The 144,179-nt window shown below is 41.0% G+C and overlaps 1 protein-coding gene and 1 pseudogene across 1 annotated transcript; one reads left to right on the forward strand and one right to left on the reverse strand.

The window, feature by feature from the left end:
• LOC137498954 (uncharacterized) overlaps positions 1-339 on the reverse strand; it is a 5,055-nt pseudogene extending 4,716 nt beyond the window's left edge.
• An 8,877-nt stretch (positions 340-9,216) lies between these two features.
• Positions 9,217-115,415, forward strand: LOC136867211 (uncharacterized). Its single transcript, XM_067144343.2, has 5 exons — positions 9,217-9,275; positions 80,676-80,814; positions 101,492-101,741; positions 113,377-113,496; positions 114,971-115,415. The coding sequence occupies exons 1-5, from the start codon at positions 9,230-9,232 to the stop codon at positions 115,082-115,084; spliced, it is 669 nt and encodes a 222-aa protein (XP_067000444.2). The 5' UTR covers positions 9,217-9,229; the 3' UTR covers positions 115,085-115,415.
• Positions 115,416-144,179: the final 28,764 nt, after the last annotated feature.

A 144,179-nucleotide genomic window follows, 5' to 3' on the forward strand; every position in this document is an offset into this window, starting at 1 on the left:
TGCATGAAGATAGCGATTTGTGGGGGTAGGCTTACGATGGACGCTATGTCCTAAGGAGCCGTCCGGTTTCTTTCTTACTAGAACATCCAAGAAAGAAAGGCTTCCGTCCAATTCCATCTCCATAGTGAATTTAATTGAAGGATGTTTCTGATTTAGGTGGTTTAGAAATAGATGAAGTTTCTCAGGACCTTCCGTCCAGACCACAAATGCATCATCAACATACCTCCACCATATCATAGGTTTGACGGGCGCCGAAACAATAGCCTTCTCCTCAAAATGCTCCATAAAGAAATTGGCCACTACGGGCGAAAGTGGACTTCCCACAGCCACTGCGTCCATCAGTTCGTAAAACAGACGAACGTCCACTTTCGCCCGTAGTGGCCAATTTCTTTATGGAGCATTTTGAGGAGGAGGCTATTGCTTCGACGCCCGTCAAACCTATGATATGGTGGAGGTATGTTGATGACGCATTTGTGGTCTGGACGGAAGGTCCTGAGAAACTTCATCTATTTCTAAACCACCTAAATCAGAAACATCCTTCAATTAAATTCACTATGGAGATGGAATTGGACGGAAGCCTTTCTTTCTTGGATGTTCTAGTAAGAAAGAAACCGGACGGCTCCTTAGGACATAGCGTCCATCGTAAGCCTACCCCCACAAATCGCTATCTTCATGCAGATTCTCACCACCATCCAGCACAAAAACAAGGCATTCTCACGATACTCGCCAAGAGGGTGGGACGAATTTGTGAGCCATCAAATATCCAGGTGGAAATGGACACGCTCAAAGTCGCGTTCGAGGGTAACGGTTGTAGTTGTTTGCAGATTCGTATAGCCCTGCATCCCAGAGAAACGACCAAGCAAAGCTCACAGAAGGAAGAAGTGAAGGGAACTGCCTACTTGCCATACATTCACAACACCACAGATCGAATTGCCAAGGTCCTCCGCAAACACAATATAAAAACCGTGTTTGGCACCGCCACTACAACTGCTCACAATTTCAGTAAAACCAAGGACAAATAACCCCACTTTTACATCCTGGGGTATACGAAATTCCCTGTACTTGCGGTAAGGTGTACATCGGCCAAACATGCCGGTCCATTGGTACCCGTATCAAGGAACATGAACGTAATATTCGTCTCAACCAACCAACCAACCAACCAACCAACCAACCAGACAAATCGGCAGTAGGTAAGCACGCTCTATCGTCGGGTCATGATGTCATGTTCCAAGATGCTCGAGCTCTTACCCACACTAGACACTACAGGTCTAGGATTATACGGGAAGCTGTGGAAATACGTAGAAATCCTAACAATTTCAACAGGGACACTGGCTATCAATTAAGTAATACCTGGTTGCCAGCCATTAAGAACTTACGTAGGTAGTTCCCTTCCCTGCCCCTTCACTATTGTTATTTCGTCTCGGTGTTTTCCAAATTCGTACGTTCCTCATCGCCAGATGTTTCATTCCAGGCTTGTGTCAATGTCATATGTTACGTACACATGTTATGTGAACCTCTTAGACTGATTTTGATGGTTCGGTCAGCTTCCGCTTCGAACGCTAGGGCTGTGCCACGTCCGGAGAGCCATCTGGTGACGAATGAACGTACCATTTCCACTTCTATTATAACGTCTAAATTTAAAAGTCATTGTTTAAGAAGCCTTTCTCGTGGACAGTCGAGATTTTCTTCTGATGACGCAGAGCACAGTTCTCTGCGAAACGTAAAGAATTTCACCTTATTTTCTTGACACGGCATAAGCCCAGAAGCCTACACAGTATCATGTCTATAAATACGGGCCGTGAAAGCATCAATGGCAACGTAACCACATCTGTTCATGAACTGATAATAGGGATAAGCTAAAGTGACATACGACTAGGCCAGTATCGAAGTAATAAGTTCTCTTGCTTGCAACTGTCATGGCGGCCGTAGTTCACTGAACTTCAGTCAAGGGCGCTGTAACGATTATGTCTAGCAGTCTATTTGTTACATGTCGTTGATTTTTACTTGGACTTTCCATCTCTCGATCTGCTTTTACTCTACATCCAGGATAGTAAACAATGGCATGCCACTATAGCACAGGCCTCAATGCTGTCGCTCTTTATCCCTCGAGTTCGGTTGACTTTCCCTCGGATCGTATGGAGTGGTAAAGACACCGCTTTGTATCAATGTGTACGCGCCATAGGATCTGTGGTGTCATTATGGCAAAATGCGTTTATTCATCTGCGGTGAACTACAATATTTTGTGGGCTGTTGCGATGGACTTGTAATTTTAAATGTCCACACAGAATAAATCTACAGGTACGAGGTCCGGCGCAGGAGGAACAAAGATGTAGGCCACCGTGGCCAATCCTCCTCCGTGGATAGGTTAGATGGAGTAAAGTCTACACCATGAGGTGATAATGTGGAGATGCGCCCAGTGATTGTTACTAGCTGCTATGGGACATGATCTGAAAGAACGTCATCTACTAGACCAGTCTGTAGGTATTCCGAAAGTAAGTTCCCCTGTGAGGTCGCCTTCCAGGAAGAATTGTTCAGGAAGATGAATACTTGAAAAAGCACATCATATATTAAGTTTCCACCTAATACGGGCATGATACTCACGGAACCACTGAGGATAGTGATCTGCCGAGTACACCATGTTGTTTTGGATTACGCCTCCAGTACTTTCATCTGACCAAGAACGTGAAGGATGAAATCTGACTGTTGTTGGAGAGAGCGTATCGATAGGTAATTCTGGTTTGAAAATAATTTTCTGCAAACGCTTAAACAAAGTAAAGTTTGTGTGGGAGTCACTGCGCCCTTGCAGTATTCGGTTTGTCTGATGCTCACGAGGGGTTTTCGAGAAATAAAGCCAGAACATCTTCCTAACGCCCATAGACAATCAACCTAAACCTTGGTGCACGGACTAGTGTTAGAGTTCTGCAGGCCACATTAGTTCGCCGGAATACATATCGCGAATACAAATAATTACGTCACTAAAACCGTTATTCATACAGTGTTGGTGCAGAAGAAAGGTTTTCTCTGGCCTCACCAACTATTTGTACCGTCGCCGTGTATTCTTCGCACTCGTACCCGTTATGTCACTGTTGTAAGATGCCTTCACAAGAGAGAACCACTAAATTTTACATCCGAGGGCAATATTCTAGAAGCGTATTCTTCTAGACTAGGACAATATTTCTCGAAACACCTAGGCATTTTCTGGTTCACGAACCACAAATAGTTGGTGACCTTCGCACAGATTATAAGAGATGATATTGTGTAGGGTTAATGCACATTCTTCAGTAACTATTTCGTTTTTTAAGCCTGAATAAGAGTCAGTGGCAGGTAGTGGCGCAGTTCCACTTAGAAAGTAGTCACGGCCCATTCACTGTGCCAACGAAATATGGTCTAAATGCAAATTAGTACAGTTGAGTTATTTTCTGGATTTGGAGCTCATAATAATATTATATAGAAGAATACGTTTCTTAAATGGTTTAATCATAGTAATGTTGGTGTAGACTTATCTAAATATTTTTCAGTTGCTAAGCGCGAAAAATTGAGATTATTTTCAGATACATATTTGGTTATGTTTGCGTACGTTCATTTCTGTGAGCAACTGTTTAAAAAGTGAACAATACCAAGTCAGAATCTACAGAGCCCATTTGACTGACGAACTCCTGTCGGCGTTGGGGCCAACCAATACAAAATAATGTTAACTGAAATAAAACAATATTTTAGGGAAATCAATTCAAATGTAAAAGAAATGCAGTTAAAAGTAGAATCTTATAAGTTATTATCTGAAGTGAAACCTCTACTGGTACGTTCCAAACTACGTGGTTCGTTGGTTTTGCGGTTTATCGAGTGGTTCGAGGTTTGTCCATACATGCCCTAGTAGGACAAACGGAGTCTAGATTTCTCCAACGACTGCACAACCGTCCGGTGGGCGGAAAACACATGAAGGTGATAGCCACACAATGTACCGCTGAAGAGACAGAATTACCCCTATGACAGCCTGATAGCTGGTCCAATTCCAGCATACGAGTGGAAGTATTCAGCACTGACCGGAGCAAGTAAATGGGTTGATTATCTTCCTGTGCATAAATCACGTAATATGGTCTATAAAGGTGCACCGCAACCCAACCACACGATACGCCCAGCAGGTTGCAGCGCTCAGAGACCGCTAATGGAGTTGTGGTTCGGACAGCCACCGGCTTGAGTGCGCTCGTAACGCTAGACTTCTGATCTGATTGAACTGCACTAATGATGACGTGAGAAGGGAGAAATAGGTGAAGTAAAGCAGGCATAATAATAATAATAATAATAATAATAATAATAATAATAATAATAATAATAATAATAATAGTTCATTATTACTATTACTTCTTCCTTTTCTTTACGATGCGGCCTGCTGGGAACCACGTGCCAATTCCAATTCATCCTTCCTTGTTTTCTCTTCCGTTCTTTCCAGTATTCCTTCATCATAGCACAAGCTTTATTCTCCTCTCCTCAGACGACTTTGGACCCGATTTACTTTTCATTCTTCCTTGGAAACCTTCCGTTCTTAAAACCTTATTTTTTAAACCTCTCTTTCCGTACGTACCTCTTCTCTTACTTTATTTCATTTTATTTTATTTTATTTTATTTTATTTTATTTTATTTTATTGTATTTTATTCTATTTTCTAAATCTTCCTTGACCTCTTGAATCCGGCTTGTTGTTGACTTTTTTCTCACTATTTATTTGTTAATTAATTTAGCATGTGACAAGAGAAGGTCATCATCACACTCTAAGGGTGGCGATGCTTCTTACCTAGAGGGCACGGATTTGATTTCCGCTCAGGTCAAGGATCTCTGTCTTAATTATGAGGGTTGTTTCGAGTCCATCCAGCCTACATGAGAACAGTTAAGAAGTTTCTTGATGGCGAGAGAGTGGCTCCGGTCCAGAAAACCAAGAATAACTGTCGAAAGGTTTCGACGTGCTGACCAGGCATCTCATTGTAATATGCAGACGTTCAATCTGATAGGCCTTTAAAAGCTGTACCACTACGAGTTTGGGCTTAGTTTGATTTATGGCAAAAAATAATAATGAAACACTTCACAGTAAAATGAACTATTTACATTATATAATAATAATAATAATAATCCTTGGCCTCAGGTATTTTGATTTAACACCATTTCCACTACTTCTATGTTAATTTGGATATTCCGAATTACTCTAGCAGATGACAGAGACATCGAAAGTCTACTGGACAATGTATTGCTGAGATTTAATTTTGTAGAATCACCAATGATCCTTTACTAGTCCATAGTGTCTATGGTGTCGAATAGAATTCCGTGCCGGGTTTCAAGTCACGATATTCAGATCTAATAACCAATACCACAGCATTAATTCACAGAGAGCTGGAAGAAAGGTGGTGGTGGTGGTGGTGGTGGTGGTGTTGGTGGTGGTGGTGGTGGTGGTGGTGGTAATTGTTGAAAGGGGAAATACAACGATCTGATCATCAGTTTGAGCTCTGATAATAGGAGAAAAAAGAAGAGATCCGACAAGAATGTATTTTTCGACAGAAGAAAGCTGTGCCAATGTAAGACTCATTAGGCCTATCTGAGTCTGGCACTATTTTCTCTTACCGAGTTAGATAGCTGCAGTCGCTTAAGTGCGGCCAGTGTCCAGTATTCGGGAGATAGTGGATTCCTTGACTGAAGTTTCAGTGCTGAGATATTCGGTTCAGAGGGCCTCGCGTTCGATTCCCAGCCGTGTTGGGTATTTTAACGGCGTCCGGTTCATTCCTGTGACTCGGCGACTGGGTGTTCGTGTTTATCCCAATACACGCCTCTTGATGTACATACAACACACTACACTACTAACCACCACAAAAACACACAATAGTTAATACATACCTCCACATAGGTTTAGCATCAGAAAGGGCATCCCGAAGGCCCCAAGTACTCATGTTCGACGTAGTTTGCTCTCGCGACCCGGCGAGAGTGTGGGAAAAATGACAGAAGAAGAACAAAAAGATGATTTTGCGTCATATTTCAAAGTTTGTATGTAAAACTTTGATATTTTTAGGTCATAGGCGCATTATATTTCCAGCAGCGGCGGTGGGCTCTCAGGAGCACATGAGCACGTGAACACTCAATTCTAATGTATATTCACGCATTCATGTATAATTCATAATTGTTCCCTTTGTTTCGACCTGATTTCATCAATCGACCTCAAGCATTCGACTTATATCGAAGCTCCGTTACACTGATACTTGTTCGTTTTGACAGACAATGGGGGAAGCTCACTGGAGGTTGTGCTACGAGCCTGAAGACTATACGCATGCGCATGCACATGACGTTATGGTTTATGCACAGATATCCCTCACGAGTGAGGAGCACGGTAAGGTCTTTCCGTCTGCAACCATCCTCAAACCAGAGATAATATTACACTTGACCACAAGGGTCCGCCACCTCCCATATTATTGCTGGCCACATATCCCAGAAGTTACTATTGCATTACATCGCCGGAAGATTTCGCCAGTAGGTAATTCTGAACAGGTGTTCGTAATCGCGGCGAGTTGGCCGTGCGGTTAGGAGCGCGTAACTGTGAACTCGCACCTGGGAGATAGTGGGTTCGAATCCCACTGTCGGCAGCCCTGAAGATGGTTTTCCATGGTTTCCCATTTTCACACCAGGCAAATGCTGGGGCTGTACCTTAATTAAGGCCACGGCCACTTCCTTCCCATTCCTAGGCCTTTTCTGTTCCATCATCGCCATAAGACCTATCTGCGTCGGTGCGACGTAAAGCAAAATAGCGTAATCGCGAGAAGACTTTTGCTTTACATTGTGGGTGGGAAATCGTTTTCCAAAGAAATTAATTTGAGTACCGGTAAATGTGGTTCCGGTACGCATTATTTTCATGTTTGTTGTCATACCTAGGTGAACTTCGTGCTATGTAAAACCAAGAAGAGTGTTCGCATCTTTTAATATTCGCTACAATAGAGCATGGTAGCAAAGTTGCTGTGAATTTTACTTTCACCGAGATGAGTAGCTTCGGCTAACAATGGACACGGCTTTACTGTGGTTCTTCAGATCTGCATTGGGGAGACGGTGGTGTTGGTCTCCTGTCCACTGTCCTGGGAATGTTTTTTTCATTGTTTTCCGCTCTCCTAACTTAAGCGAATAATGAAATACATCAGCAGCTCCTTTTATAGGCCACAGTCGCTCCTCTTTCACCCGGGGGGGGGGGTGCCGCACCTTATGTGCTGAAGTGCTGCAGCACATTGCGTATTTGAAAAATAAATCACTTTAAACATATTATCTACAATCAAGTACAGTGCATTGAAAAAGACGTCAGCTAAAGAATAGAAAGTCATTCAACTCCCCTCACAACCAGGTAACTAGTCGTGCGCTACACGCCGGGTGCTGTGCAGATAACAGCTCAGCGAGAATTTGTAAGCTTTTTGACAGAAAGCAGGAACTCTGCCGTTTGCGCATGCGTGCCCAACTTTGCCGATGTGCTGTTGAAAGAACAGCCAAGACATCACTTCACAGCGAATCTTCGTTCGACCACAGAGAGGCAGCACAGGTCACACTTGCATTTCGACCGACATGAGAATGAGAAATGAGACGGGAAAACAAAATATTGTAGAGGAAGTCATCAGCTGTTTCCGTCAGGTCTTTCAATACTCCCAACTTGCCTATTCCACAGCCCCATTTGCAAATCTATGAACTATAAAAATTGTACTTTTTATGTTATCAACATAAGGACATGATATTGTGATTTTCTTTAATTACAAAATGTCTAGTTTATAAATTTCACTATAACAACATACATGTGATTCTGCATTACAACGCAGCCGGTTTTATTTCAATGATTTTGGTAACACTGAGAAGTCCTGTTTTTGCACGCTCACACCAAGTGTTTCTGAGTTCGCGAATGTTTTCTCATTGCCGGTGTTACTGTGTGTTTAATGTGTATATGTCTTGGGGTTGTTTGTGTGTTTGTTCAGTATGGAAAACTCAGTGGAGACCCTCCTGAAAACCGTACATGTTTCTAAACATTTTTACTTTTTGGAGGGCGGATGGGTTACAGCACACAACTGATTTCCTGCACCAGCCGTCTCTGTCTCACCTCAAATCACCGCAGTACATCTTCTAGAGGACGTCGCCCTCTAGGAGACCCACTATCAGGGTACGGAATTAAAACATTTTTGTAGTAGTCGTAATTTTAATAATAATAGTGTTCTTCTGTTTACGTCCTACTAACTACTTTTAATGTTTTCGGAGACACCGAGGTGTCGGAATTTAGTCCCGCAGTGCCAATCTATCAAACAAGGCTGAAGTATTTGAGCATCTTCAAATACCACCGGACTGAGCCAGTATCGAGCCTGCCAAGTTAGGGTCAGGAGGCCAGCACTTGAACCGTCTGAGCCACTCAGTCCAGCAGTCGTAATTTTAGTTTTGTTGTACACTCACTGATTAGTCTCGGGAAAATGTATCCTCTGTTATAGGGGTTCTACCATATTTTGAGTGGAGAAGGAACCGTACAAGGAACTTTTAGTCAAATTATTTAAATGTTAGTTTGTATTGATTTGCATTCTACTTTGGCACATTTGAGACGTCAACAAAAACATTGCTGTGGACTCCCTGACACGAGGCGCCGCTGATTTCCAGAGTACTAATCCAAACTGTAATCACTACTGCCACTTGCTGATGGTGATGAGGGGACGTTACTGCGCCCCTCCACGAACACAGTAGAAAACTCTACAACCTGTTTTCCAGTCAGTGACCGGGTCAGGGATGTAATGAAGGAAGCCCCCATCTTGCGACGGGGATAGGAATTGTGCTGGCTGTCGAGGCCTGTCGCACTCCTCTGGTGTAATGATTAGTGACTGACAGATGAAATGAAATGATATTGGAGAGTGTTGCTGGAATGAAAGATGTCAGGGAAAACCGGAGTACCCGGAGGAAAAGCTGTCCTGCCTCCGCTTTGTCCAGCACAAATCTCACATGGAGTGACCGGGATTTGAACCACGGTATCCAGCGGTGAGAGGCCAGCGCGCTGCCGCCTGAGCTACGGAGGCCACTCCACGAACACAGTAGAACACCACTCAAATGGCACACGCACCATGCTTTCGGCCGGTCCTCAGGAACTCCCGCGCTATGAAGGTCACAGCATCCAACACTTGTGTCTACCACGCCACATGTGTCAACAGGACTTGTTGAGTATAAATGGCGCCAGGTGGAGCAGGTAGGTGATCAAACATGTTAGTGATCTGCCTGGTTGTGATCGCTCTCCTTGGGCAGATCGGTAAGTGTATACTTCTTACTGTAATTAGTAAGGCCCGGATGTTTATGCAGTATTGGGTAGAATGCAAACTTAGTGAAGCGAGTAATAAGTAGAGTCTACCCACACGACGGTGATGCTATGAGGTTTGCATGAACATTAGGGGTTCGGTCCATTAGAACCCTAAAGCAGACCCTACACGGTCAATAAAACTGTCAGTACCGAAAAATACTGACAGTAATACTGATCGCGTGTGGACTGGAATGATGGAATGAAGGCTAGTACTGAAGCAGATCCGGATTTCCTGATCTGCGAGCGTCAGTACTGTAGAGTGGTGGGGATACTGACAGTTACACTGACCGTGTGAGCGCGCTTGTCATTATTTCTGTCAGTATCAACGGAGCAGCGGTGGACGACAAATGCGTTTCTCAGCAAGGCCAAGTAGAGGTGCTTGTGGAACCGTCAAGTAGGCCTATTGCAAAAGTTTATCGAGCTATATGAAACGCTGCCAGAATAAACGTAACACAATACTTTACATGTTTCCACAACTGCTGTACTGATGGAAACTGGTGACATTATAGCGGAAAACTTTAAATCTTCAAAATTTATACCAGTTGTAAGATACCTCACTGTCACCGCTAATCTCTCTGCCATCGATAAACAGCACCGCATGTTTGTATTTTACCTTATTACAAAACGCTCTACCATTCGTAGTAATTTCGCAAAAGTACCCTCACGCATTCGGAGATAGTTCTGATAATCTTCTGCTTCGGTATATTGTGTTTCCCTCAACACTTCATATGAGAATACTCTTCTCTTTTCCTAAGCCAATCTTTAACCCATCGTTTACGTTTAAACTGCGTTTCGTGCAGTACTAATATGATAGCTACAAAATGCCCGTCTTTTACGATCCATTTTGATAGAATACCGCAATTGCATGTTATAAATCTCATTCCGTAGTGACGGTTATTGACTTTATTTGTAAAGTGAGAATACCGCAATGGTAAGCTAGTGCACTGGTACTGACCAAAATATTGACAGTAATAATGATCGTGTAAGGTCGCTACTGTATTGATGCGTACTGTCAGTATTATTGACTCAGTATTACTGATCAGTATTACTGACCGTGTAGGGTCTGCTTTAGAATTTACGTTACTCCCACTACATTACGCTAGAGCGGGCTAGTCGACATTTCCTATCGTGTTACTAAATACACTGACTGACAGAGCAAATGCAACACCAAGAAGGAGTGGTTCGAAAGGGATGAAAGTTGGGGAAAAAACAGAGATGGCACGGACGAATAATTGATGTTTATTTCAAACCGATATGCAGGTTACACAATGCGCACGGCATCGACTCAGTAGGATGTAGGACCACCGCGAGCGGCGATGCACGCAGAAACACGTCGAGGTACAGAGTCAATAAGAGTGCGGATGGTGTCCTGAGGGATGGTTCTCCATTCTCTGTGAACCATTTGCCACAGTTGGTCGTCCGTACGAGGCTGGGGCAGAGTTTGCAAACGGTGTCCAATGAGACCCCACACGTGTTCGATTGGTGAGAGATCCGGAGAGTACGCTGGCCACGGAAGCATCTGTACACCTCGTAGAGCCTGTTGGGAGATGCGAGCAGTGTGTGGGCGGGCATTATCCTGCTGAAACAGAGCATTGGGCAGCCCCTGAAGGTACGGGAGTGCCACCGGCCGCAGCACATGCTGCACGTAGCGGTGGGCATTTAACGTGCCTTGAATACGCACTAGAGGTGACGTGGAATCATACGCAATAGCGCCCCAAACCATGATGCCGCGTTGTCTAGCGATAGGGCGCTCCACAGTTACTGCCGAATTTGACCTTTCTCCACGCCGACGCCACACTCGTCTGAGGTGACTATCACTGACAGAACAGAAGCGTGACTCATCGGAGAACACGACGTTCCGCCATTCCCTCATCCAAGTCGCTCTAGCCCGGCACCATGCCAGGCGTGCACGTCTATGCTGTGGAGTCAATGGTAGTCTTCTGAGCGGACGCCGGGAGTGCAGGCCTCCTTCAACCAATCGACGGGAAATTGTTCTGGTCGATATTGGAACAGCCAGGGTGTCTTGCACATGCTGAAGAATGGCGGTTGACGTGGCGTGCGGGGCTGCCACCGCTTGGCGGCGGATGCGGCGGATGCGCCGATCCTCGCGTGCTGACGTCACTCGGGCTGTGCCTGGACCCCTCGCACGTGCCACATGTCCCTGCGCCAACCATCTTCGCCACAGGCGCTGCACACTGGACACATCCCTATGGGTATCGGCTGCGATTTGACGAAGCGACCAACCTGCCCTTCTCAGCCCGATCACCATACCCCTCGTAAAGTCGTCTGTCTGCTGGAAATGCCTCCGTTGACGGCGGCCTGGCATTCTTAGCTATACACGTGTCCTGTGGCACACGACAACACGTTCTACAATGACTGTCGGCTGAGAAATCACGGTACGAAGTGGGCCATTCGCCAACGCCGTGTCCCATTTATCGTTCGCTACGTGCGCAGCACAGCGGCACATTTCACATCATGAGCATACCTCAGTGACGTCAGTCTACCCTGCAATTGGCATAAAGTTCTGACCACTCCTTCTTGATGTTGCATTTGCTCTGTCAGTCAGTGTAATTTTGTAAACAGGAAGTGTCGACTAGCCCGCTCTAACGTACCGGTAATGTGGTGGGAGTAACATAAATTCTAGGGGCCCCTAATGTTTATGCAAACCTCATAGCATTACCGTTGTGCGGGTAGACTCTGCGTATTACTCGCTTCAGTAAGTTTGCATTCTAACCAATACTGGATTAACATCTGGGCCCTAGTAATTAGTGTGGGCAACTATTCCATACAGAGAACTAGGCACTGGTGGCTGTAGGGGGAAATACAACGAGATATAAACTATAAACATAGAAGAAGGACCCTGTGAAGAATGAAAGTACTCGAGGGGAAAATAGGGTAGGCGTTATGGCGACACGGCTTTACGAGAATACGTCGTGTAACTAGAGGGAGAGCGAGAGTATAGAGTCTAATTCGTTTCCCATCTCGCTTCTCGTATATTGACAACTTTTACGAAGATACATGTTCGTCCACGGTGGAGGCGATGGACAACTCATCAGAGATCTCGATTGTCTGCGTCCACGAGCAGTAACACCTGCACTGGTACGGCGACAGACGGCGCCTTCGCGCTTACGTTTCTTCCTTTCCCTGTGGAGTCTGTTCCGTTTAGCACCTGCAGAACAGAATAGAACAGAATACTCCCTTCCTCCAGTTCCGCATCGCCAGAAACTGGCAATTAGGCATATACCTATTACAGCCAAAACTAACTAACAACCCAACAAACAAACAAACAAACAAACCTAATTAGAAAGAAATACACTACGGAGTACATATCAATGAACAGAAATACTACCGAAAATCCACAGCCTGTTACCAGTCATTCGACCGGGTCAGGAATGGAATGATTGAAGCCTCCATCTAGCGACGAGGATAGGAAGTGTGCCGGCTGCCCGAAGCCTGTCGCACTCCTCTGGGGCAATGATTAATGAATGGCAGATGAAATGAAATTATATTGGAGAGTGTTGCTGGAATGAAATATGACAGGGAAAACCGGACTTCCCGGAGGAAAACCTGTCCCGCCTCTGCTTTGTCCAGCACCAATCTCACATGGAGTGACCGGGATTTGAACAACGGAACCCAGAGGTGAGAGGCCGGCGCGCTGCTGCCTGAGCCACGCAGGCTCAATGCACAGAATTTTTTAAAAAATTAAAAAATACAATACGTAAAAAGCATTAACAAAACTGAACTAATATAAAAAAAGAACAAGATACTAAAATTAAAATTATTGTCGACCTTACTTATTACTGACTTTGACTCTACAGTACACCGTTCCATATCTGACCGGGCGAGTTGGTCGTGATATTAAGACCGCACAGCTGTGAGCTTGCATTCGGAAGATAGTGGGTTCGAACCCCACTGTCGGCAGGCCTGAAGAAGGTTTTCCGTGGTTTCACATTTTCACACCAGGCAAATGCTGGGGCTAGTCAGGGCTTCTTCAACTTTATTCTCTTCTATCAATTTTACAATATCTATTTTCCAAATCTCAAAATTATCTCCATTGAAGTACTCTCTGAAATCATTCCCTAATTATCCTTGCCAACGATACCTAGGTATCGTTTAAGCTATCGTTCACAATCTCCCGCACTCTTATATCTTGGCTCATTTTTTAAATTGATACTGGCATATGGTTTGCCTCCGCCTAATCCCTAATGTGTATCTCTTTGATAACTTGCAGACTATGCCCACGGCATACAACTAGGCCAATTGTACTGCCCCCATTTTCTACTACTATAAGTTAGCTTTCCGCTCTCATCTCCGAACCACCACCCATTCAATATATATAATTATAGTAGTTTTTTCCCATTTCTGTTACCTTCTTTATCCTGCTATTTCTATTAACTACTAAAACCTCGTCCTCATGTTGGCTGTAAACTGGCTTCTTGTCCCCCATCCCCGCGTTAAGATCTCCCGTGATTATAACGCTTGCCTGATCGTACGTATTTCTCATTCAATTTCTGCCACTAAATTTTCAAAAAATTCACTTTGCGCAAATGGAGAGCTGAAACGTGGATTATATAAAAGCTGTAGCCTACATATTCCATTCCTCCTATTGACCATATCTAGTATTTTTATCCAGATTAATTTAGCTCAGATTCTAAGAGCTGTACCCTATCTTTTAAGTTGTCTTTAATTACCACCGAAATTCCGCCCGATATCCTTCCCCTGCTGGATCTCCTTGGTCCATACTGACTCCATACAATTCACCCTTCTATCTTTAGGTATTTCTTGTAATCAGACCAGTTTCTGCAAGTCCAAGGATATCCATTCCTTCCAGGCGTTATTTAAAGCCTTCATTACCTAGTTTGTTCCATATTCCTTCAATATTAACACATGCTACCTATAACTCTAGTTATTTTTACTTGCCTATTCCACTAAGCTTCCTGACTTACTTCTAGTCATCCTAGATCTTTCCACTTCCATTATACTCCCCTCAGGAGAGCAAATAATAACGTCCTTCTCAGATAGCTCTTCTGGGATTTTTACTCTACTACATGAATTCATCCTGTTCTCCTGAAAAAAGTCTTTTACACTCACTGACTTACGTCTGGAAGTATCCTCAGCTGCTCCACGTGGACTCTCTGTTGACAACTGCCTCGCTTCGTCCTTCCTCACACTGTTACTTGACTCCGCTGGAAGATCTGACGTAGAGCTGTCCAGGGTTATCAACACCAGCACTGCACGTAGACTCAGAAATCTCTCGTGTCATCACTCCTACATCATGCACTTCCGCTGATGAGCCAAACTGCTTACTTTGAACATATCGCCCAGATCACTGACCGTATTCCTTCCCATCCTGTGCAAATCATCTATATTCCTTTCAGTACAGTCAGTGCCTAAATTCTCTCTCATTAGCTTTAAGACTGAGTTCATCAATTCCATTGTGAACTCTCCTCCAGTTTCCTCCAGGCCGTAAATAATGTTTCTTCTCTGCTCCTGCTCCGTTCTTCTGCTATCGCGCTATTGAAGTACCTGAACTCGATCTTCTAGCGCCTGAAGAGGCGGCCGGAGTCAGTTCTAGATTCACATTTTATTTCAAAATATCGCCACTAGTCTCGTTGCTGTCGACAGCTAACTCCACTGATAGTTACATCGCGGGTGCATAGATGTCAGTAAGACAGGCCAAGGCCGAGCGAGCGATTCCCCTCTCACCCTCCAGCGTCACATAGTCTGTCACCAGGAAGTTGTGATACAGTACTTACACGGAGCTGATGGTGTTGACATTTGTGCGGAATGCGAAACATTCCAGGAAATTATTGAGCATGGGTTAGTGCTGAGCAAAACAGTCAAAATAAGGTACTGTTTCCGACAAATATAAATGAAATGGCGTATGGCTTTTAGTGCCGGGAGTGTCCGAAGACAAGTTCGGGTCGCCAGATGCAGGTCTTTTGATTTGACACCCGTAGGCGACCTGTGCGTCGTGATGAGGTTGAAATGATGATGGAGACGACACATACACCGAGCCCCCATGCCAGAGAAATTAACCAATTATGGTTAAAATTCCCAACCCTGCCGGGAATCGAAACCGGGACCCCTGTGACCAAAGGCTAGCACGCCGGACACTGTTTCCGATGATGAAATGAAGTAGAGCATCACGCCTTTCCCTGTATCGGCCAGTCAGTGATACATAATTCGTATAATTCTATCCAATGAAAATACAAACTGATATAACAGAAGTTAATTCATTTACGAATTTTTTAGTCACACAGTGATACTTTGGACATATGATAAATATTGTAACGCGACCAAGAACTGAATTTTCCAACAACCCTGAGTAAAAAAAGAGTCTTACAAATTTATAACAGTTTTTTCCTCTTGGAAACAAACAGTTCTGAAATATATAAACAATGTATAAAACACCCCATTGCATACTGTGTTAAAATTTGAATTCGATCAAATAACTTGTTTTCGGAGACACAGAGGTGCCGGAATGTTGTCCCGCAAGAGTTCTTTAACGTGTCGACCTTCCAATACCACCGCCCTGGGCCAGGATCGAACCTGCCAAGGGGCAGAAAGCCTGCGTTCCCGAGCCGTTGTGAGAGTCTCTTTGTCTTTACAAAGACGGATTTGAAGTCGTATGTTTTCGTATAGGTTTTAAATAATAAATGTTACAGCATCTAAATATCCATTAGTTCTATATTTCATGACTTGAGTGGAGTGTAATTAGAGTAACTACTAAGCTCAAAAATATAGGCCTACCACTTCATTCTCGCTCTCGGTGACGTCAGGCGCTTTAGCCAATAGCAACGCTGCTCACCGGAATGACCTATCTGACCTGTGAGTTATTCCAGTTACGTTGGATAACCCAATTTCCGAGAAATACAAGGACTGTAAACGACGGTTTTGTATACCTACCCGTTATGAAACTCGGAAACGGTGCTGGTAAAGAACGCAACAGCTGAGGGGCACTGGAACTTCCCTCTGTAGGTGGGGGGTAGTAGAATAACACCTACAGTATTCCCTGCCTGTCGTAAGAGGCGACTAAAGCGGGCCCCATAGGCTCTGAACTTGGGAGTCTGGGTTGGCGACCACATAGCCCTTAGCTGAGTCCTAGCTTTATTTCCACTTACTTGTGCCGGGCTCCTCACTTTCATATATCCTTCTTCTTCAAGTGACATATCTTTTTTTTGCTAGTTGCTTTACGTCGCACAGACTCAGATAGGTCTTATGGCGACGATGGGATAGGAAAGGCCTGAGTTGGAAGGAAGTGGCCGCGGCCTTAATTAAGGTACAGCCCCAGCATTTGCCTGGTGTGAAAATGAGAAACCACGTAAAACCATATTCAGGGCTGACGACAGTGGGATTCGAACCCACTATCTCCGGGATGCAAGCTCACAGCCGCGCGCCTCTAACCGCACGGCCAGCTCGCCCAGTGTTAAAATTTTTAATAAAGTTTAATGTCTTATTACAAATCAAGCATTTTGCCATTCCATTGCACTCGGTAAAAAGATACGGCATATTAAAACACGACAAAATATAATGTGCTATTGAAAGGTCATACCACAACTAGCGAGTAACGAAGTATTGTCAGCGTGTCCACTGTCGTTTGTTATGAAGCAAGGGTGAGGAAGCGACTGATAGCAGCTGAAGATCTCGCTCACCACATCCCTGCGTGGGTAAGAGCTAATCTGTCATCATCCCTCTTCAAGGACAAGGCACTGCGGCATCTGACGGAAATTGGCTGAACTACCAGCACTAGAATTCGGCCGACACTCGTAAGTCAATAAACAGAGCTTTATTAAAATCACGATTAAATATATAAAGAATCCCTAATTTTGAAGTATGTTAAAGTAGCCCCTTAGAGAAAAATATAAACTTCGCTACGGTATAGTTTGCTTCCAATTTGAACACCATCTTGACTTAAACAAGTTTAGGAAAACCGCGGTTCAGAGCTCAATTTCATATGGAGATTCGTTATTTTAATTACCATTTTATAACTATATTTGCATTTCTTTTTGAAATGTTTTTGCACTAATGAAAAGTGTATCACAGACTACCGTGCGCTATAAAAATAAAATAATTTTACCTTGTTCCGTTTCCTTATAAAAACTCTTACAAACTTTTGACCCATGTTACAACAACTACTGAGCTGGTGGCCGGCCGTTCCAGCTCCAGCCGCCTCTTAATCCTCTGATTTAATATCACTTTATCTTCTTTGTCCTCTCATCTTCTCCTTTATTGCTGTTTGTTCTTCGGTTAAACTGTCCTCCATATATTTAATTTGTTGAGACTGCAACTCGACATTTCTTTGCTTTGGTCAGCCTGAGAAGTTTCGCGCACAGCTTCCTTGATTTTCTCCGTGTCCTCCCATGACAATGGGGCTGGGTTCATCTCAACGCCTCCAATAACTAATAGAGTAGCCACTATAGCTGCCGCCACCAACAAATCCGCCAGGCCTATTATTTCATTAGCTCCTCCGTTGTGATCAATTTGACCCGTCTATGCCATCGCCCTATCGCACACCCAAACTGCTTTCCCTGCACTTCCGGATCGTTGTCACACACGTCTGCTCACTAGATGAGCTCAGCAAAAAAGTTTGGCACTGGTAAGTGGCACCTTCCTGGAGCCACCCCGAGCTGCTCTTTTTTCTATTTGCATCTTCATAAAATTCGCCATATAGCTCGACATTGTCTAATTTTGCACTTTTTTTTTTTGCAATTTATTCTCACAATGATTATTAAAAGTATTTTATATGTAAGGGTTGCCAAACTGAAACTGAGATTGAAATGGTTCATTGTTTGAATTACGTGAACATACAGAAAGTAATGAGTGATGTATGGGTGATACACACTGACATGCCCAAAGTCGGGGGACGGCAGTATTTAAGTGTAATAGTCGCTGGCGCCGCCTGGCGGTCAAGCCTTGGAAGTTCCCAGACCACTTTCGAGAGTGAGTGTTAACACCGCCTGTGCTGGTCGTGCCAAAGTGCCATGAATTATCGTCTTTCGAACGGGGCATGATAGTGGGGGCCAGACCGATGGAACATTCCATTGTCGACGTTATGCGGAGATTTAACATTCTTCGATCAACGGTGACACGTGTGTATAACGGGAATATCTCTTAGAAGGCATTTGCACCCACCGCGAACAGCGCAGTGGCTGACAACGGATTCTTAATGATCGCGATTAGTGGCGTCCGGATAGAATTGTCCGTGGTAACAGACAAGTCAGGTTAGCTCAAATCACACCCACATTCAATGCAGGGTCACAGAGCTGTAAGATTGCACTCGGGAAATGGTAGATTCGAATCCCACCGTCAGCTGCCCTGAAGATGGTTTAATCTGATTTCCCATTTTCACACCAGGCAAATGCTGAGGCTGTACCTTAATTAAGACCACGACCGCTACCTTCTCATTCTTCCGTCGCTGAAAACGTTCGATGTGCTAGAGCGACTTTAAACCAGTAGCAAAAAAGCATTCAATGCAGAAGGTGCCAGACCCATATCCAGCACGTCAGTGCAGCGTTCTTTAAGAGGAGGTATGGCTGACATTTTCAGACTTCTACAGTTTTCAAGCTATTGTCGCATACATAGACCCTTACTAGTAAGCTGCTAACTAAATTGCATTCATTTAGGTCATTTGGTTTTGAAGTTATTCTTCTTTCTACATAATATTTTATGCTCAATAAAAAAACGCTCCTCGTGATTCACTTTTGTGAGAATAGAAACCAAATTTAGTAGCCTAAAAGCGTACCTTATGGATTTAAAGTTTGCTGAACATTTTATAATTCTGTAAAGATTATTGCAGTCAATAGATTTTTAATTCTTAAGATTTGAATTTAATAATTTTAAAGGGTATGGCCCTAAATAAAATTTGAAACTGAGAAAACAACACTTGAAAAAGAGACAACCATGTTCTCACCTCAGAACTGCCCTGTTATGGGTATTAGCATTATCGATGTCGGATTAAATAGTAATTTATTATTTTCTGGTACGGGATGGACTGGGCTATTTTATTATGCAAGAAGGAAAAAATATATTTTTGGGCCAAAACCCTTCAAATTCCAGTAACACCTCCCGTTAACTTCAGTGGGATATGTGAGAGTGACAGATACCGAGCATAATGTATCGCTGGGCGCGAGGCGTTGCTAATCGGACCCTAGAGGACTGACGAGATGTAGCTTGGGCCGATGAGTCAGTGTTCCAGTTGTTTCGAGCTAATGATACGGTTCAGATATGGCACAAGTCCCATGAAGCCATCGATCCCAGTTGTCAACAAGGCACTATACAGGCTGTCAGTAGTTTCATAATGGTGTGGAGAGGCTGAATCTGCTGATGCATCTGAACAGTGACTGCTACGTTGAACTCCTTGGTGACCACTTTCAGACCTTCACGGACTCCACGTAACCCCAACAACAATGATATATTGTAGCAGAACAACGCACTGTGTCATCAGGTTCAAGTTATCCAGAATGGATTCAAGGGGCGTTCTTGAGAGTGCTGTAGCCACGACGTCCGCCTGATATGAACCCTGTTGAGCATTTATGGGACCTGCTGGTGAGGGCCATTCACATCCAAGAACATTGCATCTACAAATAGCTGGAGGCTGTGGACAACTATCCAAACGGCATGAGTCAGAATCACTCCATAGGTGTTTCTTTTTCACTTGTGAAATCGATGCCACGACGAGTTGCTCCACTTGACCAAACTACAGGAGGGCTTTGTACATGCCTACATATACCAGGTGTATGCATAAGTCTTTTCCTGTTTCACAAAGAGATTTTACCAGCAAACAGTATTCAGCGTATGAATTTGACACATGCAGTACGTCAGTTTGTTCATCTGACATTAACACAAGTTGAGCCCACCAAACACTAGCGTCTGGGTTGTATCATTCAGTGATCATGTCGACGTTTGTGCCTGGAAAAGAACATTTGCGGCACGCATTGCTTTTCTTATTTAATCAAAAGTAAAAGGCTGTGGAAAGTCATCGTTTGCTGGTAGAAACATACGTCGAACACGCTCCATCGATTAGAACATGTGAAACATGATTTCGATAGTTTAAACGTGGTGATTTCAGTGTGAAAGACAGTGTGCGCTCTTTTAGACCACAAAAGTGCGAAGAATCTATGAACTCTTGAAGCCCGGCTAAACCGTTAATGCACAACGCTATCGACAACAAATGATTAATTTAAATCACGCATTGATCGAAAGACGGCCGGAATGGGCCAGAAGACATGGCAATGTGCTGTCTTACACAGCAAAACCTGTGAAGGACATTTTGAAATCGCTTGGATGGGACATTCTTCCGCACTCGCCCTACTGCCCCGATCTGGCGCCATCTATCACCTCTTCGCGTCAATGGGGCACGCGCCCGCAGAGCAGCACTTTAGCAATTTCGAGGAAGTTGGGAAATGGATCGACAAATGGTTTGCCGCAAAAAACAAGCAGTTCTGGCATGGTATTAATAACTTACCTGAAAGATAGGCGAAGTGTGCAGAAGCCGATGGCCAATATTTTGAATAAACAAATAATGAATTTCCCTTCAAAATTACGTGTTTCCTTACCACAAAAACAGGAAAAACTTACGCATACACCTGGTAGTCCCCCTTTTAGTTCAAGCAAATATTCCAGTGGTCCATGTGATGACGGATGTCCCGAGCGAGCAAAGTCCGTAGTCAGCGGAGGAACCATTCTTCAACGGCATCTCGGACATCTCTTGATCGGATTTTTTCTTAATTTTCTCACCTGGCTGTCCACTCTGTCTGATTTCGTTTTGGTACGTTTTACTCTTCGATGTTTGAATTCCTAACACCATCTGAACATTACACGGCGTGAAAGTGATACACACTAATTTCTATGCACATCCTTCATACGACGGTAAATGTCGGCTCCGCCAACACCGCCTGCCTGGATATTGCGTGCTTCCGCACGTACAAACAGCACACTAACACTTCCGGACGATACCAGATTTCTTCCCGACATACGTAGTCATCCACCGACGCATGCGCATAGTCCTCTTTCTTCGACAAACGACGCTCGAATTAAAGTCTCAGCATAACGAATAAAAGAAGAAGAAGTGCTATCTCATCTCCGTCAATAGCATGTATTGAATACGGATAGGGTTGGCATCCTCCGCTACGCAGCGCTCCAGTCGACTTTGGCTACATGATCTCCACGTGTGTTTATGTACGATATCTGAGGTTTTTTAATCGGTTGGAGTGTTTTGGTGGTCTCCTGTGCGAACTTTTATTGATATACAAGTGCCTACACTATTACTTCATAGTATTAATACCTGAAATGCTATTGTAGGAAGTATTAAATGAAAGGGATTTGAATTTCTTGCCGTGCAATGAGGTTATCTTCGTATGATAATTTTCTTCTTATTTAATGCAAGTAAACAGCAGTTTAGCCCTTACATTTTCCTGAGTGCTTATGATGAGTAGTGAAGATCCCTTGCTGTTATGTACCAGGATGCAGATCAGGCTATAGGGACTGTAAAGAAGTAAGATGGTTTCTCAAACCTCCTAAAGATAAGGAACATTTTATCAAGTAGAAAAGGGCCATACCAAGGAAGGATAGGGAACTTATTGAGAAGTCCAACATCCTTGATACTCACTTTTCAGAAGATTTAATTGTTAAATTTGACAAATTTGTGTTAGAAGGAAAGGAAGTACTTCTCCCAAGAACCAACTTGAACAGGCAGGGTATAAAATGGGAGGGTTCACATGTGATGGCAGCCAATCAAACAAACAGGCCTGGAGGCACTTACAAATATCAGGAAAGAAAGTATATGTTAAGTGTTGTTTCTCTGACCCTGTTGATGGATGTAGAAAAGTATGGCCTCTTTCTGGCGCAGTACGTATTTTAAAATGTATACGCAACCACTTCAATGACAAGCGTGCTGTCGTGTTTGATATAGACTCAGTGGACTACCGCTTTAATGAACTTGTGTATATTACTGACATTTCATCAGAACTCGCTGGTGTAAAGGCATGTAGTAAACTGACTTGTGCACATATACATCCAACCTCCTTCCAGCGAATGAACGCCCGACTAGCATTTCAGTTAATTAGCACTAGCATGGCAAAAGCCTTACTTTTTTTAGATAAACTGGCATTCCAGGTTTTGAAGACAGTGAAGCAAGTGAAAGATTTACTCACGTGTTAAATGATATGTCTGATGCTTTAAATTCCACAACACCATAATTTTCTTTGAGGAAAAATTTGAAACACGATCAAATTTTACTAGACGTCTGTAATTCTAAATAATTCAGATAGTACTTTTGCTTCCAACAGAAGATTAGAATCATTGAGAGTTACTATTCAGATCACACTGGAAATTGCTGTTTATTTGTGGAGTCAAGGTTTAAACCATGTATTGACAGGCAAATTTAATCAGGATCCACTAGAGAGACATTTTGGCATCATGCGATCAATGACCTGTGTGTTGGCCATCCTCCGACAGTTGATTTCTCGTACTTACACATGTTGCATTCTATTTATGTTCCAGTAAAAACGGTTTTATCAGACAGAACCCTCCATAACATCATATGTCAACCAGATAAGAATTCTGGCAAAGAAGGCTGAGAAGGAAAATAGGGACATAAAAGCGTCAGTTTTGGGAAGTTTAGAGGAAAAAATTGTTTTTGATAGCAAGCAATTTGAGTTCAATACCCGCTTTCATGCAAATTGTGTGTGAATGAATGTGTTTGTGGCCCTAAAAATGACCAATTAGTTAGCAGGCTGGACACATACACTGGAATATTACAGGAGTCTTTCAGTACGGGGAGAAAATCCACCCATCAGTGCCCTTGCTAGTGTTAAAATATGTTTGGTTTACAATTTAGCTGGTTATATTGTACATCAGGCCACCAGAATGCTGAAGTGTGCTTCCTGTATTGATATTATCAAGACATCAGCAGTAACAACTAATTATTTTGCCCGCCTTTAAAAACTTACGGGTCTATGACTCTCAATTGGGACAAAACAATTCGTGCCACTCTTCAGAGGCATTATTAGTCTTGATTCAGGCAGAAGAGCCAATAAGTGATCACCTCCCTCTATTTTCTGGGGTGACTTGTTTTATGATTGCTTGAAGAACATTACAATTCAACATTCAGGCTTGGGGTGTAATGAACAGCATGCCACAGAGACTGTACCAAAACTGAAATTTCACTACATGAAATGTTGTTTCTACATCATGATGAAGGAACTCCGGAAGCAACTGAGATCAGAGAAAATGTCAAAATCTAAAATGAAATTTTCTAAGGTACCGAACTAAAGTTAAGAATTAAAAGAAGGAATATGACTCACCAGCTTTCCTTACACTTATTCTCTCATAAGATTATACTCTTTTTTTTTTGCATGATAATGAGTTTATGCTGCATTTAAGATAAAGTTGGCCTACATAACCTTGTGATGTGGTATTTTATTCATGTCCTGTTGATTTGCTTTCAGTTTCCAATGTCTTACATGCTTTAACATCATCCTTATTGTAACAGTATTATTTTGCTTCATGAATAGGAATGCGTGTGTTATTGTTCTTATTTATCAAGTGAATTCCATCAGCACTTATACTTAGGAGCCAGTTCCCTCAAGAACAAACTTGCCCCACAGATCTGATAATTTGATTTCAGGCACAAGAGGGCGATACTTGTTGAACTTGATTCACTATTCATTTGAAACTGTTGATATCATCATCATCTTCATCATCATCATCATCATCACCACAGTTCTCTGATTTGTTGAGACCTGTATGCAGTCTTACTGCTGTCCCTGAATTATAGAACTATACTAAGATATTATTTTTTCTCTAATGAACTTAGATTAATTAATATATGTGACTGCGTATGTGTATATGTGTGTTATCGGCGTGTGGCCTTCGAAGAAGCCTGGTGCAGGCCTTTCGATTTGACGCCGTATAGGCGACCTGCACGTCTATGAGGATGGGGCCCTATCTAAGATGAAATCTAATATTGAAAACGCCACAAACACCCAGTTCTAGAGCCATATGAATTAACTAATGAAAAATAAAATCCCCGACCCAACCAGGAACCTCTTGAACCCAACGCCAGCATGCTAACAATTTGGCCATCGAGCCGGACTATATGTGTGTTGATACGTTGTAATATTATATTTTAGGTTGCTAATATTTGCTGGTCCGCCTCTGTGGTGTAGTGGTTAGCATGATTAGCTGCCACCCCCGGTAGCCCGGGTTCGATTCCCGGCTCTGCCACGAAGTTTGAAAAGTGGTGCGAGGGCTGGAACGGAGTCCACTCAGCCTCGGGAGGTCAAGTGAGTATAGGTGGGTTCGATTCCCACCTCAGTCTTCCTCGAAGTGGTTTTCCGCGGTTTCCCACTTCTCCTCCAGGCAAATGCCAGGATGGTACCTAACTTAAGGACACGGCCGCTTCCTTCCCTCTTCCTTGCCTGTCCCTTCCAATCTTCTCATCCCTCCACAAGGCCCCTGTTCAGCATAGCAGATGAGGCCATCTGGGCGAGGTACTGGTCTTCTTCCCCAGTGGCACACCCCCGACCCAAAGTCTCGCGCTCCAGGACACTGCGCTTGAGGCGGTAGAGGTGAGATCCCTCGCTGAGTCCGAAGGGAAAAACCGACCCTGGAGGGTAAACAGATTAAGAAAGAAAGAAATATTTGCTTACCGGTTCCAAAATTTTGCGTTTAAGCATACTTTTAGATGACGATTTTATCTTGAACTAGCTGATGTACCCGTGCTTCGCTACGGGATTCTCAGAAAGACTGACTTTGTGGTTTTCCTAACTGAAATCAACATAGGTCATTACAAAAACGTAAGTATGAATGTAGCGATTAAAAGCAATGCTATTATATAAAATACTCGATCAAATGGAAAGCCGCACGTTTTATCACTTTTAACGAACAGTGCTGCGGTTAGATTGCGGTGCCAATCTAATAGTCCAAAGTTCCAGAGCTGGGATGACCAGGCCGCAGATTGCCATGAACACTCATCTGTCATTATTCCGCTAAATATGCACACTGTTCATTCCAATCAGCACCTCAGAGTAGGGATTGAATAGCCCGAATGCTATGATGATTCAGTGTGTTACATATCAGTAGTATCAGAAAATTTATAAACCAGGGGAATGGCATGCTAAAGAAGAAAGTTATCTAACTCACCAACTACTTCCCATCAATATTCAGGCAGGCTGTTATACTCTGTCCGACTGGGCGAGTTGACCGTGTGGTTAGCGGTGCGCAGCTGTGAGCTTGCATCCGAGAGATAGTGGATTCGAACCACATTGTCGGCCGCGCTGAAGATGGTATTCCGTGGTTTCCCACTTTCACACCAGTTAAATGTTGGGCCTGTACCTTAATTAAGGCCTAAGTCACTCCTAGCCCTTTCCTATCCCATCGTCGCCATAAAACCTATCTATGTCGGTGCGACGGAAATCAAATACTCTGTACGCAGCAGTAATCCTATCTACCGGAGATGAGGGGCAACAGAAGACACAAAGCACATCACGACAAAGAATGGTCAATGTAATGTTATTGTTGATCAGTGTTATGAGCTTTCTATATTGTAGGCCTACACATTTAGTTTTCTTTCGACTCTGTGATTTGTAAAATATTTTATACCGTAAACTGTAGTTTCTTATTCTCCGACTTTACATACCGATTTTTATTAAATACTGTTTACCCATTTTCTCGTTACTCGGCGCTGATATGGACTTAGTAACAAAAATTCAAATTCATGAATATCTTGGTGATCATAGCCAGTACGGTAACAATGTATGAGACATGAATAACAGGAAATTTCATACTATATAACCTTAGTTATCTAGCATTCATCGACTACACTTCTAATAAGAAATATTTGAGAATTACATTTTAGGCCTTCCCCTAAACTACCATTTCACTCAGCGTGAATAAAATAATTTACAGCCTAGACTATAGCGACTTATTTCCTGACTTTGCATACCGATTTTCATCAAGATAGGACTACTAATAACAACAATATTTGAGAATTAAATTTTAGGCCTTCCCCTAAACTACCATTTTTCTCAGCGTGAATACAATTATTGACAGCCTAGATTGTAGCAATTTATTCCCCAACTTTGCGTACCCATTTTCTTTAAAATACGACCACTAATAACGTAAATAGTTGAGAATTCAATTTTAGGCCTTCGCCTAAACTACCATTTCACTCAGTGTGAGTAAAATGATTTATAGCCTAGATTGTAGCGGCTCATCCCCCGACTTCACATACCGATTTTCATTAGACCACTAATAACATAAATAGCTGAGAATTCAATTTTAGGCCTTCCCCTAAACTACCATTTCACTCAGTGTGAGTAAAATGATTTATAGCCTAGATTGTAGCGGCTCATCCCCCGACTTCACATACCGATTTTCATTAGACCACTAATAACATAAATAGTTGAGAATTCAATTTTAGGCCTTCCCCTAAACTACCATTTCACTCAGCGTGAGTAAAATGATTTATGGCCTAGATTGTAGAGGCTCATCCCCCGACTTCACATACCGATTTTCATTAAATCCTCTTCAACCGTTTTCTCGTGATGCGTATACATACATACATACAGACAGACAGACAGACAGACAGACAGACAGAAATTACGGAAAAGTAAAAAGTGCATTTTCTTGTTACTATGGACATGACCGATACAAAAATACCATTATTTTCAAATTCTGAGCAATGTACAGACAAAACTCTTATTTTATATATATATATAGATGTATGCTGCCATGTGTGTCTGACAAAGATGTCATTGTCAAAACTGGAATATTACTGGAGAAGGCGACTTATTAAATTATAACTGGGCACAATAAAGTAAGTGGAGATGTCGAACTTATTAGCGCCAAAGCGGAACCCTTACGGTGTTTTAACATGTAAAACAGGTCGCGGGGGTTTAAAAGTCTCGTAAGCGCTAGTCAGTGATATCACTTCTTCTATTCGTTATGGTCTCAGTTTCATTTGGGCAATCCTTATAGTGCACTATATGGGATTTCACTTAAATCGATTAGCGCATTGTTCGCTACGCATTCTCAAAGTAGACTGGCCGCCTGGAACCGAACGCTCGAAAAATGTATCGATTTCTCGTTGTGACTCTGAATATTTTCAAGAACCATTCTCATTGGCGGACGCATGAACTTTTGACCTCTGTATGCACATACGCAACTCGACTTACTGTCCGTGGTTTATCTTAATAAAGTTTTAAATTTTTCTCTACTTTCATCTCGCTCAACTTTTCAAACTGACATCTCAATTTATAGGACATATACACGCAAAAAAAAAAAAAAAGAACGGGAAGTGCCAAAGTAACTCAAACTATTTGGTAATCTCGTCTGGACACCCCTTTTAGACTGGAGCCTATGACACACGGATGGACCAAATGCATGTGACTTCTAAACTTCCAGTGATTTTGTATGTTTTAATGTAAGTATGTGCGTTATAAAATGGTATTCTTCATTCGCTGCTTACATCGAGATCGCTTTAATACGTTCACAAAATGAATAAATGATAACATTAGTTTTCAGCCGATATTCTCGAATCAAGTAATCCTGGCATATTAAATGGCGTATGGCTTTTAGTGCCGGGAGTGTCCGAAGACAAGTTCGGCTCACCAGATGCAGGTATTTTTATTTGACACCCATAGGCAACCTGCGCATCGAGATGAGGATGAAATGCTGATGAAGACGACACATACACCCAGCCCCCATGCCAGCGGAATTAACCAATTATTGTTAAAATACCCGACCCTGCCGGGAATCGAACCCGGGACCCCTGTGATGAAAGGCCAGCACGCTAACCATTTAGCCATGGAGCCGGACAGTAATCCTAGTGAGGTTTCCATACACTGGAACCATAGATGGGGTCTTACTAGAGACATATGCTCTCTCCTTTACATCCTTATTACAACCTCTAAATACCTTCATAACCATGTACAGAGATCTGTATCATTTATTTATTTAAAATCCCCTTTAGGTGACTGCCCTAATGAAGATATTTCCTTATATTAACACCTAGATACTTACTGTGATCCCCATAAGGAACATTTACCGAGCTCGATAGCTGCAGTCGCTTAAGTGCGGCCAGTATCCAGTATTCGGGAGATAGTAGGTTCGAACCCCACTGTCGGCAGCCCTGAAAATGGTTTTCCGTGGTTTCCCATTTTCACACCAGGCAAATGCTGGGGCTGTACCATAATTAAGGCCACGGCCGCTTCCTTCCCACTCCTAGCCCTTCCTTGTCCCATCGTCGCCATAAGACCTATCTGTGTCGGTGCGACGTAAAGCCACTAGCAAAGAAAAAAAGAACATTCAGCCCGCACTCCCTCCCTCCCCCCCCCCAACCCGCAGTAATGAAAACTGAGAGGACTTTTCCTCGTAGTGAAACTCACCACCTGACTTTTAACCCCGTTTAACATCATTGCCTGCTGTCCATCTCACAACACTGTCGAGATCTTTTTGCAGTTGCTTACAATATTGTAACTTATTTATTACTTTATACAGAATAACATCATCCGCAAGAAAGCTGATTGCACTTCTTTACTCATATCATATATATATAAGAAAACATGACAATCCAATAATACTGCCTTGAAGAATTTTCCTCTTAATAATTACAGGATCACATAAAATTCACCTACTCTAATTCTCTGAGTTCTGTTTTCTAGAAATACAGATACCCAGTCAGTCAGTCACTCTTTTGTCTAGTCCAATAGCCCTCATTTTTGCCCGTAGTCTCCCATGATCTACCCTCGACCAGTTACTTGCATTATATTGCACAGTTATAGAGCACGGTCAGCATTCGAGTAGCCTTAATTTTCTAAGTATACGTATCGTAAAATCGCAAGAGTTAGAATTAGATCGTAACCAAATATGTAAACAAAGAAGACATATACACTGGAAAATCTGATGATGTAAACATGTTTAATCATGACTGACTAAGATTTGTATTTACGGATTATTTGATGAAAAGGGCAAGGCAACCCACAGATGACTCGTATGAGTAGCAAATGTTTTCATTAGTCTGAGGTCTCATTTTGAGGTACCGGACCGTTTTCTAATAAATGCTCGAGTATTGACGTAGAGTTTTGCCTTTAACTTTCGGAATTTTGACGTGATCAGGGATGTTACGGTTGTCATAAAGCATCAAATATTAATCCAATTTATTGTACAACTTTTCAGTGTCCTTTGTAACGAGGACCTATTCCCTATAAAGATGAAGCCGGATGGGACCTCACACGAGGGGCGTGAAAATGAATGCTCCCTATGCGCCGCAAACCGAATATCGTCGGGTCAGAAGATAACAATAGTTGACCACCGGAGGTCAGATAGGGAATATCAATTAGAGGAACCTGTTAGAAGTAAGTAGAAGCAGTGACAAAGTCAGCAATGAGTCCCATCTTCACCAGCTGACACTCCCCAGTTTACAAACTCTGGAGGAGGAACCCGGTGGGTACCTACACAACGTAAGTTGGATCACTCGGGAGCTTTAAATGTTAGTGGCAGTACATTCTTGGCATGACGTCTTGAACTCACGGCCTTAAAACATCCTGGACCCCGTGCAGTCAGCAAACATTGCCTTAAATCGGGACTCTAGAGAAGGAGCAGCTGGCAAAATTTACTCACTTCACTTATTTCGGACGTAACTGCTGCTGTTTACATCAAGAAGAGAACGTCATGCACAACCTTCTGCTGTGTCTAGGGGAGTGTGAATGCAACGTTGACATGCCATTGCACTGAATATGACCGGGCGAGTTGGTCGTGCGATTAGTGACGCACGGCTGTAAGCTTGCATCGGGGAGATAGTGGGTTCGAATCCCACTGTCGACAGCGCTGAAGATGGTTTTCCGTGGTTTCCCATTTTCACACCAGGCAAATGCTGGAGCTGTACCTTAATTAAAGCCACGCCGCTTCCTTCCATCTCCTAGGCCTTTCCTTTCCCATCGTCGCCATAAGACCTATCTGTGTCGGTGCGACGTAAAGCAACTAGCAAAAATGCACTGAATATGTTTCTGATAAAGTATGCATTTAGGAATTAACATCAAAAGTGAATTAAGTGTACGCTTTCATATACTGTATACGCCTTACTAACGTATTAGTAATACTGTACAAAACACCGAGCAAGTTGGTCGCGCGGTTAGGGGCGCGCAGCTGTGAACTTGCATTCAAGAGATAGTGAGTTCGAACCCCACTGTCGGCAGCCCTGAAGATGATTTTCCGTGGTTTCCCATCTTCACACTAAGCAAATGCTAGGGCTGCAACTTAACTAAGTCCATGGCCACTTCCTTCTCACTCCTAGCCCTCATCTATCCCATCGTCGTCATAAGACCTATCTGTGTCGGAGCGACGTAAAAAGCAAATTGTAAAAAAAATTGTAATACATCAATGAAGTATTGTATTTTGTGACAGCGAAGCACTCAACCATTTGAGTGCTGGAGATAGCTAATATGGAAGATTATCTATATTAGGAAGAATGTTGTTCATACATAGACGTAAAGGTGACACAAGATTGTATTTACCGGTAACAGTTTTGGGAAAACAAGTTCGCGGACTTAAGTGGAGGCAAAGATTGCCAAAATCTTTGCTGCGATATCATTTAACATATAAATAATTTCGTGCGGCTATTTCTAGCCTAGTGCAGCCCTTGTAAGGCAGACCCTCCGATGAGGGTGGGCGGCATCTGCCATGTGTAGATAACTGCGTGTCAGTGTGGTGGAGGATAGTGTTATGTGTGGTGTGTGAGTTGCAGGGATGTTGGGGACAGCACAAACACCCAGCCCTCGGACCAATGGAATTAACCAATGAAGGTTAAAATGCCCGATCCGGCCGGGAATATAACCCGGGACCCACTGAACCGAAGGCTAGTACGCTGACCATTCAGCCAACGAGTCGGACATCAATATATATAAAATAACATGTCCTGACTGACTGACTGACTGACTGACTGACTGACTGACTGACTGACTGACTGACTGACTGACTGACTGACTGACTGACTGATTCATCATCGCCGAGCCAAAACTACCGAACATAAAGAAATGAAATGTGGGGGATACATTTATATTAGGGTGTAGGTGCTCACTAAGAGACGATTTTTGGATATTCCGCCGCTAAGGGAGTGAAAAGGGGGGTGAATTTTTAAAATGAGGATATCCATATCTCAAAAATTAAATATTTAGACACGTAAAAATTGGCATTTTGAATCTTCTTTAAAAAGAAAGGAACACGTATTTTTTTGTTTTCCGGAAATCCCATTAAGGGGGAGTGAAAAAAGGGGAAAAGGTGTTGAACACATTTTATGAGGAGACATATCTTAAAAACTGAAATTGTTACAGACATGAAAATTGATATTTGGAATCTCCTTTGAAAATAAAGAAACACGTGTTTTTGTGTTTTTGGATAATCCGATGAATAGGAGGTGAACAGGAGTGACAAACGGGGTGAATTTTAAAAAAGACTATATCTCAAAATTATCTCAGATATGTAACATATTACAGATTTGAAAACTGGTATTTGGAATTTCCTGTAAAAGTAATGAAACTTTTTTTTTCGGAAAATCCCCTTAAGTGGAACTGAAAACGGGGGTGAATTTTTTAAATTAGCATTTCTACAGTATATCTCAAAAACTGAACATGTTGCAGACGTGAAAACTGGTGTTTGGAATCTCCTTTAAAATAAGGAGACGCGTATTCTTTGGTTTTCTGAAGAAACCCTTAAAGGGTTGAATTATTTGTATGAGCATATATACATACCAAAATATCTAAATATGTTACAAACGTGAGAACTGCTATTTAGAATCGTCTTTAAAAATAAAGAAACACGCATTTGGAGGGGAGAATCAACTTGGTAAGGAAGGGGGAGTGAAAACGGAGATGAATTCCTTTTACGAAGATACATATATCTCAAAAACTGAAGACGTTACAGTCGTGATAATTGGTATTTGCAAGCTCTTTTAAAGAAACGGGTACTGTTTGTTTTTGGAAAATTCACTTGAGTGGGGAGTGTGATAAGAAATGAAAAAAATGAATTCTTTTTCTGGAGAAACTTATAACTCAAAACTGAAGGTTACAGACATGGAAATTTGTATTTGGAATCTCCTTTAAAAATAAAGCAACACGCACTTATTTGAGGGGGGGGGGGCAACTTAACGGGCGGGGAGTTGAGTGAAAAAGGTGTTTAATTATTTTCATGAGGATACTTATACCTCAAAAACTGAAGATGTTACAAACATGCAAATTTGTATTTAGAATTTTTTCAAAGTGAAGAAACACGCAATCTTTTGTCTTTGGAAAATCCACTTTGGTAAGTGGGTGAATTAACTGAAAAATTAGTCGAATACTTTGTATGAGGATACTTATATCTCAAAAACTAAAGATGTTACAGACGTGAAAATTTGTATATGGAATCTCATTTAAAAATTTAAAAACACGCATTTTGGGGGGAAAATCAACTTGGGGCGGGGGCGGTGAAAACGGAGTTTAATTCATTTTTATGAGAATACATATGGCTCGAAACTAAAGATGTTATAGTCGTGATAATTGGCATTTGGAAGTTCCTTTATAAATAAAGAAAAAAGTATTCTGGTTTTCGGAAAATTCACTTAAGGGGGGACGGTAAAAGGAAGTGAAAAATTTTAATTCTGTTTTTGGAGAAACATATCTCAAAAATTTAAGGTCACACACATGAAAATTTGTATTTGGAATCTCCTTTAAAAATAAAAGGCGCGCATTTTTGGAGGGTGGGGGAGAATCCATTTAACGGGCTGGGGTAAAAAAGGAGTTGAATTCCTTTTATGACGATACTTCTATCCAAAAAACTGAAGATATTAGAGGCATGAATATTTGTATCTGGAATCTTCTTTCAAAGTAAAGAAGCACGTGTTCTTTAGTCTTCGGAAAATCCACTTAAGAGGGGTGAACGAATACAAAAAATGTAGAATTCTTTGTATGAGGATACTTATATCTCAAAAATTAAATATGTTAAAGACGTGAAAATTAGTATTTGAAATCTCCTTTAAAAGGAAAGGAACACGCACTTTTGGAGAGGGGGGAATCAACTTAACGGATAGGAAGGGTAAGGATGAAAAAGGTGTTGAATTACTTTTATGAGGATACTTATATCTCAAAAATGAAGATGATACAGACGTGAAAATTAGTATTCGGAATCTCTTTTAAAAATAAAGAAACACGCATTTGTTTTCTTCGGAAAATAAGGAGTTAAAATATGTTTATGAAGATACTTTATCTTAAATACTGAAGCCTTTACAGACGTGAAAGTTAGTATTTTGAATTTACTTTCAAAAACAAATACGTATTTTTTGTTTTCGTAAAGTCCAATTAAGACGGGTGAGGGGTGGAAAGAAGTGAAGAAAAAGAAGAAGAATTTGAATTATTTTTATGCGTATACATTTATCTAAAACACTGAAGGTGTTACAGACGTACAGACATGAAAACTGGTATTTGGAATCTTCTTAAAAGTAATGAAACACGTATTATTTCGTTTTCGGTAAATCCAGTTAAGAGGCTGGAAAGAATTGGAAAAGCGGGTGAATTTTTAAAATAAGTACCGTTATATCTACATTATATGCCAAAAACTTAACATGTTAGGGACAAGAAAGTTGGTATTTGGAAAGTCTTTTCAAAATACAGGAACATGTACATTTTTGTTTTCGGAGAAGGCATTTAACGGGGGCTGAAGGGAAATGAATAATAGTTGAATTATTTTTACGAGGATACTTATATCTTAAAAACTGAATATGTTACAAATGTGGAAATAGGTATTTGGAATCTCCTATAAAAATAAAGAAACATGTATTTATTTTTTCGACTTGAGGAAAGACTGTTTCTCATATGTATAGTTCTATGTCGCATGGTCGTCTTAGCAGCAAAAAGTAATACCACAAACATGGTTTACAAAGAATTTCTGGGGTAAATAAAACTCAATTTTGGGTAAGTTTTTATACTTTAGGATTTTCAGATAATGTCTTAGTACAATCCCGAGGAAATCACGAAATCCACGCGAGCGAAGCCACGGGCAATTGCTTGTTTAACATATGAAAGTATACTATAGTTCCCTACCGATTTTATCCGACATTTCAACTAACTGTAACTGCAAAATGTAGGGAACTTTAAAAGTGTTGACTGACAGGGGATCTGTAAATTGTCTCATTTCTTGGCCTAATTCACTGATACTTATACTACAGAAAGTTAGGCATATGTGCACTCTCAACTTTATTCGCGACCGTCAACTTGGGAATTGGGAGGTTTCAATGTTGTTGTTGTTGTTGTTGTTGTTGTTGTTGTTGTTGTTCCTTCTTTACAATTTGCTTCACGTCGCATCGACACAGGTAGGTCTTATGGCGACGATGGGATAGTAAGGGCCTAGGAGGGGGAAGGAAGCGACCTTGGTCTTAATTAAGGTACAGCCCCAGCATTTGCCTGGTGTGAAAATAGGAAACCATAGAAAGCCATCTTCAGAGCTGCCGACAGTGGGATTCGAATCCACTATCTCCCAGATGCAAGCTCACAGCTGCGCGTCCCTAACCGCATGGCCAACTCACCCGGTAATTTTCAGTGTTTAAACAGGGCTTAAGCCATAGTCGTATTTGTCGCATTTTGCCGCTCGACTTTTAAACCTGCGACATACATATGCGACAACCACATTGGATTTGAGAAGAACAAATTTTTTAGGCATTTATTCTTCCCTTGGCTCTCGCTGATAATGCAGTTCCTTGAAGAAAACGTACGGTTCATTCACACATAACGTGCTGTTCTTAATGAAATTTGTTAAACATCAGTCTGCTTTCGAAAGGTTACTGCATAGGTTTATGTAATTTAAACATGCTGGACTGAGTCCGACTCTGTCGTCACCGACCGTTTGAAAAGCGATTCATTAAGGTCACGGCTCGGCACAGCGCTGTATGTCGCCCCTGGTCGTTAGTTACAGCCCATTTCGTGCTACAGAGGAAGTCGCAGTTACTGTGCATGTATTCTTGTCATTCTTCACTAGCGCCCGGATGTTTAGGCGGTAATAGGTTGGCATGCGAACTTACTGAAGCAAGTAACAAGTATACTCTAGGTTATGCTACGAGTTTTGCACATAAGGGGTACGGCCGATCAGAACCCCCTGGTCTCGCTACATCACGGAAGAGGGGGCTAGACGAAACTTCCCAGTAATCATTCTTACATGTTACTGTGTAAAAATTCGTTGTCTCTTCATCACTTGAATTAAGAAAAACTCCCATAGTTGGTGCAAGAACATGAATGTATTATTTACCTTACTCCTCCGCTTAGAAATCTGTGTTGTCAATTGTTGCCCCGGCATTTTCAACAGCTTTTCAAATTTGGTATGCTCATACAAAAAGTACGTGAATATTTTATCCTAACCTTCTTCAAAGCGAAAATAGGGCTATATAGCACGAAATTTTCCTCCTTCATTCCTTACTTTCTATAACGTATGAAACCAATATTTCCATTTCTTTCGATTATTTTCTTTCCTGCAATACATGCTGGAGAAAACAAGGAATAGCCGGAGGGGGTTTCCAAGTTTCTCGGGAAACAAGAAAAGGGATCAGCAGTTACAACATTTATTATATTAATAATGTAAAGATAACAACAAAACTAGAGGGATTTTAACAATGATTAGTAATTGAATCTTACACTGACTGACAGAGCAAATGCAACACCAAGGAGGAGTGGTTCGAAAGGGATGAAAGTTGGGGGAAAAACAGAGACGGCACGGACGAATAATTGATGTTTATTTCAAACCGATATGCAGGTTACACAATGCGCACGGCATCGACTCAGTAGGATGTAGGACCACCGCGAGCGGCGATGCACGCAGAAACACGTCGAGGTACAGAGTCAATAAGAGTGCGGATGGTGTTCTGAGGGATGGTTCTCCATTCTCTGTCAACCATTTGCCACAGTTGGTCGTCCGTACGAGGCTGGGGCAGAGTTTGCAAACGGCGTCCAATGAGATCCCACACGTGTTCGATTGGTGAGAGATCCGGAGAGTACGCTGGCCACGGAAGCATCTGTACACCTCGTAGAGCCTGTTGGGAGATGCGAGCAGTGTGTGGGCGGGCATTATCCTGCTGAAACAGAGCATTGGGCAGCCCCTGAAGGTACGGGAGTGCCACCGGCCGCAGCACATGCTGCACGTAGCGGTGGGCATTTAACGTGCCTTGAATACGCACTAGAGGTGACGTGGAATCATACGCAATAGCGCCCCAAACCATGATGCCGCGTTGTCTAGCGGTAGGGCGCTCCACAGTTACGACCGGATTTGACCTTTCTCCACCCCGACGCCACACGCGTCTGCGGTGACTATCACTGACAGAACAGAAGCGTGACTCATCGGAGAACACGACGTTCCGCCATTCCCTCATCCAAGTCGCTCTAGCCCGGCACCATGCCAGGCGTGCACGTCTATGCTGTGGAGTCAATGGTAGTCTTCTGAGCGGACGCCGGGAGTGCAGGCCTCTTTCAACCAATCGACGGGAAATTGTTCTGGTCGATATTGGAACAGCCAGGGTGTCTTGCACATGCTGAAGAATGGCGGTTGACGTGGCGTGCGGGGCTGCCACCGCTTGGCGGCGGATGCGCCGATCCTCGCGTGCTGACGTCACTCGGGCTGCGCCTGGACCCCTCGCACGTGCCACATGTCCCTGCACCAACCATCTTCGCCACAGGCGCTGCACCGTGGACACATCCCTATGGGTATCGGCTGCGATTTGACGAAGCGACCAACCTGCCCTTCTCAGCCCGATCACCATACCCCTCGTAAAGTCGTCTGTCTGCTGGAAATGCCTCCGTTGACGGCGGCCTGGCATTCTTAGCTATACACGTGTCCTGTGGCACACGACAACACGTTCTACAATGACTGTCGGCTGAGAAATCACGGTACGAAGTGGGCCATTTGCCAGCGCCGTGTCCCATTTATCGTTCGCTACGTGCGCAGCACAGCGGCGCATTTCACATCATGAGCATACCTCAGTGACGTCAGTCTACACTGCAATTGGCATAAAGTTTTGACCACTCCTTCTTGGTGTTGCATTTGCTCTGTCAGTCAGTGTATATTAAGTGCATGGCCTTGCGCAAAAAGTAGCCACCGGATGTGCGTATAAAAATGCTAATATAAGTAAGACTGTTGTCTTACGACACCTGAGAAATTCAGAATATCTGAGTGATCACATTAATCTGAAGGCTGGTCAAAACCAGACCAAACCAATTGAAGCTCAGTAACACAAATAATTATATAAATATTAAAGTTATCAAAGAATAACAAAGTTGAATGTGCAAAATTTCGGTAACAAAAGTAAGGTTACAATTTGGATCACAAATTCTTAACTTGGATCTTACAGCACTCAATTCTCCGCCGAGGAGTAAAAAGTTCAAAGAAAATTGTAAAGGATCTTTGTCCAGCAGCTTCATTATCCAGTATTAAGCTGCAATTAATAACCTGCATAGGCGAGCCAGCCGACATATAGAATAAATGTGTCCATGCCAAGTATTAGACACGACTGGTTAAAATAGTCAATTAAATCTCAGTAGATTAGCGCATATCTCGCTACAAAGAAAACCAAAGCTGGCGTTCATTACAAGTCTGAAGTGAAAAATACAAAGGCTGACCAAGCCAACATCGAGTGCAGCTACGCTGATTGACAAGTCATACTGTAGCGCTCAACACATGAGCGAAGGGCGAGGTGATTGACCTCGAGTAGAATGTTGTGAAGTACATGTTGACGAGAAGCCGCTATTCCAAATGTGTGCGGACAAGTATGTTGCCAAAATGAAAGTGCAGCATAGGAGCTGTCGTAGAGTAGTAGCGGCGACTCCGGCAAGACATGGAGAGTGAAGGCGGAGCGTTCCTGTAGACTTGATCCTAGCGATGTAGAAGGTTCCAGATAGGGCGCAATATAGTGCTATAAAACTAACGGAAATAATTACAAACCTGTACATGAAAATCTTAACAAAAAATACAAAATAGCGATGAAAAGGGAGCCCAGAATGAATATTTTAAAAATTTCCAATTAATTAATTAATATAACGAAGACTAAAGACAGAAATGACCAATGAAAAAATAGAAAAGCGCGGAAGACTACATTCTCGGTACCAATCAAAAAGAAAGTTGCCGGTGACGCAAACAGTCATGTCAAGGTGATGCAGCCAATCAACAACCAAGAAAGAACGAAGTAAGGCAGCGAAGAAAAGAAAGAAAATATGCAAGCAGTGTTCGCATGACCTGTGAAATGATTGCACGTCGAAGGGAACTTCTAATAAATTATCTAAAAGTAACCAGACCGAAACAATTAAGGTAAGAACAACATATAACATAAATTCAGACAAATAGGAGAGGTACCGAAAATAGCGAAAATTACCAACGAATCGTACGTTCATGAACGCATGAACCACATGCAACGATCGTATATTCGTTGTGATCCATGCACAAGTAAGCTACAACACGGTCGGCGACCAGTACACTAACGTATTTGTTCGCGTATTCTTCGCTCTTTTTCGATAAACAATCTCGTCTTGAAATGAAGATTTATAAATTATGCGAGAAAAAATACCGGTACAGTATGTGGTATAGAAATGCACTTTATTACCATGTTTATACAGACATGCATACTTTCAAATCGTAAACTCATCATAGGCTCTCGCAATGCTCGGTAACCTGAAACAAATAAGGATACCGCACATCAATCTTAGAATTTACAGTGATTTTGCGCACAGTATGAAAATTGCAATTTAAACGGATTATGAAAACCTCTTGCCGTTTCTCGTCGTTGTCATCGCTGGTCTCCGGATCGTATTCCTCCGTTTGGCCACATTAATGGCAGTAGTGACACGGTCGGCAAAACAGGTGTCGATCGAAAATGTTTCACTTTTGGGGAGAACTTTTCGAGGCTATTAGTAACTCTTGTCGTTCTCGCCAATACCAAACATGTTCTTCTGAAACAGCAGTTCGGTTCCTGTTTTCTTCCGCCTAAAAAACTACGCGTGGTTTAAAACTCGTCGTACACAATGAGTAGCCAAGTCATGGGAAGACACTGAATGTGATTTTAATAACGAGTTGCTACCCCGCGAGCCCTCAAAACGGCAACTATACGGCGAGGCATCGACTCTAAGATTTTGGAATCCTTCTGGAGGGATCTGGACCTACGCATCTTGCACTGCTGCCCACAATTAATCTTGTATAGTTGGTGTGGGGTTCATGGAGCGTACATCACCATCGATAGCATCCCATAAATGCTCGATTGGATTAAGATCGGGGAATCGGGAGGACCAATCCATGGTTGTAACTTCACTGGAGTGCTCCCCCAACCACCACAGAGCGGTGACATGCTGTGTTTTCTAGTTGAACCATGGCAACTTTATCAAGGTACTCCAGGGCCAGAAAGGGATGCAGTTGGTCTGAAAGAATGTCCACCTGTCAGCGCTCCCTGCAGCCGGACAATGGGGCCTAATTGCGACCATGAGAATGCCGCCCAGACCAGAACTGACCCACCTCCCATCTGGACACAACCTTGTTGACACGCAGGATCCAGAGCTTCATGGGGCATACGCCAGACTCTCACGCGCCCATCAGCTCGATACAACTGGAACCGGGATTCATCGGACCATACCACACGCCGCCACTCTTCCATGCTCAACTGCCGATGTTCGCGGGCCCATGCACGTCGTTGAGCTCTGTGTCGAGGTGTCAGCAAAGGGACACGAGTTAGTCCTCGACTGGTGAAGCCTATGCGGTCCAGTTGCCTCCTTACAGTCCTGGTAGGAGTGGGTTCCTGACTCGCAACATTCTGCTGAGCGGTGATCTGACTCACAGTAGCTCGTGGAGCACCCAGTGTGGTTGTGCGGAGGCGACGTGATGTCCGTTCGTTAAATACCTGTTGTCCTCCCGTGCGACTTTTTAGACGGGTGGCAACATTCCTTCTGCGATATTGAAGATCCCCCTCGACACTGTTGACCTCGGAAACCCGAATTCGTCTGTAATCTCCGCAATGCAATGACCCATGTGCCGAGCGCCGATGATCATCCCACATTCAAAGTCGGCTAACTCGTGACGTGTTGCCATCTTCACGACACTGGTGTCTGTGACAGACTGCTCAGCTACGCCGCAGCTAGCCGCAACGCCCAGGGGTCATACACGGCACATTTTCTAATGGGACACCCCTTCCTTTGACTTTTGGCCACTCAGTGTAAGCTGTCTGTTGTATCACACATTTTCGTGTCCACCTACGTAGTGTGACTATTAGCGTTATTAGCTGCTGGCCTCAGAGGCGGGGGTTCGACTCCTGGTACGGCTAACGTTCTAAAAGGACACGCACAGCTCACCTCCATTGGGAAGCTTGCCTGAAAAGAGCTGAAGGATATGAATTTACTCATTTTCGTCAGAAAGCAACGCAGACACGCACACGGAAGTATTGACAGTTGCATAACAACGGTCCGGTTCGATAACTGACACCAAAGATGTTTGTTCAACATTTTCTTCCTTACTGACAATGTTGTTTTGTGTATTTTTGACTTTTATTTGTATTAAATCAACTTTCAGGGGCAGTTCAATGCTGAGTTACAGCTGTCATTACCAGTAAGGGTGAATATTGCATTTGTGCTTTTAAGTCTTCATCTAATCCAAACTACAAATGCGAAACTTACTCGAGATTTTCTTTTTGACATAAATATGACTTATGGTTGGGGTTCATCTAAAAGTTTTCGTTACGAAAGTTAGCGTTACATGTGTGACGGAAGTATAGCGCTAGAAACCGTGCAGGCTGTGATGTAAGGTATGAATGGATGGCCAGAGAATTTTACCTAGCAACCTATATGTTATGTCTGGTGGTCATCTGGAATTAGCAGCCTTTGATGGTTGGCCATACTTATAATCATTTAATTTTCGCAAAGGGAAAAGTCGTTTCTTTTATCTAAAATAGATCCTTCAAATGTGGTGCAAAAATTAGCGCTAGAGCGAAAATTGTGCCAGTACACAGTCGACGGACAGTCGATGCACAGAAAGCCATGTGTGAATAAGCCTTTAATCCTCCCCGAATGCAAAAGCAGCAAATTCCTCGGAGTTCAGTGTCACCATCAAGGCCAACCCCTGCACTGTCTTCTATTGTTACGATGTTCGTGTCTGGAGTCTACAAGTTCAAGGTAACTGTAACTTCACTAGTCAGCGCATTTCAAGACGAGTGGAGATGCAACATTAGCGTGTTGCTATCAAACAAATCAATTATCACTCAAATAATATGATTCTACTGTTAGTTAAATGGATAAATCTTTGCTGGTGGTGTTAATAAACGAAGTGACGGATGCGTTTTAAGTGAATATTTAGTTTTCACGACCGAATTGTACTTCAAATAAACTTTCAGCTCATTAATCAAGCCCAGTATATATTTTTTTAACAAGGCAAAGAGAGATAAAACGTTGTTGTTTGGGTCGTCAGTCCATAGACTGGATTGATGCAGCTTTCCATGCCACCCTATCCTGTGCTAACTTTTTCATTTTTACGTAACTACTGCATCTACTCTAATCTGTTAATCATATTCATACGTTGGTCTATCCCTACCGTTCGCCTGCACTTCCCTCAGAAACTACCGGAACAAGACTTCGGTGTCTTAAGACGTGCCTTCTTCTGGTCAAATTTCGCCAAATCGTTCTCTCTCACCGATTCGACTCAATATCTCATCTACCCATCTCATCTTCAGCATTCTTCTGTAACACCACGTTTCAAAAGCCATTCTCTTTCTTTCTGAGCTGTTTCACTTCCATCCAATGCCACGCTCCAGACGAAAGTCTTCAGAAACGATTTTCTAATTCCTGTATCAATGTTCGAAGTGAGCAAATGTATTTTCTTAAGAAAGGCCTTGCTTGGTTGTGCTAGTCTGCATTTTATGTCCTCCTTACTTCTGCCATCATTGGTTATTCCAGCACCCAAGTAACAATATTCATCTACTTCCTTTAAGACTTAATTTCTAATCTAATATTTCCTGCATTACCAGATTGCACCCGACCTTTGGTAGGATTTATTTATTTTTCATCGTGTGCTCCTTCTCGAAGACTGTGTCCGTACCATTCAGCAATTTGTCCAGATCTTCTGCAGTGTCAGGTAGAATAACAATACCATCGGCAAATCTTAGAGTTTTTATTTCCTACCCTTGGATTGTGATTCCTTTTCCAAATTCCTCTTTGATTTCTTTTATCGCCTGCTCTATACAAACATTGAAAAAGAGAGGGGACAAACTGCAGTCTTCCCACACTCCTTTCTGGATTGCTGCTTCTTTTTCATAGCCTTCGATTCTTATCACTGCCGACTGATTTTTGTACAGATTGCAGATAATTCTTCTTTCTCGGTTTCTGATCCTGATCACATTCAGAATCTCAAATAGCTTGGTCCAATCAACGTTATCGAATGCCTTTTCTAGATCTACGAACTTCTACTACTAAAATGTTTTGAAATGAAATGGCGTTTGGCTTTTAGTGTCGGGAGTGTCGGAGGACATGTTCGGCTCGCCAGGTGCAGGTCTTTTGACTTGACTCCCGTAGGCGACCTGCACATCGTGGTGAGGATGAAATGATGATGAAGACACATACGCCCAGTCCCCGTGCCAGCGAAATTAACCAATGATGGTTAAAATTCCCGACCCTGCCGGGAATCGAATCCGGAACCCTTGTGACCAAAGGCCAGCACGCTAACCATTTGGCCATGGAGCCGGACACTAAAATGTTTTAATTCCTCCCCTGAACGGCGAGGCGTGCCTCTTAGACGGTGACCCCGTCTCTCAGGCCGGAAGATTTGTTACGGTGAAGGAGATGCACGGAGAAGGTGAGGGAGTTGCCGGTCGTGGCGTATAGCCTACTAGGAACTGTCCGGCAGGAGAATGGAAAACCACGGAAAACCATTCTCAGGAAAGCCGACGGTTAGGACCAGCAGTGAGGTCCAGCGCTGTACCGTCTCCCGAATACAGAGGCGTAGATCGACGGTAGAGCCGTAGCCACTCCTCCTCTGCTCGGTTGGCCGGTCATAGTGCAGAGCTGTTGGACCACGGAGCAGCCGTGGCCACTTACGGGCCGAAACCCACTCTGCATTTACCGACCTAGATCTACGAATGCCTTAAACGTGGGCTTGTCCTCAGTTTGGTCCTCCAAGTTCAGACATGAAGTCAGGATTGCTTCACGTGTTCCTACATTTCTCCGACTCGATTTCGCGTCCGGAAACAAATTTTTAAATACGTACCTAATCCCGTGAACAGCAAATAGCAGTGTGTTCCATCTGTTGAGGAAATAGCTAAGTACTGCAAACGATGCGCCAGCACGGCTCGGGTCACATTTAGCTCCACGGGAGACATGGCGATCAATGAGCTGTAGGCCTATTCATTTCTTTGTGACTCCTGTAAACTTTTATGATTTGGAGCTTCAGTTCTACTCTCAATGTATTGTCCAAAGCCAAATCCAATTGTGCAACGGCCCCAGAGAGCCATGGCCTACCGAGCGACCGCTCATCAGCCCGAAGGTCTGCAGATTACGAGGTGACGTGTGGTCAGCACGACGAACCCTCTCAGCCGTTATTCTTGGCTTTCTAGACAGGGGCCACTATCTCACCCTCAGATAACTCCTCAATTGTAATCACGTATACTGAGTGAACTTCGAACCAGCCCTCAGATCCAGGTAAAAATTCTTGACCTGGTCGGGAATTGAACGCGGGGCCTCCGGGTAAGATGCAGGCACGCCATTCCTATACCGCGGGGCCGGCGTATTGTCCAAAAGCAAGATTCTCAGTCTTACCTCGGTATGGCGTAATCCAGGCAAGGAATAGTGCCGCCAACCTACAGTACTAAAATCGCCGTGCCGCGCGGCTAGCAGATAGTGTAGCTCTGGACTTTTAGTGTTGTAGCACTTCGTGTGAGGTGCCATTTATTTATTTATTTATTTATTTATTTATTTATTTATTTATTTATTTATTTATTTATTTATTTATTTATTTATTCACAAAGCAACAAGATACAGTTAGAATACAATGAACGATTTTCACTTGTTCTGTGAACAGACTAATTAACAAATATGTAAACTTGCATAATAAAATATAAAGAACATAAGCGGATGAGTAAAAGATCAGGCACACAGCCTACTAATAACAACTTTCCAAATCGAAAACCATGAGTACGTTCATGTTCAAAGCCAAGTCGTCGTAGGTCAAAATGGCGGTACAACCACTTCACATCAACTTATTCTTAAGACATTATTTACACGCCTCTGTAAGATACTTTCACTTGATGTTGTATCAAGCTCTTGTATCTTCTTCGTGCTATTAAAAAGAGAGTTGGGAGGCGGATTAGAAAAAGGATCGTTGAAGTATTGTGTGCTGTGCCAAGCTGAATGGCTAAGACGGTTGAGGCGCTGACCTTCTGACCCCAACTTGGCAGGTTCGATCCTGGCTCAGTCCGGTGGTATCTGAATGTGCTCAAATACGTCAGCCTCGTGTCGGTAGATTTACTGGCACGTTAAAGAACTCCTGCGGGACTGAATTCCGGCACCCCGGTGTCTCCAAAAACCGTAAAATAGTAGTTAGTGGGACGTCAAAAATAATAACATTACTATATTGTGTGCTGAGTGTGGGGAATATGTAGAAGATTTGACTCTGTTGGAGTGAGAAGGAATGTGGAGAGAGAAGAGAGAGATAAGATATTCCGAGAGGAAACGCCCATTTAAGATTCCGTAGAGGAAACTCAGGTTAGTTTTATTAGAAATCGGATAAAAGGAATGAAAAATAGTGAACATCTGAAAATATTGTCGCGAAAAGTGCGAAAATAATCTTTCGCAAAATCCACGACATATGAACTATCAAAAACGCATACTAGAGGATACAGCGGCTTGTTAGAAGTCTAAAATCACCAATGTCCAGCGTCAAAAAGCTTATCGGAAGCGTCTCAAAGTTAAGGCACCGAGCATCGTAAGGAGAGTTCTGCGCGTCTGGAAACATTTCAGGCCATACGAACTGGATACTTTATTTTGACAATATGTATCACGCGATACGTATTGTTCATCAAAACTTGCTGTCGTGACCACAAAACAGCCCAGTTCACACTTCTTTTTTTTTTTTCGTCATCTAATGAAAATGAAATTAAATGTCGTATGGCTTTTAGTGCCGGGATATCCCAGGACGGGTTCGGCTCGCCAGGTGCAGGTCTTTCTATTTGACTCCCGTAGGCGACCTGCGCGTCATGATGAGGATGGAATGAGGATGAAGACAACACATACACCCAGCCCCCGTGCCAGTGGAATTAACCAATTAAGGTTAAAATCCCCGACCCGGTCGGGAATCGAACCCGGGACCCTCTGAACCGAAGGCCAGTACGTTGAACGTTCAGCCAACGAGTCGGACGTCATCTAATTATTAATCTCGTCGTTATCGACTAACATTTCAATTATCGCATCCTGGTTATGATGCAGATCATCTAAGGTTAGCGGAACGTACAGTGTGCGTCAGAAATGAAGTACGATGTATGATACCATAAAACAAAGAAAACAGAAGTTAATAACGACATAACCGGGCGAGTTGGCCGTGCGATTAGGGGCGCGCAGCTGTGAGCTTGCATCCGGAAGATAGTGGGTTCGAACCCCACTACCGGGCGAGTTGGCCGTGCGGTTAGGAGCGCGCGACTGCGAGCTTGCATCCGGGTGATAGTGGGTTCGAGCCCCACTGTCGGCAGCCCTGAAGATGGTTTTCCGTGGTTTCCCATTTTCACAGCAGGCAAATGCTGGGGCTGTATCTTAATTAAGGCCACGGCCGCTTCCTTCCCATTTCTAGGCCTTTCTTATCCCATCATCGCCATAAGACCTATCTGTGTCGGTGCGACGTATAACAAATAGCAAAAAAAAAAGTGACCCCACTGTCGGCAGTCCTTCTGAAGATGGTTTTCCGTGGTTTCCCATTTTCACACTAGGCAAATGCTGGGGCTCTACCTTAATTAAGGCCACGCCCGCTTCCTTCCCATTCCTGGGCTTTCCTATCCCATCGTCGCCATAAGACCTAGCTGTGTCGGTGCGATGTAAAACAAATAGCAAAAGAAATAACGAAATACTTCTAGTCGCCTTCCAAGTACTCACCATTAACCACAATACACTTTTTGCAACGCGTATACAGCTGTTGGAAACTGGTAGCGAAGGCGTCTTTTGAAATAGGTGGAAGCACTGATGTCACACATCTTTGGATGTCCGGTATGTCGGCACAATGTGTGCCTTTCAGAATTCCCTTGAGACGGGGAAACAAAAATACAGTATGTCTGCAGGCGCCGGATCCGGGCAGTACGGTGGATGTCCGAGAAGAGTTACGCGCCGCTTGGCCAAGAAGCTGTGCACACGGATCGCAGTATATGAGCGGACGTTGTTATGGAGAAGACTCCACTTTCCAGTCCTGTAGAATTCTGGCCGATCACGCCGGATGCGTAGCAGGGAACGTTTTAAGATGTTTTCGAAGAAAGCAGCGTTGACAGTTTGACCTTCCGGCACGAATTCCTGGTGGATCATGACATTCCCGTCGTAAAAAGCGATCAACAGTTTCTCGATCCTAGACCTTTGGAGGCTCCTCGTTTTGAGACGTGGTGAACTCGGGGTGTCGCTTGGTCTCTGGATCAAACTGGTAGCACCAGCTCATATCGCCTGTGATGATGGTTTCCAGAAAGATAGATGTTGGTCACCCGTGTGCGCAGTACAAATGCAGAACAGATCTATCTCTTACGCCTATTGTTGAGAATGATGGTATTCATACTGTTCCTGCTAATTCCTCTGATATACTTCTCAGAGACAATCACCGAATTTCTGCCTGCAGCTGTTGCACTTGCTGGATGTTTTCTACACTTTTGCTTGTTGGCGGTCGACCCGGACGTGGCGCATCATCAAGAGCTCCCTGTCCATCTCGAAATCGTTTGAACCAGTCGTGAACACATTTTCTGCCTACGGCTACTGTTCCGTACACTTGCACGCACATAGCATGCATCTCCGTCGTTGTTTGTCTCTAATTTGTAACAAAACTTGATGCTTATGCGTTGCTCCCTTGCACTACGACTATACGCAATGCGTTCGACTGGCCGCAGCAGATTAACCTGCTTCAGCTCCGTGTGTTCAACGCTACGAGGCAATTCTCCAGACGTATCTCTAATCACATGCGCATGCACGCAGTGGTACCACATGTTGCTATTGCGATATCCGTCCAATCACCGTACGTTTTGGACACATCTTATATCCACACTGTCATACAAATATATTTAACTAGCTGTAGTACCCGTCGTTGACGGGCTATGATCTAGGATAGCATAATAATATATGGTATTAGTGATCATGAAGCTGTTTTCTTCGTAGTTAAAAATAAATGTGATAGAAAGGAAGTTCTTAAAAGTAGAACTATTAGGCAGTACCATATAGCTGATAAAGCAGGCATGAGGGAGTTTTTAAAAAGTAACTATGATCGGTGGAAACCAGTAAATAAAAATGTAAACAGACTCTGGGATGGGTTTAAAGCAATTGTTAAGGAATGTGAAAATAGGTTTGTACCTTTAAAGGTCGTAAGGAATGGTAAAGATCCACTATATTATAAGAGGGAAGTAAAGAGACTAAGAAGGAGGTGCAGATTGGAAAGAAATAGAGTTAGAAATGGCTGTGGAAGTAAGGAAAAATTGAAGGAACTTACTAGGAAATTGAATCTAGCAAAGAAAGCAGCTAAGGATACCATGATGGCAAGCATGATTGGCAGACATACAAATTTTAGTGACAAATGGAAGGGTATGTATAGGTATTTTAAGGCAGAAACAGGTTCCTAGAAGGATACTCCAGGAATCATTAATGAACAAGGGGAGTGTGTATGCGAGGATCTTCAAAAGGAAGAAGTATTCAGTCATCATTATGCAAATATTGTTGATTACAAAAATAATGTCCAGATAGAGGAGGTAACTAATACTAAAGAAGTATTCAAATTTATATATGATAACAATGATATTTACAATATGATACAAAAGTTGGAAAATAGAAAAGTAGCTGGAATTGATAAGATTTCTGGGGATATACTAAAGACAATGCGTTGGGATATAGCAGGGGGGTGCACTAAGCCGTGCGCAGAAGGTGTTGCATTTTCCTCGCTTAGCGCATGACGTCACGGTGGAACAGCTGGCCACGCGGGACCAGGGTAGATCGAGGCAAATTCTTCAGTTATCACATGTATCGGATGTATTTGTTTACCTTTAAAGTGCGTGGGTGTTTAAAAGAGTGTCAGAGGACCTAGTTTCTTTTTTCGTTTGTGCTGTTCAAATACATGGAATCTTTCGGCGTTAAATACATTCTCCCCCAACTTGGCAGGTTCGATCCTGGCTCAGTCCGGTGGTATTTGAAGGTGCTCAAATACGTCAGCCTCGTGTCGGTAGATTTACTGGCACGTAAAAGAACTCCTGCGGGACTAAATTCCGGCACCTCGGCGTCTCCGAAAACCGTAAAAGAGTAGTTAGTGGGACGTAAAACAAATAAGATTAATTATTATTAAATACATTCTCACAGCAAGTTTGAATCAAGATTGCCTGGAAAATTTATTTTCGCGCCTAAGAGGTCTTGGGCATTTTTACGATAATCCATCTCCACCTGATGTGAAAAATAGCATCAGAATGTTGTTGTTAGGAGCCAATTCCAGCTATATCCCTCATTCCAATGAGTCACCTATAGCTCCTGCCGAAGGAGGAGAATTTGTTACATCGGCTATGTTTGGCAACATCCTCCCGGATATGACAAGCTCTGGCGATGACTGAGGGTGACAAGGATATTAATGACATTGAATTGCCAGCTGTTGATAGTGATGATCTATCCGTACTTGAAAATACTGACTGTAGTGTTGAGGGATTCAAATACGTTGCAGGGTTCATCGCATATCGCTGCCGAAAATTTGACAGGTCCCTGGGCACGCCTACAGGAAAGTTGTTGATACCACCTGATGACCCAAGTCTGGGGTGGGTACACGTGCTGTTTCCGGGAGGTTTGCTCGTACCTTCCGATAATTTTATGGAAATTATCACTAAATTCGAACTGATATTTGCTGAAGTTCACGGACGAACATATTTGAACAGGGAACCAGAAGTTGTGAACAATATGTTCGTGAAGTTGAAAAGTCGTTTTCCTGACGTCCACCCACAAGTCTTGAAATCATGTGCTAAGATCCGAACCTTACTCCGTTTGCGTTGATTGGCTGCAAAACAGAAATAAAAAAAAGAGGCTTCCCGTAATAATTAATTAATTAATTAATGTTATATGCTTTACGTCCCACTAACTACTTTTATGGTTTTCGGAGACACCGAGGTGCCGGAATTTTGTCCCGCAGGAGTTCTTTTACGTGCCAGTAAATCTGCCGACACGAGGCTGACGTATTTGAACACATTCAAATACCACCGGACTGAGCCAGGATCGAACCTGCCAAGTTGGGGTCAGAAGGCCAGCGCCTCAACCGTCTGAGCCACTCAGTCGGCAAAAGAGGCTGCCCGTAAGCGAAAAACGAGAATGTGGCATTTATCAACAAAGTAAATGTCAAGAAATTTTCGTTACCGTTGTATTTGTTGTTTTAAACTTCGTGTGCAAAGCCACGGGACCTTTGCCTTATGCGCAGAACTCGGAAAAGAACTTATTTCATACCCTGTCTCGCTTTCATTGACTACGATTCGAACTGTAGCCCTTTTGATGAAAATCGAGTAGATAGTGAATATACTAGACTGTGATACTCTTCTAGACTTATGTTAACGGAAAGAAAGACAAACCGTTTATTTGGTGCTAGTGTTCCAAGACTTGAAGTTATTACATATCGCAATGTATCCTGTAAGTTTTCACCGTGAAGTGTTGAACAAATTAACAGTGTTTGTGATATAAAACAAAACCCATCTGTCAGTCAGAGTGAGGTGAAGATTCCATGCATTTCGTCAACATCATCTTCACTGAGGTAAGAGTGAATAACAGTAAATAAAAATAGTCTTATTTGTTCCGAATTTGTTAATTTAAACCTAACATATCGAGCACTTCTAAGCAACTCTTATTTTGTAGCGCTACGATGTTATACGTACTTTATCTTGTACAGAAAGTATGTTTCTATAGAATGCATTGTATGACATTCGAAAATTCTAAACTATCACTTCGGTATATTATTAAAATGTGAAACATTACCCGCGCACTAATACAGTCTGCCGTCAGCGGCTACCAGCGATGTTCCATGGTGACGTCACAGCGACAGCCAATGGCAGCCCGTAACGCGGAATGACTAACCTTACTGTTCTCTATTAACCTTGGGATATAGTACCATATCTGAAGTACTTATCTGATTATTGTTCGTATGAAGGAGCTATACCGAATGAATGGAGATTTGATATAGTAGCCCCTGTGTATGAAGCAAAGGGTGATAAATATAAAGCTGAACATTACAGGCCAGTGAGTTTGACATGCGTTGCATGTAAGCATTGGGAAAGCATTCTTTCTGATTACATTAGACATGTCTGCGAAATTAATAACTGGTTCGATAGAAGGTAGTTAGGGTTTAGGAAAGGTTATTCCACTGAAGGTCAACTTGTAGGATTCCAGCAAGATATAGCGGATATCTTGGATTCAGGAAGTCAAATGGACTCTATAGCGACTGACCTATCTAAAGCATTTGATAGGGTGCATCATGGGCGACTACTGGCAAAAATGAGTGCAATTGGACTAGACAAAAGAGTGACTGAATGGGTTGCTATATTTCTATAAAACAGATCTCAGAGAATTAGAATAGGCGAAGCTTTATCTGACCCTGTAATAATTAAGACGGGAATTCCTCCAGGCAGTATTTTTGGACCTTTATGTTTTCTTATATATATAAATGATATGATTAAAAAAGTGGAATCAGAGATACGGCTTTTTGTAGATGACGTTATTCTGTATAGAGTAGATTGTGAGCAGCTGCAAAATGACCTCGATAATGTTGTGAGATGGACAGCAGGCAATGGTATGATGATAAACGTGGTTAAAAGTCAGGTTGTGAGTTTCACAAGTAGGAAAAGTTCTCTCAGTTGTAATTACTGCTTAGATGGGGTGAAAGTTCCTTATGGGGATCACTGTACGTACCTAAGTGTTTATATAAGGAAAGTGTACAGATCTTTGCACATGGTTATGGGGGTGTTTAGGGGTTGTAATAAGGATGTAATTTTTTAAATGCTATTTATTCAGGGCGTCGATCTAAGAAGATTTTTGCCCCTCATAAGGATGTAAAGGAGAGGGAATACAAGTCTCTGGTAAGACCCCAACTAGAGTATGGTTCCAGTGTATGGGACCCTCACCAGGATTACTTGATTCGAAAACTGGAAAAAAAATCTAAAGAAAAACAGCTCGATTTGTTCTGGATGATTTCCGACAAAAGAGGAGCGTTACAAAAATGTTACATAGTTTGGACTGGGAAGACTTGGGAGAGAGAAGATGAGCTGCTCGACTTAGTGTTATGTTCCGAGCTGTCAGCGGAGAGATGGCGTTGAATGACATCAGCGGACGTATACATTTGAGTGATGTCTTTAAAAGTAGGAAAAATCACAATATGAAGATAAAGTTGGAATTCAAGAGGACAAATTGGAGCAAATATTCGTTTAAAGGAAGGGGAGTTGGGGATTGGAATAACTTACCAAGGGGGATCTTCAATAAATTTCCAATTTCTTTTAATCATTTAAGAAATGCGCGTGGTGCATGCACTGTGCACGGTGCAAAAGACGACTTCGCTTGGTTGACCAGAGTGCAGACCCCCCACTCCTCTCTCCCTACACCTGTCTCCCCGTTCGGCCTGTCTCCGCGTTCCTCACCTTCACTGCTGTTTCTCCCCCACTGCGAAATGTTTACGTGTGGTGAGCGGAGACGCACAGTTTTATGGGACAAGGTTACCAGTGTTATAAAAAAAATTTAAAAAGTGAATTAGAAATACACATACATGTTTGAGAGGAATGTAAACATAATTTTAAAAAATGCAGAACCCGTAACCAAAATGAAAATGCTACAGTAGTGTAACAAAACTCATTTGTGGATATAGAATGCTCTTCTTCAAGCTGTTTCAACTTCCTTAATTCTTTCTCTCTGACGTCTCCTATGATTTCACAATAATTTTCCGAATGTAGTCTGTTGTAGTGTCTTTCAATAGATGATTTTCTTACGCACGTAATTATCGTCCCACACTACTGTAATGTCCGTGGATTTTACGATTGTCATGTTTTCTTCCTTTACTATCTCTTTAATTTTTCCTATGGTGTGTTTGAACATAAGGGATACACCTCCCTCCGGTCTGCCTAAAGCTTTTGGTTTAGCATAAGAGTGTGCTGTGTAGTATCCTGTGATGCCAAAAGGCTCCGTCAAAAAAGTTTCTGTAGCTATTATTACATCTTGTCCTATCCAAATATAATCTGGTGCTGTATTTACAATACTCTTTAACCCTTCCACATTCCAAAGTAGTATATCCAATGTCTTGCCTGTCGTCTTCTGGAATTCTCTCGGAGTCTCGTCTTTATTGCTTACGAAATCGATAAGTGCGGTAGGTTACTCCATTTGGCCAGAATTCTGGGTCAAAGACTATTTCCCGTTCTTCCATAGGTATGCCTATTTTAAACGCTTTGTTTGATCCTCGTGTGGGTAATTGTTCGCATTCGATTACTTTAGAGATGCCGTTGTTTGAGAGATGTTCTTTCAGATCTTCTTCTGTGATGTCATCCTTCAGTCTTCCCACGTACACCCATGCTGTCCTGGGTGCTGCTCTTAGTTTTCCTTTTTCTTTGCCTCCTGTGCCTTGTTGGGGGAGTCTTCTTGGTGATTCATATTGTCTTGTATCTCTTCTAGGAGAGGATAACCTGTGTTGGGCTGTTGCTGTAGGTTTTCCGAACTCAATCATACTCCTAGCATTTTCCGTGTTGTTGTTGGTATTCTTATGTTTTGTCCATTCTTCCTCCTTGTTGGTAATAGATGTTCTTTGCTTTAATCCCTCTGGGTCCTGTACTGGTTTATTCGAGACTTTTCCTAGTCCTGAAGCTAATATTTCTGCTTGTTGAAGTTGTGTTTCCAAGATAAGTGTCATTTTTTTCATCAACTCTTCACTCACTACTTCTAGTTTCTTTTTGATGTCGTCACATGTTTGTTTGTTTTCGAGTGTGGCTTGCCTGGCTTCATTGTTCTCTTGTATAGCAGAATTGAGCCCGTAGTTTTTTTAGACGATGCCTACACGACCCGCACATCCACATAAGGGATCCATTATTTGATGATAGGGCCTTGAATTCCGTTACATTGACTGACGTGCATTTTCTGTGAAACCAGAGATTACATACTCCGTCGCAGCCAATAACACTATCTTCATTTGAGAATGCTGTATCGCATTTTGCACATTTGTTTTCTCTTTGATTGTCTCCCATTGTCTGCTTGATCTTTACAAACTCAAGAGGGCTGTGTCTTTGAAGCCTAACCCAATATAAGGAGCGCACCCAGTTCTCGTCACAAAGTAAGATGGCTTCCCTTTCAAAACTGAACTGTGTGATGTTAATATTCAACTAATATTTACTATACCACACTTTTATTCTTGTGAATAACACTTCCTCGAATTAAAATTCACTCTAGGAATTGAACTGGACACTAATAACTTCACCAAAACACTACAGCACTGAGTTTATAAGGTTTCAACACGCACCAATTGACAACCACCGCCGTCTTATACGTCTTATAGAAAGCGCGAAGCGACACCTAAAAGACAATGATATCAATCTCACCATGACTACCATTCAAGATGCTATAATTGCAGCAACGGTACCAGCCAAAATAAGGAAATCGAAACCATGGTTTGACACTGAGTGCTACCAACACCGAAGAAAAACGTTAGATGCCCTACACAAAGCAAGACTCAAAAATGTAAAAGATGACCTAGAGGAATATGCTAGGAAGAGAAAGGAATACAAGATGCTCTTGAAAAGCAAGAAATCACAATTTATAGAAAAAGAAGCACTAAGAGAAGCAGATGAAGCACGCAAGGACCCCTACATAGCACTTAGAAGAAAGGTCACCAGAACATCAGATGAAATCCAAATGGAAAGTTGGGAATGCCACTTCTCTCGAATTTTAAATAAAAGACAGACAAACAAATCACATGATAGTAGGACACCGAATGAGGAGGAAAAGACCTCCCAAATTACAACAGAAGAGGTTGAAACAATAATCAAAAACACAAAAAACAAAAAGGCAGCAGGACCAGACGGTATTTATAATGAGATGTTAAAGGAATCAACAGGAGTGTTAATTGAAATATGGACAGAGTTATTCAATAAATGCCTCAGCTCAGGAGAAATTCCAGATAGCTGGAGAAAGTCGACAATCAAAGTCCTATACAAGGGATCAGGGGATACAAATAATCCGAATTCTTACCGTGGTATAGCACTTGAAAATAACATATTTAAAATCTATACAAAGTTACTCAACAAACGTCTCACGGAGACAATAGATCCATTGATTCCAGACCAACAATTTGGCTTTAGAGAAGGAAGGTCCACCTTACAGGCCGTATGTAATCTTCTTAATGACATTGACCAAGCGCTGAGACATCCAAAAGGCAAATTCAGAACCGTCTTTATCGACTACACAAAAGCCTTTGATTTGTTGAATAGGACAAAACTCGTAGCAAAAATGGAATCCATGACAAACGGAGGAAATGTAGTTACAACAGCCATAAGAAATATACTGACCTACAACAGAATACAAATAAAGGACGGAATAACAACTTCAAGAGAGATCCTGCAGACAAATGGGGTTCTACAGGGGGATCCCATCAGCCCCACCCTATTCAACATCGCCACCGCAGATATCGTGAAGATCTTAAAAAAATCGAATTCATTATCTTTATATATGTATGCAGACGACATGGTCATAGGTTCCTCAAACAGACTTGAATTACAAGAAGCACTAAATGACTTACATAACTGGGCAGAAGAAAATGACTTCAGTATAAATAGTAACAAAACAAAATACATGGTGTTCCGGAAAGGTGGAAGATTAGCAACAGAGGATAAAATGACTTTAGGAGGGAAGGAACTGCAGACAGTAAACTACTATAAATATCTAGGAATCACCCTACAAACAACACGCAATTCATTCAGGATACACGTAAAGGAAAGAATAACAGCTGCTATAAGAGGAATATATGACATAAAGAACATAACCAGTCTATCCCTCCAGACGGCTATGATCTTATTTAATGCTAAAATATCGCCAGTGCTGACCTACGGATTAGAATTGATATGGGAAAACCTATCTTTTTCAGACCTAAACTCAATGGAGAAAGTAAAAGCCCGATATCTGAAAAGAGCACTTGGAGTGGCAAGAACAACACCTTCCAGGCTTGTTTACGAATTGGCAAGAGAAACATTCTACATCGAGGACTTACGTTACAAACTATCCCTGCCATCTACTGAGCAAGCGACAAAACTGATGCAGACAAGAGAGAAGAAGCGCGAAGAAATCCCTCTGGACTTCTATAGCACAGATGCAATGATCGACAGGAGATGGGTAAAAGAAAATCAAGAACTTAGAAATGTAATTACAAGATTGGCAGTGCATGGTTTTCACCATAAAATTTGTAAAAACAAAAAGTTTCATGAACCAAACAATGAATGTGTATGTGCATTGTGTAATAACCACTGTGACAGATACCATATAACCATGTGTCCTAAACGAGAAAGATCGATCGTGGACTATAGCAAAGAGTAACTATATAGATGCGAATTGTCCTTTTAATTCATCTATGTACATTAGTATGCAATAATAATAATAATAATAATAAATAATTATCGTCCCACAGATTAAGCATTTGGCGTTATCGTCACGACAAACAAATAAACAAACAAAAAATATACGAAAGTTCCCAGTTCGATTGAAATGGACTTTCGGAAGTCTTTGCTTTCTTCGAAACAGGTTGCTCCATTATTATGTTGTTGTCGTGCGCTTGTCTATTTCACTAATAAACACGTCGTCTACCACCAAACGCTTCGTCGCTCTCAGCACACTACACCATCCGAGTCAAGCCGAGTTGAGGCGAAGCGTACCGATGCACAGTGCACAGAGCCTATGCACCTCGCTCTGCACGCGTGAGAGTTTGGGCGTTTGAGAGGCCCTGATTTAAGAAATAGCTAGGAAAACAACAGATAGGGAATCTGCCACCTGGGCGACTACCCTAAATGCAGATCAGTAGTGATTGATTCATTTAAAGTTATCTAACTCCAAAGCTACTTTCTGCCAATATTCAGGCAGGCTGTTTTACTCAGGATGCAGCAGTAATCCCATCTATAGCAGATGAGTGGGAGCAGAAGAGACAAAGCACATCCCAACAATAGTCAATGTAATGTTATTGTTTATCATTGTTGTTACGGAGTTGTCCGTGGTAGGTAGAGGTGAAATAAGGTGCTGGGGGGAACAGGTCTCAAGATGCGAAATTAAAATTAAGATAAAATTTAACAAGGTTATATTTTCTTTTCAAGAACAATAAATAACCATTATAACAGGGACTCAGTAGCCTAGCAATAATTCGAGAATGTACAATTACAGTGTTACAGGATTTGGGCTCCGAGAGCCAGACACATAATTCTTGAGCTATAAGCCCAACCTCACGATATACAAGATTCAACCAAGGGGCAGAAGACCCCAATCATGCCCAGGAGCTCTTGCTCCCAATTACACAGTAAAGCCTCCTCGAGGCACGCAGAAACAAATTTTAAGAAAGAGCAACCCGCTCTTAAAGTTCAAGCCTATCAAAGGCCACACCAAACTCCACGTTCAAGCTGTCCTCCAAGGACATACCCACAGCGGTAAGAAAATACCCAACCTACTGAGGCCTATTCAGTGAAGAAACAGAAATATTACATGGCCTCCACAATACCAACTTGAGAGGAGGCAAAACTGCACTCCAAATACACCTTATTAAAACCTACTTGGCACTAGGCCGCTAATGCAAGGGCTAATCCCATATTAAAGAGGTGACTTATATAAGAAAACGATTTACATTACATTAGAAGGGAAGAAACGGTTGTGAAAATAAGTTCACCTCAAAGCAATATGAGTGGGAGCTCGAGAGGGTTAAGCACTCTCTATCCCAATTTGTAGTTTAAAAAAAATAGAATTGATACCAAGTGTCTATACATTTTAGAGGAAAGTTACATGGTAAAAGGCTTCGGACCTGCCCCGAGAGTTAAACTGCTGAGCTAGCAAGAAAAGAAGTTATTAAAAGGCCATTACCTGGTGGTGAACTGCTTCCCGAAGAAAGAGGCGCTTCCCGCCCCCTGCTACATAATTTACACAATGATAGGTGTTACAAAAGTGGCCCGGAGACCCGAAAATCAGCAGTTTATATACCCTCGTGGAAAGTTCGAGGCGTTTCGTGAATGATAACACCCGCCCACAAGCATTTTATTGGATAATGGCAAAAACTACTACACTAGACGAAGAAGAAACCCCTTATTGGTGGAAAATTAATTACAGAAATTCCTTATTGGTCAAATTCAAAACTGGCGGAAAGAAAGGGTTAATATTGCCGACTGAAAGAAATTTAACAAAGAACAAACTTATGAACCCAAAATTTCTCCAAAAACACAGTTCGTTCACTTCGCACTAGGGTGCATAATTGTAGTCCTTCAGTAGTGCCATCTAGAAGAGAATGTCCACACTTCCTACTACAGGCAAAACAAAAATACATCGAAAACGACACAGTTCAGAAAACTTCAAAATTTACAAGTAGAGACATCTTCTGAGAAACTTGAGAATTAACACTGTAGTTAAAGTTCAGGCTTCCTCCAGTAGAGGAGTTTCAACTGGCGCAATGTTTGAATTAGCGGAGCGGAGGTGTACCGCCCGGTACAATTGTTATGAGCTTTCGATACTGTAGGCCTTCACATTCAGTTTCCTTACAACTCTGTGATACAAGGGCATCTAATGTAAAGGGAATCATTCCTTCTTAAGACAATCATGACAAAAACCATCGCCAGTTCACACGATTAAACAATATTTCCATGTTAGCAATGCTGTGGATATGGATGATATGGACTCAAAATAAAAGTCTAAATTCATGAATTCTATTATCACAGTCTGTATGGTAAAACTGTACAAGACATTAATGATCGGAAATTGTATTCCCTACAACGTTTACTACGTAGTACTTTTCGATAGGACCAATAACATAAATTTAGGCCTCTTCCCCTAAACTGCCATTTCATCCAGCGTGAATAAAATTATTTATAGCCTAAACTGTAGTACCTTACATACCGATTTCCACTAAATTCTGTTCACCCATTTGCTCGTAGTTCGGCGTTAATATGGACTTAGCAACAAAATTCAAAATTCATGAATATCTCTTTTATTATAGCCCGTTCGGTAAAAATGTATGACATAAATGATCAGGAATTTTAATGCTATATAATTTAGTTATGTAGCATTTATCGATAGAGCCATTAATAACATACATATTTGAGAATTACATTTTAGGACTTCCCCTAAACTACCATTTCACTCGGCGTGAATTAATTATTTATAACCTAGAATGTAGTGACTCATTCCCCGACTTCACAAACAGATTTTTATTAAATTCTCTTCAGCCATTTTCTCGTGATGCGCGTACATACAGACATGCAGACAGAAATGACGGAAAGTTAAAAAAGTATATTTCCTTGTTACTGTGGACACGACCGATACAGAAATACCATTCTTTTTAAAATTCTGAGCAATGTACAGACAAAATGCGTATTTTGTAGACTGTCATTATATAGAAGACTAGCTGATGTACCCGTGCTTCGCTACGGGATTCTCAGAAAGACTGACTTTGTGGTTTTCCTAACTGAAATCAACATAGGTCATTACAAAAACGTAAGTATGAATGTAGCGATTAAAAGCAATGCTATCATATAAAATACTCGATCAAATGGAAAGCCGCACGTTTTATCACTTTTAACGAACAGTGCTGCGGTTAGATTGCGGTGCCAATCTAATAGTCCAAAGTTCCAGAGCTGGGATGACCAGGCCGCAGATTGCCATGAACACTCATCTGTCATTATTCCGCTAAATATGCACCCTGTTCATTCCAATCAGTACCTCAGAGTAGGGATTGAATAGCCCGAATGCTATGATGATTCAGTGTGTTACATACCAGTAGTATCAGAAAATTTATAAACCAGGGGAATGGCATGCTAAAGAAGAAAGTTATCTAACTTACCAACTACTTCCCATCAATATTCAGGCAGGCTGTTATACTCTGTCCGACTGGGCGAGTTGACCGTGTGGTTAGCGGTGCGCAGCTGTGAGCTTGCATCCGAGAGATAGTGGATTCGAACCCCATTGTTGGCCGCGCTGAAGATGGTATTCCGTGGTTTCCCACTTTCACACCAGTCAAATGTTGGGCCTGTACCTTAATTAAGGCCTAAGTCACTCCTAGCCCTTTCCTATCCCATCGTCGCCATAAAACCTATCTATGTCGGTGCGACGGAAATAAAATACTCTGTACGCAGCAGTAATCCTATCTACCGGAGATGAGGGGCAACAGAAGACACAAAGCACATCACGACAAACAATGGTCAATGTAATGATATTGTTGATCAGTGTTATGAGCTTTCTATATTGTAGGCCTACACATTTAGTTTTCTTTCGACTCTGTGATTTGTAAAATATTTTATACCGTAAGCTGTAGTTTCTTATTCTCCGACTTTACATACCGATTTTCATTAAATACTGTTTACCTATTTTCTCGTTACTCGGCGCTGATATGGACTTAGTAACAAAAAATTCAAATTCATGAATATCTTGGTGATCATAGCCAGTACGGTAACAATTTATGAGACATGAATAACAGGAAATTTCATACTATATAACCTTAGTTATCTAGCATTCATCGACTACACTTCTAATAAGAAATATTTGAGAATTACATTTTAGGCCTTCCCCTAAACTACCATTTCACTCAGCGTGAATAAAATAATTTACAGCCTAGACTATAGCGACTTATTTCCTGACTTTGCATACTGATTTTCATCAAGATAGGACTACTAATAACAACAATATTTGTGAATTCAATTTTAGGCCTTCCCCTAAACTACCATTTCACTCAGTGTGAGTAAAATGATTTATAGCCTAGATTGTAGCGGCTCATCCCCTGACTTAACATACCGATTTTCATTAGACCACTAATAACATAAATAGTTGAGAATTCAATTTTAGGCCTTCCCCTAAACTACCATTTCACTCAGCGTGAGTAAAATGATTTATGGCCTAGATTGTAGAGGCTCATCCCCCGACTTCACATACCGATTTTCATTAAATCCTCTTCAACCGTTTTCTCGTGATGCGTGTACAGACAGACAGACAGACAGATAGATAGACAGACAGACAGACAGAAATTACGGAAAAGTAAAAAGTGCATTTTCTTGTTACTATGGACATAACCGATACAGAAATACCATTATTTTCAAATTCTGAGCACTGTACAGACAAAACTCTTATTTTATATATACAGATTTACGAAGGTTTGTTAACTAGGTGTCGATATCAGGAAAGATCTTCGTTGGGATAATCACATTAAGGAGGTTGTAAACAAAGCATTTGAGAGCATAGAGAGGCTTATAATAATTCCAAAAGTCCAAAGTCATCAATGCCGAACGTCGAAAGGCTTATTGGGAGCGTCTCAGAATTAAGGCTGTCGAGCATCGTAATGGGAGTGGATACAGATCATCATGGTGATGTTGAAAAGGCTCCGCTGCGTTGCTCCTACGACTCTGCGTGGTACAAATATGGATTTTTATTTAACTCGTAATATTGATGTCAATCTTTACCCATTTACCCCTTACTTCTCTTATCACAAACCCACTGTATATCAACTTCGTCTTGAAGATGTGTAAATTTTAGAATTGAGAAATAAAATGTCAACAGTAACATTTTAAACCCAAAGCCTACTGGCTGGATATTTTATTTCGACAACACCCATCAGGTGATAGATATCGTACAACTGATCTTCCTGCCTTGAACCCCACAGAGCCCTCGTTCGAATCTTTTCCTTCGATATAGCTGATATTAACGATGACATTTTCTGTTTTGCCCCTGTGTACTAATCAAATAATAAATAGCGTAGTGTACACCTCGACTGCTACTGAGTTTAAATACATGAATTCGAGATAGTCCATAGCTACTTTTCCACGATATCCTAACAAGGAGACAGACAAAAATTGATCTGAACCTACTTTTACTTTTGCATACCTTCTTCTTATTATTATTATTTTCCTACCGCCTTTCCCACACCTGTGGGGTCGCGGGTGCGAACTTTGTCGCCCTATTTTACGGCCGGATGCCCTTCCTGACGCAATCCTATATGGAGGGATTTAATCACTATTGCGTGTTTCTGTGGTGATTGGTAGTGTAGTGTGTTGTGTGAATATGAACAAGAAAGTGTTGGGACGAACACAAACACCCACCCCCCGAGCCAGAAGAATTAATCTGAAGCAATTAAAATCCCAGACCCTGTCTGGAATCGAACCCGGGACCCCCTGAAACGAAGGCCAGTACGCTGACCATTGAGCCAACGAGTCGGACACTTTTGTATAGCTACAGTATCCAATGCGAGATAAAGGCGAAGCATGAGGTAGAAACTTGAAGTGTACAGACGAAATTGTAATTTTACTAGCTGTCGTATCCGTCGTTGACAGGACAATCACTTAGCGTGCGCATGACCACATTTTTGTCGAACGCTCATACTGTTCCTGAAATTCTGAGGCACGTAGGCGTACGTACTCAATTCCTAGCTCTCTGCCACCTTTTGCAGTTTCTTTTTCTTCCCACTATCGCTGCTTTTGATCTGATCGTTTCAGTATGCAAAACAAGTATCAGGTTAATACCGAAAGAGTACAGACAGATGTGCAAAGCCTTAGAAACGTTGCCCGGATGATCTGCACAGCAACTCTCCTGGTTAGCTATCGGCTCAAGGCTTAAACTTTCAAACGATCGCCACTGATATTTTCCTCATTTTTCACCGCATCGGGAAAGGTGTAGAACAAAAGAGGTTGTAAATACATTTTGTCATGAGCAACTGTAAAAGAGATACAATTATGCTTTAGACCCTCTCTGACCGCGCGAGTAGGCCGCGCAGCTGTGAGCTTGCATGCGGGAAATAATGGGTTCGAACCCCACTGTCGGCAGTCCTGAAGATGATTTTCCGTGGTTTCCCATTTGCACACCAGGCAAATGCTGGGGCTGTAGCTTAATTAAGGCCACGGCCGATTCCTTCCCACTCCTAGGTCTTTCCTATCCCATCGTCCCCTTAAGACCTATCCGCGTCGGTGCGACGTAAATCAAGTTGTAGACCCCCCTTGCTGTAACAGACAAAAATTAAACTGAACCCACGTATGCCATTATATGTCCTATTCCCTACAAAAACCAAATATCACGTTAATATACAAAAAGTACAGGCAGGAAGTCTATTTTATATACGGATAAGGTAAGCGTACCAGGTAGCGACGGTGATGATTATTGGAAGCTGGATAAACACCCAATGGTGATCGTTAGGAGCGTGTCTTGTGCTTCCTGTGGCTTTCTCCTTGTTAAAGGGGGATTCATTTATGATGGAGGATGAATGCGGCTGTGTTACTGAGGACTTATTAACACATTCATTCCTTAACCGAACTCTAGCTGCTTAGATACAAATCATAGACACTGGGAGACCTACTCCTAGTATATCAGCTACGGTAACAGAAAGAAGAGGCAAAATTTGTCATTTTAATTATTCCTGGTACACAAATGATACATGGCTGTGTGGTTGTAAGAAGTCGTGTTCCTTGTATTGCTGGCCCTGCCTTTTATTTTCAATAGACATGAATTTCAGTGATACTGAAGAAGACATTGATATTCAGGAGAGATTTATTAGGTTCATTGATGTAACTACCGATCGCTCTGATATTTCTATGGTTGTCCATAATTTCAGTTTAATCAGAGAATTCCAATTTAGTGACAAATTATTCGCTCAAAAGTACGATGGGTGTTCTGTTACGGCTAGAGCATATAACGGTCTACAACAGAGTACTCTTGTCAAATATCAGTCAGCCTTATTTGTGCATTGCTATGCGCACAAGGTAAACCTAGAACTAAAACAATCTACTGTATTAAAAGGATTAAGGAATGAAAAGAATTCTTTGAAGCTCTATCTGGGTTCGCAACCTTTTTTTTCTCGAGATTTTAAAAGAGAAACTCAGCATTTCAGTCGTTTGCTACTAATCATTTGCCATATTGCCCCGACCCGCTAGATGCATACAGATCGTTTGGTTGAATTAATATCAGAAGTAAACAAAAAAAACAAAACAAAAAAAAGATCTGAAGACATCCTTCAAGACAGTCATAAGCAACACCGAAGAACTGGACGGTGAAACAAGAACGCGTTCGAGAGTTTTCTTCGCTACTCAACAAGATTTTGAATATATTGTTATTTTAAAAATAGTCTCATATGTATTATCTGAAGCAAACATTTTGTTCAACTTTTTTAAAACCAAAATTAATGACATAAGTTATTGTGCTGCCAAGATCGATGAATTCAAGAGATTTCTGGATGACAAATGTGATAAATATTATTGGTATTGGAAGCAGTGTGCAGGCGAACATTCATCAATTTCGTCAAATAAAAATGAAGTTAGACTTAAAAGGCATCGAATTGGTGATGTGTAAATTAACAAACTGCAGACTACATTCTGAAGTACTTGATACAATGGTTCGACGTATAACGCACCGTTTTTACTATATTGGATTTTGACATGTTTGAAACACACATGGACTCTTTTTCTGCTCGGCCATCCGAGTCCCTGGTTAAATCCAGTGGTAGCTACTTCAACGTCCTGGTACTCAAAATAGAGTTGATCTACCCATCAAGAGAATTTAAGAACTCCTGCATACTAGAATTGTATAAATATTTAACATATTCAGGATTAAATGTGGCATTACCTGAAGTAACTAAACTCTGGTCTTTAAGTTCGACTATTCCTGTTGACTATGCCTTTGCTGGCAGGACCAAGTGTTTGCAGTGCACTCTGTCTTCTGGTATAGGCTAGAGCAATTTTGTTACTTTCATTAATCTGTCTCTGTCTTATCCTTGGCTTTGACAATATGAAAGTAACTGCGGTATGAGCGATACTAGTAATGGCACTCCTTATGCAGCCAGCCCAGACTATGAATGGTGTGAAAATGTTGCTCATAGGATTGGTTGATGCATGCATTTCAGGGGGCTTGGCAGACTGATATGTAATCGCAACTTTTGGCTCGGCGAGGAAAGCAACGGGAAACTACCTCACTCCTCATTTCCCTAGTACACCTCTTCAGTGATGCCTAGGCCATCTATGACAGCTGATGGCAGAACTGTTGAGGATCCAACAAACCTTAGGGCTGAGGACTGAACATACATTCCTGTTACTAAAGCCGCTATCAAACGATCTATTTCGGCAATTGAACGGATAAAATATTATTTAAGCAGTACGCAAACACAAGAAAAATAATAAAAATTGTCATTAATTTTAATTGAGAAGAATCTCCTTAAAAGCTGTAGGAAGAAACCGGCGTTCCATGATTCTGTTATAGACAATTTTGCTGCCAAAAATCGCCGGATAGAGCTATATTACAAGATGTAATATATGTAGATGTACAGAGAGGAGTATTTGTGTAAGTTTGAGCTTTAATGCTCATATATTATTTTTATCCATGTTTCTACAAACTAGTGTACTAACACTTTGATATAGGTCACACACACTGATCTCTATACATGGATGGGTGGTAGCTTGGGCAGCAGTAAGCCGAATAGAAGATAACTGGTGTAGGAAGATGGCAGCGAGCGCATGGTGCAATAGACCACGAGGAGCGCGCTTGCTTTGTTTATGCATAGTTCAGTGACGCCAGGCCTCTTGATTGTAGTTCCACGGGTGTTCTGTGCTGTGTTATTGCAAAGGAAATAGTAGTGTATTTTACGAATTTAGGTTCGTTGCCTTGTAGTATGCTTGTAAATTACAAGACTCAATTTCAATGTGTATGTGTTTATGTGAAATCTGAATGAAGAAACATCCTACGGGATATTAACACGCACAGGCACCAATAATTAACTGAACTATCCATCATCTTGAATAGGACTGTTGTATTTTATAGACATGAAATTTCCTTATTACTGGTGTAATTTTCACTGTGGTAAATTAAGCTGCAGGTTATGTAATATCTTGACAAGTTTTGAATATTTACAGGTATCATCTCTATATTCCATAATTATGCACATTTACATTTGTGTAATTTGTACTGTGGTAAATTAAACTGCAGGTTAGGTGATACCTTGAACATTTTTGAATATTTACAGGTAACATTTCTGTTTCATAATTATGTGCATTTATTTTTGTGTAATTTTCACTGTGGTAAATTAAGCTGCAGGTTATGTGATATCTTGAGAAGTTTTGAATATTTGCTGGTTTTATAAATGTGTACATTTGCTGAATGGTATTTTAATTTTTAAACTGCCCGTTATTTCATGGAAACAGGAATTCATTATCAAGCGCCCCGATTACGATATGTCGAATCTAGGCCTGTATAGTGAGCTACGTTTAAGATGCACAATTTTTTGGCCTATTGTACATGTATACAATTTACAGCAATGTTTCCAAAAACTGTTTTTCACTCGTATTGTGTTACCGCAAGTTAATATTTGTCGCCCGTTATTATACACTCATGTTTATTGCTATCCCAGAGATTTACTGACCTCGGAATGACGTGTCAGTGATCCTAATGTCCTTATGCCTTGAGTGAACGTGTCTCTATATTTTAATTATTACAATGCGCCATTAATTACGATTTAAATTTGGCTGTATTATCATTGCTTCCCCATAAGGAGAGCTCTAGGATGGGTACGCCAACATGGCGGACCGCGCGCTCAACTTGGCGTACTTTCTCCTGCAGCGGAGAGCTGCCATCAGCGATCCATGTATAGAGATCAGTGGTCACACACCACCACTGCATCCATCAATCCCAAGTTCTAAAAGGATGTCTGTAAGCACGCCATTTCGAACTGCATTAAAACTTTTTTTTTTTTTTTCATGATGTATGAAACAAACATAAATATCTATATTAACATCCCGGTATCACTGGACCTGCAGACTGAATAATGCCTCTGTAGTTCCACACCCATTTTTGAAGCCTAATTGAGAGGTTACGATGTGATCCTCACATTTACGGTAAATTCTTAAGTGCAAGATTTTTCAGGAATCCTTTAAAAACATGACTCACCAAACTAATTTTTCTGTACACGTTACAACATTTTCATTGGTTTTCTTGGGCAGTGTTACGAAACTTGATTTAAGCCGATCATGTGGGAAATACTTCGGTAAATACTGTTGAACAAGTCAACCAATAAAGTACGGAATTTTTCTTCCTCTAGCAATTTCAGTATCTCAATATGCGCCTTATCAGCGCTCGGAGCTTTCCTATTCTTCGAAGTTCTTATGGCATGTTCCATTTCTGCTCGTGTGATATCCATACCGTCATCTGCTCGAATACTGTAGGGAGATCAGAAGAATGCACATGCCCGGTGAGGCACGGGGCGAAGGGGTTTTCACCAGCAGAGCCAGTGATGCAATGGTTACCATAGCAACTCCGCTACTACCCAGGCGACTTTATATTATCTTCTACTGGCAGCTCTTCGCTCTTGTCAGTTGTAATCCAGCGAGCTGTAAAGTGTGAGTCAATGTTTTCGTGTAGCAGATAAGAGCAGATAAGAGCCGATCTGTCTGGGCAGAACAGGAAGTTCGTGCTTGCAGGCCATATTCCTCATTCTTGCATTCTTCTCATCTCTACACAGTACCATGATCAGCAGATAACGGGTCCTTGGAGAGTTTCTGTACGTATTCTTTCCATTCATCAGGGGCGGTGTGTAGTATTGTTGCAGTGTTGCACAACTCCCAATAATTCTACACTTCATTAGTAGTCTTTTCTTCTAATTTTTTAGTTTAATAAACATAGTATATATTTTAAAATATGTTAAAATCATTAAAAGAAATAAGTTTCATAATGATAGATCCGTATTGAACTGTGATTACAATAGAGTAAAATAATATATTATTATTGGTCCACCTTTTCAATACAAAATGAAAATTACATAGGGACTAGTTTCGACCTAGTAATAGGTCATCATCAGCCTGAAGTAAATTAAAGCGTAAATATCGAAGAAAACATAAACAATGTAAACACAAGTACAGTCTTTTTAAAGGTACATACCATGTGGGAAGTTGAGTAGAGATATATTAAAAATAATAACTCTTCCAATTGACGAAGCACTGAGCGGAAGTTATGTAAAGTTCGGTGCGCCGTATATTATAAAAGACCACTGTGCACTAAATGATGTAATAAAGAAGAATAGAAGGTTGAATGCTGGCTTCTTCTTAGCTGTTGTATATTCGAAGAAGATTACGTCGTATTTTATAAGGTATTGATAGACGTCAAAATACATGGATGTTGGAAAGGCTCTTCAGTTTTTTGGAACAAGGCAATTGTTGCGCGTGGAGGCTTAGGAAACCAGAGAAGCGCTATATTATGTTAAAAAATAGAGATCCTTAAATTTTTAAAAAAATTCTCATACCTTTATTTTCCTTCCTTCACCTCCTCAAAAATTTTCTTTTGATCCTTACCTACCTCCGTTTCTCTCTTCAGCTAAAAATATATATATATATATATATATTCTTCTCCTACCTTCATTTTTCTTCCCTCACCTCCTCAAAATTTCCTTTGATCCTTTCCTACCTCCGTTTCTCTCTTCAGCTCATCACATCACGCTTAAATTTTCCTTTTGACATATTTTAAAAAAAAACTTACTGTCTTTTATTCAGAATCAAATTTATGGTCCGCATTGAACTGCGAATTTATATCCACCTTTATTTAACTCCATATATGTTATTCCACCTCGTGAAACATCCATCGTCCTTCAAGATTCCAGAAGCAGAAGAGCTTTCTCCTAGTATCATACTTCGCATCGTCTATTAATTCTAGTTTATAAACATCTTGAGAAGACAATGTTACGATTCTTTATTTTCAATTGATCTCTGAATGAACAACATTATCGCTTAAGAACCAAGTTTTTTCGATTTCCATTTCCACAATTTATACGACGCACGGGACTTTTTTAAGGATCTCTATTTTTTAACATAATATAGCGCTTCTCTGGTTTCCTAAGCCTCCACGCGCAACAATTGCCTTGTTCCAAAAAACTGAAGAGCCTTTCCAACATCCATGTATTTTGACGTCTATCAATACCTTATAAAATACGACGTAATCTTCTTCGAATATACAACAGCTAAGAAGAAGCCAGCATTCAACCTTCTATTCTTCTTTATTACATCATTTAGTGCACAGTGGTCTTTTATAATATACGGCGCACCGAACTTTACATAACTTCCGCTCAGTGCTTCGTCAATTGGAAGAGTTATTATTTTTAATATATCTCTACTCAACTTCCCACATGGTATGTACCTTTAAAAAGACTGTACTTGTGTTTACATTGTTTATGTTTTCTTCGATATTTACGCTTTAATTTACTTCAGGCTGATGATGACCTATTACTAGGTCGAAACTAGTCCCTATGTAATTTTCATTTTGTATTGAAAAGGTGGACCAATAATAATATATTATTTTACTCTATGTTAAAATCAACCATATTTGGTCGTTCGATGTATTAATGCTTCGTAATGGAACAATAAACGTTGGCGGCTTCGAATCAAACTGAAGGTGTTTGTTTTCCTACGGAAACTCCCAAGTCCTAAGCCTGCACGTAGCATCAGGTAGTACCCTCACCAGTATCGGTCCTTGGGTGTTGCACGAGACCAGCAAATCCCCTATCGAGAAACAACTCCAAACGCCCCCGTTAGATTACACCACTCTGTGGGTGGTGGTGGTGTTTATTGTTTTCAGAGGAAGTACCAACTAGGCAACCATCCTCCATATAAAACTAATCAGAGAGAAAAATGGAAGGGATCCGACACTTCAAAAATGAAGGTATCGGCTAAAGAAATACAAGGGCCACGAAGGGCGTGAAAATGAAAGAGTCCATAGGCCTCGGATATTCTAAAACCGTCGGGGTCGGAAAAGAACAAAAGTTGACCAAGGGAGGAGATGGCTTCATGCCTGCTTTCTCTACTCTCGCAACGGTAATTTATTTTCCACGCTACCAAGGTACGTCACTCACAATATTACCAACATTTTCATCAATGAAAAACAAGAGAGCAAATTTTCAATTCAAGTGAAGTAAGAATAACTGTACTTATACTGTATAATTAGCCTCTATTTCCTGTGTTTTAATTACCGGATATATTGCAGTTTGTGCAACAACCAGCTTCAGATACCACCAGCCACTACTGCCATTCATGTGTTTCTCCCAGTGTTTCTCCTCTGCATTTGATGTTTCCACTTGTATTAATGAGGAATCCACTCTGTTCGCTATTGTATGTACCTGTTGCTTTCCTTACTTTCTTGTGTATGTTGAATGAGTCATGTTTCAAATTCAATAGTTCTAATTCCACGCATTCCTCTGAGAGTAGTTGTTCCTTTGCATTTCGTATTTTTTGCCGTATGAGTTCTGCAGTGCTCTGTATTCTAGAGAAGTTGGAATTCAAGAGGACAAACTGGGGCAAATATTCATTTATAGGAACGGGAGTTAGGGATTGGAATAACTTACCAAGGGAGAAGTTCAAAATATTTCCAATTTCTTTGAAATCATTTAGGAAAAGGCTAGGAAAACAACAGATAGGGAATCGGCCACCTGGGCGACTGCCCTAAATGCAGATCAGTATTGATTGATTGATTGATTGATTGATTGATTGATTGATTGATTGATTGATTGATTGATTGATTGATTGATTGATTGATTGATTGATTGATTGATTGATTGATTGATTGATTGATTGATTGATTGATTGATTGATTGATTGATTGATTGATTGATTGATTGATTGATTGATTGATTGATTGATTGATTGATTGATTGATTGATTGATTGATTGATTGATTGATTGATTGATTGATTGATTGATTGATTGATTGATTGATTGATTGATTGATTGATTGATTGATTGATTGATTGATTGATTGATTGATTGATTGAGAATCTCCGTGTTTGTAGGTTCTTCTCGCATCCATCAATTGCAGAATTTCATCCGCCATCTAGAGTTTGGTTTTATTTCTGCTAGTGTCCTTTAATTTGGTCTGGCTTATGTCAGTCACCGCAAATTTGATATGATTCCAGGTATCCTCATTATCATTTACATCAACTCGTGTTTTAATGTCAGCAAGTTTTACACTTAGGGTCATCTGAACTTAGACGTTTCGACTAGATCCTGACTTAGGGTGGCATTTTTTTCAGCTTAAGGTTCAGGAGGCTGTGCGGAGTTTATCAGGCACTGGGATTGTTCTTATACTTTTGCTGAAGTTTCGTAAACATTTGTTAACAGTGATGTAATCAGTTTGATTCTTAATGGTTTTATCAACATTATCCATGTATAGAGACGACGTGGAGGCAGCTGGAAGTATTTCATACTATAAATGCCTCGTCCTGGCACATCTGGACCAGGTCGATTACCTCGAGCCACTGGCGTAGCCAAGGGGGGGGCCCACTGGGGCCGGGCCCCCCCCCCCAAAAAATATTTCCTGAAACTAGAGCGATGCTCACCCGTTGTTTTACGTACGGTACGAACAACTTAAAAACGTACGCCGAAATGTTAAGTTAACGTAGCGACAAGAATCTACTAGCAGGGCTCAATAGGGCCATACATAAGTCTCCACATTTGTACTGCTTGAATGAAAGGAAGACACTTAGGATTGTGATGCGCGGGGATATTTCCCTGTAGAGGCCTCAGTATTGAGAATGTAACCGTGTGTTGACAAATGTCAAGACATGGAGAAAGGGGCAATTAGGAAGGGATTACTCAGTAGGGGGCCGGAACGTGACCACCGAGATAACAACATCGTGTCAGCTTTTGCATATCGGTTCCAGGAAACAACAATGTCCTAGGGATCCTCGGGTTGTACCGTGGTTGAGAGATGTGCTGTGTTTAAGTTGCAGCGCTGGGAAGACTGTGACAGGATTGTGAGCTGCACGTTAGTTCCTCATTTTGTGCCATATAAGTAACTTTTTTTGAAGAGGGGCCGTTCTGCCACTGAGAAGCCAACACTATGTGCAACCTCGGTAAGTTATGAAAATGTTTCTTTACTTTTACAATAGCAAGACAATCGCGGAGTCGTGCCTAAGTTCGATAGGTAGGCCTATATATTTTATCAAATGCCCGGGGACTGATTGGAACCTCAAATGGCACCATCAAAAGTGCGGGTAACTATTTTGTAATTGGCGGGCGTGATAACTCAGTTCCAATGGTTCTATCTTCTCATCAGGACGGCCCAGGCTTGAATCGCAGTCGATACATGAAACATTTTTAAAATGGGAAGTCACGTTCTATTGATACGGTTTCTACTTAAAACACAGATCCCGTCTCTTACGTTTCCTTATACTTTTGAGCCAGAACCGCATCATTTATGGTGGCGTATTTTGAGTATTCAACCATTCTTCGGACTTACCTTGTACCTTAAATGGTGAGTGGATGCAGTGGCATACCCACAAAATAATTTCAGTGGGTGGGGTGTAAGTCCAGGCCAGTAGTGTGGATACAACTTTTCCTTGGAAGGGGGTGTGAATTTTTTTTTTTAATTAGAATTTACTTTAGGTCGCACCGTAGGTCTTATGGCGACGATGGGAAAGGAAAGGGCTGAGAGTGGTAAGAAGCGGCCGTGGCCTTAATTAAGGTACAGCTCCAGCATTTGCCTGGTGTGAAAATGGGAAACCACAGAAAACCATCTTTAGGGCTGCCGATAGTGGTGTTTGAACCCACTATCTTCCGGATGCAAACACACAGCTGTGCGCCCCTAACCGCACGGCCAACTCGCCCGGTGGATATAAAAAGAAAGCTTGTCCTACCGAGTGCGGTGACGGATCTTCAGTAGACATTGTTGGTTTTGATTGTTACCATGTACAATCATAGCTTCTGTACTCTTAACATACACCAGCTGCATTATTGAAACTGTTCGTAAAATTGATATCATTCTTCATTTGTGAGGAAGTAGAATCTTTATTTAATTTCTCTTTTTAAAAAAGGAACCACTTTGGTACTACACTCCGTGAAGGTGACTACCGTCCAGGCCGTAGATATTTCGATTACGGGAGACTCAAGGAAAACTCTACTGCACCCCAAAACAAGGTTGTATCCTCCCGATCCCATGCCTTTCTTAACTCTGTCAGTGCCGGGAATCGAATGCAGAATGCTTTAAGTCAAATTCGTAAATAAGGAGACCTAAAAGTAACCAGCCGGCCCCACGGTGTAGGGGTAGCGTGCCTACCTCTTACCGGAGGCCCCGGGTTAGATTCCCGGCCAGGTCAAGGACTTTTACCTGGATCTGAGGGCTGGTTCGAGGTACACTCAGCCCACGTGTTTATAATTGAGGAGCTATCTGACGGTGAGATGGCGGCCCCGGTCTAGATCCCCCTGTGGATTGGGGCGGTAGAATAACACCCACGGTATTCCCTGCCTGTCGTAAGAGGCGACTAAAAGGGGCCCCAGGGGCTCTGAACTTTGGAGCGTGGGTTGGCGACCACGGGGCCCTCAGCTGAGTCCTTACATTGCTTCCACTTACTTGTGCCAGGCTCCTCACTTTCATTTATCCTATCCGACCTCCCTTGGTCAACTCTTGTTTTTTTCCGACCCCGACGCTATTAGGTTTGCGAGGGCTAGGGAGTCTTTCATTTTCACGCCCTTCGTGGCCCTTGTCTTTCTTTGGCCGATACCTTCATTTTCGAAGTGTCGGACCCCTTCCATATTTTCCCTCTGATTAGTGTTATATAGAGGATGGTTGCCTAGTTGTACTTCCCCTTAAAACAATAATCACCACCACCACCATCCCGGTCTAGAAAGCCAAGAATAACGGTGGAGAGGATTCGTCGTGCTGACCACACGACACCACGTAATCTGCAGGCCTCCGGGCTGAACAGCCGTCGCTTGGTAGGCGATGGCGCTTCGGGGCTGTTACGTCATGGAGTTTGGTTTGGAAAAGTGAACAGAGAAGGAAGCGACACCCCTGCAAGGCTCCTTAGCTTCCAGCTAGTTCTTCTGCCCGGCCTCGTGCATTTAGGACAGTAAGAAAACGTACGACTTAATAAATGCTCCTCATAAAACCTTTGTAAAAATACTAACTGCATCTATTTATAACAATAATCACAAACGCCTTCTTTTCATGTGGCTCAGTTGGTTGTGTCTCTGTCCTTCTGAGTCCGAGTTCGCAGGTTCAAATCCCGGCTTGGATCGGTAACCCTTAAAACGGTGTTGAAATGGCAACAGCTCAATGTCGTTTCTGACACGTTAATAAAAATTATACGTACGAATATTAGCGTCACAAAACTCTAACTTTATACTACTATATTCTGTATCCCAGGCTTGCGAGGAAAGTAATTAACAATTTACTTTACGTCGCACCGACACAGATAGGTCTTATGGTGACGGTGGGATAGGAAAGGCTTAGGAGTGGGAAGGAAGCAGCCGTGGCCTTAATTAAGGTACAGCTCCAGCATTTGCCTGGTGTGAAAATTGGAAACCACGGTAAAACATTTTCAGGGCTGCCGACAGTGGGGTTCGAATCCACTATCTCGCGGATGCAAGCTCACAGCTGCGTGGCCCTAACCGCGTTGGAACTAATAAGACAAGGTAAACCCTAGATAGCATATGTTGTAACGCGTGTTTTTCTTTACCAACTAACAAAATATATATACCCATACGCTTTACATTATTTATTTATTTATGTATTTATTTATTTTTTTATTTATGTATTTATTTATTTATTTATTTATTTATTTATTTATTTATTTATTTATTTATTTATTTATTTATTTATTTATTTATTTATTTATTTATTTATTTATTTATTTATTTATTTATTTATTTATTTATTTATTTATTAGTGTCTTCAGTACAGTGGCGAAGTTAGGGTTCCAGGCCCTCTCGAACACTTAAGCACATACTAATCAGAATCTTAAATAAAATACTGAGATACTTAAAATAGTTAAAACTACATAAATTAATAGAATTGAAAATACATTTAAATAAATTACTTACTAAATTAATATTAGAACTAATTAATATTTAAAACTCTTAATAATGGCTAATCCTCAGGAACACACACATTCATACTTCAATCATTCAGTCAGCTGTCCTCAGCAGGTAGTCTCGACAGGTGACCTTAAATCGTGATTTAAAAAGGCTAGTTTCTCTGACCTGAACTGGCAGGGAATTACATAATCTGGCGACAGTCACCACAAATTGTCTATTAATTTTATTTGTGCGGTGCAGTGAAATAGAAAGAATGAATCTAGAACGTGTATTTAAGTTGTGAAATGGTGATAAAAAGATGAATTTAGAAGAAATATACATTGGCTGACTTTCAGCTACCACTCTGATCACCATCGTTAAAGTGTGTAGCTGCCGACGTTTATCAGACATCAGCCATGAGACAGCCTGATAGTATGGGGTGATATGAACATCGTACGCGATATTGTAAATAAATCGCAGGCAGGAATTCAGTGCTCGTTGAAGTTTAAGTGTTTCTTCTCTCGTCATGTCAACTAAAACAACGTCACAATAACCAAGAATAGGGAGAATGAGTGTCTGTATTCGTTTGACCCGTAGCTTAAATGGAAATACATTCCTCTGCCGTTTAAGAGGGTGAAAAACTCCAAAAATCTTTTTACGCATTTGTTTCGTCTGATCAGACCAATCAGCTGCTTCATTCATCTATACGCCGGGATTTTAAACCGTTTTACTGTAGGGAATAATTCAGTAGGATTGGCGGGATAGCGACATTGTTTGAGCAGCTCAGTAATTCTCGTGATCCAATTATAATTGTCTGAGTTTTCTTGCAGTTTAGTATGAGAGAGCTTCGTTGTGCATATACAGTAAACTGAGTCGTCGGAGGTCCCTGTTAATATCTTGTCCTGCAGTGTCGATATATTTGAAGATCGTCAGCACAGAGGTCATGTGTGTTATTTCCTGTCAGAGATGGTATGTCACTGATAAAAATACAGAAAATTTGGGGCCGCAGAATACTGCCCTGTGGGGCAACACTAAGTTTCATTTTCCTTTTAGAGGCCTTGTCGTTTACTGTTACACGCTGTTGAATTTGGGGCCGCAGAATATTGCCCTGTGGGGCAACAATAAGTTTCATTTTCCTTTTAGAGGCCTTGTCGTTTACTATTACACGCTGTTGACGGTTACTCAAATAAGAACTAAAAACCTTAAGCACAGCCAGGTCGAAATTTAGCCGTTCCATTTTTTTTATCATAGTCGGAATTACTATAGTGTCAAAGGCGCTACTGAAGTCAAGAAGGATACGTATAGTGAGCAGTCGTTTGTCCATAGCGTTTCTAATGTCTTCGATAACCTTCAAAAGTGCTGTCGCGGTACTGTGACCTTCTCAAATCCAGATTGTAAAGGGTACAAAAGAGCATTTTTATTTAGGTATTCCAGAACTTCCTCGTATACTAAACGTTCAAAGTCTTTAGAAAGCGCAGGGAGTACGGGCATAGGACGATAGTCAGAGGGTGATTGTGGGTCTAAACTCTTAGGTACCGATATAATATTGGCTGTTTTCCAGACAGTAGGGAAAGTTCCGTTTAGTAAACAGTAGTTCAGTATGTGCGTCAGTATAGGCGAGATAGCACCCATAATGTTATGTAAAAAGTAACAGGAATATCATCTACATCTGTAGTCTTTGATTTAATCGAGTACAAAGCCTTTTAACCTGATTTTCTGTGACACTGTGAAATGTGAATGGTGGATTGGCTGGAGGAGAGGGCAGTGAGTCGGTGCAGTTAATTTGGGTAGGTTGATTATTTATTCTACTAAAGTAATCGTTCAGTTTGTCAAGTGGAATGTCAGGAGTTGTCTGTCTCTGTTGATGTTTTCCTATTCCCAGAGCTCTAAGCTGGTCCCGTGCGCGATTAGAATTTAAGTTGTTAGCTAAACTCCGAAAATATATACATTTTTTAAAATTTCTGATTAACCGCTTTGTGCGATTTCTTAAGATGCGGTAAGATTCGAAGTCTGTGTCATCTAGGGTTTGTTTATGATGTCGAAATAACGAGTCACGGTGGGCCATCATTCTCTTGCCTACATCATCTAGCCATGGACAAGAAGGACGAGAAACCTGTATTCGACGCGTGTGTGTGTATATCTTTGCCGCATTATTTGTATAAAATGTCACTTCTTTATTGCTTATCACATGACCATTATTATAATAACATTACCGTATTTATTCTAAACCAGAATATTGCATCCTTACTCAAACTGTTTATTCTTGCATTCATTTCACTTGTACTCGGAATATATGAAATGCTGCAGTTATGTTGGGATGGGAGTAACAGAGGTAGCCGTGGGACATTAATATTAATATTGATAGATTAATATTAACATTAATATTAGCTTACGGAGTCCGACTCATTGGCTGAATGATCAGTGTTGAGGCCTTCGGTTAAGACGGTCCCGGGTTCGATTCTCGGCTCCGTCGGGGATTTCAATCGCGTATAATTAATTCTTCTGGCTGGGGACTAGGTGTTTGTCCCAACATATTCATATTCAGACAACATACTATAGCACCAACCACCAAAGAAACACACAACACTGATTACATCCCTCTATATAGATCTGGCGTCGGGAAGGACATCCGACCGTAAAACAGGTCCAAATCTACATGGACGACACAGCACCCGCGACCCCACAGACGTGGGAAAAGCTGGGGAAGAAGAAGAAAACTACTATTAGCTTCCGGAATCCACACGAATCCACCACTCTTACATGGATCCAAGCACACCCATTTCCTTTTTCGGTATTCTACACCACATAAACTATGGAAGTTTGGACACCTATCAAAATAAAATTCTGGATGAACGCCCCCCCCCCCAAACTGAAATCCTGGCTACGCTACTGCGAGCATTGCCAACTCCGAATCCAAATTATCAATTACTAGCATGTGCCCGCGACTTTGCCCGCGTTTAATAATTCAACCGTTAGATGTTTCTAAACTCTTTATTTAAATGCAAATTAAAGGATTATATTTAATAACTCACATCTTTTTGACGTAAATTGCATGAAATACGTTATATTATTTTTATTATATTATTACTTTCAATGCTTAAGATACCGGGTTGATGGATGGTACAAATAATATTGAAACCATGTAAAAGACCATGTTATATATAATACAAAATATATTGTTTCCTTAGAGCTTCGGAATAAACTATATTAATGTCCTTCCATTTGGAGGTAAGATGTATACTGTATTGTGTTTGCCTTTCGAATTCTTGAAAAATCCACGTACAGTTGACAATGGCAAAAGCACCGTTTTCGAAGATGGAGTCCTACAACTTTAAGCGATTGTCCTATGTCAAAATTTCAGATCTCTGTGTGTCGTAGATTTGACTGGGCTTCGCATACATACACACACAAACACTTCCGAATATTACGGGCTGATGGCTCCTCGTGTTGCGGGCCGAAAATGGCTTCCTACTCAATGGACTTACAGTCCGAGGAATACTACTTCACCCGCGGCATGCTCAGTCATGATGATGGCTTCAATAATATTCGTCAGTTTCAGAGCCGTGTTCATTGCAGAGGGAAGGATTCATATTCCTGAGAAGGATAATCGGTGCTACAATCGTCCACCCCAAGATGTTCGAGGGTACTCCAGGTGACTCCAAATTGTTCAAAATCTCTGTCGTGTAGTTGACAGCCTCATCTGTATGACATGTCGTTTCGATAGACTTTTCAATTTATAGGAAACCGGATAATTCTTGTGAGTGTTGCTTGTTGATCACGTTGACAGCTTCATGTCTTGGTGCAAGAATTGCTCTCAGACACAGCTATGCGTCTTAGGTGAAAACCTGTGCCCACCTATGACAAACATTTTAGATCTTTGTTTGCTGTGGATTTGGCTGGGCATCGCACACATGAACACAGAGAGATAGACCAGACAGACCGTTGCCCACGCTATAATAGTATCTAGTAGGCTTTGGACAGACAGACATCATGGATTGAAGGAAAATGGCTTCCTATACCACGGACTTACAATGGCATCCTGACTGATATATGTATTATTCCTTGTTTATTATTATCATCGTCTATCTTGTGTCATATTTGTTTCCTCTAAATGTATAAGTGTCCAACCCTTGTCCCCTTTCTCTACGGGGTTTGGGTATGAAGTGAGATTAATCTTCGTGGCGAATTTTTACGACCTGATGACTTTCATGACGTCAACCTAATCAGATGAGTTAATGAGATGAAATGAATGACATTATATATGATAGTAAGAATGAAGAGGATGAAACGCGGCGCCGGCACATAGCCCACTCCACTCGAATAGTTCAAGACTTTACGTACCGATCCGACGGACGTATCACCATCAACAGCGTCATATGCCCTCACACCATATAAGACCAAAAACGGTTTCCTACGCCCTGGACGTAAAATGGCTGCTTGAATATTGTGTTCTCTACCTATGTACGTTGCCTAGCGACAGCGACTCTATGCATTTAATCTTGGTGACAGCACGTTGGATTGTCATATCCCAATGCACGTTTTCCGATGGTTTTTCGTTCATAACTCACCAACGAAAGCGAAATGAAAATTCCGGCTTCGAGGTCATTCGGACCCTCTTCCATCTATGTTCAAAATGTCAGATCTCTGCGTGGTGTAGATTTTGCTGGCCATCGCGCACAGACACACAGACAGACAAACACATACTTTTATAATTATAGATAGAAGATAGAAGAAGATAGATAGAAGATAAGAAAGATGCACGTTTTCCGATGGTTTTTCGTTCATAACTCACCAACGGAAGCGAAAATGAAAATTCTGACTTCGAGGTGCATTCGGACCCCTTTCCATCTACCTATTGTCAAAATTTTAGATATCTGCCTGCTGTAGATTTTGCTGGACATCGAGCACAGACAGACACACAGACAAACACTTCCATTTATAATTATATAGATATCAGCATGTCGACCATGGCCTACCTAGGCATTGAAATTTCCCATAGTTAGATTGACTTCAGCTGGTTTGACGAAAAACAGGGTCGTTTTTACTTGGTGTAGAAGTTTCCGATATCGGTGTCCGATGCATCGCACGTGCGAGCAACACCTGGATGATGGTCAGTAAGATACGCTGCATATTAAGGTGTAAGAAAATAACTCTGTCCGATATGGACACAAATTTTTTCACGCATTTACTGACCTGGATGCACTACAGAACCCACATCTGAAGTGGTGAGTACCATCGTTTTCCACATACTGTAATACACATGATATCCATTGACTACACATTTTCCTGAATGGGGCCAACGCATCTCACTGACTCCATGACTGTCGATTTTGAGTCTTTTCATTTCCGTGACAGCGTTGTATCTTTTTCCACTCCGGTAAAAGCTACGTACCCAAGTTGCTATCCTTCTCATGACTGGCTCGGAAATTCTTAGCAACCTACGTCCACTAAAGTGCTGCCGAGGACTGGAAGGATTGGCAATAATTTTTCCAGTCATGCTAAAGATTTTCCTGGTGATTGCTTATGCGGTTGTTTCCCGTTGTCTTCCTCACGCAGTTCTGAAATCGCCTACGCCCCTATGGCTAGGCTCCCGGATATGAGTCACATCACCTTATCAGCTGCTACTTTTACAGACGCCGTTAAGATGGATAATTACAGGTAGAAAACTATACAACAAAATATAGTGAAAGTACATTTTCCCGGTTTGATTTTGTAAAACACGTCTCTTATTTCAATAGAAACCTCCAAAGACAGCCTTTAGTTTTTAATTTTTAGATAAATATATTTTAATATGCTCAGTTCAAACATTGACGAGTGCTAGAGTACAATTTTTAACCGCGCCAGATGAAAATTTGATTTCTCATTTGTCAGTCTACAGGCCGGAAAAGTGGGTCGGGAAAATATACCTTGAGGTTTTCATACGGTGTCAACCTAAAACAACCCTCATACTTTACTGAGTTATGCCAACACATCAACACATTGTGGCTCTGAAGCAAAACTGACTTTCAGAGGTGCAATAACATTGTTCCAAGGAGTCAAGTGGCACAAACATGGTGGCTCTACTGTCGTGTGCAGCTTTGTTTTGAATTATTAAACGTTATTATTGATTAGGCATTAAATGTAAGAATATGAGGGGATTGTTGTGTGTGCTTCAGGTGGAACCAGACACCAGCGCAGCAAGGATTTCTTGGACGTCGAAGCCTACCTAAAAGATGTCTTCAAGGCGTTCAACCAGAAGGTTCAAGATTATGGAGTTGTCAACCTGCCAGTTAGTGACTTCACACTCAGTTTCAAGTAAGTCTTCAACACGTTCTCGACTATGTGACGTAGCAGGAATTTATCTTTAAGCATGGGCTTCTTGGGCACGGGCTGGGTCTAAATTCATTTACTTATATCCATGTACAGGTTTCCTTCCATAACCTGCTACAAATCCAGACCTCGTCCAGCTACGTCATTTCTAATTTGATCGATCCATCCGTTGCTTGGCCGACCTCTTGATCTTTTGCCTTCGATTTCCTTCTCAAACCACGCTCTAGCTGTTCTTTGTGAGTCAATCCTTTCGAGATGACTAAATCATTTCAGCCTGGCTTCGACACAGATTTCACTAAGGGACTCTTTCACTTAGACAAGTTGGCCTATCTCGTCGTTTCTTATTCTTTCCCTCCTCATTTTCTGAATTATAGTTCTTAAGAAATTAATTTCCACTGCTTGTAGTTTGCTGATATTTCTGTTGGTTTGGATGCAGGTTTCTAGACTCTTTGTGGTAAGTAATACAAGAAAGCTCCTGTAAAGTACTAATTTTGATCTTAATGGAACTTGTTAATCCCAAAGAAGTTGTCTTGCAAGATGATAAAACTGTGCTGCATTCTGTACTCTACTAGTGATTTGTGCAGATGATCAGCTATCTGTTGAACTACACTGAAAATTTTTGTAAATTTTAAAAACAGCAACAGTAAGAATTACACTGACTGACAGTGACAATGCAACACCAAGGAGGAGTGGTTCGAAAGGGATGAAAGTTGGGGAAAAAACAGAGACGGCACGGAAGAATAATTGATGTTTATTTCAAACCGATATGCAGGTTACACAATGCGCACAGCATCGACTCAGTAGGATGTAGGACCACCGCGAGCGGCGATGCACGCAGAAACACGTCGAGGTACAGAGTCAATAAGAGTGCGGATGGTGTCCTGAGGGATGGTTTTCCATTCTCTGTCAACCATTTGCCACAGTTGGTCGTCCGTACGAGGCTGGGGCAGAGTTTGCAAACGGCGTCCAATGAGATCCCACACGTGTTCGATTGGTGAGAGATCCGGAGAGTACGCTGGCCACGGAAGCATCTGTACACCTCGTAGAGCCTGTTGGGAGATGCGAGCAGTGTGTGGGCGGGCATTATCCTGCTGAAACAGAGCATTGGGCAGCCCCTGAAGGTACGGGAGTGCCACCGGCCGCAGCACATGCTGCACGTAGCGGTGGGCATTTAACGTGCCTTGAATACGCACTAGAGGTGACGTGGAATCATACGCAATAGCGCCCCAAACCATGATGCCGCGTTGTCTAGCGGTAGGGCGCTCCACAGTTACTGCCGGATTTGACCTTTCTCCACGCCGACGCCACACTCGTCTGTGGTGACTATCACTGACAGAACAGAAGCGTGACTCATCGGAGAACACGACGTTCCGCCATTCCCTCATCCAAGTCGCTCTAGCCCGGCACCATGCCAGGCGTGCACGTCTATGCTGTGGAGTCAATGGTAGTCTTCTGAGCGGACGCCGGGAGTGCAGGCCTCCTTCAACCAATCGACGGGAAATTGTTCTGGTCGATATTGGAACAGCCAGGGTGTCTTGCAAATGCTGAAGAATGGCGGTTGACGTGGCGTGCGGGGCTGCCACCGCTTGGCGGCGGATGCGGCGGATGCGCCGATCCTCGCGTGCTGACGTCACTCAGGCTGCGCCTGGACCCCTCGCACGTGCCACATGTCCCTGCGCCAACCATCTTCGCCACAGGCGCTGCACCGTGGACACATCCCTATGGGTATCGGCTGCGATTTGACGAAGCGACCAACCTGTCCTTCTCAGCCCGATCACCATACCCCTCGTAAAGTCGTCTGTCTGCTGGAAATGCCTCCGTTGACGGCGGCCTGGCATTCTTAGCTATACACGTGTCGTGTGGCACACGACAACACGTTCTACAATGACTGTCGGTTGAGAAATCACGGTACGAAGTGGGCCATTCGCCAACGCCGTGTCCCATTTATCGTTCGCTACGTGCGCAGCACAGCGGCGCATTTCACATCATGAGCATACCTCAGTGACGTCAGTCTAACCTGCAATTGGCATAAAGTTCTGACCACTCCTTCTTGGTGTTGTATTTGCTCTGTCAGTCAGTGTATTTTCTATTAGGTGCACGCAGCTGTGAGCTTGCATCGGGGAGATAGTGGGTTCGAACTCCATTGTCGTCAGCCCTGAAGATAGTTTTCTGTGGTTTACCATTTTCACATCAGGCAAATGGTGGGTCTGTACCTTAATTAAGGCCACGGCCGCTTCTTTCCCACTCCTAGGCCTTTCCTGTCTCTTAGTCGCCATAAGAGCTATCGGTAATTGTAAAATAACTATGTATATATTTATCTGTTGTTTTGATGATTAATTTCTAATTCATAATAAAAATATTAAAATAACAAAGCATTTCACATGCAAGCATAGTTTATGTACAGTAATAAATATAATATTGATGGTATTTGTTCAAAAGGTATGGTATTGCAGGCTTAAACATTTAAAAGGAGGTAGTCATGTTAAATAGCAAGTCTGTGTTTAAGGAGCAATTCCACGCCTTCAATTTTTTCTTACTTCCTAATATGGACGTATACAAAATGGTCCTTGCATCACATTTTCTATCGTATTCTTGTGAAACGTTCAGGAAATATTCCAGTATGTACAATAGTCAAAAGTTACTATGCATTATTATGATCAAGTGAATACTGTATTACTAGTAGCGTGCCTGCCTCTTACCCGGAGGCCCCGGGTTCGATTCCCGGCCAGGTCAGGGATTTTTACCTGGACCTGAGGGCTGGTTCGAAGTCCACTCAGCCTACGTGATTAGAATTGAGGAGCTATCTGGCGGTGAGATAGCGGCCCCGGTCTAGAAAGCCAAGAATAACGGCCGAGAGGATTCGTCGTGCTGACCACACGACACCTCGTAATCTGCAGGCCTTCGGGCTGAGCAGCGGTCGCTTGGTAGGCCAAGGCCCTTCGAGGGCTGTAGTGCCATGGAGTTTGGTTTAGTTTTTGGAATATTACTACCTCTTTTGCTCCTTAAAATAGCAATGAACCTCTTGTTTTCTTTCACATTTTGTAAGGAAGACAAAATAGAAAATGTTTACTTTCTATATTTCTTGCCTGAAAACAAAATACAGAGTAAATATTATGTGTATGTACCAGCGGTCTAATTCAACTTCAAAAATAAACATTGTAACGTAAAGAACATTTTCCGTGTTGCGTGGTAAAATGCAGTTAAAAAATGAGCGTCTGTAGAAAAACTGACTGATCAATATTCTCAAAATGTTGTGTGGTGTGTTCATTAGTGGCGCGTTGAAAGGCTCAAACGGTTAAGGCGTTGGCTTTGTAAGTCCAACTTGGCAGTTTCGACTCACACTCAGTCCGCTTTGATTGAAGGCACTCAAATACGTCAGCCCCCTGTCGGTAGATTTACCGGTCCCTAAAAGAACTCCTCCGGGACAAAATTCCGGCACCTTAGCGTCTCCGAAAACCGTAGAAGTAGTTTTAGTGGGATGTATTAGAGGTGAAACTTCAGCGGTGGCAGCTAGAAATCTGACTAGTTCAAAATTTCCAATAATGACTGCCCTTAAGAACTACAGTATTAAAAGCTAATCTTTGATTGCATCATACTATCTGTTAAACTATGTTTCAATGTATTTTAACGAAGGGCGTGTTTCGGTTAGTCAGGGTGCAAAGATATTAAAAAGTTTTTGGTGTGGTGCTTGTTGGATCCACTTATCTGAGTCATAATTTTTGGACTAAGCACATTTTGAAATCAGAACACAGAACCAGACTCACTGTTTCCCTACAAACTACCAATCAGACTAAGGACATCTATCTACACCCAACATTCTTAAAACTTGGAAAACAATTATCTGTACTTTATTTATTCATATCAGTAACATTAAAGCAAATTAAATGTATTAAAGTTTAATAAAAATTCACATATTTTTGTCACTATTAAACATATGTTTCAGACAAGTTAATTGTTAAGCTGATCCCAAACACGAAATGTTGCGAGGATATTACTTTTATTAGTCATGGAGTTCTTCCCCCATGGTCGACGATTACCTGGAATTAAATTGTTACCTCGGTCCTTATCTGGTTTTGCATACTGCCTAACTGTGTTGCGTACTATCTTCTCATTTCTACATACAACTTGGCACTCTTTTGTAAAGGTTTGGCGACTCTTCTTCTTTACTTTTTAATCGATTGTATAGGATATTCTTGCACTGTGAATGGATAACTTCACTAATTTCTTTGGATGCATTTCTTTTCTGTACAGAACTAGAGTTCCGTTAACCAACACACAAGTAATACACAAAACTGATCTCTGATACATAAACAGCGGCAGCACTACTGTTAAGACAATCTGCTAGTGTTCAGTGAAAATTTGACTGTAGCGCTTGCGCCGAGGTAATAATATTGGCGTGTGGGACCGAAAGCCAACATGCTAACCATTTAGCCATGCTGAGGTAACAGGTTGCACCACTCTATTTATAAAGAGTAGTTCCTCTCACTGCCACCAGTTCAGGCGCGTAATAGCAGAGGAAGTGAGTTTGTTTGCCGTTCGCGTGCCATTATGTGGAAATTCTTTCATACAGACACATTGGTGCTCATCGGGTAGAAGTCTGACCAACTCACCGTCCACATCACACCATCGAGCGAGGGGACACATATTTTTTGTGTATGGGCACATCATAAATACTCGTACGGGTACCCCAGTGGATCATATGTTCTTTACTTCTCTCTCTCTCTTTCTTTTTCTTACCGGACAAAAAATTTGTCACCCTAGTACGCACACACAGATGGATCGTTCCGCCTGTACATATGGCTCAGCGAACGAGTCCCGTGCTCACCCGCGCTGCCTATACGTGAGCATAAGGAAGTAGCTATCTGTGAGGAATTGATGTTTCAAGCGGACAGTGTTTGTCAACATGGGTAGATGTAAAGATGTGACAGAGTGGCAACAAGGGGCGATCGGGCCTGGCCGTGCTCATGACCATACGGTGCGTGAAGTTGCTGGATTTGTTGGTGTTTGCAGAGGACTGTTCAACGTCTCTACAAGCAGGGAGTACTACACGTGGCAACGAAATACAAGGTTAGACTTGTGGTTGGCAAAAGATCCTGGCTGAGAGGGACCGGAGTTGCGTTTCACAGCTTGTGAATCAAAATCGCTTCCAAATTTGACAGGAATTGCTGCAGTCAGTAAATGAATGTCCATCCCAATCTGTTAGCGAGAGAACATTGCGACGGGAACTCCATGCAATGAACATTTGGCATCGGTCACCACGCAAGAGGCCATTGCTCACACAGGCACATGAAACTGTGCGTCTTCAATCATCGAACGTGGACAGTAGTTGAGTAGCGGAATATAATGTGGTCTTACGAATCACGTTTTTGCCTGTATTCCATTGACGCACTTCGTGGAGTTCACCGAAGGCCAAATGAAGCATTTCATCCTGGATGTATGCAAGGTCAGGTTCAAACCAGAGGTTGGTCTGTGATACTTTGGAGGTGTTTTTCGTATCAATAATAATAATAATAATAATAATGTTATTTGTTTAACGTCCCACTAACTACTTTTTAAGGTCTTCGGAGACGCCGAGGTGCCGGAATTTGGTCCCGCAGGAGTTCTTTTACGTGCCAGTAAATCTACCGACACGGGGCTGTCGTATTTGAGCACCTTCAAATACCATCTGACTGAGCCAGGATCGAACCTGCTTTTTCGTATCATGGATTGGGCCCGCTCACTGAGGTGACCACTAACATGAACCAGCCTATTTATTGAAACATTCTGGATGATCAGGTGTTGCCTTTCAGTCTACATCTGCATGATGAGTATGCTATTGATACCCCGATTTTTCAAGAGTACAACAGCAAAGTTCATCGGGTTGGACGCTTATGCGATTGGTTTTACGAGCGCTCCCCCACTCTAGTGCATCTCGATTGGCCTGCAAAATCACCTGACATGAGCCCTATTGAGCATCTGTTAGACAAGTTGGAACAGCGCGTAAAACGCCAACACCAGCATCCCCGCAGTTTGGTGAAACTACGCGATCAGGTCCTCAGCGAGTGGCTTAACCTGGATGCGACGTACCTGCACAAACTTGTGGACTTACTTCCTAACTGAATCCAGGCAGTTATCAAGTCCAGAGGCGGAGTTTCACGGAATTAAATGATGCTTGTAATGATTTCTCCAGGGGTGACTAATGTTTTGTCTGGTGAGCTTACATACACTAGGCCTACATATAAACTGAGCATGGCGCATTATTTCAAATCGTCCTGTACTTATACTACTTTATCTGTACACCACCGATGTCTACAACTGCAGTGGAATTACACAAAATAGGAATAAATGGCATGGCATTGTCTTTTCTGGTGGATCGGATCAATGCTACAATCGGTCTCTGGATCCCAAGACAGCAGTTTTAAACCTGGCAGTGGAACTGGGATTTTTTAATAAGTCGATTCGACACTTCATGTCGTACGATGTCGACTTGTAAAAGATCTCCGGTGTTTGTCCGACAGTTATAATTAGAACTCATCAGGAGCTCGCCAAACAGATTACGTGTTTCTCCGCATCTAGTAGAGCGAAATGGAACGTAGAAACTGACAAGGAGGCAGCCTAGAAGGCATCAAGTCAAACTGCCTGCACACAGTAGCTGCTGCTGGTGGTGATTATGTTTTTAAGAAGACGTGCAATTTGACATTGATACACTTTCACTATTCGGAAAAGAAAATGGAATAGGTTATGTCTTTTAAAGAATGAGTGTATTGGTAAAAGGGCGTGCATATCAAAAATTCCTTAGGTCTCACTAACATAATACTGTCAGAGTCGGAAGAAAACAAGAGTCGATCAAAGGAAGTGGGATATTAAAGATGAAAGCGAGGAGCCTGGCAATGTAAAAACAATTCCAGTCCCAGCTTGCAGCCTCATGGTCACCAAAATTACACTCAGGTTGAGAGTCCCTAGGTGTCCTCCATATTGTCACCTCTTACGACAGGCAATGAGTATCGTGGATGTATTCTACGGCCCCTAACCATAGGGGGAGACGCGTTAACTAAGCCCACATTATTATTATTATTATTATTATTATTATTATTATTATTATTATTATTATTATTATTATTATTCGATACGCCCATCTGACGGCCACGTTTACACAATTTACCTACCCTCTGCCATGCAGACTAATGCCCTTCCCTTTGCACTCTCTCGGTCTTCCGCTGAGATGTTCCGTGGCTTGGCCAATAGCTTTTTGGGTGGGTCCCTCACTCCTGCAAACTTTTCCCTAAATATTGTTCTGTCCTGTATCCCTTCATACTTGACACCGACTTCTACTAGGTCCTTGTGCACCCATGTAAGCCACCCAGGCTGTATTTTCCATTTTTAAGGAGTATTCTGTTGGGCAACCTCTTTTGATTATTGTAATGTGTCTGTATAAGGTTAATTTCCTTTTCTTCATCGTCGTCGTATGTTTTCGATGGTTTTACAGGGTTCGATCTTCACCGGATTTTTCGAGGGAATTTTCTTTCTCTTTTCTTCAAGGTCCGAGTCTGCCACCCTTGTCAGTGTTTCCACTCAATTTACACACTGCCTTCCTGATATACAGGCCGTACTGTAGCTCCGATGACGTCACGCAAAGAGGAGAACTGTTTCCACTGTCCGACCCGTGCAATGCAAGGACATGATAGATTTTTACCTTATAATTATGGAATATTCAGAAATGTTGTATTAATATTACAGGTGAGATCACTAACACCTGTAATCGCATCATAACTCGTAAGTCAGGTCTATGTAATTCTAGGAGAAGTAAGTTTGTGTGCGATCTACGCGGTCAAAGCTTGGGTGTTTTACTCGTCAATGTACCCAACAAATAATTATTATGCATTAATACAAATATGGAGACAACAAACATACAATAATAATAATAATTAGACTTTACCTCCATACCACTAGATGACCATAAATACAGTACCTCTCTTGTTTCTATTATTATTATTTTTTGTTTCTTGACACTTCTGGCACTATCCTTCGAGGACTTTCTTGAGACTCTTTGTTCCACGCAAACATTTGTATCATTTCCCAAATATTAATGCTTTGACCAGCAAGATCTGTTAATTACTTCCCACATCCACGAAAATTGCCGAGGAATTGTTTTTGCTCGTCCTCAACATTACTAACCCTAGAAATGACCATATGTAGGTTCAGTTGGTTACTGTCCACTTTTATGCTTGTTCTATATCAACAATAAAACGCCCAACTGTAAATCTGTGTAACAAGAAAGTTAAAAGCAGAACTCATCATCAGCTCTGGAAAATGAGTGAAACATACTCCTTTATTTTTCGTAACAGGTATTTTCGTTTTTTAATAAAACCTAGCCTAATACGAAGAAAATGAAAATATCTATATATAAAAAATTCTGTACATTCCTCAGAATTTGAAAAGAATGGTATTTCTGTATCGGCCATATCCATAGTAACAAGGAAATGCACCTTTTACTTTTCGTAATTTCTGTCTGTCTGTCTGTCTGTCTGTCTGTCTGTCTGTCTGTCTGTCTGTCTGTCTGTCTGTCTGTCTGTCTGTCTGTCTGTCTGTACACGCATCACGAGAAAACGGCTGAAGAGAATTTAATGAAAATCGGTATGTGAAGTCGAGGGATGAACCACTACAATCCAGGCTATAAATTATTTTACTCACGCTGAGTGAAATGGTAGTTTAGGGGAAGGCCTAAAATTTAATTCCCAAATATTTATATCATTAGTGGTCGTATCGATAACTATTACATAACTAAAGTTATATAGAATTAAATTTTCGATCATTTACGTCATACATTGTTACCGTACCGGTTTTGATACAGATATTCATGAATTTGTATTTTTGTTGGCAAGTCCATATCAACGCCGAGCCACGAGAAAATAGGTAAACAGAATTTATTGAAAGTCGGTATACAGAGTCGGCGAATAAGAAACTACAGTCTAACTTATAAACAATTTTATTCGCCCTGTATGAAATTGTAGTTTATGGGAAGGCGCCTAAAATTTAATTTTTAAATACCTATGTTATTGGTCCTATCAAAAAGTACTACAGAACAAAAGGTGCAGAGATTACAATTTCCGACCATTTATGTTTTATTCAATTTTATCGTACCGACTATGAAAAGAGTGGTATTTCAGAGTCGGACGAAAACTAAATGTGAAGGCCTTCAATTTTGAAAGCGCATAACATTGATCAACAATAACATTACATTGACCATTGTTTGTGGCGATGTTCTTTGTCCCTTATGCTGCCGCTCAACTCAGATAGATGGGATTACTGCTGCGTACCGAGTATAACAGCCTGACTGAATATTGGCAAGAAATAGCTGGGAGTTAGAAAACTTTCTTCTTTAGCATGTCATTCCTGTAGTTCATACATTTTCTGATACCGTACTGCTGGTACGTAACTCATTGATTCATCATAGCATTCCAACTATTCGATCCCTACTTTTTTTTTTTTTTTTTTTGCTAGGAGCTTTACGTCGCACCGACACAGATAGGTCTTATGGCGACGATGGGATAGGAAAGGCCTAGGAGTTGGAAGGAAGCGGCCGTGGCCTTAATTAAGGTACAGCCCCAGCATTTGCCTGGTATGAAAATGGGAAACCACGGAAAACCATCTTCAGGGCTGCCGATAGTGGGATTCGAACCTACTATCTCCCGGATGCAAGCTCGATCCCTACTCTGACGCGCTGTTTTGAATGAGCAGTGTGCACTCTTAAGGCAGAGGCTCACTTAATAGTAGTCGTAGTATGACCTGGTCTAGAATTACAATTTAGGCATATTCCAAATTATAGCACCATAATTCGCTAAATAACTCAAAATTCAACCCAAGAGCCGTTTCTTGAAAAGAGCTTCTTCCTCTTCACTTTTATTAAATTCTACATTAATTTTATTCAAAATTAGCAGTGAAGAGGGGGTTTCTCCCCTGGCTTGGAGGAAAAAATTGTCTCCAAGTCAGATAGGTTTATCCACCGCCAGCATAGTGAACTGAGATTTTCCGACTCATCGGGTTCTCCTGGGAAATAGATTAGTAAAAAGGCATAGTTTTTGCCTTGGGACTCTCCACTATTCGACCCCCTCCCCTTCGGAAAAAGACTAAGAATGTTCAACGATTACGGCTGTCTGCTGCCTGGTCTTTCCAGCTCTGGGACTCTGGACTGTTAGATTGGCAGCGTAGTACTCTTCGTTAAAAGTGAGAAAATGTGGTTTTTCATTTGATCGAGTATTTCATGTGAAATCATTGCTTTTACTCGCGTCATTCCTACTGACGTCATTGTAATGACGTATGTTCTTTTCAGTTGGGGAAAACCACTAAGACAGTCTTTCTGAGGATATAGAAAGGCAGGTCGAAAATGAGTGTCTGCCATTATAATGCAATTATCCAACCTGATTGTGACTGATGGTAGGCAAGCGAGCCTACCATTACAATGAAAATTCCCTAACGCAGTCTTCATATGAGAAAAGACGTTTGATGATTTCTCCGTCGCGTTTCCTAGTTAACGTTAAGAGCTATGCAATTTAAAACAGTCTTGCCCACAACGTGTACTCTACCTAACATACAATTCTGTATACAGTGTAGAATTCCATAGCAAAGTAAAGGTACATCAGCTAGTTAATGTATATTTACTTGTATAGTAGTATTTTGGCAACTGCGAACTTTCACACACTGTATTTAAATTTGCAACACGTTATATTTCCACAATAACGTGTTATACGATAACAATTAAATGAATAAATTCCACGAGAAGTATTTCGTCCCTTGATTTTATATTACTCACCACGTGAAGATGCCATACCTAACCTAAGCTGCGAGGTACAGGCGGAAAATTATCGATAGTGCTATCGATAGTTATCGATAGTTATCGATAGCGACCACTATCGTCTTACATCGATAGTCAGTTGCCTATTATCGATAGTCAACGATAGTACTTCCCCCTCTTCCCTATTGACTTATTTTTCACGCAAACAGAAATTGTACAGCTGTTTGCAGTTAATTGGTGATGAGTTTGTTACAATTCATAGGTGTTCATTTAAGTATCTCGGTGTACCTCCGACTTCAGTACCTAACATTAGTTGAACTGATGCCAATACGGGGCAAAAAAAGAGGTATTTATAAGTTGTCAGAGATTGTATGTAGGCGAGAGAAGATAATGCACATTTTAGGTCAAAGACTTCATGAAACCAACTGAAAACTCTCCTGCTATCTGTTGAAAATGCTGTAAAAAAAATTCCAAAGATGTTACAATACCCGAGAATATGTCTGGTGATCGCAAAATGAACACTACAGCTGAACGAGAATTTCTCGGGCGATCGGGTTATGGACAAGCGCGTGGAACCCGAGATTGTCTCGGACGTGCCACTGAAGAGATTTATGAGTGATTCCGATTTGAATTTCAGAAATTACATAGCATGAAATAGTTGTGCTTTCTACTGACTTTTTATGGATTGTGTTCAATAAATGTTCTGTATTTTTAGGCATAATGCTATGATTCGTTCCAATTTTTGAAAACTATCGATTACTGTCGATAGTAGAGCTCATAATATCGGAAAATATCGATGCGATTACTATCGATAGTTTGCCGCCTCTACTATGAGGTCTCAATCGCCTTAAAAAACCTGTTTACGTAAATACTGATGTAATAAATTTAAAGAAACAACATGCAATATACTTAAACATAAATGTCTGTCTTTTAAAGACACAATTATGCAAAGAATACCCCCAACCCTTATGAATTACATTCACAAGTACAATTTGTAACATTCGCTTAGCTCGCCTCAGTTGATCAGCTGATGGGCTTGGCGCGTTTTTCTACAGTACGGCCTGTATACAGTATTACGAAGCTTAGCCTACAAGGAATACAAAGCCTGCTCACTCGCAGTGCTCTCTTCAGTAACAGTGTCCGCCTGGCAGTGCGCGTCTTGACCACTGTAGCGCTAGTATACCACCTCACATCAGTAGTCACTAGCATTACTAATGGGAGTTAAAACCAGCACAAATTTAGCTCTACACTATACTTCCTGTATATTATATACGTTACTGAGCAGAATGAAGTAGAAAATAATAAATGTTCACCTTTTACCCCTAGGAGTTCAATTCAGCTATGGATTTTCATTTCAGATAACACACATACCTGTCGAAATTTGTCTGGCATTTAAAAGGATATAAGGTCTACACTAGATATTTTTACTACTGCACCGTAGATTTTCAGTGAAAAGGAACGACTTTAACCATTTTCCTTGATATTTTCTCCTCATAAATTGTTTTTCTTCTCAAGAAGTATTCTCGGCTATACTCATGTGTCATGCCATTAGCGTAGTTAGTGACAGAGGGGCGCAGAAACTTCTGCAATATTATTCTGCTTAGTTCCTCAGGATGATCACTTTTCTCACACTGTAGAATAGGATTTTTAGCAACATGTGGCAACAGTATTTGGGTTAATGTTTGTGCTATTTTTGGACTGCCCAGCGTTACCGATAACATTTCGTCCCTTACTTGCCCCGGTTTCATCAGCAGTGAAACAAAACTTGGCTTTGGATACCTGAGACGTGAGACTACCTCTGTCTTTGATTTTTATTAATGACGTTAGTGGAAAGGGACTCTGGATACGACTAATTTTATCCACACATTCTTGACATGTACACAACCGAATAAGGAAATTATTATCATCAGATCAGGAGCAATAATAACAAGTAACCTAATTTTTGCCGTCACACTGTCTGCGTATTTACTGTACCACAGCTTATCTGCTTATTGCTTTAATCCATAATTCCCTAGTTGGCTCTTGGCAAGGGAATTCATGGAAACTAGTTCCAGGAACTTTATTTCTAGAGCCTTGTTTAAAAAACGGTATGCAACAGTACACCATTGTAATATAACTGACGTATTTTAACAATACTCTTTTCCCGTTTGCTTAGTGTGTGAATTAAGCCGAAAGTGTCAGGTTCCAAGTCATCCTCAATTTACAAGAGTTTACGCATTTCACATAGGATGGTAAAATTATATTCTGTGACGTTTGCAGCAAAGAGGTGAGTGAAACTTGTTTTATATTTCCTCATAACGAATTATAATCAATTTAGCAAAATCAACATGGTATTTTAAATAATGCATATTAAGATACGTAAAACTGCAGCTGCCTAAAAATATTGTAGAGACTATTTGAGAGTCCGTTTTAGGCAGCTAAAATAACATTTTCGCCCCTAAAAATCCGAGGTCTAGTGATCACTATATCAAGTTCCTGTGCTGGTTGGAAGTGTAGTGTATTGTCTGTATATGAAAGGTAAAGTGTTGGAACAAACACAAACACCAGTCCCCGAGCCAGAAGAATTAATTAGACGTGATTATAATCACCTATCCGGCCGGCAATCGAATCCGGGACCTTCTGAACCGAAGGCCTCAACGCTGACCATTCAGCCAAGGATTCGACCAAAACAAAATCATTATTGAGTTTCATTATTTCTATCTGTATTAACATTCAACTTTCGTAGTGGACACCACCAGTAAGCATACAACGTGTAGAAATACCACCAACCGAAGTGTTCATGTGAGGTTGAATTGCAGCGCCTCTAGCGGCAAATATAGCATCCACAGGGCGGACAGCTATGAGTGGCTATTGGGCAGGCTTTGTATTCCTTGTAGGCTAAGTACGAAGGCAGTGATAAAGGCACTCCGTTCTGACCACTGTGCAGTACTCTTTTAATTTGGCTTGAATGGAAATTGATTTGGACTTGTGGGTTTCAAAGGGTACCGTAGTCGGAAGGCCATCTTCATACTCCTCACCCTCCTTTTCATGTCCTTTGCAAGTGAAAATTTCTTCCATGATTCAATTAAAGAGAAGTGGAGAAAGGCTATCTTCTTGCCTGAGGCCATGAATGTGTCTGTGACGGTTTTTCTAATTTATTATAGCCAAAGATTTTTCATTAGATCCAATCTCCCAGATAACGTTCACGAGCAGTCCACAATCTTCGGAATCGTATGCCTTCTTGAAATCTACAAAGGTTAAGATTTTCCTCTTCTGGTTTCTCATTGATCTTACCTTGATTAATGATTTTGGGATATATAGACTATTTGCTCTGCACACGAATGCATTTCCTGAACTCTGCCTGATATATACCTCTCTGTTTCAAGTCTGTGTTGCAAGGCTTTTAATAGGATTTTGTAGCTGTATGCTGTCACTTTTATGCACAGGGTGAATGAGTGTACTCTTCCAATCATTTGGGATTACTTCTCTCTCCCAAATATGGGCAAATAGTTCCTCTAATTTACTCACCACATTTTCACCAGCATATTTGAATAGCTCTGCAGTAATCGAGTCCTTCCACCGAGCTTTGTTGTTTCTTAGTCCTTTAATGATATATTTAACTTCTTCTTTAATAGGTAAGAGTAAATCCCTTAATTTAAACAAAGGTTCTCCAAAGAACAATTCATCGTCAGGAGATTCACCTTTCGGAAGTTTCTGGAAATAGTCAGCCAAGTGTTCGTAGCTTTTCCTGCTACCAAGGATGAGTTTCTCTCGTTCATTTTTAAAACATAGATTTCCGGGCTGAATCCTTTGATTTTGTTCTTGGATATTCGGTAGAAATCTCTCATTGTTTTTCTCTTGAAATTGTCCTCTATGTGTAGCAGCGTTTCTTTTTTGTACTTTTTCCTCGTATTCCGAAGGATTTTTGCTCTGAGTTTCCTTTGTTCCTTGAACTCTTCGAAATTTTTCTGGTTAGAACACTACTTATTCCATACTTGAGATCGTTTCTGCAAGGCTACTTCGCAATCGCCATTCTACTATGTGTGTCTTTGGCAAAACTTATAGTCTTTTTAGCTGCTTCTTGAATCCTTTTGGCCATTTCGTCTCAATTCGAAGCCTCAAGCTCATGTCGGCACTTCTCAACAAACTCCTGGTTTACCTTCAGTTCGTCAGTCTACGGTATATCTTTCTTGATGGACTTTGGAATAAACTTTATCTTGACACTAATCAGATAATGATTGGAATCTGTGTTAGCCCTTTCTTGTACTTCAACACAGAAGATTTCCATCAGGCTTGATGTGGCTACGTGATCTATTTGAAATTCACCCAACATAGGATTTGGTGAATGCCACCTTGTAATATTTCCTATAACCATTAATAACCATTGCCTCACTGTTGGGTGCCATTTATAATATAATATTTGAATATAACAAAATAATTAATCGAAATGTCCGTAATAAGGGCGCCAGAGTTCACTTAACTGGATCCCTCGAATTTTAATAGAATATAATAATTCTCTCTCCCAGGGTGTACACATAAAGCTGCGTACTGGTACATCTGCTTCAGGCCTTACCCTTACCTTCTGAAAACGACTAAGTAGCTAGGAACTGCACCTAGGTTCATCAATAACTTCACTGATTCTAAAATAACTGACTATATTATGAATAATATCTGTGCATGAGGACCTCATCAACACACCAACATATGCATACGATACACAAACACAAAATACTGCTGGAAGACTCCATATTTATACAGTTATCCTACATTTGTTTTTAAATGCAGTGGGAAACGAAAGTGAAGACTGAACTACCATTTATAGTGAGCCCGATGACCAATAGTTACAAAACATATTTTGGATAAATACCCTTCACTGTCTCTGTGTATCAACACAAATTGCCGCCTATCACCAACACAGGGTATATCACTTTGATACTGTACTTCTTTATCATTGATAACAACACTTGGTTTTAGGGGCACTTTCACAACACTCGCTGTTAGTCTATGCCTTGAAACCGGGCCAAGATTAACGAAAGTTGCCATAAGATATGGATACCAATATCAGTACCTTAGCACAAGAGTTGTATAAGTATTAACAAGTAAACAACACTGCTCACTTCATTCATAATCAGACGTACACTCGTTAGTTAATCTTCACAGTAATTGCCCTCCATAAATTGTCCACTGGACCGCATCCTTCGAAGTTTTTGTAGACTTCTTCTCCCCACCACTTCTCGATATCCAAGTTCCTCCAATAGTAAGCCAGAGATATCCAGTGCCATGGTAACATTGGTACACGTGTTTATGACTCAACCACGCCCAAAGTCTGGCGTGTGAGTACTCATGTGTCAGGTTGGATTCTCCACATGACTCGAAACGTTTTCCTTGTTATTCCAAACCTGGAAATAGCTGTGTGTTTACCAATTGCCTGTACAAAAAGTTACTAATATCTAACAGTGAAAACTTCCAGCTTCAGATATTAAGAATAAAAATACAAATGAAATAATAATAATAATAATAATAATAATAATAATAATAATAATAATAATAATAATAATAATAATAATAATAACATCTCGTAGTTGTGAATACAGTGCGAGGGTGTGATATATACACGTTCTTGAATTGAATGGACATCAACTTGAGATTGAATGCTTTTACTACAATAAGCCATTCTCCATTTCTGTTAGCTCTGATATGCTCAGGTTAGCAGCCAACTATTTTCCTGTATTTTCTATCCTTTCCGACCTTTGCATTGCAGGCACCCATTCGTATTTTGACCTAATGATCGGGGATTTCCAGAAACTCCTTATCAAACAAAAACCAGAATTCCCAGACCTTGTCTGGATTTTTCTTGTTATCCTAATTAATTGGGGCATATCCACTGAAGATCGCGTAGTAGTAGTAGTAGTAGTAGTAGTTAGCATAATAAGTACCACTAGGTGAGGCCGCTGAAGCATATTTTCTTCTTCCATAAGGGCCTGTCCAGCACCATCTCCACAGGACCCCGTAGGCTCATGCTGTTTTGATTGTCGTCTTCTGGAAGGACCTTACTTCTTTCTTCTGTTCCCAGCATTTCCGGCATCCTCCTTCCTAGATATTCCTGATCGCTTCCTTTGACTAGTCCGCACTATCTGAGTCTAGCTTCCTTGACTTTTTCAAACACTTTCAATTTTCCTCTCACTGCCACGTTTCCTACTTTATCAAGTCTTGATTTATTTAGACTATTATTATTTGTACATTCGAGTTTAACCTCCAGAGACCGCGTGTTAAAATTTGATTTTCAATGTTCTTGTTCATCTGACGGCTCTGCATCCTGCCAGTATCTCCTAAGGTCATCAGTTACTAACATTTAAATGGAAATCAGGAACATGTAAAAGGCAAAAAGCATAGAAATTATAATTTAGTCAGTATCATAATGATGCCATTTCTTAAAAGATTAAACATTCTGTAATTGGTCATATTTTGATAATACCGGGTGGACAAAACAGAACTGGCCCAGAAAATATGTACAAGACTAACATAGAATTGACCATTGTTAATGAACAGGAGAACTGCCCATCACAGGAAATGCTGGAACGATGCACCAATCGGTTGCTATCACATGTCTGCGCATGCACATCTCCCGCATGCTCCGTCCCGAGTTCATCGCCGTTATGCAAAAGAAAATGACCATCAGTACGTCGAAGAGCCGTTTCATAATCTCAAGATTGGTGCGTGGTGTGCAATGTCTGGTGTCCGTATCATAACATGATTCTTTCACCAAACTGCTCCCAGTCAAGACACTGCTTAATCCACATGTGGATCAACTTACAGAAAATAAACGACTGTATGCATATTTTTTATCAAGACGGAGCAAAAGCACGCACCGCCCTGACAACCTTGTCACAAGTGCATGAGGTTTTCCGTGAGGAGAGGGCAATCAGCAGAGACAGTCCGATCAAGTGGCCGCCTAGATCGCCTGATCACTCTCCCTGTGTTTTTTTTTTACCTGTGGGGCAAATTGAAGGGTCAAGTGTACTCCAATAATCCTCACACACTCGAAGACCTACAGCCGAACATTGAAAACGCTCTTACTGCTATCCCTCAGGCAGAGCTGCTACGCGTGTCTCACAGTTTGATAAATCAAGCACAGCGCTGCATCAACGTCAACAGTGGCCATTTCCAGCATCTTATGTGATGTGTAGCCTACTAACAGAGGTCAATCCCACCCCAGTCCTATCGTAAATATTTCCCCGGCCAGTTTTATTTTGCCCATCCTTTAAATAGGTTTAAACAATCAGTGACTTCTTTCGCTCTTCTGTCACACGCACCCTTCGTCTTCTTGGCTCTAGTTTCACTTTAAACCCCAGCCAGCTTTTGACCAACACTCTAAGTTGATCCCTGTTACTGCTATTTTCTGGGTTGCCGATCTGACTCAGATCCTTTTTCGCATTTCTCAAACCATTTCGACTTTGTCGCCTTTCGTCTTAGAAAATGACTGATCTTACTCAGTCAGTCATCAGTCACACGAAATATGTGTCCGTAGAACAGTAACATTTTCTCCTTAATTGACCATGTTACCCTTATTGGTTCTAACTTGCTCTATAATTCCTCATTAGATATCAATCGTATCTCCTGTCAACCTAAATCTTCTGTAATACCCTGTGTTTTCTTTTTTCTAGCTGCCTGACTTGTCCTTGCCTAATAAAATAATCAAATGCCTTATCCAAACCTGGGCGTTGGCGACATAACCAATGCTCGCAGCTATCCCAGAAGCCACAGTTCAGTTATATTGAGCCAAAGATGATTTTAAAAAAAATAGAGATGTACTGTTAGTGGAAATTCCGAGTCTTTTCCTAGGAAACCTGTACCTAAAGTTATGGAGGGCCTTTATATAAATGTATGTTTTCTAGTATTTTGGACGTAAGTGTTTGGTCGGCCACATTTAGTGTGAGACTAGCACCTGTTTTATTGGGAAAAATTGCCACTTAGGGGATTGCGGCGTATTTTGCTGTTCGGATTTCTGTATAATCTACACTCAAAACCTCTACTCTTCCTGAGGAGGCAATCTATTCCTTTAATTATCATTTGCCAGTAAATCTCATCTATTGGGCTATTATGTTCTAGTTGGAAATGTTTCTTGATAAATTTGTAAACTTCTGCTTATCACTATTAGCATATGGATAGCCTATGTTCTAAGTAATGGGGTCGTCTAACCCAAAGTAGATTTATTTTCTTTTATTTTGATTCAAGGTAATGTTTTACATTTGCATGTAGATTACTACTGCATGTGTGCTAAGTTTCCAAGGATTATATTCGTTCCTCAAGAACTAGTGTTTGTATATTTCTCGAGCTGTAATTATATTTGGTTAATGCGGTTTATTATTGTTATTTGTGTTATTTTTAGGTTAACATATTTATTTATTTTATTTTTTGCTAGTTGTTTTACGTCGCACCGACACAGATAGGTCTTACGGCGACGATGGGACAGGAAAGGGCTATGAGTGGGAAGGAAGCGGCCGTGGCCTTAATTAAGGTACAGCCCTAGCATTTGCCTGGTGTGAAAATGGGAAACCACGGAAAACCATTTTCAGGGCTGCCGACAGTGGGGTTCGAATCTATTATCTCCCGAATACTGGATACAACATATTTATTTATCCTCATAGTATACATTTGTTTGTTCTCACTTTAATTAATGTTTGTTAAAAAAAAGATAAAAATATCTTGAGAAGAACATAATTTATCGGTTTTTAAGATACTGGTACCGGTATGTTGATTATTAATATTATTATTTTAATTTTACTATCTCCATCTACTCCAGAGATCCTTCGTTTCTTATACCGCCGTAACAATTTTTCCAGTATTTGATCCCACAGTAAAAATCCGTGTCTCTCAAAAAAAAATAGTGGATACCAAACTTCCTTCAATAATTTCAAAACTATACAATTTAACATAAATATAATAAATTACTTGAAAAGAGGGAAATCCAATGAGTCTGCCCAAATATCATTCAAGGTCAGACAGCACAACAGTGAGTAGACGCCGTGAATCACACACGAATGTGTGTAATTGTTCTCGAATCACGGTCTATCGGCAGGCCAAATGCTCGGTCAGTCTAGTCTATAGTCTATAGTCTCCGCGAAGATAGTGAAGTACTGTCTTTCCACCGCATTGTAGTCAGGGTCACATGGTCAAAAACTTTTTATCTGCATTTATTGAGGGGTTCCGAGATTTCCCTTTTCTGTGGAAAGTAAAAGTAAAGAGTGGGTTCATCCATAAGTAAATAATTGTGCAGTTTGTGTGTACACTTGTAGATCTTGCAATGTATGTACAGTATGTGGGCGTAATTATTCAGGTTCAACTACTCTTTCCTCCACACGTGAGAAACGACGAACGGCGACCTGCCCGTCGCTTTTCGCAGGTAGCGCTAAGAGTTATGCAATTTAAGAAAATCTTACATGTACACTACTTTGCCTAGCATTCTGCATACAATATAGAATTCCGTAGCGAAGCGCATGCACATCAGCTAGTATTTAAATAAAGTCTATTTTGAATTTAAACAATGTTGCATACATATAGGAGCAGAATATTTGTCCTTTTCGCTCTAACGATAGTTCCCACGGTTTATGCGACAAAATGTGTTATCTAAAATGGATCTGACCTCATCAGTTGGGTAAAGCGGAGCTTTACTGTAATGTCATTTGACAACATTCGCAAAAGGAAAACCCAGGAAAAAAATGTTTCCAAACCTAAATTCTGCGCATCCACTTATTTTTAACACCCATGCGCAGTATTCTATACCCGAAAAACCTGCGGCCTTGTTTCTGACGCAGTCCCTGCACATTGTTATTATTGTTATTACTATTATTATGATAATAACGTAATGCAGTTCAATGGAGATTAGTTTAAAACTGGTTTGTTCATTTGCAGCGAAACCAAAGACGGCATACTTCTAAGAGGAAACGTGACGTACTCGTCAGGGATCGTCAACAGTATTGACACCATTGTAGAGTACCTGCGGTTCCTTCAAACCGACCTAGATGATGAGAAGGCGACCATATCGGCGGCCTTCGAGATGCCCAACATCTCTGTAACGTACTTGATGGACTCCAAACTGGAGAAGCATGCTTTCCATGGAACCTCCATCAACGTGTATCCTATCAACAGATGTGAGTTCTCGGTGAGTACAGTGCACCCAGGCACCGGCGTCGTTAGCTGTTAACTACATTAGGCAACATCCAAAATATCGCATGCGTAAATTATTTTTTAAATTTCTTTTACAATTTATTTTACATCGCACTGACACAGAGAGGTCTTATGGCGACGATAGGACAGGTAAGGCCTAGAAGTGGGAAATAAGCGGGCGTTAATCATGGTACAGCCCCAGCATATTCCTGGTGTGAAAATGGGAAACCACGGAAAACCATATTCAGGGCTGCCGACAGTGGGGCTCGAACCCACTATCTCCCGGATGCGAGCTCACAGCTGCGCGACTCTAACCGCACGGCCAACTCGCCCGGTATATTTTTTAACTATATTTATTTGTAAAAATAAATTTGAGGAACTATCGCAACGTACGTGCTGGAAAAAACTATTATTCGTAATCATACAAGTACGACTTCATATTGGTTCTCCTAACTCCACTGTTCTAGATGAAAAGATAAATATGCAATACCGGTATACCCTCCCCTATGAAGCATGTGACCTTGCCGCGGTGGGGAGGCTTGCGTGTCCCAATGAAGCAGATAGTCGAGCCATAGGTGGAACCATATCAGATGGGTATCTGTCGAGAGACCAGACTAACAAATGGTTCATCAAAAGGGGGGTAGCAGCCTTTCGGAAGTTGCAAGGGCGGCAGACTAGATGATTGACTGATATGGTCTTGCAATAATACTTAACATGGCTTAGCTGTGTTAATTTAATTTAATGTTATTTTCTTTACGTCCCACTAACTACTTTTACGGTCTTAGGAGACGCCGAGATGCCGGAATTTTGTCCCGCAGGAGTTCTTTTACGTGCCAGTAAATCTACCGACACGAGGCTGTCGTATCTGAGCACCTTCAAATACCACCGGACTGAGCCAGGATCGAACCTGCCAAGTTGGGGTTAGAAGGCCAGTGCCTTAACCGTCTGAGCCACTCAGCCCGGCCTTAGCTGTGTTGATACTGCTACATGGCTGAAAGCAACGGGAAACTACAGTCGTAACTAACTCCCGAGGACATGTAGCTCTCTCTGTATGAATGATGTACTGATAATTGCTTCCTCCCAAGTAAAATAGTCCCCCATTCGGATCTCCGGGTGGGGACTACACGAGAGGGGGCGATCATCAGGAAGATGGATACCGACATTCTGCGAGTTGGAGCGTGGAATGTTAGAAGTTTGAATCGCTGTGGTAGATTAGAGAATTTGAAAAGGGAGATGGATAGACTAAAGTTAGATGTAGTTGGTATAAGTGAAGTACGTTGGCAGGAAGAGGATTTCTGGTCAGGCAACTACAGAATTATCAACACAAAATCAAACAGGGGAAATGCAGGAGTAGGTTTAATAATGAATAAGAAAACAGGGCAGAGGGTAAGCTACTATGACCAGTGTTACCGTGTTTTCATGGAACAGAGAGGTGAAAGAAGGTGCTGGTTTGAATAAGTATATCTACAACAGTCAAAAGATTCATTTAAAATAAAAATTAAGGTTATATTTCTTTTCAGATATTAAGTTTAACAAACAACAAGATTTCAGGAACAGAGCTAGTTTTGTACAAATTAGAGAAACAAAAATCCTAGTACTGGTTAGTTACAATTTGAGCTCCCTATTTACAGAAGACCCTACATCACTAATGTTGCATTTAGACAGATAGTCAGGGAAACGAATCTCCCAATTTCTTTTACAGGATATTTAAAACACAATTTTCAAGAGCACTTTGCTCCAACGGTTACAGGTTATGACCTTCCAAAGGCACCACTCAGTATTTACAGAAATATCTTTTACCTTATAAGATAAGAGCCTCTATGCTCAATAATTATACCAAAGAGACTACACTCCCACACCCTTACAGCCTACACAAAGGTAACCTTTCAGTTAAGAGATTAGAGCATCGTAGCTCAATAAAATTTACACTTTATGGCCTCTCTAGGCATAACCTACATTTAACAATACCGTATCATATCAATTTTCTTTTACATGGAAGAAATAATACAGTGGGTATCGAGTACCCATTCTACTGGGCCTTTATGGAAAGCAACAGGTTCAATTACTGGCCTCAAAATCAAAATGTATGGAGGCGGACACTTGCGCTCCTTGAAATCAAAGATTAAAATCCTACTTGGGCTTGTGGCCCGACGATGCAGAGGCTAATTCCACACTACTGATGTGACTAGATGGACAAGTTAAATTACAATTTACAATACTGAAAACAGTTACAAAATCATAGTCACCTCAAGATTAATTGAAGGGGAATTCGAGAGGGTAACACACTCTCTATCCCCAGTTTTCAGTTTAAGTACTTTTGATTTACTTGTACTTTTACATGAGAAGGAAGAAATTCTACATTTTAGAAAACTGACTGTTTCATAGTAATAGATTGGAAACCTACCCTTTGAGTCAGCTTGCAGAGATAACTACTGAGATAGAAAAATGGTGGCCATTACATTAGCTGATGTTCTGCCTGCCAATGGATGAGGCCACCACCTCCTCTCTTAACACACACACTCAATAACACAATGATCAATAAGACAAGTTAACTCAAAAAGGTGTCAGCTTTATACCCAAGAGGAAGATTTGAGAAAGCTCTGGACTAAAACCAGACACACCCTCTCATTTGATTGGCAAATAAAATATGTACAAGAGAAATATAATTAGCTGAAAAATAAATACACAAAATTAATGATTGGCCAGAATCCAACATTGGCGGGATGAGTAAGAAGAGTTGAAAACCTAGAAATATCAAAAACAAAGAAAGTCAATTCAGTTCAGAAAACCTATAAACACAAAATTTCTTTAAATTTCTAGTTGTTCCACTTTGCACCAGAGTGCATGACATCAGTTTCTTTAATAGGGACATCTTTGGAAAAAAGTCCCAACTTCTTGAAACAGCTGTTGCAACTTTGTGTGTTAGATAGCGTTCTTCAAGGCGCTTCATTTAAATGCATGGGGTTGAGGTGTACCTCCCTGTACAACCAGCATGGTGAAAGGATAACTGTGATCAAGATAAGACACCAAGCCAATGCCCACCACAATAGTGCAGGTCTCAATGCCTACGAGTTCAGTGGATTATGAAGAAATCAAAAGAATATATGAAGAGATAGAAGATTTAATACAATATGTAAAAGGTGATGAGAATCTAATTGTGATGGGAGACTGGAATGCAGTCATAGGCCAAGGAAGAGAAAGTAATACATACATACATAATGTAATATAGAGAAGGTAATACAGTGGAAGAATTCGGATTGGGACAAAGGAATGAAAGAGGAAGCTGGCTGGTTGATTCTGGACCAATCATAATTTAGTCCTGGCTAACACTTGGCTCAAACATCACAAATGACGGCTGTATACATGGATGAGACCTGGAGGCACTGGAAATTATCAAAGAGACTTCATTATGATTAGGCAGAGATTTAGAAACCAGGTGTTGGACTGTAAGACTTTCCCAGGAGTAGACGTGGACTCTGACCACAACCTGTTGGTCACGAAATGCCATCTGAAGTTGAAGAAAGGAAGGAATGCAAGGAGATGGGATCTAGACAAGTTGAAAGAAAATAGTGTGTGAGGAATTGTTTCAAGGAATATGTAACACAGGGACTAAATGAAAAGGATGAAGGAAACACAGTAGAGGAAGAATGGACAGTCATGATGAATGAGATCAGTAAGGCTGCTGAAGTTAGGAAGAAAGGAAAGATCATCTAAGAAACAATGGATAACTCAAGAGATACTACACCTGATTGAGGAACAACAAAAGTACAAGAATGCAAAAAATGAGTAGGGCAGAAAAGAATACAGGCAAATAAAGAATGAAGTAGATAGAAAGTGCAGGACAGCTAAGAAAGAATGACTGAAAGAGATGTGCAAGGATGTTGAAGGTTGTATGGCCCTAGGAAAGGTACATGCTGCATAGAGGAAAATCAAAGAAACATTTGGAGAAAGGAAAAGTAGGTGCATGAATATTAAAAGCTAAGATAGAAAATTATTCTAGGGAAAGAAGACAAGTCAGAACGATGGCAGGAACATATCCAACAGTTGTATCAAGGTAAAGAAGTAGATGATAGTGTTCTGGAACAAGAAGAGGCTATTGATGCTGATGACATGGGAGACCCAATTTTGAGGTCAGAATTCGACAGAGCTTTGAGAGACCTAGGTAGGAACAAGGCACCGGGAATTGATGACATACCCTCAGAATTACTGACTGCCTTAGTGTGTAAGATATATGATACAAGAAAAGTGCCATCTGATTTTCGGCAGAATATTGTTATAGCTATTCCCAAGAAAGCCGGTGCTGACAAGTGTGAAAACTACCGCACTATTAGTTTAGTATTTCACGCCTGCAGAATTTTAACACGTATTATTTACAGAAGAATGGAAAGGCAAGTTTAGGTTTAAACTGAGTTGGGAGAAGATCAATTTGGCTTCAGAAGAAATGTGGAAACATATGAAGCAATCTTGACTTTATGTCTGATCTTAGTGGACCGAATTAAGAAAGACAAGCCCACATACATGGCATTCGTAGATCTAGAAAAGACATTCAATAATGTTGATTGGACCAAGCTGTTTGAGATTCTGAAGGTGATTGGGATCAGATACTGACAAAGGAGAATTATCTACAATCGATACAAAAATAATTTTGCAGTAATAATAATAATAATAATAATAATAATAATAATAATAATAATGGCATATGGACTCTGGAGAGGCTTGGTGCAGGTCTTTTTCTCGTAGACAGCCTATTAGGCGACCTGCATGTCTGTGAAGAGAAGGCCCTACCTAGGATGATTTCTAATGCTGAATACGCCACACACACACACTCACCCAGCCGCCAGCCCCAAAGCCATTGGAATTAACCAATTAAGGTTAAAATCCCCGACCCAGCCAGAAATCGAACCCGGGACCCTCCAAACCGAAGGCCAGTACGCTGACCATTCAGCCAATGAGTCAGACAGTCTGCAGTAATAAGAATCGAGGGCTTTGAAAAAGAGGCAGCTATCCAGAAAGGAGAGAGGCAGGACTGCAGTTTGTCCCCTCTCCTTTTCAATGTTTACATGGAACGGGCAATAAAGGAAATCAAAGAGGAATTTGGAAAGAGTATCAGAGTTCATGGAGAGGAAATCAAAACTCTGAGATTTGCCAATGATATTGTTATTTTATCTGACTCTGCAAAAGATCTGGATAAATTGCTGAATGGTACGGACAGAGTCTTGGGGAAGGAATATGTTATCATTGGTTGTAATTCGATCTGAGTGTATATAACTTCTTCCTGCACACACTGACCAGCTCAACTCAGTTTATGGATGTGTTTACGATGACTAAACAGACCAATCCTGGCATAAAACATACACTCACAGAAATCACACTGAATGGATGGAGGAGGGCGGGGTTGTAAATGACTGAGTTTTCTTGCTTGTCACTTGGCCTTTTGATGTCTGCGGCATTCTCTTTTACACAAGTTGACAGCGGTATATATAATGAATATAAGATGAAAATAAATAAGTTACTTGGGTAGCAAAATAACTAATGATGGCAGAAGTAAGGAGGACAAAGAAAATGCAGACTAACACAAGCAAGGAAGACCTTTCAAGAAAAGAAATGTGTTCACCTCGATTATTGATATAGGAGTTAGAAAGATGTTTTTGAAGACTTTCGTCTGGAGCATGGCATTGTATGGAAGTGAAATATGGATGATAACTAGCTGAGAAAGAAAGAGAATAGAAGCTTTGAAATGTGGTGTTACAGAAGAATGCTGAAGGTGAGATGGGTAGATAGAATCACGAATAAAGAGATCCTGAATCGAACTGGTGAGAGGAGATCGATTTGGCTAAATTTGACCAGAAGAAGAGACAGAATGATAGGGCACATCTTAAGACACCCAGGACTTGTACATTTAGTTTTTGAAGGAAGTGTGGGTGGTAAGAACGTTAGAGATAGACCAAGGTACAAATATGACAAGCAGATTAGAGCAGATATAGGCTGTAGTAGTTATGTAGAAAGAAAAGGTTAGCACAGGAGAGGGTGGCATGGAGGGCTGTATCAAACCAGTCTATGGGCTGAGGACTTAAACAACAACAACTGGTATATTCATTTATGCCAACATATTGCAGATTTATTTGAAAAAAGTATGTACATTTCTCTGCTGCACGGAAAAACATAGTATCATGGATATGTTTTGGGGCTTAGAAAATGAGAGAACGAGTTCTCTCTTAGTAGCCTCATACAACAAGCAGAGGGTACAGATAATGCTAATAAATTAATAAAATGTGTAGCACCATGATCTAGGTCCAACAGTATCCAGCTGATCAGCACACAACATTTCCATGCTATGTCACAAGATAGCCCCTCCTACCAAGACCCACATCCAGCAAAATGGTTGCTGACTTAGTCCATAATGTTACGGCCATAAATATTCAAAAGAAACGTGTTATGAGAAAAAATCTGCTGCATTTGGTGATTTTAGCATGTGTAAGGGGCTTTGCTTTGACTTAGATGAAACGCCAGTCAAGAGAGTGGAAACTTGTTTATCTCTTTGAAGGGCAGGCAACACACTAACTACCTAAACTCTCACCTCAAATGAATAGTGGTTCCATAGTGTAACCACCTGATATTTATTTGTTGCTCTTCACAGGCAGAAGCTGTTGTTTGAAACCACCTTCCACATAGTTTGAGATAGGATACAGAGATGGCAGCAGCAAGAATGTGCACTCTGTATAGCTCACATGTGTTTCAAGCCACTTGTAAAGGACAACTTTAACTGTGCTCAAGCTGGTCGTACTTCTTTCTTACTTTTATATTAAAAAAGCGAACTGTAACTACATTTATCAGTTTTAGAACATCAATAGTAGGTATATATATGATACAATGTAAATTTTAGTATAATTTTAACATTCTTGTTGATAACATAGCTTCTGTGCTTGGTGATTACACACTTAAGAAAATGGAAATTGCAACACCATGAAGGCATTGGTCGTTTGTATTGATTTTCAAGATATGGAACGATGCCATGTAGTTTTGTAAACGATCAAATTTTCAGACCCATTGGATTCTTGCTACAGGTCTCCCCACGTGTTTGGTCGCGGAGGAATCAACTCCAGTATACAGACTCTGGTGTAGCGTAGTTGACTTGCAGTCTGTGCAGCGAAGTGTTCCCCATCAAACATGCCTCAACGACAGAGAAGAGCACGCTATCAACAACTGTCGCCGTTTGAGAGGGCTCAGATAATTGGGCTGTGTGAGGCTGGATTATCACTAAGGACTGTCGCTGCACATGTTGGCCGACAGGCCTCTATGGTACAACGTGTATGGCAGCAGTGGTCAAATGAAGGTACCCACACTCGTAGACCTGGCACAGGCCCAGCATGAAAGACAACTGTGAGAGAGAATCGCTGCATCATTCGGATGGCCCGGATGGAACCCCATGCAACAGCAGTGCAAATTTGAGCATCTGTGGCACCCCACATTACACAACAAACAGTTGGTAATCGCCTGCATGCAGCTGGCTTACGAGCCCGTATCCCTGCAGAAGGTGTTCCATTGACCCCACAACAGCAACGTGTAAGGCTGGCTTGGTATCAAGAAAGATCGATGTGGTCGACGAATGGCATAGGGTCATCTTTAGTGATGAATCGCGCTTCTGTCTTGCCTGCAGTGATCGCCGGAATGGTGTGCGCTGACGTACCGGGAAGAGGGGACGCCCAGATCTTATTGTCGAGAGGCACACAGGGCCAACACCAAGCATTATGGTCTATTGGCTTTAATGTGAAATCACAATTAATGCTTGTTGAGGGCACTATGACTGCTCGACAGTACGTTGATAGGGTACTCAATCCAGTGGTTGCACGCATCTCCAGAGAAGCTCTCCATGACATCACAACCTTAGAATGGCCTGCCAGATCCCTGGACCTCAGTCCTATTGAGCATGTGTGGGACATGATGGGTAGACAACCGGCCAACCGTTCTCAGCCACCCACAACTCTGGAACAACTGACCCATGCAATGCAGCAAGCATGGATCACAATTCCTCAGGAAGCGATCTAGGGCCTTATTGACTCCATGCCTCAACGCATTCATCAATGTATTGCAGCTCGTGGTGGGAACATCCTGTATTGATTGTTGTCCAAACTTGCGGTCAGAGGGACCTGAAAGTATAATCTTTGAATCACAACCAAACACTCATCCTGCATGTTCAATTGCAGCAATGTAGTACCACTCCTTCTGGGTGTTGCAATTTCCATTTTCTTCAGTGTAGTATGTGACCACCACCTGTAACAGATTACTCACACAACCTCATTTTTTTCCAGTGTGTTTTGTGTCATAATCTCTCGGTGAGCTTTATATTTGATGTGTACTGAGTATGACGAGCCAAATAATGCATGGTTTGAATGAAGGAGAGATGTGGACTGTGTAAGTGAAGAAATACCTTCCGATGGAGAGAAGGTATTTGATTTACCTTTACTTCTTCACGAACTACAACCGTAATTCCTCATTGTATGGTGATAAGTGAAACTGATGAAGAAATTGTAGCTGATCGAGCTTTACCTGTAGTAGGAGTACGTAAGTTTCTAACTCTACACACCATACCCCGATGTGGAGTAAAGTTGATTCTATTCAGTCTGTTCCAAAATTCACAGAATATGCAGGTGTTGCTGATCATAAAAAAGCTATTGAATCTCTAACTCCATATGTACTTTTCTCACAATTCATTTCTGATGAGGTAGTTGATATTATTGCTTTTCAAACAAATCTATATCACACTCAGATTGGAAAACCTTTCACTCCAACTAGTGCTGAGGAAATTAGGGTATTCTTGTAAATAAATTTATACATGGGCATTGCCAAAAAAACAACACCTACAGTATCCCCTGCCTGTCGTAAGAGGCGACTAAAAGTGGCCCCAGGGGCTCTGAACTTTGGAGCGTGGATTGGCGACCACGGGGCCCTTAGCTGAGTCCTGGCATTGCTTCCACTTACTTGTGCCAGGCTCCTCACTTTCATCTATCCTATCCGACCTCTCTTGGTCAACTCTTGTTCTTTTCCGACCCTGACGCTATTAGGTTTGCGAGGGCTAGGGAGTCTTTCATTTTCACGCCCTTCGTGGCCCTTGTCTTCCTTTGGCCGATATCTTCATTTCTCGAAGTGTCGGATCCCTTCTATTTTTCCCTCTGATTAGCGTTATATAGAGGATGGTTGCCTAGTTGTACTTCCTCTTAAAACAATAATCACCACCAGCACCACCACCACCAAAAAAATAGTTATAGGGATTACTCGTCAAATGAGCCAGATCCCCACAACAGCTATGTGTCACAGCTTAGGCCTATGCCTGTGTAAAGATTCAGTTTTCTACTCTGTCATATTCACCTCAATGATAATCCAGTTCAGCCTAGTAGAGACAGTGCTAACTATGACAAACTGTATAAAATTTGACCTCTGATTGATTCCCTGTCTAAGTCCTTCTGGGAATGCTATAAACCTCCCTGCAAAGTTGCAATTGATGAGGCAATTGTAAAATTGAAATGACAGACAAGCCTGTGAAGCGGGGATACATGATCTGGATGTTGTGTGATGGATCATATTATATTTTAAAATTTCAGATATACGCAGGGAGAATGGGGAAGAAAACAGAGACAGGGCTAGGACAAAAAGTGGTCCCAGATTTGGTGAGTGGAATGGAGGGGAAAAACCATATTGTTTACATGGACAATTACTTCACTTGTCATGAACTGTTCAAACAAAGGAACATTTATGCACGTGGCACAATAAAGCCAAGTAGGAAAGGACTTCTGAAGCTCAAAGATGACAAGAGACTGAAAAGAGGGAATTTCAATTTCAATGTCAGTGACTGTGGAGTTTGTGTGTATAGGTGGAAAGACAAAAAAGGGGTAAATTTCATTTCTTCTGTGCGCAAACCATCTGATGTATCCAGTGTATAGGAAGGAAAAGGATAACACTCGGAAAAGTATTCCTTGTCCTCTTGGGTTGAAGGATTACAACAGTGAAATACATTTTATTGACAGTTGTGGCAGGTTGAAAGGAGATAACCAATCAGACAGGAAAAACAAAAAAATGATGGTTAAGATTTTTAAGATTTTTCTTATATTTTATAGACTGCAGTGTCATGAACACATTTATTATGTAGGCTACAAAGAATTAGATATGTCATACCTGAGCAACAAGGATATTAGACGTGAGGTTTACAAAGGTTTTCTTGCTCCTCGCTTTGTTCAAATGAACAGAATGCAGGGAAAAGGTGAATCAAGAAAATCACCTACTATTATTATGAAGCCAGGAAAACCCAATGTTCACAGAACAATACATCTTGAGAGCAGCAGTCATCAACTCCAGCACCTTCAATCACCAAGGAAATGTGTACTCTGCAGTACAAATAAGACACCAGTGCATTCAAGATGGCTGTGTGTCATATGTAATGTTCCACTCTGTCTCAGGAATGGCAAAAATTGTTTTCAAGACTCTCATACCCAACATTCTTGAACGGTTTTCTATTGATATTGATTTGATTCACCTTTGTTTACACTGCACTTGGTTACACACAATTTTTTTTATTATCTAAAGTCACAAAGTGAAGTTCTCTTACCAAGGCAGTGGTCACACAGTGTAACTACCATTAACAACACCCTTGCTATACACCCGTATGCAATAAAAGTGTATAAAACTCATACATTTTGTTATCTATTTGAACTAACCCATACAAAAACTATTAACTTGTATAAAAGTGTTATGTTTCTTTTCCTCTCTGGGGGATATATTTTCCTGCCTCACTTGCCCCTCAATGAGTTATAACATGGCATCATTTGTACCTACTGTATATAGAAGGCAGACTTCTGGCACACGGTAATTACGTGAGGAAGATGTACTATTTATCGTATGCCTTCTAGTACCGAGAGTGCAGTGCAAGTCTTTCTATTTGATTCCCGTGAGTGACCTGCACATCTGGATGTGAGATTATGATAATGAGGTACGGAGAGCAGGAAACCTGGTGTTGGCATGTAAATAACACCAAGGGGTCTGCTCAAAGCTTAACATGTCCATCCTCTGGATGAATCATCATCGATAACGTCATAATATGCCCTCGCTTCATATAGACACTGTGGAGAGGTTTGGAATTGGATCCAGGCTTCTGGCATGCAATCCAGTGATTAGAAATTGTGTACCACCACGTCTTCTACCCTGCCGGTCAACATTCTGATAGTGAAATTGTTTCGACTAACGGGACTCAAACTGGCTAACCATAGCGTCAGACCCTATAGACTTGACGCTTTAAAGATCATGACCACCACGTGGATAGAAAGAAGATGACGAAGACTTAGTGTAGTATACTGTACATACCGGTACATGATGAACACTGGTTGCCTGGTTACTACGGTGTCGGTTTTCTGTCCACCCAAAATTGATTACGCTAATTCCAGATAGACCCCACCCCAAAAACATATGCATGTTAACAATAAATAAAAAATAATCTCAATATTACACCAGCTGGCAGTTATCTAAGAGACCTAGCAAGTTGGCCGTGCGGTTAGGGTTGTGTAGCGGTGAGCTGTGCATTTGGCACCTTATTCTTAGAGATTCGAACTCTTTGGGCTAAGAACTATGTCTCCTGCTTACAGATTGTGAATGACTTCGTGAAGAATGAGGTTGGTCTTGGATATCTCGAGACATGGGACATCAACGCACCGAAGCCTATTCAGGATCCGGAAAATGACATTACTATAGCACTTGGGAAAAGGGTAAGTTCACATTATGTATGTTCAGTCCGTCAGTGATTCTGCTGGCGGGATCCTCAACAGCTCTGCCATCAGCTGTCATAGACGGCCTAGGCATCACTGAAGAAGCGTACTAGGGAAATGAGGAGTGAGGTAGTTTCCCGTTGCTTTCCTCACCGAGCCAGAGTTGCTATTACATATCAGTCTGCCAAGCCCCCTGAAATTCACACACCAACCTACCCTATGAGCAACATTTTCACACCATTCTTAGCAGGGACTGGCTGCGTAAGGATTGGCATTACTAGCATCTCTCATACCTCAGTCACTTTCATATTGTCAAAGCCAAGGATAAGACAGTGACAGATCTATGAAAGTAACAAAATTGCTCTAGCCTATACCAGAAGACATAGTGCACTGCAAACACTAGGTCCTGCCAGCAAAGGCATAAAGTTCACATTATTTCATGATTATTATTATTATTATTATTATTATTATTATTATTATTATTATTAGATGCAATAATCCATGTTCAATAGAAAAATACAACGGGCTCTAGAAAAAAAAAACATTCTTGGCCATTTTAAAACCAAAAATGCACAAGGAGGTATAAATCTCCTTTTGTGCATATTTTATCATTCCATTTAGCTGATTTTAATGGTATTTACAGTGGACGGAACATTTTAGTACCTTTCTTCAAATAAGCCATTACTGATTTTAAAAATATGCAATTAAGTTTACAGAATTTACATTTTGACACAAAACGTCTCTACCTTATAGGTCAGGGAATCGAACAAAAAAGGCCCCAACTAGATATCTTAACGGTAGAGAAGTTGTTTCTACCTTTCCAGGGGTTTTAAGAGAAAATCACCACTTTAAGAATGATTTTGGAATTAAGGGCTTTCAAACAAATAAAAAGAAATTAAAATTGGCCCAATAAAATTCTAGAAATCAGCATTAACAACTGAAGTCTTTATCTTTCATATATTTTTGTTCCTATTAGTACGTAGTAGTTGTACCATAGCGAGTAGCAGAATATGTGCGTACAAACTTCCTATTTACCATTGCAGCAGTGGTACGGCAGAGTGCATCACTATAACTGGTACAGCTCCAACCGGGCTTCATCTTAATTGGTGTTTATGTAGTGTAGGTAGGTTCTTGCTGGAGTTTTTAGTACAATTCAGATACTTCTCTACGAGTGCTATTTCGACGGGAAAGACGTCATTCCGGGGGCTGTTTCACATTCTTTTTAACTTGTTCTCCTATGTGACTAAAGCTCCTTTCACACTACACTCTAGGATTCAGGTCTCTGAGTGACTGGGAACCTAGGCCCTGGGTATGGCCCCCTTCTTTTCGTAATGACTGAGGGGAAGAGATGTGCAACCATATGCACAGGTATTTCTAGCAAGGGTACTATGCCTATGGCAGGCAAGGTTTAACACCTGTATCTTAGATTCTCCTCTCTCTTTGTTTATTATCATGAATTTTTTTTCTCTTTCAGGCTAAACTCCATTTTTCAACGATATTCTGGGACGATGTTTCAAGCTGGTTGAAGGATCCTTTCTACTCAATGTTGACATCCATCGTGCAGTCCATTGAATTTCCCATCCAATGATTTATGCTCCAGAATGGTATAGGTCCTCAAAATGGCACAATGTAGTGTGAAATACATGCTGGATAGGTTTCAGAATCTTGTTTTGCCAAACACACACAATGTATAGATTTTAGAATTTTGATTTAACAAACACATTCAGAATTACAGAACAAATTAAATCTCCAGCAGCTTTGTATCTAGCCTGCTTGTGAACAAGGGCACATCATAAAATAATCAAACTGAGATAAATTGATAACATGTTGAAGCTTGTTCCATGTCTGAGATCATGCTTGCTTTTTGTAAGGCAAAATGTGTAATGAATTGTCCTCATAAAGTGCTCCAACTAAATGTATTTTTCCATCTATGGTGGCAGTGAAGTCGCACACTTCTTTCTGATAGTTATCATCACCATGTAACACTAAATTTCTTCGTTGGGTCAAACAGTGTAAGTAATATCTATGTCAGTAACATGCTTACCACAGTGGTAATGGATCTTCTGATGCTTAATTAAAACATATGACTGGCACATCAATCATATGTAACAGACGCCATTATTTCCGATAGGCCACATCACAAACATGGGAGGCACCTTTCACTTCGGGTTTGGCTTCTTTAGTTGTGTTAGGCTGTCTCCTTGAATGAATGGTAAGCATACTCTTGTTTGGTTCAGAAGACCGAAGGTCTGATGCCCAGCCAGGCTAGGGATTTTAACTGAATCTGCTTAATTTATCTGGCTCAGGGACTGGAAGCTTTTGCTTGTCTGAAGACACATCTCTTCATCTACATATAACACATTACACTCTGCTCCATCCTTGGAGTCTGTGAAGTGCCAGTGAGAAAATGTGTCGTCCGCGCATAGATGGTGTCGGTTGTCTGGTCCAATGAGGCACAAGGCCTTGGATGGAGCAGTATGGAAGGGAGGCATGACTTTGGTTTGGCTTAGCTTCCCACATTAGATCAGTAGTTGTTCAGCTGTTTGGCTCCACCCATCGTATTTGCTCTCTCACCTCCTCCGTGTGATTGAAAGGCGCAGACCTACTTTTCCAACTCTGTGGACGGAGAATACCTACCTCCACAGGAACATGAAATAGTCAATACATTGGATTTAGGAAAGGCTTCCAGCCCTAAAACTGGTCCAAACCTCAAGTACTGACCTCAGTAAATTGGGCAAAAAGTCCAGAGAGAAGTATTACTTTCATTAGGCTTACATCAAATGGGATTTCATACTAGTTGTATCTTTGAAACGTTTCACCTCCTCAGCGAGAGCAGGAACCCTCAACTACCCGTTCTATAAAACATCCCAGAGGCTCAAAAAAAATATCACCCACCATTAAGCGAAGCCTTCAGTATGGATGCTAACTACTTTGCACCACTGAAGGAACAGAGAGACTGCTGGGCATCTTGTACGGTGAGCACCTTGACAGCGGATATCATCAACTGTGTAAGACATGGACAGGACAAACGACGGAAGATGTGAGATGCATTTTACAAACGGAACTATGTTTCAATATCAGGATGTGACTGTGGTGCCCTGGACAGAAAATTGTCGCCGAATATCAATATCTAGTAACTTCCTCAAGCCGGGAGAACTGGATATTTACCTGTGAAGTTTCCCTCATTCACAGAGAACTATGTTTATTGTTGATGTAACTACTGTAAAAGTGTATATTAACCAGTGGCGACTGGCAGTTGGAAAATGTGGTGGTGCACAAAGAACATCAAAGTGAACATACTTTAAATGTACACGCTTTGTACTTGTGGACTTAAAGCAAAGCTAACTGAAAGAACAATATACGAGGGTAATCCCAAAAATAGGTCTACTTTTTTATAAATACAGAACTCTGTTCGTGTGGCTATTGGTCACAATATTGTGAAGAGTGTTCCCCGTGCTCACATATAAACATGCGCACGCTGCACTGAGGCACTCAGTCTTGGCTTTGCAGCCGTTGAGAATGGAGCTCCCGTTGGATGTTACCGCCAAGTGCTAAGTGCGCTCAGTTATTTGGTTTTTGAACGCAAAAGCTACTGAACCAATTGAAATCCATCGCCAATTGATGGAAGTGTATGGCGATACCAATATAAATGGTCCGTTATTGGACCACGGGAATCAACATCTATATCAAGTATATGTTGAGTCGTGCATGGATGTCAAAAATGTTTGTAAGTGGTGTAGAGAGTTTGCAGCCAGTCGGACTGAAATTCACGACGAACAAAGGAGTGGGAGACCATCAATTTCCACTGAGACAGTTGTGAAGGTTGAGCAAATCATGCGTGAAGATCGGCAGATCACCCTGGATGATCTCTGCTCTTTGGTTCCTGAGGTTTCCCGAAGCGCCGCTCACAGAATTTTAACAGAAAAGTTGAAATACTGGAAGGTTTGCGCAAGATGGGTGCCACACATGCTGACTGAAGACCACATGCGGCAACGAGTTGATTCTTCCTGCACATTTCTTCAACGCTTTGCAGCCGAACAGGACAACATTTTGGACTCAATTGTCACGGGTGACAAAACCTGGGTGTTCCACTGTACACCTGAGACCAAAGAACAATCACGCCAGTGGCGGCATCCCTCTTTGCCAAAGCCGCAGAAATTCAAGCAAACACTTTCTGTCAGTAAAGTCATGACAACTGTGTTTTGGGATCGAAAAGGGGTATTGTCGGTCAACTTTATGCCCACTGGGACCACAGTTAACGCTGACAGGTACTGTGGATAGAGGTGGCAAACGAATATCGATATAGTGGAAATATCGATAGTTTGGAAGGGAAATATCAATATATCGACATCGATATTTTGAGATCCGATATATTGTCGATATTGATATTTTGTGCCCAATATATTGTTATGTCTGTCTAATTTAATACTTTTGGCTACAATGTGATTCTTTTTCAGGCCCTTTTAATATTTGCATACTATACTTATGAAATTTGAATTTTTATTTCTCAATTCACTTCGGTAAATACAGTGATAATATCACAACTCATTCATCGTGCATATCTTGTAAGTCAATAAAGCCGCCAGCCACAGCAGTCCCAGTCGTTAACTACATTGTCATTTTTGTTGGTGAGGTACAGGAAAGTTGTAGAATATTGTTGGCGGTTAGTGCTGTTCATACTTCATATTGTTGCTTTAAGTGATTCATATGTTTATGGTTTACATATTTTAATGGTATATAGTTTTCAACAAGTAGTTTCATAAATGGCTCCAAATAAAAGTGATGTGTGGAGATATCTCACAAAAATCAATAAAACTGAAGTTAAGTGTAATACGTGGGCCAAAATTTTGAAACGTTCCGGCAATACCACAAATATGAAGGCTCGTATGAAGATACATACATTAAAACATGAAATACTATATACGTCGCCTGTTAAAGGAACTTCAAGCATGAAACGAATGCTTAAGTCAGTGGCAGGGAGCAGTAAATCATTCTTTAAAATCTGGTGAGTCTGAAGCCCCTCCCACAACATCCTTAGCAGCATCTGCATGTGTATCATCACAGGGAACTGCTACTGGGAGGTTCACTGCATCCACTACATCGGTGACCAACACTCAGTTGTCGTCACCGAGTACGTCTACAGCTACCCAGCCATCTATCTGGCAATCACTAGAAGACATTAAGAAATTTTTCAGGTTATTTTACTGAACATGTTGGCCCTTTATTGTAGATACGCAGCTGGGATTTCATTTTTAACCATTTACGAGATTACCGTGTTTTCTAAATAATTAATGTATTTTTAGACCTATTAAGCAGAAAGAAGGCCTATTTTTTAAAGAGCCATCAATTGTCTATTTTAAATCCACCCTTCTGCTCTCTGTAGCAATACTTTACTGGTTTTGTTACAGAGGGTGGTCCGCGGCACTGTAACATCACTGAAGGAGTTTTGCATTTCATTTGCAAAGATGGCATGCCTTTGTTGGTGGTTGAAGTAGAAGGATTCCAGCGTCTTATGAAGGAAGCAGCTCCTTATAAAGTGCCCAACAGAAACACTGTGAAGAGCCTGATTAACAAATAATATGATTTGCTAAGCTCTAATTTTAAAAAGATAACCAAACACGTGGAATACTTTACAATTACAACGGATGTTTGGTCTGAGATGATGACAACCGCCAGCTTTTTGGCTTACCCGTTCATTTCATTGAAGAGTCTTCAGTCTTACGATAATCGATAATAACACCAATATTTTAAAAACCGATATATCGATATTTTGAAGACTGATATATCAATGGAATTGATATTTTAATACCGATGTATCGAAAATCCGATATATCGATATTCTTAAAAGTTTTGCCACCACTAATTGTGGAACCCTGAACAAACTCAGATGGCCAATTCAGAACTGGAGAAGAGGAATGTTGAGTAAGGGTGTAAACATTCTCCATGACAACGCTCGCCTGCTCATCGCCCGGCAAACCGTTGCTCTCCTGCAACAGTTTCAGTGGAACATCACCACCCACCCACCCTATAGTCCTGATCTGGCGCCCATTGACTATCACTTGTTCCCTAAGTTGAAAGAACATTTGGCTGGAAAGCGATTCAGCACCGACGACCAAAAGAAAGATGAGGTTCACAACTTCCTGAACAGCATGGCGGCAAGCTGGTATGAAATGGGCATACAAAAACTGTCACAGCGTCTACAAAAATGCATTGACTGAAATGGTAATTATGTAGAAAAATAGCTAAATGTTCAAGCTGTAAAATTATGTAAACCAATGTAGAAATAAACAGGTCTAGGTATTTATGAAAAAAATTGGAGACCTTATTTTAGGTATTACCTTTGTAGTAAGTAAACTTACTATTTATACGTGTATTTATTTATATAGAAAGTCCATCTGTCTCTCTCTGCTGTTTGCAGACTTCTCATTGACCCTCTGATTGAAGTCCGCAATAGCCAGGATGATGTCACAATCGATGGATATCACGGGAATAGTGCCTTTCATAAGACATGTATGTTTTAAGCAAACTCCTGAAAAGTTTAATGTAGGAAAAAAAAAAAAAAAAAAAGAAAGTCTCTGCCGTTAATGTTGTCACAGTATTGCTAGAAGCACATTCAACAGTTTAAACATTCACTATGTTTGCCACAAATACTGTATTTTGTCTTACAAAATCCGACAGACACTGAGCACCCGACATGACCCAGAGCTCTTGCATTCCATAGAGCACTGGCAGTTCTGTAGTGACAAAGAAGACAAAAGAAAAACAAGTGCTGCTATGTCCTCATCATCATCATTGACCATCTTCAGTTGCCCAGGTGTGATGTAGGAGTCCCCTCCATCTTTGTCCATGAACCACTGTTCTCTCATAACCTTCACCCAATCTTGTCCTCTCCCCTTGACATACTAGACTGGTCAATTTTTCTTCTGGGTATGCCCACTGGTCTTTTTTCTTTTACTTCTCTTTCATATTCACTTCTTGCAGTCCTGCTTGCACTCATCCTTTTTTTACATGGCCAAACCACTTCACTCTTGCCTTCTGGATCCTTTGTAGTAGAAGTGCTGGGCTGAGTGGCTCAGACAATTGAGGCACTGGCCTTCTGACCCCACATGACAGATTTGATCCTGGCTTAGTCTGGTGGTATTTGAAGGGGCTCAAATACGTCAGATTCATGTCGGTAGATATACTAGCACATAAAAGAACTCCTGCGTGACTAAATTCCAGCACCTCGGCATCTCTGAAAACCGTAAAATTAGTTAGTGGGACGTAAAATCAAATAATATTATTATTATAGTAGGTAGCCTCCTATTCCCACCTCCTCTCAGACATTTTTGCTCCTGATCTTGTTCTTTGTGGCCTTCTGTATCATGGTGCGTAGGAACTTCATTTCTGCAGTTTAGAGTTTTGAGTTTTCATATCTCATTTACATGGTAGTTTTCAGGCTATACATGAGGATGAGTGTATAACAGGATTCAGCTTAGCTTTCAGGTATTTGTTTAACTCATAGTAGTTGCTTTACTTGATGGTAAAGTTGAGTTTCCTTTCTAGTTTGATTTTCCACCTCATATTTTGCACAGTTGTAGATTTATACCATACTATCCAAGTACTTAAACTATGGAACACTGTCCAGTTTGGTGTGATTTAGTCCGATTTGTGGTTTGTCATCTCCCCTCTGTATCTTCATCATCACCGTCTTAGCCTTGCTGATATTTAAATCATGTCTCTTAATCTCTTGACTCCATTTCTGCAGCCTTTCCTCCACATTATTTTCATTTTCATCCCAGATCAACACATCATCTGCAACGATGCATGCTTTTATGTCCTGCTACTCCTTCCTTTTTAGTGCGTTTATTATAGCATCCATCATGGTGATAAATAGGAGGGTGGGGGATGGCAAAGCACTGTCTTGCTGTACTCCTCTCTTCATTTCAAACCATTTGGATAGCCCACAACCCACTTGCACACAACTTCTGGTTTTATCATACTGGTACAGCATCTTCACTTTTGCAATAAGACTGACATGAACCCCCAGCTCTTTTAGGCATCCCGGATATGCTCCCTTTCTATGCTATCATAAGCCTTTTCGATGTCTAAGAATTGTGGAAAAAATTGTTTCCCTTTTACCCAGTGTTTATCCATTAACATGCTGACAGCAAGGATAAGGTCTGTAGTTGTTCTTCTGGTCCTAAAACCATATTGTTCCTCTTCCAATAAAGGTTTTACATATCCTCTTAATCTACACTCTATGACATTTTCCAGAAGTGTTAGACCATGAGTGAGTATCATAATTACTTGATAGTGGATGCATTTCCATCTACTCCCCTTCTTGAAAAGAGGTACAATTATACCCTTCTTCCAGTCTTCTGTGATAGTGTTTTCCTGCATTTTCCTGCCATACTGTGTTAAGGAGTCTACATCAGGCATCGCCAGTCGAGAGCAAAATGCCTTCGGAGCCAGTTTGCTCCCCGCTCTCGAGTAACGAGAGCAGCTTAGCGAGCAAGTAGGGGAAGAAGTACGGGAAGTGCATTACATAGTACGTACTGCAGGCCAGTGGCGCAAAGGTATAGCACATCTTTCTGGACAAGTGAGACTGCGACATGATACACGTGAATTCATGTGAGGTGACAGTAGTGTGTTTCCATCTTTATCCTCAGACCACACGACGTTCAAATCTAGTCAGTTAATGTTGCACTTACTATGGAGGAGAGTTCAGCACAGCGTAGGCCAACAAGGTCCAAACCTTCCTGGGAAGAGAAGTGTTTAATAGTTCAAGAAAATAACACAGCAAAATGTTTAATATGTAATAAAATATTGAATCACAAAAGAAAAAAAAAGAATTAGAAGAATATAAAGAGGTTTTAATGACGATTTTGAGAGTAGGTTTCACGATATTCAAGCATTAGAAAAGGATGTGCAGGTGTTTGCTATACCCTTCTCAATGGATATGAAAACTGATAGACAAGAACTGTAGCTAGAACTGATTGACTTACAGTGCGATAGTTAAATGAAAGATGGATTTGCAAACACAAACAGTTTGACTGAATTTTATGTTCGTTTTCCATGTTTTGTGACTTGCCAGTATGCAAACGATAAGTTTAGTACCAAACATTGATACAATACTATCTAAATGAGGAATACACCGGTGATACATTTCAGTTCATGTGTTTAATTTGTTGTCATACTCATAAATGACATACAAATATTGAAAGGTATGTAAATGAGAGTGCAAATCACATAAATTGTATTTTCTTTCAGTAAATGAACGTGTCCCAAAACTTCAGTTAATCGTGAAAATGTATTTATTCAGGAAATATTGCATAATGCTGTATATTTCCTTTGTCAATGAATAATTTTTTTGTCCTGTTATACTCTGTAATCTGTGTCCTATCGTCTCACATGAACCATGCTCCAAATTATTATTATAAAGGCTGTTGTTCATAAGGAAACATTTCCGAGCGGTAAGTACGGCCACAGTATGCAACCCGCCTGACTGCTGCTCTCTTGTCATGTGACAAAGAGCCGTCCCGAGTGGAGCAAGTAACATCGGCTCCCTAGAGCAGCAACGTGATGACGTCTGGTCTTCATAACCACCGGACTGCTGGAGTTCCTGCTCCTTGCAACATATCTGCACTTAAATCATCCACTCCACCTACTTTCCCTTTCCTCATAAAATCAAATCAATCAATCACTACTGATCTGCATTTAGGGCAGTCGCCCAGGTCGCAGATTCCCTGTCTGTTGTTTTCCTAGCCTTTTCTTAGGCAGGGGATACTTTTCAGGGACTTCTGTATCTTCAGCTATGTAATTGGTGGTCCTATGCTTCTACTTTCCTTGCCGCTACTTTCAGAGGTCCTCGCTCTCTGATGTAGTGCTGAACGGTCATCGTAAATGGAGAGACTACACAGAAGACATTGTTGTGATGAGCCAAGATAAGAAAGAGCTGACAGAAATAATGGTAGCTATAATACAACAGGCTGCAAAGATAGGTCTTCAGCTCAACTAAATAAGACCAAGTACATGCTGATATCAAGATTGAAACAAGATCAGGTCCCATTATCTGCAAGTGGAATGGGATTCCAATCAGTAGATAAATTGAAATACCTGGGAACATAGTTCACCACATGTAATGAAGTGCATTTCGACATCGAGAAGAGAATCTACACAGGAAATAGTGTTTTCATTTACCCAGGAAACATACTGATATCCAAAGCCCTTTCATGTTGAACATGATCAGAAACATCACAGTTCACCTGATAGCACTGTATGGTTCCCAAAACATGGACAGGTAAGAAGACCAACAGAGACAAGTTAGATATCTTCAATAGGAAAGCAATACAATGCATTTTCAGGCCTATTAAAGGAGGAGGAAGTGGAGGCAAGGACGTACAAAGAAATATGCAGTGTAATGGGAGGATAACAGATCAAACAACCTGAGAAGCAGTTGAATCCAGTGAGCTGGACACGTGGTGAAGATGACCGAGAAAATAATACTCGGAGCAGTGGTAAAGGCAAAACCACAAAAGAATCTCAAACTTTTAGACCAAGGCTGTTATGAAAGGTTGAGCTGTAAAAAATATGGGGGTTAGGCGGTATTGGATACAGTGGCAAGTGTTTTAGAGGTGAATACACATGGCTAAATTCAGTTTACATAAATATCTCAGTGAAATGAGAGTTGTTAGAAGCCCATATCTCAGACGACAGTCAATTTTGCTGCTCCAGTTTCATAACAATCATCTCTATGGAGTCCTCCAGAAGTTTCATATTAGCACCATGATTATTATCGACGATATCCATCGATGCTATAGATAGAAGTGCCCTCATTGATTTTGAGTGTAGTACTGTATTCTTTTCTTATTACAAGTAACAACTCTTATGGTAACAATCCTTGAGATTCTATGCCTAACGTAATTCTTAAACATGCCCTGTACTCTCTGCAACGCTGTGCATTACTTTCAAGCACACAAAATGCATCCATTGTCAGGTTGCTCATGTACTTCATGATGCCTTTTAATGTCAATACCAGACATAGTATACTCAGAAACACCGCACATGTATTGTATGGAAGTGAAGAATGTAAACCTTTCAGAACAGGTGCCTAGTGTCCAGGTACAACAACGACTGGATGTTACAATCTGATGGATCATTCACAAGCATGTTGCAATTCAGGACGATTCTTGGCTTTGCCAAGGATCATAAAAGAATTATGGTGAACCTAAAACAGAAGGTTATTTTTGTATACAATCATAGCAACTCCAATGCACTTAAGGTGGCAGCAACTCCCAAAAATTGTAAGATGTTGCTCATTTGTATACTCTGAAGAGTGGCTTAGGCCCTTTTTATCAGATGAGAAACTTCATTTACTAAAAATTGTAAAGAAAAAAACTGACAATCCACTTCTTGTCCATTTAAACAGTTGGGACTTGCACGAGAATCCAACACTGCCAATGACAGATAGACACAGGTGGGCAGTAAAAGCCTCATGATTGATTCACCGAAAAGCCACTCTACACGTTCTAGCTGCCAAACTAATAAAAGAATTCCAGCATGCTTAAAAATTTGATCTCTGCAAATTGAGAAATTTTCATGCCTATCTCAAAAGTATAACTTGCCCTTATGAAAACATACAGCTGGATTTTACAAAGAACAAATTCAGCGCACTGTGCAAGATATTCTGCAAGTTTCAGTCTTCATACTGCCAGAAAGAAAATTTCCCTCTCTTCATACCATCAGATTTCAAGAGAACTGCACCTCTTGTGATCATGATCTGCTCGTACTATGAAGAATCTGTAAAAGACTTACCCGTAGATATTAGTATAAAATTTGAAACTGCTGATAATAGTCTGGCAAACACAACTACCCCTTGTCTCATAATTCATGACTCACATGACCTATTACCCTCCCTCAAACATTGTAACAAGAATTAGTTGCATTCTCGCATCAAGAGTTTCAGTCTACCGTGCACTGCTATGGATTCTACTTATGATTCTCAGTACACTGAAGAGCAAAGTGTATAGTGTGTAGAAAATGTCAACAATTTATTAGTACCATACTGACAGCTCTTGAGTTAAGCTATTGTTAGCCATAAGAAACATGGCTCCTTTGATAAATATACCAAAGCAGTTACTAAACTACTTACCAGTTTCATATGACTCAATATGCAGCATGCAACATAGAATATGCCTGAGAGCGTATCTACCACTCCATCTAAAGGTATCACCTACTGTCATCACCTGTCGCCAATGTCGCACCACTTCAAGAATAGAGATGATGCACAAACAAACACTGACAGGCCAACACCCATGATAAAAGAATGTGTTGATTGTAATTTCATGAATAAAAGAGTGATATAAGCAAGATAAATTTTCTTTATTTCTATGCCTACTCCCTTTCGGAGAATAGAAGATTGAAAGAGCATTACATCTCAACATACCTTTCTCCAGCATCTACACACTGTTAGTCAAGTCATTAAAACCTATTTCAAACATCATTCTCTCTTAGCATTATCTGATCACCACTTGGTGAGTTTACCCATGTAATACATATGCTCTATGCATTCTGTGCAGTGCACCAGCATGAGAACAATTACTTCCTCATCTCATGTCATCACCTGAAGTTGCAGCTTTCCAATAACATATTTGTGACTGGAATGTTCTTCAAGATCCAAGTTCATATCCCATTTATGTATAAAAGAACAAGACAGTACCACAGTAGTTACTAATTAAGATCCCGATTCGTTTCCCCAAACTTGTGAAATCATTGGTCAGGCTATTGGTAAGTTCTACGAGACTGAGTTACTATGGCAATTAATGGATGATGAATTGCTCTGCTCTTCTACAGTGTTTCTTTTGTCATTATGCTGGATATCGGATTGCATCCATTTGGCATAAACTTCCAGAGTATCTAAAATGACTGCTCGAATTAGAAGACTATCACTACTGCATTGAGCATTGCCACACTTCAGGCTCGAGTGAAGACCACACCCTGCAGGCCATATTAAAAGAGACGGTTCATTTTTTCAGTGGCGCCTATCAGAGAAAATATCAGAGTCCACTAATTTTTCATAAATAATCTTTTCAGATTATAGTATCGTGTATTTATTGGGTGGTTAAAACTACAGATTTTCCTCAAGAAAACTGTTTGGTCATGCAACTTTGTCTTGCCAACTTGTCAATTCATAGATCTTTAAGAGATAGGCTGTCCATCATTACATTCACTTTTTGGAAAGAAAAAAGTTTCCTATGTACCTGGAAGCTGTTTGGTTGTGTTGCAATGCATGTTGGAAAGTCAAGAGTGTGTGCTGTAAAACACATGGTAGTGCTGTGCGTGATTTTAGTGTAGAAGAGAATACTGTGGTGTAATCATGTCTGTTTCATCTCAGTGGAATGATATTGAGGGTTTAAACACTACCCAACAGAGCATGCTATTGTCGAGGTTTTCGCCTACACGGACAAAGTCTAATTTTATGTCGGAGGAGTTAAAAGCATTTCTTCTGTATCTGTCAGCAAATGCAGTTAAAGAGATCTGGCAGGATGTTCCATGGGAATGGATTCAGGACCCAGTGCTTTCGGAACTTCAACCATGCAGTCAATTTGAAGATCACAATGAGGTGATGTTAGCAAAGATACCTTCTGTCAAACAGTGTTGTACCTGTCAGCTTCTGAAAGTCTACCACATAAGAAATAAAACCTTGTGTAAAGACTTTCCCTCTTCCTATCATGGGTATGGCATCGAGATGAAAGAAGGGTCAAGCACCATCAGGCCGAAAGAAGAGGGAGATTATGAAAGCACCCTCTTTTCATGGCCTCTCTTATGCCAACTATTGTAGACGTGCAGGGTTTCCTCCCGTTTGAACTACCTACATCTTTCCGTTACCAGTACTGTGGACACACCAAACTTAACATTCACTAAACAAGTTGGCCATGTGGTTAGGGTCACGCAGCAGTGAGCTTGTATTTGGGAGATAGTGGGTTTGAACCCCACTGTTGGCAGCCCTGAAGATGGTTTTCCATGATTTCCCATTTTCACACAAGGTAAATGCTGGGGCTGTAACTTGAATAAGTCTATGGCCGCTTCCTTTCCACTCTTAGCCCTTACCTATCTGTGTCGGTGCGATGTAAAGCAAGTTGAAAAAAAAAAAAAAAACACCAACTTAACATTCAACTGGCACGTGATGAAGCAAGTATAATGCATTAGACTCTTTTCATTAAAGAGTGGGTGGCAAGAACAAGGAAGAATATTTAATTTACTATAATGATATTTTATTGCAAGAGCTATACATTCCCTATGTCAGTGAAGACCAAGCACCTCCCTAACAATTTCTGTGCATTTTGTTCGATACAGTCTTATAAGGGAATTGGAGCATACATTCTTATCTCACTTAAGTGGTCCATTGTTAGAAATGAACAATGTTCAGCAATGAACAGTAATAAAACAAACTTCCCTTGGCAACTTATGATGGATCTTCAGTGGAAGGCATAAAACAAAGCTTCTTTTGTGTTGAGTTCGTTGATTTAGCATAATTTAGCATACTGCATGGCAGTGTTTGCAAAAGGCTTGTGTTGGGTCGCCAGTCATGCTAGTAAGCCATCCCTCATAATTTGTGTCAGATTCCCTTTCTTTTTCAGTACCCCTTCAGATAGTTTGTTTTAAGCACTGGCAAATCTGTACAGTATTTTCTTTCCCGTAAAAAATGTCCTGGCTGTACAAAATATGTTAGTAAAATTATTGCATTTGCTGTCACTGTTTTTATAAGATCGATGCAGAGCCGTCTACATTTTACAAGCCGGAGTCATGTAAGTTTGGCAACGTCCAGCAGAGGCGGAGGCGAAAGCGTGGGAGCTATCTGTGTATGTTGATGTGTAGTGAACTTCGTGTTGTGTTTATTTGTATTTTTCATGGATATGTTCGAGTATATGTAACAAGGTAGGTGACTGAGTGACATACGTACAACCTATTATCGAAATACGTGAAGGCATGCCCGAATTCGGGTTATTAATAACACGTTTCGTGTATTTGCAGATGCCCAGAAAATGTTGTGTTCCTATGTGTCGTAGCAACTATGACATCAAAAAGGATGGTTATGTTACCTCATTTAGGTTTCCTTCTGATGAGGAATTAAAACAAAAATGGATTCGTCAAGATAAGCGGGATAATTGGGAACCTGGGAAGGATTCAGTCGTGTGTATAAAACATTTCACAGATGATAGTTTTTCAAAAGGGGAAAAATTTTGTGATAGTAAAGGCAATATAACTGTACAACCACCTAAACCTAATGAACTTCTTCCTAATGCATGTCCAACTATTTTCCCAAATTTGCCCAAATATTTGTCATCAAAGAGTGTAAAAAGAAAAGATCCTGAAGATAGGAGACTGGAAATTAAGAGTAGGGAAAACAAGAGGAAAACAGATTTGGAGGAATCAAAGCTTCAAGATGACTTAATAGCTGACTTTAATCATTTAAGATCCTTTCTTCATACCAAAATTGACATGTCAGTATGGCAGATCAGTATCTGTAATAAATTTCTTTGTATATACAGATTAAATCTGGATGATTTACCAAATGTAAGTAATTTACTAAAAATTCACCAGGATATGCATGTGACTGTATATGTTAATAGTTATCAGGTGTCAGTCAAAGAAATTAAATGTTTAGCTGATGGTAAAATCTCCAAGTGGTCTCAGCTAAATGAATATTTATTAAATTATACAGGAGCCACTGCTAGTAGTGTTAGTGTTGAATGTGTACAAAGTAATGTACTTAAAATGCTTGACAAGCTCATAGAGTTTTGTGAGGTTAGCAGTGAAAGCACAGACTTCTCATCTAACCTTGTTTTCTTAAGGGAACAATTCGAACTTTGTACTAAAAGGAAAAAGAGTTACTCAAAAAGTACATTGATTCTTGCTTTTATGTTGAACTGTCAGTCTCATGCTGCTTATTGTTCTTCGCGTGAGAGTGGTACACTGATACTACCACACCCTAAGTACCTTGAAAAATTAGCAGCAAATTTACAAGTGTCGCCTAATTCGGAAAAGGAAAACAGAAACTTTCTTTACCGAGTGACAAGGAATTTATCAGACATTGAAAAATATGTACGGTAGTTTTAAGTCTTGATGAAATTTATGTGAATCCCTCTCTTGAGTACAAGAACGGAGTACTCATTGGTCAAGCCAAGAATAGCCCTTTACAAGAAGCAAGAACAATACAAGCTTTCATGGTGCATTCTGCATTTGGATCCTTTCAGGAAGTCATCTCTCTCACCCCAGTGAAAGCACAGTCTGGAGATATTTTATTTAACCTGACAATGAATGCTCTGACACTTGTTCAGAATACAGGACTAGTGCATAATATGTGACAACACTAGGATAAATAAGAATATGTTTAGCAGTATGTGTTCATTGTTAGGAAGTGAAAGTCCATATTGTGTACAAAATCCCCAACACAAGAATTTACAGATATTTCTCATGTTTGATCCTGTACATTTATTTAAGAACATCAGGAATAACTGGCTGAATCAGAAAGACAGAGACAAAACTTTTATTTTCCCTGATTTTGAAGTAGATCAGATTATCCGTAAGGCGTGCTTTAATGATTTAAGGAACCTTTATGTGTACCACAGTCATGCATCCAACCTGATTGCTACAGCTTTTAAACTTAATTATAAAACGGTGTATCCCAACAATCTTGATAGGCAGAAAGTGTTACTTGTTGATAATCTGTTCCATGACACCACCATAGTTGCTTTAAAAACCAGTCAACTAGATTCTAATGCCACTGCAATTTTTTTTAGAAATTATTAGTCAAAAGTGTAACGAAAGGAATTTGCAAGAGGGACCACAATCAAATGCCTTTTACTGAACTAGATGATGACCGCATTCAATTTCTTCAACATTTCTGTGAGTGGGTAAGCAGTTGGGATGATTTAAATTTGGTTCATGGTCACTTAACAACTGACACTTCAAGAGCTTTGGTACATACCACAACTGTCCTGTTAAAAATCATCCAATTTTCATTTGGAACTGTGAAACCAAATTATTTACTGTTAGGGAAGTTTCAGAGTGACAATCTGGAAAGAAGGTTTGGTCAGTACAGACAGCTGAGTGGTTGTAACTACAATGTTACTGCACTTCAAGTTATAGAAAGTGAGAAGAAAATTAGGATTAAGAGTGTTCTGGGCTTGCACTCATCTAGGTATGGAAAAGTGCAGTTTGACTGTAGCCAGTTAGAAATGTCTGATTCCACCAAGACAGATGATATTAGGCTCAATATGGCACTGATAAAATAGTTCGACTCACTTTTATCATGTAATATTTCTGATTGGCATTTTGAGATGTCAGGTGTAATATACATTTCTGGGTATGCAGTAAGGGCAATATCCAAAAGGATAAGCTGTGACACATGTTTAGGTCTCCTGCAGTGCAATGAAACAGATGACCCCTATTTTGAAGAACTTCAGAGAGGTGGGTTACTGGTGCCATCAGATTGTGTTGTGTGCGTCTGTGTAACAGTGACAGGAATGTTTACCTTATTAGTGTCTGAAGACTACAAGGAAGACTACCTGGATTGTGGAAATCACAAAGAAGTTCTCTTCTCTCTATCCAGAGCTGCTTTAGGGAGAGATGAAAATCAACAGTTCTGGTTTGAGCAGGGTAACTGTGGGCATGACAATAATAGTCTAATAGACTGTTTATTGTCCACATTTTGCAACGTCATGATGAATAATTATAGAAAGCGGATTAAGAACAAGAGTTATGCCAGCAGTGATGATAAAATCAGTAAACGAAGGAAGCTGTCAACACTCCATAAATATTGAGCTTGTGAGTACTGTTCTTTAAAGGGTTTTGTTTTTATGCATGTAAAATGTGTATTTCTAACTTTACTGAGTGCATTTCTTGATGTGTGTGTTTCTTAGTGTCATTTTTCACAGTGTGTATATTTTTCATAACCATCATGTTGGTCTAAGTGCGCTGAATATCATTGAAGTCAATTCAAAGTCGGACACGCCCCCTTTTCAATCGGCCTCCGCTTGACAGATAGATACAGCGTTGCCAAGCGTACCTTCCGGCTTTAACTGTAGATGGCTCTGCTCTGGATCGATGCATAAGTTCGTGCGGTATTCTTTTGGGTTGGCAACAGTGCGGTATGAAGGGATTGCTTATCGTTATTCCGTTGTTTTAACTGAGTTTGGAGTTTGTGTTGTGAAACACAGGTTTTCTTGAATGTGAACATATTATTTGTGTATGTTTCTGACAAACGGTACGGAATGTCAAGTTGAGAAAAACATTTCCGACACATTTTACTCTTTGAGTTTAACTGACGATCCAGTGCAGCAGAAGAAATGGTACCTGTATGTCAACATGGGTTACGTCGCGCATTCGTATCTACGAAATATCACTGAAAAATTTGTCACAAATGGAACATAATAATTCCTTTTACTTAAATGAAGTGAAAAATCTGTGGTAAATTAAGAAATACCGTCGTTATTAGAGAAATATGAATACATACTTAAGGCCTGTAGACAGGACTCGTTTATGTCGTATTCCCCTGCTGGTGCCGTCTTTTGTTAATTTCTTGAGGTCCAGGGCTAGCACCTAGGAATGGGAGTGCTATGTCTATGGATTCTCATTATCTTTATCCATATGACTAGCGCGGCCAGTTCAAACAGCAAAATGGAGGTTAACAGCATTCACGATGTTATTTCGTTCTTCAATGAGCCAAATGACCATGTTACAAAAAATTATTTTTGTTGAAAGGAAAATAGCATGATCCCTGGACCAATAAATATTTTTTATTTTTGTTTGAAGGAAAATAGCTTGATAGCACTACCGTGAATTGACAACTGAAGCAATGAAACGAAAGCAAAGAAGTTCAGTGAACACAGACATCACACACGAAACTGTTGAATTGAAAATGAAAGACAAACAAAAGACATACGTGTGTTATTGTGAGCGTAGCATCAAAACTACTTGCAAGATGGCGGCAGAGTATCAAAACTGTGTATGAGGTCTCTTGAATTTCGGTAATCCGCGAGCAAAAACCGTTTTGCAGTACTTCTTTAAAAGGCTAAATAGTAGCGGGACAAACTGATACTTGCGTGTGACGGATGAAACAGTTGTGGAACTCAGTAGTATAAGTGTGATTTGTGTTATTGTGTCTTGTTGGTGAAGGCATGGGAAATCAAAAGGGTAACAAAAACAAAAAGATGGAGAACTCACTAACACCATTGCCAGACCGAAGCCAGAGCTACGCAGCGGGGGAAAGAGTAACGAAGATTCAAGGAGAAATTACTTATCCTCAGGAGGCTGATTCATCTGACCTAACCAAAGAGGTAATTCAAGTTATGAGTAGCTCTAAATTCTTAGATGACATGTTGGAACGTTTAGTAGAAAAAGTGATTACTAGGTTAACTGACAGTATTGACTTTAACAATAAAATCATTACTGATCTAAAGGCAGAACTTAGTCAAAGAGATCAAAAGATTCGAGAGTTGCAACAACAATTAGACATGCTGAATTCCAACTCACACGAAGAGGTTGAATCAATCAATCAATATATGAGACGGAACTACGTGGAAATCCATGGTGTGCCAGAAATACAAAATGAAGATGTCTACAGCATTATCAGTAGCATAGGCGCGGTGATCGGATGTGACGTGAATAAAAATGACATTGACGTCGCACATAGGTTACCGTCCAGAAACCCAGCGTTGCCGAGGCCGATAGTTGTGAAGTTTGTGAATAGATGGAAGAGGGCCGAATTGTTCAGCGCCAAGAAAAGAAGCCCACGAATTTCATCTCGAGCTATTGGTATTAATGCTGCAGACCAGCCGATCTATATAAACGAACACTTAACTCCCAAAGCAAAGGGACTCTTGAAGAGGGCAAAGGACCTTAGAACAAGAGGATTTAAGTATATATGGTCCAGAGAAGGGAAACTATTTGCTAGGAAAGATGACACCTCACAGATAGTATCCATACGGAGCATAGAGGACATCTTAAAATCAGGGGCGGTTTCTCCATAATCCCATAATCCCATTATTTTTTAATGTTTATTTTAAGTAAAGTTTTATAATTTGGATTACTCAACTACTGTATTTTCATTCAACAAGACAAACCTTTCAAGAGCTTGAAAGAGCAAAAAATGGCTACAGAAGACTACAAGCCGGTACTCTTAGATGTTCACTGCAGGAGCCAAAAGTTTGCAGTAGAGAGTCAACCTGGGGTAGGATGAAAACTAGGCTGCCAGAGGGATGCGCGGGGAGAGGAAAATATAGGCGTGGCTTCTTATACATTGCTTAAATGGAGGTTTATCAACCTGGCTCCTCCTACCGCGGCCTACTTGATGCGGCGCTCTAGCTAGTTCCTTGCAGCGCAGCGAGGGATCCAGTCGGCCGTGCTCCTACGTAACCAACTCTAGCAAAGTCGCTAGAGACCGTTGGCGCTCAATGTAAGAGTCTCTTATAGAACAGGGATGTCACCTAGCGACATTGGATGGAAGTTCATCTCCTGGATCACGGCCGACAGAATCCCTCGCTGTGCTCCGTAAGCTACGCATCAAGTTGGCCGTGGCTGGATATATAATTAATAGCTTTAAATTTGAAAATAAAAATCGCCATTTCTTTCAGTATAGTTGTGAACTTTGTTATGTGCGTACAAGCTAAGTAGCTTATTGATTTCACTGTGTAAACATTCGTGTCAGGGTGTGTTTTTATCAGTTAGTGGTATTTTGCTAGATCATGATTTCGGAGCAGTCTTTAATGTCTGGGCCGTTTCCGCAACAGACTGCTGAAGAAAAATCCTTGGTGAAACGAATGGGTAGGCCCACGCGACGTTTAATTTCGAAACCAGATACAATACCGGAATTAGGCTACCTCAAAGTGTTTAATTTCAGTAGGCTATGGTAAAAGAGTTCTTAAATGAAAAAAAATGTTGCTGGGTTGTAGTAATATTCCTGAAAATAGAAATGTAAAATGTCTTTTTATTGTTAATAGTAAAAAGTATTGTTGATGTACCTGGATTTGAAAATTAGCCTGTGATCATATTATACCGTATCAGTGGTAAAAATTGTGCACCACTGAACTTTTAAACCACCAGCCGCCACTGCTTAAAATTAGAATCGGCGTAACTAGGTTATGTTATTCTTAGTCTAATGACATGATTTAGGTAGGCTATTTACTTGTAGGTAGATGAATAATCCATGTTATTTTTTATGGAAGGTTCTGAATTACAACTAAGTGAACTACAGGAGCTTACTAGCAAAAATGGAACTAGAATTCTATACATCAACTCCCAAAGTATTCGTAATAAGTGGAGTAATTTACTTTATACAGTACAGGAAGCACAATATCCTGAAATAATTGTAATTGTTGAAACATGGGTTTCTCCTGAGGAAGAAAAATATTTCAATCTGAATGGATATGATGGTCTCTTTTGTTCTAGATCACATAATAGGGGTGGTGGAATTGCCATTTATAAAAAAGGAACCGTATAAGGCTAATGTATTATTATCTATTAACAGTAATGCCAGTTCATATAGTATATTATTAATCGAGATGAAGGGTTTTGTGAATGACATTCACTTAGTAGCAGTATATAACCCTATTACTAAATTTTCCGAAGATTTTCTAAAATGTTTAGAAGATTTTTGGAATAAAGGTGGCAAAACATTTTGTATTACTGTTGGTAACTTCAATATAAACAAATTAGAACAGAGTCATATATCTACTGAGCTTCAGAATCTCTGTGGGTGTTATAATCAGAGTTCATGTAACACTCTCTTTCCTACTAGAATTTCATTGACAACTAGTACACTTATAGATCATTTTTACGTAAACAGAGTCTGCAAATACAAAATATATAACATAATAAATGATCTGAGTGATCACAATTTATTAATCTTGGATATTAATATTACACCCAAAATGAATTCACAAAGAAATTATGCAATGCGACCTACAAAATACCATGTCCCATCTATGGAAAAATACATGTCTCAGACGCCATTAACTATAAATGGCGAGGATGGTTCGGATATAATAAAGATAAATTAATGACATATTTTAAAGAAAGTACTGCTTTAGTTAAAAATGAAAGTCCTAATCTAAATAAGAAAGTTAGACCCTTTTGCCCATGGTTTACTTCAGAGCTGTTAAATTTAATCAAACAAAAAAATAATTTATATTATAAAATTAAAAGACAACAGATGAGATTTAGTATGGGATGTGGCTATATTTCACAGCAGTTAATATAAGACTAAAAAGACATACGTAACAGGGTTACTAGAATGAAAAGAGATCTAGAAAATAATTATTATATCAATAGGTTAAACAGCACAAATAATCAGTGGAAAGTTATTAATAATATTTTAACAACTAATAACTGTAAAAATGAAGAAATACAATTGAAAGTAAATGGTAAGTTGGTGACTGACTCTAGTCAAATTTCTACTATATTTAATGACTATTTTACTGATATGGGTCTGTCTTTAGCTAAGAGCATTCCTCAGTTTCAATACCCTCACCTTGAACCTGGCCCATCTAATTCCTTGTTTTTAACCCCTACTAATGAAAATGAAATTGAACAAATAATTAATAATCTTAAAAACAGTTGTAGTGTTGACTGTTTTGTCACTTCCAAACCTCCGCATAAAGGCTTCTATAATTATGATCTATAAAATTCAAAACAAATTGGTCCGCTCAAGCACATCAGTAATTACTAATTCACAGGTTCATAATTATGAAAAAAGAATTATTCATAATATTCACTACAATCAGATTCATTTCACTAGTTATGGTCAAAATTCTCTTTGGCATTTTTCTATAACTATGTATAACTCGCTTCCAAAAATATAAAAATGTTACCAACTTTATCTATCTTCAAGAGTAATGTAACTAAATTCTTGAAGTAGTGTGGTAATTATGGTTAGGAAGCTTTGTCCTATCTTATCTATTACATCATGTTAAATTATATACTTACTGTATTTTATTTATAATTAAATTGTGAATATAGCTGCCATTGTAATTTATTTGTATTGCACCAAGAAGAGCCTTGGCTCAGGTGCCTATATTGAAATGAAATAAATAAAAAAGTAGGTATACATAATATTCTCCAAAAATAAAATATTTCTTAATTTACCGCATATTTTAGACTTCATCTGTGTAAAAGCAATGATTATGTTCCATTTGTGACAAATTTTACAGTGATATTTCTTAGATAGGAATGCGCGATGTAACCGTCAACATGAATAAGGGGAAAGAGTGGCTCAGCCCGTCAAAATAGTAACTCCCTGTGCCAAGAATAGTGCCCATCCACAGAAAATAATGTTGTGTGTTTGGTGGAACAAAGATGGCATTCTTCACCATGAACTTCTTCCGAAAATTGTAACGATTACCTCTGCTGTGTATAGTGACCATCTAAGACGGTTTGCTGTTCCTATTGACAACAAAAGACAGAGACAACAACCAGTCTTATTGCTCCATGATAATGCTCGTCTGCATACAAATGACCAAAGATGTGATTGCTGAACTTGGCTGGTAACCTCTTCCTCATCCTCCATATCGCCCTGACCTTGCCCCCTCAGATTTCCATCTTTTCCACTCCCTTTCTAACCACATTCAGGGGCAAATGTTTCCTGACGAAACTTCTCTTGACCAATGGCTAACAGATTTCTTCCAGTTCTACAGGCGAGGCATTCAACTGGTACCTGAATGTTGGCAGAAGGTCATGGAGAGTGGAGGTGAATACATCACTGAGTGATTGTGAGTTACAGTGCTTGACAGTGACTGTAAAATAAAATATAAGAATCACGCAAACTTATGCATCGACCCAATAAATACTTTTAAAAATCACCTTGAAAACAAGAAACTATAAAACAACTTAGACCTCCACCACACTAAAGAAATTACAGATCATAAAAATGCTTCTGGGCACTGGCTGCAGTTTGCTGTTATATGTTAAGCTTTGTTAGACTGGCAGCCTTAAAATAAGGAAAGCAAAGTAAAAAAGTTGTAAATATCCAAGAAGATACACTATTGGCTGAGTACCAATGACAGCATTCATTAGAGTCTCAAATTATTAATCTTCTTAGTTTTTTAATTGGGGAAGTACCTTTGTTTCTTTGCCAAAGGCAGTGCTGACCACAAAAGGCAAATACAATAAAAATAATATTGGTCATTCAAATGGACAGAATATTTGATAAAATGGTTTCCTGAACCCCTCCCCAAAAAAGTAATAATAATCAAAATTAAAATTTCAAGATTACATTGTATGAATAGGTAGAAGTTGCCAGTTTTGTCTCCAGTTGCCAAAGCTTAAATTTAGTAGTTTTCAACGATCACAGGTTGTTAGATTTAGTGGCAAAGTCACCAGGTTGGCAACACTGCATAACAAAGAGCCACAGAACAAACTTTTTTGGCCGTACTTGGGGATTTAGGGATAAAGGATTGATTGTTGCTGGAAATAAAAGGATTTTATTCTAACAAATAGGGCTGGAGTGAGAATTTGATGGTACAGTGAGTTCTTAACTTCAGAGTAGTTATAGAACCTGGGTAAGGCAGTACTCTTTCACTCTACACAGTGTGATTTTAAGCAGTGGGAACAAACTGCAGGAGATGATCCCTGTGAGGATAAGGAACACAAAGGGTCTAATGGATATACAACTGAAAGCATGTGGGTTTCTCGGTAGAGGGTGGTACTGTTCTTGATGGCAGCACGCTTGCTGAGCAGTAAAATTAGGTGTCCTCTTCACTGCTGCTGCTGGCTCAACCTCTGTAGGATGTGTTTAGTGCAGCGCTGTGGGATGATGGCTAAATATTCCAGTCAGGAACGGGCTGACATGGTCTTTACATATGGATAGACAAGTGGCAATAGGCAGGAGGCTGCACAGTATCCACAACATAAAATATTTGTGACATTTTTGCCATTTCTGTAAAACAGGCTTGTTTGCAGGAGTGGGTAACCATGAAAGGCAGGTGCACCAAGTATGTTCACCAGACTTGGAAGAACATGTGATCAACACTGTGGAAGATGACCTACATGTCAGCACTAGGCAGGTGGCCCATCAACATGGAGTACGCCAGACGACTGTGTGGAACATTCTCCTTGAAGGCTGCTACTACCCATATCAATTGCCATGTGTGCAGCGCTTATTATCAGTGGAACTTCCTTTGTTGAAACAGTTTTGTCGCTGCCTTATTGAACAGATCACCACCCTTCTGAAATTTCTGTCATCCATCCTGTTCACCAAGGAGGCCATCTTTATAAGGGGCGGTATGATCAAGCTCCACAGCATTTATCCGCAGGCTATGCAGAATCCACGTGGTATAGTATTGCCTCGCAGGTGAGATACACTGACTGACAGAGCAAATGCAACACCAAGGAGGAGTGGTTCGAAAGGGATGAAAGTTGGGGAAAAAAGAGTCGGCACGGAAGAATAATTGATGTTTATTTCAAACCGATATGCAGGTTACACAATGCGCACGGCATCGACTCAGTAGGATGTAGGACCACCGCGAGCGGCGATGCACGCAGAAACACATCGAGGTACAGAGTCAATAAGAGTGCGGATGGTGTCCTGAGGGATGGTTCTCCATTCTCTGTCAACCATTTGCCACAGTTGGTCGTCCGTACGAGGCTGGGGCAGAGTTTGCAAACGGCGTCCAATGAGATCCCACACGTGTTCGATTGGTGAGAGATCCGGAGAGTACGCTGGCCACGGAAGCATCTGTACACCTCGTAGAGCCTGTTGGGAGATGCGAGTAGTATGTGGGCGGGCATTATCCTGCTGAAACAGAGCATTGGGCAGCCTCTGAAGGTACGGGAGTGCCACCGGCCGCGCGCACATGCTGCACGTAGCGGTGGGCATTTAACGTGCCTTGAATACGCACTAGAGGTGACGTGGAATCATACGCAATAGCGCCCCAAACCATGATGCCGCGTTGTCTAGAGGTAGGGCGCTCCACAGTTACTGCCGGATTTGACCTTTCTCCACGCCGACGCCACACTCGTCTGCGGTGACTATCACTGACAGAACAGAAGCGTGACTCATCGGAGAACACGACGTTCCGCCATTCCCTTATCCAAGTCGCTCTAGCCCGGCACCATGCCAGGCGTGCACGTCTATGCTGTGGAGTCAATGGTAGTCCTCTGAGCGGACGCCGGGAGTGCAGGCCCCCTTCAACCAATCGACGGGAAAAATTGTTCTGGTCGATATTGGAACAGCCAGGGTGTCTTGCACATGCTGAAGAATGGCGGTTGACGTGGCGTGCGGGGCTGCCACCGCTTGGCGGCGGATGCGCCGATCCTCGCGTGCTGACGTCACTCGGGCTGCGCCTGGACCCCTCGCACGTGCCACATGTCCCTGCGCCAACCATCTTCGCCACAGGCGCTGCACCGTGGACACATCCCTATGGGTATCGGCTGCGATTTGACGAAGCGACCAACCTGCCCTTCTCAGCCCGATCACCATACCCCTCGTAAAGTCGTCTGTCTGCTGGAAATGCCTCCGTTGACGGCGGCCTGGCATTCTTAGCTATACACGTGTCCTGTGGCACACGACAACACGTTCTACAATGACTGTCGGCTGAGAAATCACGGTACGAAGTGGGCCATTCGCCAACGCCGTGTCCCATTTATCGTTCGCTACGTGCGCAGCACAGCGGCGCATTTCACATCATGAGCATACCTCAGTGACGTCAGTCTACCCTGCAATTGGCATAAAGTTCTGACCACTCCTTCTTGGTGTTGCATTTGCTCTGTCAGTCAGTGTATATCTACACTTGCTATGGGTGACCTTGTCTTCCCTGCTGGAAGAACTGCCTTTGGTACTGTGAAGGGTTATATGGTTGCTACATGATGGGTGCTCCAGCCCCCTTGTGCATTGCTGTGCAGAGGTATCTCAACACATCTGCCCCCAGGTGAGCGATTGGACAAATAGGTCCAGTTACATGGTCTGCCGGGTCGCCGGACTTCAACCTTTTAGATTTCCACCTGTGGGGTCACCTGAGAGGTGTTATGTATGTGAAGCCCATCCCGGATGTGTAGACACTGTAACAATGCATTCATGCTGCCTGTGCCACCATTTGGATGCAGGCTGGTACATTGGAAGGTATGCAACAGTCTCTGCTGCAGCAGATTCGTGCATGTCTTGAGGCCCATGGGGTTCATTGAATGATGGCCTTATGACAGCATGTCATGCACTGCATTGTACTGTACATTTTTGAAGTAAAATTCCTTTAATATTTACCAGGATCCAAGAACCAGGGCAGTTATTCTCAAAGTATGTCATAAATTTTCCATTTCGGTAATTAATAACTTACAGTACCAATATAATGAGTCAGTTAATGGACATTATAAATTTTCAGGCTATCTCATTCTTGTTGCTAGTGTTTTGCCCCAGTGTGCTAATTTGGGCTCGTCAGTTGATAAATAGTACACCTACCAAGACTCGTGGCTCGTGCATACCGTGGAGACCGCTGTGTAGGCTATTTGAAGCTACCAGCAGTGTCAATGCACTATGAGAGACTTTGTCTCTTTTGCAAAAGTTGAAGCTTGCCAGGCTATCAGATGATATAAATTCCCTTCAGGTTTGTAGCTTTAGGTCCACGTTTCTGTACATTAATTTCTCGCTTTGTTTGGGGGCGTTATGCTCATTTTCAGGCTCTGTACATTTATTGTCTTTTGTTTGTAATTTTCTGCTTTTATGTATATCCCTTGGCGCCAGGTTTTTTAATTTGTTTGAGTATTTAAGTAGCTGTGGTCTACATCTTTTGTAAGGTTATTTAAAGCTCCCTGTAATGGAATTATTTTTTAATTTTAAACCTTACAGTCAACTGTTCTCATTGTGTTGTAACATCTATGTTTTCCTTATGTTATTTGACTATTTTCCATTTTTATTTTGATTACAATAAATTAAGGCATAGTATTTATTTATGGTTTTTTTCTTAACCTTGCCACAAGCCTGAAACCTGCATGTGTCCACAATTTTAAAAAACCGTACCCATATCTTGTTAAAATTTTGGTGTGTTCCCTTAAGGTCTACAGTTAGGGTATAAGGGGCTACAGTAATCATTATTATCTGGTCCTACATCTGGTGCCAGAGAAAGGCTAGATATTACTGAGGAGAGATACTAGAGAAATAAGGAATGTGGCACTTTTCTGTTGCTTTCCTCGCTGTCTCAGAAGGTGCTATTATGTATCATTCAACCAAGCCTAGTGGAGCATAGAGACCAGTCGATGCTACAAGCCATACATTCATCATAATCTGGCTGCGTAAGGAAAAGTGATGTTAGCATCATTAGTACTTCAGGCAACTGTCATCTTGACAAAGTCAAAGTTGCCGGAGATATATCGAAGAAATTAACAAATATTTTGTAGCTCATATCGGAAGACACTGTCGTGTTAGATGTGGATGTGTGGTACTACATTCTAAATGTATATTGAATATTTATACTCCAATATTACCAGCCTGGGAAAAATATACATCTTAAATAATATTCCATTTTGTATTCCCAACCTGATATTCAGTCCTCTCAGGTTTCTTCCCTAGCGATATCACCATAGTCCTAGAAATGCTCATTCTATTATCATACTGCTGCATATCATACCCCTCTTTTTAGATAAGCAGTAACCCCATAGAGTCTTTCATTTTTGATGATCATATCTATTGTTCTTTGGAAACAAAGTGGGGCCAAATGGAATGCGTTTGTACTGCCAAAGTTTATCGCATGCTTCAAATGCTGTGTAAGAGTGATCCTCCTCACAGATGGGGACCTGGTGATAGGCGATTTTCAAATCAACTGAACCGAACACTTCATAATTTGCTACCTTGTTGACTATACCCTCGATACGTGGAGGTAAGCATCTAGCTCAGTAAATTTATTGTTCGTGAATAGTCAACTACCATACGGCGCTAGTGGCTTTCTGATTGGGTAACAAGAACCTGAGCACGCCATGGAGAAAAGCTTTCTTCTATAACATCCTCATTCAAAAGTCACTGAACTTCTTGTTCAATGAGTTTGGTATCAGTTGCTGTGTGGCGTTGGGACGTTATGGCGATTGGCTTGCAACCTGGAGATATATTTCTGAAAAGTCGAACAGGTTCGACCTTCGCAACTGCTAATCCGCAGATACTCAGAGGTTAAGTGTGACCCCCAAACTTAATCTCTCCAGATGAATGACGGCCAAGGATATCATGTCCTAAAATGACGTCAGAGCAAAGTTCTGTCAAAATGTTAAGTTCAAGATCTTTGTAAATGAGGTCTTCAATTTTTATATCTACAGAACAGGCTCCTTTCACTAAAGAGATAAGCGACGTTGAAGCCATAGTGACAGTATGGTAAGGCCACTAACAGAAATAGGTACTTTTAGCTTTTGGACCAGCTTCTCGGAAATAAAACTTGTTGAACTGTCCGTATCAACAAGAGCGTTAGTTTTCATTCCATTCAAACGGATGGATGTTATAGCTTTAGATAAACAACCCATTGGAGAAATAGAATGACAATGGCAAGATTTGTTGGAGCTTGAAGATTTTGTGCTCTTACACACCTTTGCGTAGTGGCCGATTTTTGAACAGGCACGGCAAGTGGCCTCCCTTGCTGGACAAGAGTTCCTGTTGTGATAATTAAGTCCACAGAAGTAGCATTTCTTTGTTGTTGCAGCGACAACCTCACCTGATAATCCACTACCCGCCGAGCTACATTCACGTTTTTCGCCGATTGAGTGAGATGAACTAGAGAAACGATGCTGCTGGACAGTATTGACTAAAGCAGGTCCTTGAATATATTGTTCCAGTGCCGACTCTAAAGCTTTTGCTTTAATCGAAGCCTCCTCCAGAGTAAGATTAGGATTCTCCAATAGCCTCTGTCGAATGTCGAGAAGGCCGGCAATAAAAGCATCGCGAATACAATCGTCTCTGTTCACTTCTGCCGTCACAGCTTTAAAATTACAATCCTTGCTCAGAAGCTTTAAAGATTGTACATATATATATATAGATACAGTTTTACCAGATAGCTGCTTCCTAGTTGCCAATTTGTGTCGGCCAAATATCTCGTTCACGGACTTGGAAAAAATACTAACCAAGATACCAATGGCGTCATTACAAGTGTTGGCATCATTGATATATTCGTAAACGGTAGGTGAAACATGGTTGATCAATATGCGTAATTTGTCAGCGTCACTTACTTGATACGTCAAAATGAAGTTTTTGAACGTGCTGTACCAATGTTTCCATTCTTGTTGAGCGTTACTCGATTCTGGATCAATGCTTAAACGTTGCGGACGAAGTCATTTTTCCATTATCTTGCTTTCTTCTTAAGTTTAATAAATTGAAGTGAATGAACATGTAATCACCTTTTATAAGGTTTTATTAAACTTAAGACGACCAACTGGTGCATAAACAAATTCAGTGGCAACAGTAACATCTGACTAGAACGAGTCAGGGAAAATTTACAAATAAGGCAACTTTAAAACTGGATTAAGACATGTCAAAGAGATCACACAAATAAATAATATCGTAAACAATTAGGTATAATTTTAAAGAACAAAATGGAATGAGATACCGGTATATTTTTAACTGGAAATAATTTCAGCGACTTCTCAGGATATATCTAGCGATATTCTCGTTCTAAATGTTGGCGACACTGTTGTCATGTACTTTTACATGAGTTACGGAACATAAGTATAACCAGGGTGCG

The sequence above is a fragment of the Anabrus simplex genome, chromosome 3, assembly GCF_040414725.1.
Source record: "Anabrus simplex isolate iqAnaSimp1 chromosome 3, ASM4041472v1, whole genome shotgun sequence".
Classification (NCBI taxonomy): Eukaryota; Metazoa; Arthropoda; class Insecta; order Orthoptera; family Tettigoniidae; genus Anabrus; species Anabrus simplex.

What these genes read in the sequence shown, in the direction of transcription:
- LOC136867211 (XM_067144343.2), top strand. Translation starts at nt 9,230, where the DNA reads ATGTTAGTGATCTGCCTGGTTGTGATCGCTCTCCTTGGGCAGATCG. An exon ending in GACTTCACACTCAGTTTCAA is followed by an intron (nt 80,815 to 101,491) that starts GTAAGTCTTCAA and finishes GTTCATTTGCAG; the next exon opens with CGAAACCAAAGACGGCATAC. An exon ending in CTATAGCACTTGGGAAAAGG is followed by an intron (nt 113,497 to 114,970) that starts GTAAGTTCACAT and finishes TTTCTCTTTCAG; the next exon opens with GCTAAACTCCATTTTTCAAC.